Raw genomic sequence first — 140,808 nt, forward strand, 5'->3', positions numbered from 1 at the left:
TCTTCTTGTATTCTATGTGAGCATCTATAATATTGAAAATAGAAATAAAAGAATCCCCATTCATATTTAAAATAATTTATTTTAGAAGATTCTACCTTTAAAAAGTCCATTAAAGTTCAAAAAGAGAAAAAAGATGAAATGAATAGTATGTAAAGAAAAGAGAGTGAAAAAGACAAAAATATATGTATTAATTTAAATTTAAAGAGAAGAGGTAAGAGTAACAGGGCAACATCGAAAAAGAGAAAGTTTACTTTAATAAAATTGAAATCTCATAAATTAAAAACTCAATTGCTATTCGTAATACCATTTTTACTAATGCGACATTTTACATTTCTAAACTACCCTCCCTTATTATTTCCCCTCTCTCTTTCATCTCTCATCTCTCCTCTTTCCCCTTTCTCTTCCCCAACCTCACGTCCCAATTGCACCATTTTTTATTTTCTTTTTATTTATTTATTTTTTCCCAACCCCCACCCCCACATTTTAGCTTTCTTTTTATTTTATTTTATTTTTATTTTCCTTTTCATCTCTACCCACCCAACCCCCCACTCCACGTAAACTTTTATTTTTCTTTTCATTTCTTTTATTTTTTTTCACACTCTATTGTTTTTCATATTCTTCTTATATTTTAAAACAAAATAATTTCTTTAAATAATAAATTATAAAATGATTTTTTCACCAAAAGTGCGTTATATAAAATGATTTTATTATATTCAATATTTTAATGTGAAATTCATAACTCAATTTTTTAAAATAAGAATTATTATTAAAATTTTAAAATAAAAAATATTTAATTGAAATGGTTTAAAAAAAAATATTTTAAAATATATAATTCTTTATAAAAAAAAATGAAAGTTATAAATCTTATTTGAAAATTGTCATCAGATATTGAATTTCATTATTCATTGTATTTCGTGTGTGATTCATAGCCTTAATTAAGTAGAATTTAGGTTCGGTGTTGAAAAGAAGTTAGAGAAAGTTCTTTATTAAAAATGGTATATGTGGAAAAAAAAGTTTCCTTTAACACAACTTTCCATTTAAAATTCTTAAAAAGTTGTCTGCCAAATCCTTTAAAATTCTTTCCTTCTAAAAACCTCCACTATTCCAAATCCATTCTTCCCTTTTTCCATTTAATTCCCTTGATTCCAAATAAAGTAGAATAATAACAATCTTTCTAACAAGTTAATATCATATAAAAGCAAATAATAACAATCTTCCTAATAAAATTCTTTCCTTCTAAAAATCCCCGTTATTCCAAATCGATTCTTCCCTTTTCCCATTTAATTCCCTTGAAGCAAAGTTACGAACATTTGGAAATACATTACAAGAATTTTGTGGATTTCTTCAAGAATGATTATAGAAGCAAAAGTTTAGAAACATTAAAAGGGTAATTTTTAAAAATAAATTATAGAAAAATCCAATAAATAATTATTTTTTTCCTTTATTGAGGCATATTAAAAAAGTACAATATTCTAAAAATAGGTAATAGAAAAAATATTATAACAAAAAGGTTTATTTCTTTAGTTATATTAAAACAAAAAACAAAAAATAACAAGGTTAGTTCAAAGATTGAAAAAAAAAAATACATTAGAAATATTATCAATGTTTTAGTTTTATTTTCATACTCATCTTGGGGTTTATATAAAAATCATTAAATGAAAGTGGGTTCTAAAAGTCAAGAAAGGTTTATTCCCTTAAATGAAAGTATTTTTAAAATATAATTCTCAAATATAAAATTCAATTGCATAACAATCGTTATTACCTTCATAGATACTTCTACTAAACAAACAAGTAAACTGCTATCCTATTAAAACATATGTTTGAATTTTGTATAGGCATTTGATAAATATATATATATATATATATATATATATATATATATATATATTCACTTTGTGAATATAAGCTTCAATGTTATTTAAATTTTCTTTTTTTAAAAAATAAATTAAACCCTTATTAAGATATTGAAAACAATATTTTTATTTTTATTATTCATTAAATCTTATCGACACTCACTACTTATTAATACTCATATTTAAATAACTTTAAAAATTATTACCCTTTTTTTTATAATAAGTGTCTAGTAAGTTTACAAAATACAGGAGTTACTAATTTTTCTATTTTTCAAAACAAAAGATATATTTACCAATGGCATATTAAAATTGTATACCTCTTAACTAGTTTTGTAAGTGCACTATTTTTTAATTCCACTTTCAATATACTTCTCATCATATATTTTTATAGTTAGAATCATTTAACATTGACACATTCAACAAATCTTCATCCAAACAATGAATATGAAAAATTATAAATTGAATAAGTCTATATATCGCCTAAAATTGATGAAAACACAATAGAATGGTAATACTCTCCTCTTTCATGTTCATACAAACACAATTTAACATTTGGATTAAACTTTTTGAAATATAAGTTTTTATCATTAATTTGAATTGAAACACCTTATTGGAAAATTGGGAGTCCTATGAAGAATTTACAATACAGAAAATTATCGGTAATTATTAAGTAATTACATGGACTTAAATAAAAAAGAAAAAATTAGAGACATGAAATTGCTTTTAGAACTAATCCAATTGGTGGAAATTTGAGAAAGCCTCCCAATAGCCAAAGTAACAAACCCTAAACATAATAATTAATTCTTAGTACTAAGGGTATGAAGACTTAAACCTCATTCAATGCAAACCAAATCATATAGTGAGCTATACTTTTTGTGGAGAAGTTATTTTCTTGGACGCTATAATAAAAATATTTAGATGGATGACTTAGTACTTAAGAAAAATTTTGTTTGTAAATGTGAATTCATGTAATCCATATATCCTAATGTTTTTAATTTTTTAGTTTTATTTTCATATTTATCTTGGGGTTATGTAAAAAGCATTAACAATATTATTTCGGAATAACTATTAAAATGTTAATTATTTATTTGTTGGTATTATAATTTGGGATGGTGAGAATAGAGGAGCAAAGTACAAAGAGTCAGTGTAAGTAGGCCACGTGTAATATATCTTTTCTCTTCCAACTTAGGCCCCACCCAATAATGGGCTTGGGGCAAAGCACCAACTATTCAACTTGGATTGGACTAGGCTATCTAAGAATTTGACAATTTGTTGCTACTGCCTTAATCTTTGTTTGTGGATATTTAAGAATTTCATTTTTTTTCCTTTAAATACAAGAATTCACCAATTAAAACTATGAACATATTTATCTATAACGAGGAATTGGAAGAAAAGTGGGTTTAAAAGTCAAGAATTTAACAATATAAAAAAATTATCTTTATTTTTAATAAAAATATTTTTTAAATATAATTCTCAAGTATAAAATTCAATTGAATAACAATGATAATTATTACCTAATCTACTAAACAAACAATTTAAATGCTATCCTTTGAGAACACACATTTGAATTTTTTTTTATATGTATTTCGTAAAAAGTTTTTTCTTTTTTACTTTGTTAATATAAGTGCTAATATTATTATTATTTTTTTTAAAAGATCAAACCCTTATTAAGATATCAAAAACACTATTTTTATTTTTATTTTTCATTAAATCTTATTCACATTCACTATGTATTCATAGTAGCATTTTTTAAGTAGCTTTAAAAAATTATTACCTTTGTAAAGTAAGTTTCCATGAAGTCTGAGTTACTATTTTTTTTTTTCTATTTTTAAAAATAGAAGATGTATTTAAATGACACCCAATTCATTAAAATTATATGCCTGACAACTAGTTTTGTCAATGTGCTATTTTTAATTCCATTTTCAGTATACTTGTTATCATTTTTTTAATGGTTGAAATCATTTAACAATGAATACAAAGCTTCACCCAAACAACGAAAATGAAAAAATTAACACAAATTAACATTTGGATTGATTAAACTTTCTCAAATGTAAGTTTTTGTCATTAATTTGAATCAAGATGCTTGATCGAAAAATTGGGAGTCCTCATAAGAACTTACAATACATAAAATTATAGGTAATCATTGAGTAATTCTATGGACTTGAATGGAGAGAAATTTTATTCTAAAAAAAAAAGAGAAAAAAATAGAAAATTAAAGTCATGTGATTATTTTCAAAACTAATCCAATTGATGGAAATTTGAGAAAGCCTCCTAACAGCTAAAGTAACTAACCCTAAACATCATAATAAAGCACTAAGGGAATAAGGACTGAAACTTGCTTGATGCAAACTACTATCTTTGCATATCTAAGTCTTCGAATGGGCAATAATGCTTTTTGTGGAGAAAATTGGACTTTTGCCCCTTATGATACACAAGCCAAGACTAAGATTAATTGCTCTCTTTATTCCAAGTCTTTTGCATATCTAAGTCACACTAAGATTAATTGCTTTCTTTATCCCAAGTCTTTTGCATATCTAAGTCATCCAATGGGCCACACTTTCTATGGAGAAGACTAAACTTTTGCCCCTTGCGGTACGTAGGCCTCATCCAATGGGCCACACTTTTTATGGAGAATGCCAGACTTTTGTCCCTAGCAATATGAATGCCAACACCAATATTAATTGCTTTCTCTATTCCAAGTCTTCTGCATATCTAAGTCCATCCAATGGGCCATACTTTTTATAGATAAGACTAAACTTTTGCCCTTGTGATATGAAGACCAAGACTAATTGGTTTCTTCAATATTCCAAGTTATGTGCATACTTCTATGTAGGGTAATAACATAAGGAAGTTTCATATGGTTTTATAATGTGAGTCTAGATTTGTTATTCTGTTTTTTTTTCTTTACATGCATACACACACTTTTCCACTTAAATAACATAATTTTTATTTTTTCAAATAATCTTTGACAAAACTTTTATCATACCCCTTTTTAACTATTATACTATTTTCCCATATCTAAAATTTTCAAAGTACACATTTTGTTTTGCAATTATTTCTTAACTACGTACATTCCTTGGACACTACAAAAATGATTTTATTTGAAAATTAACCAATAAATATATTTAGATGGATGACTCAAAATTTAAGGAAAAAATTTGTTCATCAATACTATTTCATGTAGAATATATATGCATATGTATCAAAGAAAAATTTGTGGATATTTAAGAATTTCATTTTTTTTCTCTAAATACAAGAATTCACCTATTAAAACTATGAACATATTTATCTATAATGAGGAATTGGAAGAAAAGTGGGTTTAAAAGTCAAGAATTTAACAATATAAAAAAATTATGTTTATTTTTAATAAAAATATTTTAAAAATATAATTCTCAAGTATAAAATTCAATTGAATAACAATTATAATTATTACATAATCTACTAAACAAACAAGCTAAATTCTGTCCTTTGAGAACACACATTTGAATTTTTTTTATATGTATTTCGTAAAAAGTTTTTTTTTTTACTTTGTTAATATAAGTGCTAATATTATTTTTTTTTTAAAAATATAGATCAAACCCTTATTAAGATATCAAAAACAATATTTTTATTTTTATTTTTCATTAAATCTTATTGACATTCACTATGTATTCATAGTAGCATTTTTTAAGTAGCTTTTGAAAAATTATTACCTTTGTAAAGTAAGTTTCTATGAAGTCTGAGTTACTATTTTTTTTTCTATTTTTAAAAATAGAAGATGTATTTAAATGACACCCAATTCCTTAAAATTATATGCTTGACAACTAGTTTTGTTAATGTGTTATTTTTTAATTCCATTTTCAGTATAGTTGTTATCATTTTTTTAATGGTTGAAATCATTTTACAATGAATACAAAACTTCACCCAAACAACGAATATGAAAAAATTAACACAAATTAACATTTGGATTGATTAAACTTTCTCAAATGTAAGTTTTTGTCATTAATTTGAATCAAGATGCTTGATCGAAAATTGGGAGTCCTCATAAGAACTTACAATACATAAAATTAAAGGTATTCATTGAGTAATTCTATGGACTTGAATGGAGAGAAATTTTACTCTAAAAAAATAGAGAAAAAGAAGAAGAAAATTAAAGTCATGTGATTACTTTCAAAACTAATCCAATTGATGGAAATTTGAGAAAGCCTCCTAACAGCTAAAGTAACTAACCTTAAATATCATAATAAAGCACTAAGGGAATGAGGACTGAAACTTTGCTTAATGCAAACTACTATCTTTGCATATCTAATTCATCCAATGGGCAATAATACTTTTTGTGGAGAAAATTGGACTTTTGCCCCTTGTGATACACAAGCCAAGACTAAGATTAATTGTTGTCTTTATTCCAAGTCTTTTGCATATCTAAGTCATCCAATGGGCCACACTTTCTATGGAGAAGACTAAACTTTTGCCCCTTGCGGTATGTAGGCCTCATCCAATGGGCCACACTTTTTATGGAGAATGCCAGACTTTTATCCCTAGCAATATGAATGCTAAGACCAATATTAATTGCTTTCTCTATTCCAAGTCTTCTACATATCTAAGTCCATCCAATGGGTCATACTTTTTATAGATAAGACTAAAATTTTGCCCTTGTGATATGAAGACCAAGACTAATTGGTTTCTTCAATATTTCAAGTTATGTGCATACTTCTATGTAGGGTAATAAGATAAGGAAGTTTCATATGGTTTTATAATGTGAGTTTAGATTTGTTATTTTGTTTTTTTTTTCTTTACATGCATACACACACTTTTCCTCTTAAATAACATAATTTTTATTTTTTCAAATAATCTTTGAAAAAACTTTTATCATACCCCTTTTTAACTATTATACTATTTTCCCATATCTAAAATTTTCAAAGTACACATTTTGTTTTGCAATTATTTCTTAACTACGTACATTCCTTGGACACTACAAAAATGATTTTATTTGAAAATTAACCAATAAATATATTTAGATGGATGACTCAAAATTTAAGGAAAAAATTTGTTCATCAATACTATTTCATGTAGAATATATATGCATATGTATCAAAGAAAAACATGAAAAATTGAAAACTATACATGTATAAATATTAAGATAAGATTCATATATTGGTGCAAGTACAAAAGAAACAATATTTCAACAATAATGCTTTTTCCCTTTGAAACTTTACATGGCTTTACTTGGAAACAACATTTGGATACAAGTACCATATACAATTTTTTAAAAACCGTTCTTCAAAAAATAATTCTTAAATTAAGACCGTTTATGATTTTACGTGGAATTTGTGTTTTGAAAAAATGGGTTTAATATAATAAAAGTAAGCTTTTTAAAAAAAAAGAAAAAAAAGAAAAGACAAGTTAAGTATAAAAAGTAGGAATTACTCATATATTGAAGAGATAAATTTAATGTAAAAAATAAAAAAAGTAAAAAATATTGTATTCTTGTATTTATTTGTCAAACAACCATTTTTAACAATATTCTTTTAAAATAACATTTTTTAAGAAAAAATCCCATGTTTTTTTTTTTTTTTGCCTCCCAATTCAATTTAATAGACACCTTCGTCCTTTAAAAACTCAACTGCTTTATAGAGAAGACCAAGACTTCTAGCTCGTGATGTAGGGTTGTATTTCGTATTATTTCTCATTAAAAGATAAGACTAACCCTAGATGCTACTAACTATGAAAGTTTTACTTTAGCTTATGCAGGGACCTATTTTATGATTAAAGAAACTTTTACAAACAAATATTCCCTTCTTTTTTTAAAAAAAAAAAAAAGATTATATTTGGTTTCCATTCCATCTTTCACTTTAAGCTTAAAACAAAAAATTATCCTTAATGAACCTTCTGCTATACATCTATTCTTCATATTCTAATTGCTTTAGGCATGCTTAACTTTCTAATTTAGTGATTCACATAGTAGTTAGAAAGCCAAACTCTATCTTTAGGCTGATAAGTTGTAAAATCTAGTAGTCATAGTTTTCACTTAATTGTAGATAATTAAGAAGGATGCAAGGTTAACTAATAGTAAAAGATATAATTGAAAGTGACAAAACTAAATGGATATCATTTGAGAAATTATTGTGGCCAAAGTGGATAAGAAATATGATCTCCTTTTTCTACTTAGTTGCCCTCCCACTTTTTCCATGAAATCTTAGCTTGTGATTAAAAGTGGGCAAAATAGTTCGACTCTTGATCGGACAACCAACCCACGTTGTCATTTTAATGTGGAAGTGACTCTAAATTTTTCTTTGATTTGAAGTCAATGGTCCCACATTTGAATTGGAAACTTCGATGAAGTTTCTGATAATGAAAATTTAAACTTAAATTATAAGGGAACCTTTGGGTATAAATTCAAGTCATCTATTATTATATTTTTTCATCACACACCAGCCAATTTTTGTTATAGCTTTTGAAGATACGATGTATCGAATCCTTTGCTTCCTCTTCTTTCTCTCATATTCTCCAGTTATTTGTTTCTCTTTGTCTAATTCTACAAAGCTGTGTCCTCATCACCAGAATGTTGCCTTGCTTCGACTTAAGCAATTATTTTCCATAGATGTCTCCGCTTCTTCTTCGGATGATTGCAATTTAGCTTCTTTTGCCAAGACAGACACTTGGAAGGAAGGCACTAATTGTTGCTCATGGGATGGTGTCACATGCAATAGGGTTACAGGCCTTATAATCGGGCTCGACCTTAGTTGCAGTGGCCTCTATGGTACCATTGATTCCAACAGTAGCCTCTTCCTCTTGCCTCATCTACGAAGGCTCAACCTCGCTTTCAATGATTTCAATAAGTCATCTATTTCAGCTAAGTTTGGACAATTCCGGAGAATGACTCATCTCAACCTTTCTTTCTCTGGATTTTCAGGTGTAATTGCTCCAGAAATCTCCCACCTATCCAACTTGGTTTCACTTGATCTTTCCATCTATAGTGGATTAGGACTTGAAACAAGTAGCTTCATTGCACTTGCTCGAAACCTAACGAAGTTGCAGAAACTTCATCTACGAGGTATAAATGTCTCTTCCATTTTGCCTATCTCCCTACTGAATTTATCTTCTTTGAGATCTATGGATCTCTCTTCTTGTCAACTATATGGGAGATTCCCTGACGATGATCTTCAACTGCCCAACCTTAAGGTTCTCAAGTTAAAGGGTAACCATGATCTCAGTGGGAATTTCCCAAAGTTCAATGAGAGTAATTCCATGCTGTTGTTGGATCTTTCTTCTACAAATTTCAGTGGGGAGCTTCCTAGTTCAATAGGCATTCTAAAGTCTTTAGAAAGTTTGGATCTTTCTTCTACAAAATTCAGTGGGGAGCTTCCTAGTTCAATAGGTAGTCTAAAGTCTTTAGAAAGTTTGGATCTCTCGCACTGCAATTTCTCAGGTTCCATTCCCTCGGTTTTAGGGAACCTCACACAAATCACTCACTTGGACCTCTCAAGAAATCAATTTGATGGTGAAATTTCAAATGTTTTCAATAAGATTAGAAAGCTAATTGTATTAGATCTTTCCAGTAATAGTTTCAGAGGTCAGTTCATAGCATCACTTGACAATCTAACAGAACTTTCTTTCTTAGACCTTTCAAACAATAACCTAGAAGGTATCATTCCTTCTCATGTGAAGGAACTTTCAAGTCTATCGGACATCCATTTGTCCAATAACTTGTTGAATGGGACAATACCATCTTGGTTGTTTAGTCTACCATCATTGATAAGGTTAGATCTCAGTCATAACAAACTCAATGGTCATATTGATGAATTCCAATCCCCTTCATTGGAGTCCATTGATTTGAGTAGTAATGAGTTAGATGGGCCAGTTCCAAGTTCCATCTTTGAACTTGTAAATCTTACATATCTCCAACTTTCTTCAAATAACTTGGGTGGCATTGTGGAGACAGACATGTTCATGAATCTTGAAAATCTTGTCTATCTCGATCTTTCATATAACATTCTGACATTGAGCAACTACAGCCATTCCAACTGTGCGCTACCATTCTTGGAAACATTGTTGTTGTCTTCTTGCAACATAAGTGAATTCCCAAGATTTTTATGCAGTCAAGAGGTGTTGGAGTTTCTGGACCTTTCAAACAACAAGATTTATGGACAACTTCCGAAATGGGCATGGAATATGGGTACGGAGACACTGTCTTACTTCAATCTTTCTCAAAACTTGCTAACCAGGTTTGAGAGATTTCCATGGAAGAATATGCTATTTCTCGACCTTCATTCCAACTTGCTTCAAGGACCACTTCCATCATTGATTTGTGAAATGAGTTATATTAGTGTTCTGGATTTCTCTAATAACAACTTGAGTGGATTAATTCCACAATGTTTGGGAAACTTCAGTGAGTCTCTCTCTGTTTTGGATTTGCGAATGAATCAGCTTCATGGTAACATTCCTGAAACGTTTTCGAAGGGCAATTTTATCAGGAATCTTGGCTTCAATGGAAATCAATTGGAAGGGCCTCTACCACGATCTTTGATCAATTGTAGAAGGTTGCAAGTTTTAGACCTTGGAAATAATAGAATAAATGATACATTCCCTTATTGGTTGGAAACTCTTCCAGAGCTACAAGTTTTGATCTTGCGTTCTAATAGGTTCCATGGTCACATAAGCGGTTCAAATTTCCAATTTCCATTTCCCAAGTTACGAATAATGGATCTTTCACGCAATGATTTCTCTGGTAGTTTACCGGAAATGTATTTGAAGAATTTCAAGGCAATGATGAATGTCACTGAGGATAAAATGAAACTGAAATATATGGGGGAATACTATTATCGAGATTCGATAATGGGAACAATCAAAGGATTTGATTTTGAATTTGTAATTTTGTCTACCTTCACAACAATTGATTTGTCCAGCAATAGATTCCAAGGAGAGATTCTAGATTTCATTGGAAGTCTTAGTTCACTTCGAGAACTCAACTTGTCTCATAACAATCTTACAGGGCATATTCCATCATCATTGGGGAATCTAATGGTGCTTGAATCATTAGACCTCTCTTCAAACAAGCTTAGTGGGAGAATTCCAAGGGAGTTGACAAGTCTGACATTTCTTGAAGTCTTAAATCTTTCGAAAAATCATCTCACTGGAGTCATTCCTCGAGGCAACCAATTTGATACATTTGCAAATAATTCATATAGTGGGAATATAGGATTATGTGGACTTCCCTTGTCTAAGAAATGTGTAGTTGATGAAGCACCACAACCTCCCAAAGAAGAGGAGGTGGAATCCGATACTGGATTTGATTGGAAAGTCATATTGATGGGGTATGGTTGTGGACTAGTAGTTGGATTGTTTATGGGGTGCCTCGTCTTCTTAACAAGAAAACCTAAATGGTTTGTAACAATGATTGAAGGAGATAGACATAAGAAGGTTAGAAGGTCAACAAGGAGCACTCGCAGGCATGGAGCAAGAAGAAGTTAGGCCATTTCTATGATATCGTATTTTGTGGTGAATGATACTAATGAATGTTGCATTCTTATGTAAACAAATAACATGTATTGTGATTAATGAAGTAAGAGTCTTTGAAGTTGTAAAAATATTTGTTTTTATTTTTTCTTTCTTGAAATGGAATAATATGTAGTAACAATATTTTCAAATCATCACTACCATTTAACTTATTTATATATCATGATCGAAAGTATTTTTAAATGTTGGGTTATGTAATTAGTAAAGGTAGAACTCATAAGGTTTTGCAAAGAATTAGAAGCAATTGATTGCTTATCACTAAAAGACTAACGAATTTTTGTTAGGAACAAAGGGTGATTTTTTACAAGAATGATATTGAAAGGGTTGTAAATTAATGAAATCCAAATTCCAATTTTAGGTTACAAATGTTCACTAGACTCTCCTCCACATAATACATTTATCTTAACATGAAACATTTAACTGGTCTTTACTACGAGTCTTGCCTATGGAAGACTAATTAAGCATTCATAAAACATTAATTAATTCATGCTCAAATTGGATTATGTTATTATTTTAGAGGTTACTTGCTTATCACTTATCTCACGATTTAAATGCATTCAAAAGTTATTTTCTTTTACTTCAACTCAAACTCTTCCCTATCAAAATAATATGATCTTATATTAAAAATAATATTTTTATTATATATTTATAGTTATTTATTAGATAGAAAATTCCTTCTTTCAGAATTCCTGAATCTCTCTCTTATAGGCTAGGTGGAGTAATTTAAGAGCCCTTTTTTTCCTCTCTTTTTTTTTGTTGGGCTCCAGCCAGCCCATCAGACAATGAATTCAAGGATTGTTGGGCTCCTTTTGAGGGCCAAAGTTGGCTTTAATGCTTGGAAGAGGACTCAATCAGTTCCATGCCAATGAATTTATATCAAGCTCTTGACTTTTATCTCATACGTACACAAAGCTTCTGTCATTCAAACTTCTCTTTTTTATTTATTATTATTATTATTATTTTAATTTAAGTGTGTTTTAGCTTATTCATAGTCAAATAAAAGATTTTTATTTTAAAATAAAATAATGTGTCTTTCAATTTTTAAATTTTATCTTTTAAAAAATTGTTTATCATATCATCATCAACAAATGAGTGAGTGACAGGCGGACAGTTGAGGCCCAAAGGGGGTGCAGTGGGTTCTTTGGGCCCAGATTCTGGCACAAGAGAGCACATGCTAGCCCAATCATGATTTAGCTAAACCCATGAAAGAAGACTCTATCTTACCTTAAGTTTATTACTATCTACCCAATAACATGGTGTGCTGGATTTGGCATCTTGAGTTGGATTCTAAGCATTATTTTAAGGCTATGTTGCTCGAAAGTGTTAAACAAAGGAGAAAAATTTGCTAAAAAAATAAAAAAAAGTAATAATATACATATTAAGTTGTTTTATTGAAAAAATCAATATATGTATAATAAAATTTATGATAATCCATAATAATTTACAATATTTGAACTCATATTTAATATTTAGTTTATATATATTTATGATAATGCATATATAATAATCTTTTTTGAAATATAGATTCATTTATTGTTTGAAATATTATATGGATTGCTTTATAATAATTTTTTTTTTTTTTTTTGGGGGAATCATTCAATGAATTTTTCTACTTTGGGGCAACGTTACCACACTGGATAGGCAGCCTCATCTCACTTACAGAGCTTGGAGTTCATGAATGCCGTCAATTGAAATCACTACCAAAAGAGATGCGTTCCCTTAAAAACCTGCAGAAATTCTATATCTGGGATTGTCAACATCTAGAGAAAATATGCCGACAGAAAACAGGGGAAGACTGGCCCAGGATTGCTCATATCCCACATATTGATTTCTACACTGATCAGTGAATAACAAGGGAGGTCCGAAATCCCTAACCTTTCTTCTCATTTTTATTATTTTTTCGATCAAAATGCAAGGTTTTCTCATTCTCTCTTGGTAATTCTTTTATATTGGCACTTCATATGTTTGTTAAAATGCCCACATCAGTAAATCGATTTTTTTTTTCCAGACCACATATACAGTCGATGATGATGTACATGAAACTCATCATTTTACTTGGGGTTGAGGCGAGATTTGATATGATATCTCTCCCAGAGGAGCTGATTCAACATGTTTCCATGATCTAAAGTCTCAACATTAGACATCGCTCTGTTTTTGAAACATTACAACACTGGATAGGCAGCCTCCCCTCAGTTACAGAACTTGGAATTCATGGCTGCCAGAAGGTACGTTCCCTCGAAAACCTGTAGATGCTCAAAATCTACATTGAAGTTAATGAGGGCTGAGGTGCTGTGTCAGTTAATGTTTCTCTCCCCTTCATTGAAGTCTCTGTCTATTGGATGCTCAGGTGCTATGATGTCTCCCAGAGGAGCTGCCTCAGCATGTTTCCAGGATCCAAACTCTCAAAATTGAATTCTGCTCTGGTTTTGCAATATTACTGCCCTGGATAGGTCGCTTCACCTCACTTATGGACCTTCATATTTGTGACTGCGCTGAATTGGCATCACTTTCAGAAGAGATGCATTCCCTCAAAAACCTTCTGACACTAAAAAATCTTTCATTGTCGGCACCTGCTTGAAGATGCCAAAAAGAAACATTTCAGGTTCAAGAACACAGAGAGCCATACTTGATGGAGATTTCATCAATATAGAGAGGCATTTCAAGTCTGAAATCCACCCTTCTCATTTCTTATGGCTTCATTTTGATTTAATTTCCTAATTACATGAATTCTATATCTGTAATCCCAGTATGTATTAGCACATAAGTCAAAAGTGATTTTGATTTTTTTTATGTCCACACCTTATTCATTTGATGAAATGCTTAAACAAGTTTGAAATTTTTTCCCTTCAAATCAATTTCTAATGCACCATGAATTGGTAATTGAAGTTTGGAAAGATGTTGGGTTGATTTAATTATTATTTTGTTGCAGATTTCAACTTGCTTAAGACGCTTGTGATTATTTCTTCTTGGCTCAACTTGAAATCACTGCCTACGTTCTTCCATTTCCTACCTCAAAATCACCTACCAAAAGTTTTGGATTGGTTAAAAATTTTCTCATGGCCCATAAATTCGTATCTATCAGATGGCTGATATACAAAGGTCCTGCTTTCCTTAGAAATCAGGTCTACTCTCTGCCATATTTTTCAGGTAATCTGTTGCCTGCTTTTAATCTCTACATCATCTTTCGTTTTGATATCAATTTTTGTCAGGAGTGTCATACAAGTTGTAATTATATTTGTGAACTTTCATATGCACTATCATTTTTTATTGTTTTTTAATATATAACTCCAACCAAACATATCATAGACCAAAAACTTATTATGTCTGTCAAGTAGTTTGTTTTTTTCCCCCTTCATTTGGTGATGTTGTTTTGGGCCTAGATAATTTTTTAGATTAATTAATGCAAATGTAATGTTGTCTAATCAATACAAAAACTAATAGTTGTGAGGCTTGGATACGTGGCTTCCTTGATCAGTAACTGAATTGAGTGTTTCTGTAGGCTGGTGTCTCTATATTTGGAAATTCAGAGAGTTGCAAATTCCAAGGAATTGGAAGATTGAGTCGCTGTCTCTACCATTAGGGCTTCAATGAGTTACCATTCTGGAAATTATAAAAAAAAAACATCAGATTGCCTCATATCTTTGAATCGAAATCACTGCTAGAAGGATGTGCTTCCCAACACTCTCATGGGCTCTTTGACTTTGCCATCTACAATACATCAGAGGTTCATGATCCATCCTCTATTCCTGCTTTGGGGGGCTTCAATTTTTATATTATTTTTCCGTTAATACTCTAAAAATGTTATATTCTATTTTTAATTCTTTTTACCTGAGTCTTATGCATTAGCACACAAGAGAAAAGTCATATAACACTTTCATAATGCAATCATTTTCCATTGTTAGCCATATACTATTTTTCTTATATATAGCTAAGGCATCCAATAAATATGCCTACACTCACCAGAAAAATACCCATCTCGTCATCTCCAACTCTGCTCTTTTGAGTTGCTGCTCATGGCTCCAAAATGATGGGTGTTTTTCCATTTTGTTTTTGTCTTCAGTGAGCTTAGAAGACGAGATTTGAAGGACAGTGTTAGTGGGTTTTGGTGGGAATGTAGATTTGGTGGACCTAATGCTACTGCTGTCTGGTTTTAAGAAAAGAGGGTTGCGGTGACGAGAATGAGGTAATTTTGGGTCGTGAATGGAGAAAGAGACGAATTTGAGGTTGAGGGTTTGATGAAGGAAGCTACGTTGTGTGAGATTATGCTCTGATCCTTGTTTAGAATTTTGGGTCTATTAAATTCACGTATATTGTTTGCCATTCCAACCCTCTTATTGCTTTTGAAGACAATATTATTTTTGTAAAATCCTACCTTCAAAGATACCAATTCCTTGTATTTTTACTTTAATGGTTATAATCTGTATGTGATCTTCTTATTTTATATTTGTATTTTACATGTTCGGAAATTTTAGTTCAGGTGTTTAAGTGTTGCCAAGTCAAAGCAATGCCAGATAGTGATGTACTTGTGACACCTTACTTCTCTAAAGCTACTCGAAAGTGGGGATTGTTGCCTACCACATCTCATTTCTCTCAAGTCGTCGAAAATTCAGTGATGTGTCAATAGCCTAATGTCTTTGTCACAAGTGATTTAGGGATTCAGATTGTTTCTCTGAATTGACATAAATAATATGTTCTGGTTTGGTAACATTATCACACTCAATGGACAACCTCCATTTACTAACATCTTCAAGTTTTTTAGGGAAAAAAACTGTGGAAAACTGTGTTTTGGCTCGCCCATTTGGGCCTAATAGCTTTTTGGTAACCCAACTTTCCATAACCCAAAAAATGTCCACTGTTGCCCAAAAAAATATCCCTTTCATGCACTATCCACTGTTTTATAATTTCATTTCCAAAATTACCCCTCCAGCCTTCCATATCAGCAGCCATCTCCCTCTCCATGTCACGGGTTGTGCTTTTAAATAAACACAAAAATCTTAAACAAGTTAGCAAAACCCACGCAAGACCCGACTCTGAAATTTGGGGAAACCAGGTTAGGGCAAAAGGAGAGAAAGTCACAGAGAGTCCTTAGCTCCTTTCTCTTCTCTCTCTTTTCTCTCTGTTGTGTGAATTTTTCAGTGAAAAATCGAAAGCTTGTAAGCTGTAATCGAAAGTTAGGTTCAGTGCTTTTTTGGTACTTTGTCGGATGGCCCAAGCAGCCAGTAGCAGATACTCAAATTTTATGCTTGGGTTTTACTTGAATGCTCATACATTAGCTGTCATCTTCAAGGTCCATTTGGTTTTAATGCATCTGGATCACGCAGCTGAGCAGAGGAAAGAGGAAATGAATCTGTTACTGGTTTGATATTTTTGGGGCTTAGGTGCTTACGAGTTGTACGGTGTAAGCAAAATCCTCGTTAAAAGTCTAACTTAAGACAACTGGCTCTAAATAGCATATGGCCTGGCGTTGAAAGTGGCTGTAGCCTACAATCTCAAATCAAGGGGTGAGTCCCGTACCATTTAAAAGAATTGTGACCTTCAGTGTCAGAAATTTTCAGTTAAATACAAATGAATTGCATCTTCTTCACTGAATTTTCAGCCTCCGGTTTCATCTTTGCGAGGTGAGATTCACATTCATTTTCCATTGATCGAATTCCCCCTCCTCTGCCACAGCCTGGCTAGGGACTCGGTTAAGTTAAGATGCTAACACTGAATGAAAATTGATTCCAACAATTTTCATCAATCAATTCCTCAAGTACAAAAGCAGATGGTGTATGGTGGATTGCAGTAATAGATGAAGTTGGTTTAGTTTATCCCTCCTTTGATGGGCACAAGGATAAAACCATCTATTGCTGGGCAAGGTAGCTAGATGCAGCTTTCCCCAGAAGGCTCGAGGTAGCAGAATGTCCATTTTGGTCTCAAGTCGCTCAACATTGCTGAAGTTCCTTTGCAATCCTAATGGAGACTGCCATTGGGCAGTTTGTCTTAATTGCGTTGGAGGCAATGTGTGACCTGCTAACAGCATATCCCTCCTGCAACAACCAAATCCAACAGATGGACTGCATCAGTTTCTGTAAACCATTTGTTGGAGCTCCAGACCATAGCAAATATCTCCAACTTCAATTGGGAGTGATCAGCTTCTATAGAACAATAAAATGCCATACCATATTATAATTTCCCCTTATATTTTTCCCATTCTCCTAAGCTGGGGCTTGATGAGTTTTTAGACCAAAAGACTTGTGCAAGTAAACATCATCTGGATCAGGCAACAAAAAAAAAAATTACCTGACTCTGTTTCTTGGCTAATGACAATTGAAAAGCCTCTAAAAGAGAACACTAGGAGGATACCTTGTTCAGGGCGCTCATCATGGTCATGAGGGGAGGAGAGTTTATTTTTGCACGGCTTGCTACCTAGGAACATAAGAGGAAAATCAATAATGAAATTGCATTCAATTTCCAAGCCATGCAACAGAGCTTGAGAATTAATTCACAACCAAATCAAGAATCTAAAACACAAAATTATGTTATTTGCAAGTAAACCTCATCCAATTTGATGTATCCAAATGGTAATTTAGGGTCACTCTCATCGATCATTTGCTTCAGAAGTTTTCCCAGATGAGTTTCAGTGTCATTGCCAGTCCATCCCCATTGTTCAGCTAAATTTAGCATTTCTGTAAGGTAGGAAGCATTATGGCAGAGATTATCAAATACAGTGGTTTTGCTTTTAAGTTGCTTAGGTACTACCTTAATGACCTTTAGGTACTACCTTAGTGGCCTTCAGGTACTACCTTAAGGGACCCTAGGTACTACCTTAGCTAAACTTCAACCCAACCTCTCCCAAGCCTTTGTTCTTCATTTGTGACCCTTAGACCATGCCATTATATGCTTCTCTTGAGTCCTCAAGTGGTCCACCAATGGTTTTTTGCTACTGTTCCTTAGGTACTACCTTAGTGGCCTTAAGGTACTACCTTAATGGCCTTCAGGTACTACCTTAAGGGACCTTAGGTACTACCTTAGCTAAACTTCAACTCAACCTCTCCCAAGCCTTGGGTCTTCATTTGTGACCCTTAGACCATGCCATTATATGCTTCTCTTGAGTCCTCAAGTGGTCCACCAATGGTTTTTTGCTACTGTTGCTTAGGTACTACCTTAATGGCCTTTAGGTACTACCTTAGTGGCCTTCAGGTACTACCTTAAAGGACCCTAGGTACTACCCTAGCTAAACTTCAACTCAACCTCTTCCAAGCCTCGGGTCTTCATTTGTGACCCTTAGACCATGCCATTATATGCTTCTCTTGAGTCCTAGAGTGGTCCACCAATGGTTTTTTGCTACTGTTGCTTAGGTACTACCCTAATGGCCTTTAGGTACTACCTTAATGGCCTTCAGGTACTACCTTAAGGGACCTTAGGTACTACCTTAGCTAAACTTCAACTCAACATCTCCCAAGCCTCGGGTCTTCCTTTGTCACCCTTATACCATGCCATTATATGCTTCTCTTGAGTCCTTAAGTGGTCCACCAATGGTTTTTTGCTACTGTTCCCTAGGTACTACCTTAGTGGCTTTAAGGTACTACCTTAGTGGCCTTCAGGTACTACCTTAAGGGATCCTAGGTACTACCTTAGCTAAACTTCAACTCAACATCTCCCAAGCCTCGGGTCTTCCTTTGTCACCCTTAGACCATGCCATTATATGCTTCTCTTGAGTCCTCAAGTGGTCCACCAATGGTTTTTTGCTACTGTTGCTTAGGTACTACCTTAATGGCCTTTAGGTACTACCTTAGTGGCCTTCAGGTACTACCTTAAAGGACCCTAGGTACTACCCTAGCTAAACTTCAACTCAACCTCTTCCAAGCCTCGGGTCTTCATTTGTGACCCTTAGACCATGCCATTATATGCTTCTCTTGAGTCCTAGAGTGGTCCACCAATGGTTTTTTGCTACTGTTGCTTAGGTACTACCTTAATGGCCTTTAGGTACTACCTTAGTGGCCTTGAGGTACTACCTTAAGGGACCCTAGGTACTACCTTAGCTAAACTTCAACCCAACCTCTCCCAAGCCTCCGTTCTTCATTTGTGACCCTTAGACCATGCCATTATATGCTTCTCTTGAGTCCTCAAGTGGTCCACTAATGGTTTTTTGTTAATGTTCCTTAGGTACTACCTTAATGGCCTTAAGGTACTACCTTAGTAGCCTTCAGGTACTACCTTAAGGGACCCTAGGTACTACCTTAGCTAAACTTCAACTCAACATCTCCCAAGCCTCGGGTCTTCCTTTGTCACCCTTAGACCATGCCATTATATGCTTCTCTTGAGTCCTCAAGTGGTCCACCAATGGTTTTTTGCTACTATTCCTCAGGTAGTACCTTAGTGGCCTTAAGGTAGTACCTTAGTGGCCTTAAGGTAGTACCTTAGTGGCCTTAAGGTAGTACCTTAGTGGCCTTCAGGTACTACCTTAAGGGACCCTAGGTACTACCTTAGCAAACTTAAACTCAACATCTCCCAAGCCTCGGGTTTTCCTTTGTCACCCTTAAACCATGCCATTATATGCTTCTCTTGAGTCCTCAAGTGGTCCACCAATGGTTTTTTGCTACTGTTCCTTAGGTACTACCTTAATGGCCTTAAGGTACTACCTTAGTGGCTTTGAGGTACTACCTTAAGGGACCCTAGGTACTACCTTAAGGTAAATTTCAACTCAACCTCTCCCAAGCCTCGGGTCTTCCTTGGTCACCCTTAGACCATCCCATAATGTTGTTCTCTTCATTCCTCAAGTATTCCACCAATGGTTTCTTGGGACTGTAGCTTAGGTACTACCTTAAGGGCCCTTAGGTATTACCTTAGTGGCCTTGAGGTACTACCTTAAGGGACCCTAGGTACTACCTTAAGGTAAACATAAACTCAACCACTCCAAAGCCTCGAGTCTTCCTTGGTGACCCTTAGACCATCCAATTATGTGGTTCTCTTCATTCCTCAAGTGCTCCACCAATGGTTTCTTCGGACTGTAGCTTAGGTACTACCTTAAGGGCCCTTAGGTACTACCTTAGTGGCCTTGAGGTACTACCTTAAGGGACCCTAGGTACTACCTTAAGGTAAACATGAACTCAACCACTCCAAAGCCTTGGGTCTTCATTGGTGACCCTTAGACCATCCAATTATGTGGTTCTCTTCATTCCTCAAGTCGTCCACTTATGGTTTGTTGGGACTGTAGCTTAGGTACTACCTTAAGGGCCCTTAGGTACTACCTTAGTGGCCTTGAGGTACTACCTTAAGGGACCCTAGGTACTATCTTAAGGTAAATTTCAACTCAACCTCTCCCAAGCCTCGGGTCTTCCTTGGTCACCCTTAGACCATCCCATAATGTTGTTCTCTTCATTCCTCAAGTGCTCCACCAATGGTTTTTTGGGACTGTAGCTTAGGTACTACCTTAAGGGCCCTTAGGTACTACCTTAGTGGCCTTGAGGTACTACCTTAAGGGACCCTAGGTACTACCTTAAGGTAAACATAAACTCAACCACTCCAAAGCCTTGGGTCTTCATTGGTGACCCTTAGACCATCCAATTATGTGGTTCTCTTCATTCCTCAAGTCGTCCACCTATGGTTTCTTGGGACAGTAGCTTAGGTACTACCTTAAGGGCCCTTAGGTACTACCTTAGTGGCCTTGAGGTACTACCTTAAGGGACCCTAGGTACTACCTTAAGGTAAACTTGAACTCAACCTCTCCCAAGCATCAGGTCTTCCTTGGTGACCCTTAGACCATCCAATAATGTGGTTCTCTTCATTCCTCCATTAAAGATTAAACTTGTTATCTCTATGAATGAACTTAAACTTCATATGAGGGGGAACGGGTTTGAAGGTGTTGAGCTAAGAAACATCCATGATGCACTAATTTTCACTAATTATTTAATTTTCACAATTGTTAAACATGGTTTTAGGTCTCTATGAACACGTTGATTCATGGTGCTCAATTTCCTTGAAAGGAAAAAGAAAAAAATTCATGGTTCTGTTTGTCTAAGATTGCATCTAAGGATTTCATTTTTCTTGTGTGCTTTTCGGTAATTATTTTCTGTAGAAATTTGAAGATCTAGATATGTGTACTCTAGAAGAATTATAGGATTCGATTTGTCCTGATCATGATCATGTGCAAATTTTGGTTTACTGATTTTAGTTTTCTTTCAAAATTTTCTTGTTAGGAAATCTCAAATTTCTCTTTTTCATGTGCAAGTATTTCATAAGCATTGAGCAAAAGTCATCAGAAACCCAACTTGTGAATTGTGATGGCAGGTACACCCATACACTTATCGGAATGAGAACCAGTTCTTACACTTTAACTTCCATCAAGACCCATATGCAGAATATGATTATTGGATAAACAAGATAGGAGTTGATGGACTCTTCACATATTTCACTGGCAGCCTCCATGACTTTCAGGAATGGACCTCTCCTCTCTCTCAAGATGATGGTGATGATGATGGCAATGCTGCTAAATTGTTTCATAAGATTGCAACTTTAGTCTCTCCCTACAAGAAGGGATGATAGTGTAAAATGCAACTTCTCAAGACTGTAGCTTAGGGTAGAAATCTCTCCGATAAAATTATAGATTTCACACATCCTGCCTAGCTAGTTGTATGTTGGTCACTACCCAAGTACTCAAAACTATCCAATCTAATCAAATGCAGCTTGTTCTTTGAAACTAAGTTTCCGGTCTTCGTTAGAAGCTCAACTCATTTTCTAACATTGCTTTTTGCAATATAGATGGATTTGCCATGATCTATACTTGCTGAAGTGGTGTTTGTTTTTCGGTTGAGCTTTTTCCATTTACCTATAAAAACAAACACCACCTCATTTATTTGAAATCATAACTATATGTTGTAGCAAAAATACCAAGATATTGATAAGGAATGCATTTCTTTGTTTCCGTTAATTTTCCATTTCTTGGGAAATTATAACTCTATTTGGTAATTATTTTTAAAAAATAATTTTAAATTTTGGTTTTTTAACAATAATTTTTTAAAACTAATCACTAATGTTTTATAGAATTGTATACCTAATTTTAAATTTATTTTTAATCTTTTTTAATATGTTTTAAAAATAATTTTTATATCTAATATTTTATTTTTTTTATCATTCTACATGTTCATATAATTATTGTTTTAAACAACCATCAAAAAACAATTAAAAAATATTTTCTCAAAAACACTATGTTTTTTATTTTTAAGAATAAAAAACAAAAAGCAAATTTATGATTGTCAAATGTTTTTTTTTTTTTTTTTGTTCTAAAACATAAAAAATATTCTTAAAAGCATTTGCCAAACAAACCCTATATGACTTTTTCCACCTAAAACATGAAAGCAATGCCCACTTTCTACACTCTTCTCCACTTTTGGAAGTATTCTCCCATCTCAAATGAAGAAGAATTTCTTGACCAAGAACTGAACTCTACTTTTTATCACCACAACTGAGAAGCTGCCCTAAACCTTTTCTCAAACATCATAATTTTAATAAACTGCAGAACTACAAACCATTGTGGACTTAGCCATTAAACATGAAGAATTCAATCCCATATCAAATTGAAGCATTAAGGTGCAGGACTGCAAATAGGGGTAAATAACCGTTAGTGATTAACCAGATAGCCCAAAAGTCGATCACATGGAAACCCAACTCGTGAAACTGCTTTTTAAGTGATTTTTCTACAATGCAACAAAACGCCATGTATGTCTGCAAAACATATATTACAATAATGGTATGTGCATTCCAAGTTAGGATTAAGCTTCCTCTATATTCAATGGGATGTGTCTTAAGATATAGAGGGAACTGAAGGCATACTGACTAAATATCATTATCCAAAGAACAAAATAAACTAAGGAGCCTATTGTGAAGTCTTCATCTTTGATATCTCCTCCAACAGTAATCTGGATTCAGCTGCAAAATCAACTGGAACAACAGCCCTGGCTGTTATCCTCTGCCTTTTCTCGTTCATGTACTCATGTTGTGCAACACTAATCCGGAAAAGCTGAGGGACCCAAATAGCTTCCTTCAATTTCTGTTGGAATAGGTTCTCTTCTCCCTCCTGCAGAGAAGATTGGGTTTTTTAAACATCAGATTTTGAATGGCAGAAGTTCATCATTTAAAAAAAAAAAAAATACAACCCAACTAGGCTACCAAATAAGTAACCAACTACATATGAATTAATGCATCAATGAGCAACTCTTTCAAGTTAACTAAGATTTGGACAAACTCATAGATATTTCAATATTGTCAAGAGTTTACCTGTGATTTCAGCTTATCAAGCTCATCAGCAGAGCACCCAAATATTCTCTCTGCTTGGTCATTGAACAGAGAAAGCCAATAGAAGCCATTGAAGCTCCTTTACATTCAGAATCATACCTGTGAAGAAGAACATATGGTCAGAAACACTTACTACAAGAACTAACAAGGTAATAGGTCACTGGATGATTCCTTACCAGGATATCAACTTTTTTTATTCGCGTGTATCTGGATTTACCAGTACAATACTTTCACTCAATGTTGACAGTGATACAACTAAAACAAGATATGAAGAGAACATTACAAAGAGGACTTCTTATCATTCTCATGTTTTTTAGAATTGCCATAATAATACCAAAATTCAAGAAAACAAGGGGAATTACCTTGGAAGTCTCCAACTTTGAGAGATTTAATTGCAACAATTGGAAATTAATCAGCATTATCCAACAATTCCTGCCCTACATTAGTAGCATGATCATTCCACAAAGAGACCACAACAGAGAGAAAAGAGAGAGAAGAGAGAGAAGCTAAGGACCCTCCATTTGGCACAAAGTAAGAAAACCTTTTTTGCTGTTTGATGTGAAGCTCTATGCATTAAAAAAAGGAAAAACAAATTATAAACTTAATTTTAAAATATATCATAAAAAACAGCTCTCTAGGTGGCAGGAGAGGTGGGTTTTGGTTCAAATAGCTTATACTGCCTCTGGCATCTGTTCTTGAATTCTCCAACTTTGTCTCCCAAACATGTCCTAATTCCCAAGAGCTCATATTGCCACACCTACTCATTAGGGTTTGCATCAGTTTCCATTAACATTTAACTAAAAAGAGTTTAAAAATTCAATCAAGGTCAAACAAAATCAACCATCCCACAGAGCAGAAGTTACATAGATATTCGAGAAAATAAGTCATGTCACAAACTAAGCATCTAATCACACAGCAGAAGTTCAGAAGTTCAGCTTTCCTCAATCCAACCAGCTTTGAATACATGCTTATAGGCTTCTATAATCTGCTCCTTACCACCTTTAAACAAAACCCTTGAACGAATTAAACCAAAAAACCCAGAAAAAAAGAAAAAAAAAAAAAAAAAGAAGCACAGAAAATTAGGATTAAAATCAATCAATCCACACAAAGTGCTAAAAAAACATTAATAAACAAACACCCAACATAAAAACAACAAGCTTTTATTAAAAGAACACAAAAACAAATAAAATAAAAACATACCCACAACTTTATCTTACCTCAAGAACCAAATCCAAGAGCAAAAAAAGAGTTTAAAAATTCAATCAAGGTCAAACAAAATCAACCATCCCACAGAGCAGAAATTACATAGGTATTCGAGAAAATCAGTCATGTCACAAACTAAGCATCTAATCACAGAACAGAAGTTTAGAAATTCAGCTTTCCTCGGGTGCTAAATTGCAATTAAAAATAAAAACACTAATTAATTGTCAATCTCAAGAGAACCTAAATCCCAAAAATTAGGCCAGAAACCTAAATTACGTGCATTGAATAGTTCCAGATGCATGAAATCAATGAAAAAAATTACCAAACAAAAATAGTAATCAGGAAAGACCAAGTAAAGAATACACAAAAATGTACATATTTATCGTTCATTCGTGTGGTCGCCGGAAGAAAAAAAACGGGAATAAAGAACAAAGCTCGAGATTTACAGCTGCGCCTAAACATTTGCTCTCTTTCATTGCAAAGAAACCAACAACAATAGAAAAAAAAATAATCATATAAGTTTCGCCTCATATTTTCCTCATTTACCTCAGTTTTCTGAGCAACCAAACAAAAACTAAAAGATGGACTAGAAAGCGAATCTAACTTGAATAGTGTAAGAGAGCTCATAACAGAGTGGAAATCTCTAAATGAAGGCGAGAACCTGGAGATGAAATCGCTTTATCTGAAGAAATTTGCGGATCAGTAGTACGGCGACACGCGTGAATCGATTACAGCTTACAAGCTTTCAATTTTTCATTGAGAAATTCACACAACAGAGAGAGAAGAGAGAGAAGAGAGCGAAGCTAAGGACTCTCTGTGACTTTCTCTCCTTTTGCCCTAACCTGGGTTCCCCAAATTTCAGAGTCGAGTGTCGCGTGGGCTTTATCTGAAGAAATTTGCGGATCAGTAGTATGGAGACACGCGTGAATCGATTACAGCTTACAAGCTTTCGATTTTTCACTGAGAAATTCACCCAACAGAGAGAAAAGAGAGAGAAGAGAAAGAAGCTAAGGACTCTCTCTGACTTTCTCTCCTTTTGCCCTAACCTGGTTTCCCCAAATTTCACAGTCGGGTGTTGTGTGGGTTTTGCTAACTTGTTTAAGATTTTTGTGTTTATTTATTAAAAGCACAACCCGTGACATGGAGAGGGAGATGGCTGCTGACATGGATGTGGAGGGGTAATTTTGGAAATGAAATTATAAAACAGTACATAGTGCATGAAAAGGATAATTTTTTGGGCAACAGTAGACATATTTTGGGTTATGGAAAGTTGGGTTATGAAAAAGCTATTAGGCCCAAATGGGCGGGCCAAAACACAGTTTTCCCTATATTGTATCATAAGAAAAAGAAAGGAAAAAAAAAGAGTGGAGGGGGAGGGGGAGAGATGGGGGGCTATGTTGTAAACAACAGGGTAGCCTGTGTAAAGCCCCCAGTTTTTACTTAGAGACCTCATTACCCATTAGGAAAAGGGTCAGTGACCTATTATTAATAATGCAAAATTACCCAAAGATGGATATTTGAATTTTTTTTTTTTTTTTGGAGAATTTAAGAATTGTTGACACAATATAGTGAAACTGCATATACAAATATTGGGGTCATTAGTTCACATGACTTAAGCGATTAAGAACATTGAAGAGGAGACATGTTGCTTGATAAGCCCACCTGTCTACATCTTGAGCAGCCACAGTTTGTTGCTCATGAGACTTTTTGGAAGACACCTCCAGGGATAAGATTGAGTAATTTAAATTCCATTAACAGAGTTCCTCTCTTTCATTAGCCTTTAGGCCCTTAGGAATCAAGCTTAAACTCGAAAGATTCTAAAATCTTACTCCCTTCTAACCTCAGGAAAGTTTTGAGAGCTTAGGTATCCACAAATATCTTGGTACATTCTAACAAGTCCTATACCACTTTCCACCATTCAATTTATCCCAAAATAGCATAAATGTCAAGGGGATACAGGAGACCAGAACTAATAAAGGCAATGACATTAAACGGGAGAAAAAAATATCAAAGCATGATAGAAGAGTTAAATACTTAAACAAGTTAGTGTTGGTATTTTAATTATAGTATTCCATTAATACAGTACCAAAATACTGGATGCCATATACTTTTGTCTAACAATGGATGGAATAATAGATATACAAGCACAAGAAATATGTTTCACTAACATGAAAATGAAATTTATGAAAGGTGGCTAGATTCGAGAAATACAAACAGGATAGAACACCTATGAAGCATGAAATATTTTTGAACACAAACTTTAACAAATCCATAACATGAATAAATGTTTGGAACCACCACACTAGATCAGCAATCTGTAGCTTCTCAATATCATAACTGTTACAGCTATATTCGACTTCTAACCATATAAGCTAAGCCTATGTTTTGTTTCTAGAAAGTTTTAAGGAAAAAAAATAGAGCAGAGAAATATAAGAAAAAATTATAAAAGTTTTCTTTTATTTGATTGTCCATTGAAAAGTTGAAGGAAAGAAAATTAAATTGCTAAAGAATGTAATTTCCACTAACTTTCCTCATTTTTTGTTAAGGAAAATGGACACCACCACCACCCCAACCCTTTTCTTTCGTTTTTTTTTTCTTCATCTTTCGCATGGTACCCAAACATGAGAAAACCATTTTCACTAGCATTTTTTCCTTTCCTTTTCTTATTACTTTCCAAGAACCAAACATAAGGTAAGTTTATGACACCCTTTCTAACACAACCATTAATAGACGGCTCAAGGTACTTCTAACAGTGAAAGAAGAATTTCACAAATACTTATAGTAAATTACAGAATAAGCCAAAAGTGAAGATAACATCTATTAATACCTGCCTTCTTCATCTTCCAAATTCTGAAGATGTTGTTTTTCATCTTCACTTAAGTCCAATGCAACTTGGACGTAGGAAAAATTAGAACAAAAAAATAATCAAGCATTCTTTTCTCAGCATCATCATGCAAAATTTTCCACCATAGCATAAAAGGAAATCATGAAGAAAAATAAAAAATGAAAAAATAATACGCATGCTCTCTACAATAATAACAATAAAGGCAAACTACTCCAACAAATTATTAGAAAAAATTGGAAAAAATAAAATTCAGAGAATGGAAATCCATTTTCACCTCCATATAAAATACACCATGAAAAACATTGGAATCTAGTAAAGCTCTAGGTAAAAGAGGTATTTCAGGCCAATTTAAGAGCTCTATCAGAAATTCAAATGCCCATTCTGAAATAGAAAATTTAAAATCTAATTGAAACTTAACTTTGCAATCCGAGTACCATAAAAACATTGAAAAAGTCACACAAATACTCGCATAATCTTATCAATCGAAAGGTTATAATACAAGGTGCAAAACACCAGAATCAGAAATAAGTTTCACATTCTACAAAACTTACACTAAAAAGAGAAAGTTAAAAGGTCACAGACAGTCGAAAATAACCAGAAAATAAAGGAAAATAAAAGAAAAGGGACCTGTTTGGCGATAAGTTCTCTCTTAGAGTGGGATGGGAGTTGGGAGACACTCATCTAATATATAGGGAAAGTTGTGTTTTTTTTCCCTCCCTCTGTTTTCTGGATCTAGGGGTCTCTTTGCTTTTGTGCCATTTGAATTAAATTTCACAAACCCTAAACCCACGATTTTTTTAGCCAGGCTGAAAAATACCACCTTTGCCTGCAAATCGTGATCAGATTACCAAATAGCATCTTATTGTGCCATTGGAATTAAATTTCACAAACCCTAACCCACGATTTTTGAACCAGGCTCAAAAACACCACATTTGCCTGGAAATCGTGGTCAGATTACCAAATAGCATCTTATTGTGCCATTGGAATTAAATTTCAAAAACCCTAAACCCACAATTTTTGAGCCAGCCAGAAAAATACCACCTTTGCTTGCAAATCGTAATCAGATTACGAAATAGCATCTTATGTTTTAAATAAAAAAAAAAATCAAAAAGCTTGGACAGCTCGTGAACAATGCAAAACAACATTTAGCCCAAATTTTTTCTCAACAGCCAAACAAATTGTTAAATGGAAACTCACCTGCGATTACTCCAAAAGGAAGACGAAGCTCCACCGCCGATTCCAGAAACCACCCATGAAAATGCAGGCAAAAGGAGAGAATAGGGCAAAAAGCGAGGAAGTCAGCGTTTCCCCAAATTTTTGAGTCGGGTCGTGGGTTTTGCAAATCCTAACTCTAAAGCTTAATATTTTTGTGTTCAATTATTAAAAACACAACTTCCCGTGCTGACACGGATAAGGAGATGGCTGCTGACATGGTAGGCTGGAGGGGTAATTTTGGAAATGAAATTATAAACAGTGGATAGTGCATGAAAGGGATATTTTTTTGGGAGAATTGTGTTTTGGGCCCAGCTGGGCCCAAAAATTAACAAATGGTCCATCTAACTGACCTAATTAATGATAAGGATATCAAATGTTAACAGACGAAAATGCCCTTTACATTTCCAACTCAAATTGTTGTAAAATAATGGGTTTTACAGCTGGTAAACGTGAAATGCCATGTCACCAGAGTGAAAATTCTGAATCTTCCTAAAAACCACTCACATATACCCTCTCCTTCTACTCTCTTTCTCGCCGGAGTTTCAGTTTCTCCGTTCAACCCCAACTCTTCTCCGGCCAATTCTTACTCGTCCCACCATTCTTTCCTTCAATTCTCACCAGAGTTTGCCCCTTTTCCACCAAAGTTCACTCCTTTTTCACCAAAGCTCACAACTTTTTCCCACCCAAGAAACCATTTTCCGCTCAAACAAACAGGATTTTCTCCTTTTCTGGTTTATGGGATTTCGACATAGTTCCTAAAAAGAGACACTTGAGAGGGAACTAAGGTTTTCTCTGTATACACAAAAGGGTTTTTAGAGAGAGAAAACAGAGTGCAGTTTCACTGAGCCATTTTTGTTTGCTTTGAAGGAAATTTTTTATGTGTTTTGGTGAAGATTTTAGGGCCTAAAGCTTCAGATTATTTGTTTGGCAATGCAGAAAATATATTCTGGGTGAGTTTTTTCTCATCTTCATTTTTGAGAAATTTTTTTCTCGTATATGGCTTTGATTCTCAGAAATTTATTCTAAGGTTTGGATTATGTTGATGAGATTACCTTGAAGAACTATGCTTAATTACTGAATATTTTTATGAATTTAGGTTGTAAATATATAAATATATCAGTGATTGATTAATTAATTAATTAATTGATTGAATGAATGATTAATTGACTGATTGATTAGGGGCTAGTTGTTAGATTGTGTATTCAATGGGTGGATTCATGCATGATTTAAATTTATGAAAAATGGGCCCACCAAAGTCATTTCTTTAATTCTTAGTTTTCAATCACATTCACCATTGATTATGATCATTTTAAGATCATATATGCATGGCATACCCAAAATTTTCTATCCAATTCTACCCATTTACAATTATGTTTATGGAATCTAATGAAATTGATGTATTTGTTCATGAAAATGAGCTCATTTGGTCTGATTTGATTCCAGGTCATGGCATTGCAGTGAGTTTAGGTGTGTTATTGGTATGATTATGTTAATCAAAGATTCGAAATGGCCGATTTCTTCATGAAAATGAGCTCATTTGGTGTGATTTGATTTTGGGTCATGGCAGTGTAGTGAGTTTAGATGTAGTAAACAAACAATTTGTTTGTGAAAATGAACTCATTTTATTTGGTTTGATTCCGGGTCATGGCATTGCAATGAGTTTAGGTGTATTATTGATTATTTGAATGAGGGCGATTTGTTATGGGAAAATGAGCTCATTTGGTGTGATTATGTGAATCAAAAGGATCTGAAAATGCTCAGATTGTTCATGAAAATGAGCTCATTTGGTCCGATTTGATTCCGGGTCCTGGCAGTGCAGTGAGTTTTGGTGTATTAGCATGATTGTAATTTATATCAATTAAACTATTAGAAACACTAGATTTCTTCACGAAAATGAGCTCATTTTATGTGATTAGGTTTCGGGTCACTGCAATGCAGTGAGATTTGGTGTATTAGCATGCGATTGGAAAAATGATCTCATTTCATTTGATTGATCTCCGGCCATGATATCACAATGAGTCTAGGTCTACTACTGTGATTATATCAATCAAACGACTAAAAATGCTTGATTTATTCATGAAAATGAGCTCAATCCATGTGATTCCATTTTGGGTCATGACAATGCAGTCAGTTTAGGTGTACCGTTCATGCATTGTGTAATTAGTAGGTGATTGGGTTTTTGATTAATTAATCAAGCTTGTGTCATTCGTAAAACCTACTTACAATACATTGTGATATTGTTTTTTAATCACGCAACCATATTAACATTTTTTAAGCTCATTTTTTATTGTTTCATCCATTGTTGATGAGGGGTTAGGCTCTGACTACAAACGATGCATGTCTTTTTCGGGATTTATTATACGATAAGAATCATCAATGTGTATATATTTTGTGCATGTTGTCATCTAGGGTTTATCGTATTTGATTATTATAAGTCATACCGTGAATCCTTCTTGACCGACACATGTTTCTTAATTAAGAAACCGATCTCATTGTAGTATAAACATGGGAGAATTGTGTTTTGGGCCCAGCTGGGCCCAAAAATTAAGAAAGGGTCCATCTAACTGACCTAATTAATGATAAGGATATCAAATGTTAACAGACGAAAATCCATCTACCATGTTCATTCATCCTATTAGCTTCCCTAGTAATGATGAATATGAACCGAAATTTGGGTAACCTTTTGTGTCATTTTCCCTAGTCCATGGTAATGGAAACATTGGTTACCCACCCATATTCACTTGGAAATATGTACCTATTAGGGATTTGGTGACTGGACAAGGCATTTACACTAAGTGTACAAGGCCAATGTACTAAAAGTACAAGGGTGTACAAGGGTGTCTATCTTACTTTTTCTAAACGTGGGGAACAATCCTCACACATGTTGCTTGATAACACACGCATTGCATGCAATTTAATTGATGTCTACCATGTTCATTCATCCTATTAGCTTCCCTAATAATGATGAATATGAACCGAAATTTGGGTAACCTTTTGTGTCATTTTCCCTAGTCCATGGTAATGGAAACATTGGTTACCCACCCATATTCACTTGGAAATATGTACCTATTAGGGATTTGGTGACTGGACAAGGCATTTACACTAAGTGTACAAGGCCAATGTACTAAATGTACAAGGGTGTACATCTTACTTTTTCCAAACGTGGGGAACAATCCTCACACATGTTGCTTGATAACACACGCATTGCATGCAATTTAATTGATGTCTACCATGTTCATTCATCCTATTAGCTTCCCTAGTAATGATGAATATGAACCGAAATTAGGGTCACCTTTTGTGTCATTTTCCCTAGTCCATGGTAATGGAAACATTGGTTACCCACCCATATTCACTTGGAAATATGTACCTATTAGGGATTTGGTGACTGGACAAGGCATTTACACTAAGTGTACAAGGCCAATGTACTAAATGTACAAGGGTGTACAAGGGTGTGCATCTTACTTTTTCCAAACGTGGGGAACAATCCTCACACATGTTGCTTGATAACACACGCATTGCATGCAATTTAATTGATGTCTACCATGTTCATTCATCCTATTAGCTTCCCTAGTAATGATGAATATGAACCGAAATTAGGGTCACCTTTTGTGTCATTTTCCCTAGTCCATGGTAATGGAAACATTGGTTACCCACCCATATTCACTTGGAAATATGTACCTATTAGGGATTTGGTGACTGGACAAGGCATTTACACTAAGTGTACAAGGCCAATGTACTAAATGTACAAGGGTGTACAAGGGTGCCTATCTTGAAGGATTTCAAATGCAAATGGTGGTTGCTCATTGTGGCCGATGTGCTGAACGTGTTGTGTTTGGCGATGAGATAACTGATGGAGGAAGGGATGACCTAGAAAAGATCACGAAGGTAATTGTACTTAACATCAACTTGTTATAAGTTCAAACTGATCCTTCGAGGACATGCTCCATTGATTAAAAAAAATTATATTTAGCAGACACAATACTATTTGAGGCAGCACTTAAGGAGTTGCATGCTTTGGTGCATGATTATTTGCATTTATTATGTGTTTGCTTTAAAATGAACAAATGGGGAAAATAAGCTTCACTCAGGAAAGCAAAATTCATCAGGATAAAAATACAAAGTACAAATAAAAGGAGGAAATTTATAATAGAAGTGAAGACAGTTGCATTTTGAACTTGGCTGTCTGTCAGTAGACTTAAGGTTCCTAAACCTCGCCCTTGATATGAGCTGGAAGCAAGGCTTACGAAAATTCTTTGGGACATGGAATTCAAATCTAGTAATGCTCATTCCATGATACTTGTTTTACCTTTATGATTTGCACTTTATTTAGACACATTGTTATGATTTTCAACTAACCCATTACATGGTTTCATTACATGTCAATGTGGTTGATGATGGGAAACGGATTTCCACAATCCTCAAGGACCATGTGGGAAGGATTATGTTGGGTTTTTTTCTATTTATAAATCAAGTGTTTATATTCAAGAGAAAAGGCTTTCATACTTGGTATGTACCCATAAGCATCACTGAAAATTCAACTTCTCTTTCTATCTAGATTGATTACAGAAGCAGGCTACGTTTTTTTTCTAATAGGATCACAATGTAAATTAATCATGAATGCACTTTATAATTTGATGTGTTTAGATTTATGTACAAAACGGATTTTTATGCTGCTAGTAACTTCTGTTGGTGTTTAAAACAAACATGGAATTAACCATAATGTTCTCTGTGCTCTTTGCAAGATACTGGTATATTGAGTTGTGGATGATCTTATTTGGTTTATATGCCTTTCCAATCCCTCATGCTACTTGTTTTCTCACTTTGCATGGTGCTTGTTTCTGTTTCTGAAACCTTCTTCCATGGAGTTTGGCTCTATTGTTAGTAGTGATGGTAATAAACGTCTATTTCCTTGCAATTTCTTCAGGAGGGACCCTTGCCTCACAACGATCGGGTGAGATATCAGCCACTGGACCTATATCCTGCTCCACTCCACATATGTTAAAAGTGTTAACGGAACGACGCAGGGTTCTCCCTTCCTACCATGTTGTCTTTGATCCTAGTTTGGCTGCCATCTATCTGAGTCCAAGTTAGACATTGATTCGGGCTCCTGGGAGAAGAAAGAAACCCGGCTTTTGACACCAATGCTCTGGTTCTTAGATGCTGAAGCTATTGAATATTGTCAGCTGACTCTTGAGTAGAAGGGTGAAATGCCAATGGAATGTATCTTAAGATGAGGCTTAGGACTGTGGTTTACAACAGTTTTGTTGGCTTATTTATTACTGTTTTGATGTTTCTGTACAATGAAATTGAAGTTATAAGAAGGGTCGATCTGTCTTCGTGTACAGAGAAATCTGTAATGAAAATACTTTTTGCCCATTAATGTATTGAACATAGAAAAATTGTGAAATCTCGAGTTCTAGCGAACCCATCCCTGTTGAAGTGATCAATACAGAAGTCCAAAGAGGAAACACCAGGAGTTTCTGAAAATGTTTTTTAATGTTTTGTAAAACATTTTGTTTGATAACTTGAAATTTTTTTAACTTTTTTTTTTTAAAAATTTTAAATATATTTTTTTTAAAAAATTTATATGTAATGTTTTATTTTTAATATTTTTTATATTTATATAATAATATTTAAAAAACAAGTAAAAACAATTAAAATATATAATTTATAACTTTTCTATCTTTAAACATCTAAGAGTATAAAATTATTTATTGATTGTCAATTTTTTCCTAGAAAATAAAAAATTGGTTTTGAAAACAATTAACAAATAGGGTTTTAGAGTGAATTTGACAACTGTTTTGAAAAACAAAATTCTAAAAAATATAAAATAGTTTTTCAACTTCAAAAACAACTAATTAAAGAGTAATACATGTAACCGGTCGACCGGACAATGATAGGGGGTCGACCGGTTGTTGCAAAAACTCCTCATATAATGTAGACCGGTCGCTGGCAACCGGTCGACCGGATTACTTCAAAAATTTTATGCCATCTCACTATTACAAGAGACACAAAATATGCAAATATGTAAATTTTTTTCAAAGTTATTACTTCAAAAATTTTATCAGTTCTAAAACTATTTTGAGAACTAACATTTCATGAGAGAATGGAATATTTTTTCTTATATTGGATGTTCTAAGAAAATCAACTTGTTAAACAATGCAATGACATGACTAATATTGGTAATGTGGGATTAGTTCAAACTTATCTAATACATCATTACAATGTAGCCTTGAAAAACATGACATTATGAAACAGTATATTATTTCATTTATATTTATGCTTTTGGTAACCCTTTACTATTATATTTATGTGTCTTAATTATTTTGAACATTCAAGTCTACTTCACTTACATTACACATTTGGGTGCGTGATAAATTGCATAAAAGGTCTAACTCCTTCCAAGTTGATGAGTTGTTCATTGCTTACTCATGGACTTAGGTAATTTGCCGAATGTTAAAGTTCAGTACCTCCTAATATGGATGAGATGACTTGGCGATCTTGTAAATATTACTAAACAACATATAATAAAGTAAATAGCTGCTTATATATATATATATATATATTGAATCCAAATTAAAACGAAATCAAAAACATTTGCATGCTGACACAACTCTAAATATACGTATGCTAATACAAAATATATATGTCCCAGTTTTGCAAGCTAAACAAAATAACGACGTGGTCTCAATGCAATCAAGGTGCAGCGGGTGGCGGTGGGAACACGGCGCGGAGGTACGCCATTAACTCCTCATGCTGACGCTCTTGGCGATCAAGCCTCTGTAGGATATGCTCATGCGTAGCCTGCTGCTGATCCATGCGCTCCTCAATACGAGTCCCAAGTGAGGTAATCTGCGCAGACAACTCCATCCAAGGCGCATGCGCAGCGGCGTCAGGAGCCTGGCCAGGTGATGTATGGGTGTAATGAGGCTCAGTAAATGATGGCTGACCAGATGGTCCCGCTGTGTAACCCGTCTCAGTCATCACCGCATCTGAAATAGTCGGGTCAATGTGGCCACCCTTAGACTGGCGTGGAGGGATATCAAACTCAGCCTCTCTATGCTCAAAATCGGTCTGAGGGTGTACCCCACCCTCCATCTCCCTAATCTCCTCCTCTTCGTCTTCCTCTGCCTGTGGATGTGGTACTGGTCGGTCCGCCCTCCTAATCCATGACCCATCTGGGGCCTTCTCCAACTTCATCCGCGCCATCGACTGCTCATCATATGTGTCATAACTGCTGGGCGCCTCGACCTCCTGCTCCCTGCTCAAATCCACCCCCGCATCCTTGAACACTCGTGTCATGAAGCGGCCATATGGGAGAATGCGTTTGGGCCTCTCGCAGCATGCCATCATGTGCATCATCATGACATACCCGACGTCAATACGTCTCCCCGTCATAATCGAATCAATCAGAAATGCCTCCAGATAGGAAACCTCATCTCGATGACCGCCACGTGGTAGGAGGATGTACGCTATCATGTGGTGAAGGACTCGGCAGGTCACTGTCAGGCTATGGGCCGATGGTTTGCCCAACCCCGGGGCATCTGCAAGGCCGTAGATCCTCTGAATCGCCTCTCTCGGATCGAAACCCGGCACCGTCGGCCAGGTCTTGGCATCATATACTCGGAGTCCACCAGGAGGAATGTCCAAAATGCGGCAGATGCTCTCCGGGTCCAGATGGATCTGAACCCCTCTAACGGTCGAAGTGATCGGTCCTCCATGTCCAAATGTCACACGGGAATAGAATGCCCTGACTAATGTCGGAAAAATGGGCTCTGAAATAGTGACTAAGGGCAGCCACCCCATGCATGCAAAGAGGCTCTCAAACCCGAAATGTTGTAGATGGGCGAAATTTATATTTCTCCCTGCAACCACCTTCCTCTGGACGAAATGCTGCTTGTACCTCTGGTATTCGTCGACCGAAGTGAAAAGGCCGGTGTCGAACCTCGCCTTTCGGCGAGCCTCCGCCTGACCGTCCTGAGAAGCCTGAGCAGGGCGCTTGCCCAGTGCCTTCGACGCACCCCTATCTCTCCTAGGCGCCATGAAACACTACAAAGGGCTACCCCTATGTCAAAACAAGGCCAATGAAAGAGTCTGTGACGCGCGCGGGAAGAGAAGAGAACCCGCCTGTGACGCGCAATGAAGGAGGACCATTGCCAAACCTCACTCCCTAGGTCCGAAATGTGAAGCCGCACCCCTCAAAACTCACTCCGAAGGCTTGCAACAGCTGGAATCGCGTCCAAAGTGGGTGTGTGGCAGCTCAATCGGTGGATCCCTTCGACTGCCAGAGGATAACACTGAAGAAATTAAGCGCGGAATGGTTTTTTAAACGTCACCCCGGCCGACCGGATATGAACCGGTTGACTCAGTAACATGTTCCATGGTGTTTTGCACTTTTTAATAGGTATAATGCAAAACACTTGTGATATTCACTTTTTGTGGGGTTGCCTTAAATATTTTCTCCGTATATTTTAAATATTTTTATAAAATAGTTTTTATAAAAACAATATATGCATTTTCTATAAAATATTTTTATTCTTAAAGGTAAAAAATAAAAATATATATCCAAGTGCTACCTTAATAATTTATTTTCTGTCCTCAATTTTTCCACAAACAACCATATAAAATTTCTTTAACTTTTTCTCTTTCCTTATATTTTCTTTTTTAATTTTTTGGCTTCAAACTTTTTAGGAATCCAACATAATAAAAGATGGCGCTTTAAAGGTTTTTTTAAAGCAATCCTAAAAACTTCTTATTTTTTTAAGTGAGTTTTATTAGCTTGAATTTTAAAATTTTTAGAAATAATTTTTGAAAATATAAGGTTTTTAAGTTAATACCTTTTATAAAAAGTTTCTATTTTGTACATAAAAAAATTTTATTTTGAAAATTAGAAATCAGAAAATATAAGGTTTTTAAGTTAATACCTTTTATAAAAAGTTTCTATTTTTTACATAAAAAATTTTTATTTTTAAAAATAGAAATCAGAAAATATAAGGTTTTTAAGTTAATACCTTTTATAAAAAGTTTCTATTTTTTACATAATAAATTTTTATTTTTAAAAATAGAAATCAGAAAATATAAGGTTTTTAAGTTAATACCTTTTATAAAAAGTTCCTATTTTTTACATAAAAAAATTTTATTTTTAAATATAGAAATCAGAAAATATAAGGTTTTTAAGTTAATACCTTTTATAATTCCTTTGTCTATTTAGCCTATTTGATTATTAATATTTGTATATGAAGAATTTATTCGATTTATAAAAAATAAATATGAATATAATTAAAATGTAAATTCAAGAAAAAAAGATATTTAATTAAAAAATGAAAACAAATCACAACAAAACAATATCACACATCAAGAACATGTTACTTTGTCATAATATTTATTGTTTTTGTTTTAGTTTTCATAAATTGAATGGTTTTGGGTTTGGAAAAATATAAATTATGGTAATATAACTAAAAAGATAATTTTTATCAAAATAATTTTTAAGGCTTGAATGTTATATTAATTGAATTTAGGTGTTCTCCCACTGAGTAATTTATCCAATAAGCAACTTGGCTTGGGTTTTGCTTCTGGTTTTTTTCATTGACTTGAGGTTGACTTGAGGTACCATTGCAACCCCTTCCCTGTAGGTAGGAAGCGGTCGCAGTATAACACTAACACAAATGTCCATATCTCTATCCCAATCATTTACATCTTTCAGATCATATGAAAAATTGCGACTATATGAAAAAATCAACATTAAAGGAATGCGGGAGTTGGAAGAATTACAGGAATTGGGGGAGTACCCTTCCCTAGTTTTTTTAAAGATCAGTTACTGCCGCAATCTGATGAAGTTGCCATCCCACTTTCCTTATTTAGAAGATCTAAAGATCAAACATTGCGTCTCTCTCAACACCCTTGTTGTGACCCCACTTCTGAAAGTTCTCGTGCTAGTTGACAATATTTTTCTGGAAGATTTGAATGAAGTGAAGCAGTCATTCTCTAGTCTTTTGGTATTGAGATTAATTGTTGCCCAAAGCTGAAGGTATTACCTCAAATATGTACCCCAGATAAGATGGAGATTGGTGGGTCTAATTTACTGGAAGCTCTCTCAGCCCGAGATTACTCCCAACATCTTGAGCACTTGATCGTGGATGAATGCGAGGATGAAACACTGGTAGTGGGGGCAATACCAAGGAGGACTTCTCTAAACTCTTTGGTCATTTCAAACATCTCAAAGGCAACCTGTTTCCCCAAGTGGCCTCATCTTCCTGGTCTCAAGGCTTTGCACATCTGTCATTGGAAAGATCTGGTAACTTTATCCCAAGAAGCATCACCATTCCAAGATTTGACCTATCTCAAACTGTTGTCAGTTGTCAAGTATCTAATCTAAAATAGGTTCCAGCATCGGAAATTTGGCTGAAAATTGTCCCCTTAATTTATATATAACCATACTATCCCAATCATTTATATTTTTCGAAAGTTAAAAAATCCACTATATGAAAAATTAGCATTTAAGAAAAGAAATCATTTGTTTTCTAAAAAAATTAAGTACTAATAACTTGTATATTGTTTTATCATTTCTTAAAATTTTGTCCAAATTTAAAAATAACCTCTTACTTTAATTTGAGCCCCTTCTTAATTATATTACATTTTGATTTTTTAAATAAAACTAAGAATTATTTAAAAATTTTAAAATTTTGTCCAATTCTCCAGGAACCGGTCGACCGAAACTGATCGACCGGTCTATATCCGGACGAGGGTGCCAAAATGCACCCTCTCTCATCCAGTAGCTTGTCCAAACCTCCAAGAACCGGTCGACCGAAACTGATCGACCGGTCTATCTCCGGACGAGGGTGCCAAAATGCACTCTCTCTCATCCAGTAGGGTGTGCGCGACCGGCTGAAGAAAGGTTCGACCGGTTTACCAATGGCTGAAGGACAATATCGACCGGTCGAACACTTTATGCTTTCCGATCCACGGGTCCATCTAGACCGGTTCCTGGGTTGGCCATATATACACCTGCATTGTACTGTATAAATTGTAAACGATATGTACGAGATTGTTGATGAAAAGGTTTGTTATAGGTTGTAATGCCGGTGCCTTTTATTAGATGTTTTGAGATAGTGAGGGAAAATGCGACTTCATCACAACCTTCATTAAATATATAAGCCATAAAATTGGCAATACAATGTCAGGAGTTGGTTTTTCCTGTATAATGTACAATCATCTTTAATTCGCCCTATTTACTTACAATGCATTGACAAGCAACTTAAGTAAAAAAACAATCAAATTCTGACTAATCCCATAATCCCAGTGTTCATTTCCGCATATGTCCACCATAAATTACATACAAATGTGCTAATTTTATACAGTTTTATCACAAATTACAATCCCCTTTAATCTCTCCGGACACGGTCTCGGTGTGCATTTTGTGCTGAGAACAACATACTCCCCATGATCTTCAACCTGTAATGTTTCAATTTCCCCTGCGTTCATTCACGTTGATAGCAACAAATCAGCAAATTAATTAATTAGGTTTTTCTAACTATTTTAACATTAATGAGATAGTCATAGATAATTCCTCCTACGTACCACATCGATTGATTTGGAGAACCCCCCCATTGACCACAATTCCATGAATTTCATTACAAAAACTCCACAATCGTGCCTACGTCAATATAATTACCAAAACGTTAATAAGTGTGGAATTATAAATAAGAGATGAACTTCAAATAAATTGCAATCTTATACAATATCCCGGACTGCAAGGTCAACACTCACTCATTAGTTTGGAGGGGTACATCAGGTGTTATGAAATTGAATGTCCTCAAATCATAAGGTGATACCTCTTTTTTGTGGGCAGCCAACCACAGGACAACCTTGGCCTGAAACATTTAGTAACACAACAATTGAAATTTTAATGGGAAGACATACCTATCAAATTATTACTTGTTGCTTGTTACTTTACCAGATTTTGTTGGACTCCACTCAACATTGTCTTCTTTCTACCAGGACGAGAATCTAGCAGTTGGATTCTCCTGTTTTCTAGGTCATATACATACAATGTCCAATGGTTCTTTATGAGAACCGGTAAGAAGACCTGCACCAATAGACTGCCATTAAACATACATCTAAATATTGTACATTCATGCAATAAAAATACAAATCCAAGCATTAAACATATGAATCCACCTCGTTAACATTGACATATGGAATATCAATCTGATACAGATGTGGTTCAAAGCGTCTAATAACTGCCTCCCTAACTAAGTTTTTTGCCTGGGAGTGGATTACCATTTCCTGCATGTTAGATACGGGATAATATCAGGTTTCTCATTGTAGGTGATGCCTGGTTCAAGACAAAAAATAAAGATAAGCAAGGATTTAATGGAATAGTCATCATTATAGCTATGTAGGGGGATAGAAAAAGTTTCGACTTCGGTTCATGTTGATACTGCAACAATCTACAGTAGGAATCGACGACCTGATTTCGTATATCATAAAAGTGTAAGCAACAAATTAATTTAGAACCACACTTTCATTTTCAAACTTAAAATAATGCATAAAGAGGGATAAGAAATGATATGCACGTCGTTTCCTATCCACCCATTCCCTTGGAAGCAGCCCAAATTGGCTCTGGTTAGAATAGTGTCATGCATAGACACTAGTTCCTCACTGTTACAAAAAAATACAATTTAGTTTTTGTGTTTTAACTATCATACAATGAGAGGAGTGTCACTCAAGTATGTTACCTTGCATCCAAATCGTCTCCAAATACCAGTGCAGCTCCTTGTTTTAGGTCGATTTTGATGGCAGATTGTTTGGTTTGTGGTTGGGATATGTATGGGGACAACAGGTTTGGAGCCATGCGACGCACTCGACATCTCCGGACGTTTCTATTTGTGGGGACAACATTACCTTCTGGTTGTTCTTCAGCATCTGCAATACGAGATTTAGAACTAGTCAGCAAAGGTATACATTATGATTGGGTACATGGGTTGTTAACCATATGGGTGTTTGCATAAATTTGATCACTTACCGCTTACTACATTAATGGGTACACTGGGCTGCAACTCATACTCAGGGGCGACAACGCGATCTGGTGTGTCTAGCACATGGTATGCAGCATGCGAAGCCATGTACTCATCACCAGGAAATGCATGGTCATCGGCTGTGGGAGGGCTGGCTGGTGCATAGCTAGAGTGACCACCCGCATCTGAATTTACCCCACTATGTCTGCGAGTCCCTAACTTATGCATAAGGCCATGCATTATTCTCAGCTGCTGCTGAATGCCCCTTTGATATTGGTCGATTGCTCGTTCTGCATCATGATATTGATGCCATATTTCCTATGACATGATATTGTTGTCAATCTTTGAGAACAGAATGTGACAACAACATATTTCTTTGTAGTTAAGAAGTAAAAATAAATTACAATGACAATGAAATGAACATTTATTAAGTTTTTGAAAAATTCACAGCTTACATCACTATTTTCAGCATCAACATTTGTGTCATGGTCCACATTAGTCTCTGGCTCCATAGTTCTCTCTACGGTTGGAGATCTCTGGGACGCCTATAATTAGCACTGAAGATTAGTACTTAAATAATGAGTGTTATGCTAGTAATGACAATATATTTATGCATGCATAACTTACAAAATCACTCTCAGCATGTCCGAATGCTCCAAACTCCTTTATCTCAGCGACTAGTCGTCGCTTAATCAAATCATCAGTCCATGCCAATGCTGGGGGCACTGTAATGGGGACTTGGACTGAAGGAATTTGGAATTTAATGACATAATGCAGCTGCAAAATAAATAGAAACATCAATAAGCAAATGTGAATATGTTGTGCAATAAAATTAGATAAGAAAATGGAAGACAAAGACTGAATAAGTTCACTACCTGAAGAAATAAAACGCAGCCATGTACCCAAGAGGTCTTAGATTGTTGGAATCGCCTAATTCCCTCAACCAGTTGGTCAAGCACAAACTGGGCCCAATTAACATCATTTCGGAATCCATCCTCATGGATGGTATGCCACAAGTTACGGCAACCATTGAGCCTAGACGTGGGGGCCAACAATGTGGCACATGTGTAGTAAATGAATGCTCTACGGAACTCCTCGCCTACAGGTAAGTCTAGGAGTTTCTCCTCGCATGCCCGAATAGTCCCAAATGGATGATCTGATGATGTGGAGGTCACCTGCAAATTCCGTCCTTCTGTTGGGAGGCCTAAAATGAGGCCAACATCGGTGGCTGTAACAGGATAGTGTTTATGGGCTGAGAACTCTATCCGTCTAAATCCAACATTGAAATGTTGGATTAGAAAGATACAGAGGTTGTGGCGTACCTCTGTGCAGTTTAAGTTTAAGAGACCTCCAAATTGGAGGTCTCTTATGGCTTGAATTTTTGCCTCTGGTAATCGGTTGCACAGTTTCTTAAATCTTGCAGCTGAGCATCGTGTAAACATTGATGTGCCCTGCATGCAATGTTAGAAAACATGGACATGTTAGGAATAGCAACATTCTTGCAGTTGGTAATGCAATAAAATAAGTGAAAAAGTAAAGCTGTCATTTCTCAAAGTTACAAAGATTTGTCTGCTTGTATTTAGAAATAATATACAGCAGGGTAAGACATTAGATGGGGTTGGGTGCTACTAACAGTGAGATATCCTGTAAGAGGGAGGATTGAAAATTTATGAATAAGGCTATATAGAATAGGCAATAACAGTCAAAATGTACAGAATAGACTATAAAAGAAAAAAATAAATATGAGAATACTACATGATATATAAAAGAAAGAAATCAAATCAATTTATGTAAATAAATTGACTAATTATATTAGAGAAAGAAACCATCAACAAATCAATGAATAATCCTATTTAACCTGCTCCTTTTGATACTTCTGACATACACAAAATCTAGAGGAACTGCTAGAGCAAGCACTTTGCTACTGCCATTGAACATGGACAAGGTTTGGAATCCAAGTTTCTGTTGAGAGTATTCCCACATGGTACTAACTATCAGTGAAGAATTGTACACTATCATTTGATACCACGAATCATGTGTTTGACCAAAGTTCATGCATACCTAAGTTGTTAGCTGAGTGAGGATTCATGGGAAAATAAATGTAACATAGGACTATTAATCTAAACTTGTGAAAGTTTTGAGGCTTGAATCTGATTCAATGGCCATAATAATCTAAAATTTGCAGAAAAGAGGAAGTGGGCATTTAAAATAAGGTAATGATACACTATGAAATGCTACTACATACTTTTTTGTAGAATAGTAAACAAAGAGTATGTTTACGCTTGAAAACAAGAATAAATAAGATGAATCCATGAGTGTTGGAGAATTAAATGAATGAAGAGGAGTTTGGAAACCATACTTTATGTTGGAGAATAAAAGTTATGTGCTATGACTTTATGTTTTTTTTTTCTGTTAACTTATAGAAGTATTTTCATTGTTGTAAGGATTCTGCAAGAAGATATACATGAGCAATTTTAAATGTCTGTACTGCTCCTGGCAAAAGCCACATTGGGTACAAGTTTGCCACATCAGTTTGCTTGGTCAGTGCGTGAATCACCGTAAATGAATTTATGTAACTGGTTCAAAATACTGGTATATGAAGTGTGTAGAGAGCTATGCACCTTGCTTAAGTCAATTGTTTGAATCTTAGAGACAAAAAATAATACAGAATTTGCCACCCGAAAAAAATGTATGTCCAGAGTCCAAGGCACTGAGAAATTGGCAAGGCATGGCTCTCCACCTTCATATTTAAATCACTTAGAAAGTGAAGCAAAAAGAAGCCTAATGTCTCAATACCATTGAGGTCCCCATAAATAATTGTGATCATTTAACCCTGGGGACCTGGCTAAAGTGGCTACAGAGGTAAGGGTTACCTATAACTCAAGTGGCTAAAGAGTTAATCCCATCCCCATCACCATTCCTACCAGAACACCTCTCTTTATCCCTTCCTCTACCCTCCTCCCTCATCATAGAGGACATGGTTTTTGCCTATCCCCATAGCTGTATAGCGAAGACCATTAGATCCCTAAAGCATAATTGTATATGGTGTTAGTGAACCACATTTTCTATATTACCAAATTGAACACAAATATTACCCGACAACTTACAAAGCTGATATAATAGTATTTAATAAATAAACGTTGAATTGTTAAAACTTCAATATTAGAGAACTTTCCAACATAACTGATACATGGTAACTATAATAAGGGACATGAAGAAATCACTTAAATTTAATGCATAATATATATATATATACTAACTTAAAAGGTATCTGAAAATGAAAATTTCATAAAAGGATTTCAGATTATATATAAACAAGGGAGTAATTTGTTCACACCAATTCAAATATGTAAAATATCATAAAATGAAATTTCACCCATTTTGAGACCAACATGCATTCTGATTTATGTTCTGACAATACATTAAAATTGCATGACTATAGATTATAAGTTCTTGTGGCACTGTACTACAGAAGCGAAAACCTCTCAAATAGTATGTTGGCAACGGAAGAATGCAAAAAACAACAAAGATAAGCAAGTATGATGAACCATACCGAGAGTGGGAGTGAACTGGCAGCAGAACCATCTAAGCCATTACCAGCCATTGTTAATATTATAACTGCATCATTGGGCATAGAAAAGTAGAATGTAATGCACAGATAAACTGACCAACTGAATAACTAGACAGCAAGTATAGTACAATACTATGAAAGTTCAGCTAAGTGATAAGAAAAATGCACGCATCCAATGATGTGAGTAGGACATACTTAAAATAGGGAAGTGAAAGTATACATCAAGTTAAAGGATACCACATTGAAAGTGCAATTTCAAATTAAATCAGTAATGAAAGCAACTCCAAATCATGAAAATAAAAAAGTAGTCTTATAAAAAATAAAATCAAAAGCTAGTGCATCGTGTCTATAATAAGGACAATACATAACATCCAAAAGCGACAACCCTATGACCATAAAGCAAATAATGGAACAATGAGGGATCGTACACAAAATAAAAACCTTACAAGCAAAGAAATGAACATGTCACGGCAATGGATTATTACATTTAGACCGATTGTGACCTATGCCATTGCATCGAGAGCAATGAATAGCTCTCTTATGGCTAAATTGTGACTCAATACGCTTTTGTCGGGGTCTTCCTGGAGGACGTCTCACTTGCGGGGGTTGGAGACTAGGAAATACGTTGCCTTGCCCATCTTGCAAAGTCCCAGCCTCACAAACTTTAGGCATGTTGTGTGTTGGTAATGGTTGAACTGACCCGAGTAAATCAACTGTTGGGTGGAGACTTTAAAACATGGGTCGATATAGTCATACACATCGTGTCTCAATGTACGGATCACAGCACATACATGTGGACATGGCAACCCGGACATTTGCCATGTTAGACATGTACACTTATGTTGCTGCATATCCACAACCAAATAAACTTCTCCAGTAAAAACCTTGAACGTCCCACCCAAATAAGGCATCACAGTAATCGGAGCAGATCTCGTGATATTTGACATTAGGTTTTCCTCTGTTTTGGGTCCAACCACACTCTTCCACTTATCTGTACCACGCATATGGGTGTCCAGCATGGCTACAAGCTTATCCATGTGCATCATCAGCAACGTATAAATTGTTTGGTGGCGTTCCTCTCTTAACCACGCATTGAAGGACTCTGCAATATTAGTTGTCATTTTATCCCAACGTTTTTTAAGGAACTTTGACATCGCCCAATGCTCCGGACTATTCTCCGCAACCCACCTTGCTAGGTCGCCATTAAAACGCACAAGTTTTTCAAACGCCTCATTGTAGTCTATATCCAACCGAGCATATGCAATGTTGTCTAAAAGCAACAAAGCATCTTCTTTCCCTTTCTTTCCCCTAATGTTTTGCCTGTTGAAGAAGCTTGAAAAGTTCTCTTTCACATGTCGATAACAATAGGCGTGATTTTCTACCCCAAACAACTCCGAAACACTACGCAATATCCCTTAATGTCTATCTGATATAATAATTACTTCTTGACCATCTAGGATCCCCTTCAATTTCTCCAAGAACCAATACCAATCCTCATAATTTTCTGAACCAACCACACCCAAGGCTAGAGGGAACATTCCATCATCTGCATCATATGCAATGGCAGACAAAAGAGCTCCTTTGTATGGACCACTTAGGTGGCAAGAATCAATAGCCAATACCGGTCGACACCCCATGGTGAACCCTTGAATTGAAAATGCGTGGGCAATGAACAATTGCTTGAAGTGACCTTCATGAGAAGTGTACTCGGCAATAGTTCCAGGGTTAATTTCCCTTAGTCTATGGCATAACCAAGGCAAATACGCGTAGGACGCACGTGGAGATCCATATACACGCTCTTTTGCCTTCTCTTTAAGATGCCATGCTTGGTTATAAGTCAATTGAACTCCATGATCACTTTCAAAATCCTTGCAAATTTGTCGAGGAAGGTATTCTGGAGTTGTTCTAAACACGTCTTCAACAACAACAACACCTCTCTTGGAAGAAACCCGTACCTTAGATGAACACTCATCTTGAGCTATATGATTATGATTAACTTGGTAAGTATAAACTCGCAATATTTCATTTCCTTCAACAGCATGAGCTGTTATCTTCCAAGGACAATCCTCAACCGAACACTTTACTGACATATGAGTGGGTGAATTTTTCTTGTACTTGTATTGAAACCTTCCAGCTAATGACATTTGGTATATTGCATTCCGAAACTCATCTACATTCTTAAATGTATGTCCGGAACCTAATATTGCCTCACGAAACCGATTCGATTCCAAAGGGGTGTACTCACTATATGCACAACGCGATGCAAAACCTCTTGATAACATCATAGTATTAGGATTTGCATCGCATGATGCATTAGACGAAGGAAACGTAGGATGTGGACCTCTGCATTTACATTCATAACCAAAATTAGACTACATAATGCGTAAAATTGATATTCATAAAATTTTAAATAGACATCCAAGTGAAAACGCATTACCCAAGTGCCAACTGTGTATTCGGTATATTTGCCTCTATGGCTTCCACACCGGGTGACTCGACTATGTACACATTTGCAAAGTCATCATTGTGGGAAACCACGTTATCCAAGTCATCCTCATCTTCTAAATCTTGGATGACTCTAGGGTTAAACTTGAGGGTGTAGTGCATCCTCCTCACATGAAGGGAAATGTCGAATTTTTCTAAGACCTTCTGAGTGAATTCTTCAAATGTCATTCCTTTATAAATGTGAATACCTTTGCTTCTTCCACCAACATATTCCCAAACGCCATCATTTTTTTGGACAAGTTTCCCTCCCACGAAAATATAACAGTATATTCTATTTGTGGCATCCATCAACCTATTGAAATAAAGCACAAATTTATATTGTTGAACAAACAATAATGCATATTCAATGTGATCTTAAAAGTTTTTTCATTTCACAATATACTATGTTCCCATACGAAAAAGTTATATTTTAAAAAATGTATATACAAAAAAATGTAACTTTAAAGTCTTAAAAAAGAATTTTTGTTGCTCTTTTTGATTATTCTAACCATTGTCAACGGTAAGATTATTTTAAGATAGGCACTAATAAACAAACGCTGAGTTGAACTAAGATATGAAGACCGAGCTTCTCTCTTCTCTTGGACTAATAAATACTACCTAACCTAAACAAAACTAAAAATAATAATAAAAATAAAAAACAAAAATGAGAAATGTAAAACTGAAATGGAAATTAAAAGATTGAAATTAATAGATTAAAAAAAATCATTAAATTAAAAACTAAGAAAGGCTATAAAAGGAAAAAAAACAAATCTCTAACTTATTTTCCCTATCATTCCCCTTTACTTATATATTCATAGTTCACATTTTTATAAGCAAAAACCTCTCTCTCCAACTACTTTAGTGCTACCCAATTTGACACTACTACTTACCTATGCTAATAATCTAATCGTGTCAATACTTGGAACTTTAAGACAGAACATCACAACAATATCTACTAAAGTAGGAGGATTTTGTGTCTGATTCGACTTAATACTCCAGAACATATATATATATATATACACCAAAAACATTGGAATTATGGAAGTATAAGACATTCAATAGGAAATAATCCCCCACGTTTTATTAAGCTCTGGCCTATACTTACACTAGGTAGAAAACAAATTCTCATTCTCACTCAAACCCTTAGACAATTTCTGTTGGTACTACTATATTAGACATGCCTACAAACTTATTCAAAGAGAATGGAGATATTTAAATATTAATTATAAAGCGTTGCTTTTCAAAATAATATGAAGAGATAATAGCCTAAAAAATGTAACAAATACAGAATTCTCTTCTAAACTATCATGTCCTACTTTAGATGATTCATACAAAACCATAAGCAATAGTTTAACACATTTAAGGTTTAAGGGTCAAAAAAACTAATAGATAAAACGAGATAAATCTGTTACTTGTGCCTACATCTCAAGCCAATGCACCATAAGAAAACTTTAGGGTTTTTAGGTTTTCCATTTCCCCTTTCCATTTTTCCTCTCCTGCTTTTCTAGCAACCAATTAAACAATTATAAATTATTTTCAAGTATATATGACAAATTTTCACAAATATTTTTTTGAATTTAAAATATACAAATAGCATGAAAAAAAAAATCTAAAAAAAATTACAAAAATATAATCAGATCGATTAAGCCATGAATTATGAGTTGCAGGTAAAGTGCATTTTCTGTATTCTCAAGGCTTAAAGAAAAAATTATGGTTCAAAATTTTTCCTTTCTTTTTCTCATTATTTTCTCAGCATCCAAATAATAGTAGCAAACCAAGAAGTCAATTATTGAATGGAAACAGTAACTTGAACTCCGGAGATCAAGTTGAACACAGTTTAGAGATTTGGACTAAGAAAATTTAGGTCGAGATTTAGGCAATCTACTAACCTCAAATATGCAACAACAGAGACCCAACTGAAATCCATACCTTATTCAATTTTTCGAGAGAGACGAATGCGAGAAAAAATGAAAGAGCCGCAGAGATTGAGATGCAAGAAAGCGATGGAAGTGCTCGGGAGGAAGAGAAGAAAACGGTTTCTAGCCTTGAAATGCTGAAGAGAGAACAAAATTAGGGCAAAATTCCAAAAAGCCACAGAGATTGAGATACAAGCGATGGAGAAACTCGGGAGGAACAGAAAAAACGGCTTCTAAGCAGAGAAGAAAATGACTTCTAGGCAGAGAAGAAAACGGCTTCTAGGCAAAGAAGAAAACGGCTTCTAGACAGAGAAGAAAACGACTTCTAGGCAGAGAAGAAAATGGCTTATAGGCTTGAAATGCTGAAGAGATCAAAATTAGGGCAAAATTCCCAAGAGCCGCAGAGATTGAGATGCAAACGGCTTGTAGGCTTGAAATCTGATGGAGGAACTCGGGACGAAGAGAAGAGACACCGACGCAAAGATTGAGATGCAAACGGCTTGTAGGCTTTAAATCTGATGGAGGAACTCGGGAGGAAGAGAAGAGACACCAAATTTAGGGCAAAATTCCAACCTGGATTTTTTTGTTTATTATTATTTTTTTTTCATAATCAGCAAAGGTTATTTTTGGAATTAATAAAAGTGCATATCCTTCTTTTTAATTTTGACACTTCCTATGGGTTTTCAACTTAAATGGGTCGGTTAGATGGACCATTTGTTAATTTTTGGGCCCAGCTGGGCCCAAAACACAATTCTCCCTATTTTTTTGGGCAACAGTGGACAATTTTTTGGGTTATGGAAAGTTGGGTTACCAAAAAGCTATTAGGCCCAAATGGGCGAGCCAAAACACAGTTTTCCCAGTTTATAATTGTCCTGAACTGACATGGCTGTCGGAAAACATGCATGTCCTCAACACCCTCTGGACACTCGTAATTGAGTACTTTTTGGTTTGGCAACATTAATAGACTCAATAGGCTTCCTTGCGTCACTTCAGAACTTCAAATTCATGAGTGCCTTTAATTGACATAACTTCTAGAGGAGATGGCTCACTCAATTCTCTACAAACACTTACAACATTAACGGACTTTATAGGCAGTCTTACCTCACTTGCATGCCTTGAAATTGATAGCTACCCTGAATTGACATCATCTCCTAAAGAGATTAGTTTCTTCAGATCCATATTGCCACAATCTCTTATTGTCCATGACTATTGGACAGATATGAGAGTGAAACAAGTGAAGATTGGTCAAAGATTGTTCACATTACAGAAAGTTATTCAGGTTTCAAATCCCTGTCTTTCTTCTCATTTGCTATGGTTTCATTTTATCAATAAGCTTTGTTTACCTTCTTTTTTGACAATTCTAGTATGCATTAACATATAAAGCAAAAAAAAAAAAAAAAAAAGGCTGAGATAATATTAAACATAGTTGTTATTTGGTTATTAAAGACCAAACTATTCATGTTACTTTAAGTTTTGCACACTAAGAGTTTGGGAATAAGCTAGTGTTATGAAAAACGAGAATAGGCAACAAAAAATAAATAAGAACACACACAGATTTACGTGGAAAACCGTAGGCAGGAAAAACCACGAACAAAGGAGAAGAATAATCCACTATGTCAAAAATTGGTACAAAAGGGGAGAACATTAAGCGGCTACAATATAAATCCCTTAGAACCTATACACCATCCCCATATATATATGGGAGAGAAAAAAAAAAAATAAAGCTGAAGAAATCTATAATTTTTTCTTCACCATATATATTGCATCGTGAAGATTTCGGGTTGGACCAATAAAGGAAATTAGGTCACCAAGCTCTAACTATCTCCACCTTGACATGAATTCCAATGTAAGGAATAGGAAAAACAAACTCCAATCTTCAACAAAAAAAAACTCTTCACCTCTTCCACAAACCCCAAAGGGTAATTCAACAACGAATACTAACCAAGTCCAAACAATGCTCAAACTTGGAAAGAGGGAGTATCTTCATCATCATATCAGTAGGATTATCATGGGTGCTAATTTTGGCCACAACAATATCACCATGAGCAATGATATCACACACAAAATGATACCACACATCAATGTGCTTTGTCTTCTCATAAAACATCTGATCTTTTGTGAGGAAAATAGCACTCTCTGACAATCACAAAAAACTATGGTAATTTTCAAGTTGTCACTAAGTTCACTAAATAGTCCTTTTAACCAAATAGCTTCCTTACAAGCCTCTATAATAGCCATGTACTCAGCCTCGATAGTAGACAAAGCAACTATAGTCTACAAAGTAGCTTTCCAACTGATAGCACAACCACCAATAGTAAAAACATACCCTACAAGAGATCTTCTTTTATCAAGATCACCAGCAAAATCATAATCAACATACCCAACAACTCCATCTCTAGTTCACCCAAAATGCAAAGAAACATCAGTAGAACCACACAAGTATCTAAAAATCCACTAAACCGCTTTCCAATGTTCTTTACCAGGATTTGTCATGTATCTATCGACTGAACTGACTGCATATGATAAATCTAGACGTGAACAAACTATAGTATACATGAGAGACCCCACTACACTAGAATATGGAACTCGTGACTTATAATCAATGTTATCATCTGATTATGGAGCTAAAACAGATGCAAGTTTGAAATGAGTCGCTAATGGAGTACTAATAGGTTTAGCATTCTACATATTGAACCTGTGAAGAACTTTCTCAATGTACCCTTTTTGACTTAGGTATAATTTACTTGTCTTTCTGTCTCTTAGAATCTCCATTCCAAGTATCTTCTTTGTTGCTCCTAAGTTTTTCATCTCAAACTCCTTATTGAGTTGGACTTTTACCTTTCTTATATTTTCCTTATCCTGGGCTACTATTAACATATCATCAACATATAAGAGGTTTGACTCATTCATGACCACTCATGATATTAATTATTGTTTATACCTATTCCCTGATGAAGTACAAAATTTTGATATTATGAAGTGATGGAAATCTCATGAATCCACTTTTTCTAAACTATCTAAAATGGAATGTGATTTACTAACCCCACCGGTGTCTACTGTAACTTTGGAATATTCTTTTTTTATAGTAGCAAATGTAATAGGAGACAGGAGGACAACTCTTACAACAAAGATGCTAGAAGTTTTGACATGTTTGAAGGATTAGGAAGATGGAAGCATGAGACTTCAAACTTTAGAGGATGAAATTAAAGAAGCCTTCGAGAAATTGCATCTCAATGCAGACAATGATGTTTAAGAGATTGATGATGATTGAAGATGTAAAAAAAGGAATGAAGATTGAATAAGAAGACAAAAGTGAATATGATAATAGAAGAATTATATGTTGTTCGTTTCTTTTAAATCTATTAAATGTAACTAATTTTTAAAGGTTGAGTAATACATATGATTGATAGTTGGGTGGGTGCCAACCTAGTTGGGACGTGGTCAAACTATAGTGATGCAATTCTCGCCTTTTTATTTCTTCTTATTTTTTAATGTAATTTGTTGAAATATTGAATAAAAGAATTATTTTTTATATTTCATTTCCTTTTATATTCCATTATTTTAAATTTATTGTTATTTTGATAAAAAAAAATTCAAATATAACTTTTTTACTATTTTTAAAAACAAAAAACTAACATTTCTATAAATTTTACAATTACAATTAAAGAGTTTGAACTATTATACTGTGGATATGAACAAATTAGCTGATTTAAATTTTTATTAATATGAGCTTGCCCATTTGGTTTTCTTCCCAAGTTTTATCTGCACCCTTGTGCTTTATGTGAAGAACTAATTAATTGATTACATCAATATGTTGTTTCTTCTCATGCATTAATTTTCTCTAAAATATTGAGTGGTTCTAAATTTCATATGATAAGAAAAAAGAGATCGACTTATGCATTAATTTTTTCTTATCATATGAAATTTAGAACCACTCAATATTTTAGAGAAAATTAATGCATGAGAAGAAACAACATATTGATGTAATCAATTAATTAGTTCTTCACATAAAGCACAAGGGTGCAAATAAAACTATTGAGTGGTTCTAAATTTCCTTACAAACTAATATTTTAAATTATGAAAACTTTGAAATATTAATATTTCTTTTTACTCAACCCTTAATAAATAAAAAGAATTTGGCCAATTTAATTTTTGTAATATATTATGTTATGTTTGATTTCAGAAAAAATACTAAAGAAACAATATATATATATATATATATATATATTTTGAGGAAAATAATTTTCTCATGTTTTTTTTTTGTTTTTTTATGGAAAATACAAAACAAAATAAAGTATTATTCAAATTAATTAATAATTTTATATTTTAATTTTTAAAATTTTTGTATGAAATGAGAAAAATAAATTTAATAAATTTGAAGAAGTATAAAAAAATTATTTAAATCTTTATTTTATTTTCTTTCAAATGTTTTCTTCATGTAAAAATTAAATATAATTAAAATTAGTTCAAAATTTATGTATTTTCAAAATTAGTTTATTATTATTGAAAACAAAAAAAGAAGTAAAATGAGTTTAAAATGGTATGTAAAAATAATTTATTAATTGTAATTTTTTTTTTTATTTGTCACTTTTTTAAACGCATGCAATAACTGGTTAGAGTCTCCTCACTTAAGGTCCCTGAATAATTTATTATTTGTCACTTTTTAAAAATTTATTTTTCTATTTTTTCTATGGCATTTCTCTTAAATCTTCCAACAACAAAACCTAACTTGGGGGTTTCAATTTTTGCATCATAGCATGTGTTTGAATCGACCAAACATCCATCACAAAATACTGAATGTAAAGAAAAATAAATGAAAGAAGGACAAAAGTTATATTACAACTTGCATGGCTTGTTGACTTGTCCGCCTATTAATCCATAATAATAATAATTCACATTTTATATTAGTACCATGTGATTTCCCCAATGCTCACAAGCCCTATATATCACTACTTTGCCCAGTATTCTCCCCTCACAATTCTCTTTTGAGTTCTCCTTTTCTTACTATATTTCCTTGCTCTTCTGCACTTCGAATTCTTCTAACATATGGCTGACCAAATTCCATTCGGTGTTGTGGATCACATTTTGATCAAGTCAGGGTCCCTGGCTGTTCAAGAAATTCGATCCATGTATGGTGTTCCAAAGGAGTTAACCAAGCTCTGTGGGAAACTTGGCACCATCAAGGCTGTGCTTTTGGATGCTGAGGAGAAGCAGCAGCAGAACAATCATGCAGTCAAAGATTGGGTCTGGAGGCTTAAAGGCGTTGTGTATGACGCAGATGACTTGCTGGATGACTATGCAACCCATTATCTTCAGCGAGGAGGATTGGCAAGGCAGGTCAGTGACTTCTTCTCATCTGAAAATCAAGTTGCTTTTCGTTTATACATGAGTCACAGACTCAAGGATATCAAAGAAAGGATAGATGATATTGCAAAAGACATCCCCATGTTAAATCTTATTCCACGGGACATAGTACTACACACACGGGCAGAGAATAGTTGGAGAGACACCCATTCATTCGTGTTAACATCTGAAATTGTAGGAAGAGAAGAAAACAAAGAGGAGATAATAGGGAAGTTGTTGTCGTCCGACGGTGAAGAAAATCTTTCGGTTGTTGCCATTGTAGGTATTGGGGGGTTGGGTAAGACCACCCTTGCTCAATTGGTATACAATGATGGAAGAGTGAAAGAACATTTTGAGCCTAAGATATGGGCTTGCATTTCTGATGATTCTGGTGATGGTTTTGATGTTAATACGTGGATCAAAAAAGTTTTAAAATCTGTGAATGTTCGGTTTGAGGAAAGTCTGGAGGATATGAAAAATAAGCTTCATGAAAAAATAAGTCAAAAGAGGTACTTGCTAGTCCTCGATGATGTTTGGAATCAAAATCCTCAAAAATGGGATGACGTGAGAACTTTATTAATGGTTGGGGCTATTGGTAGTAAAATTGTAGTGACCACCCGAAAACCAAGAGTTGCATCAATCATGGGAGATAATTCTCCCATTAGTTTGGAAGGTCTGGAACAAAATCAGTCCTGGGATTTATTTTCAAAAATTGCATTTAGAGAAGGCCAGGAGAATTTGCATCCAGAAATTCTAGAAATTGGAGAAGAAATTGCAAAAATGTGCAAGGGAGTTCCTCTCATCATTAAGACTTTAGCAATGATATTGCAGTCTAAAAGAGAACAGGGCGAATGGTTGTCTATTAGAAACAATAAAAATTTGTTGTCACTTGGCGAGGAAAATGAGAATGTTTTATCTGTGCTAAAACTAAGTTATGATAATTTGCCTACTCATTTGAGACAATGCTTTACATATTGTGTTGTATTTCCAAAAGACTATGAGATTGAGAAAAAGTCGTTGGTACAACTATGGATAGCACAAGGTTATATTCAATCTTCAAATGATAATAATGAGCAACTAGAAGATATAGGGGATCGATATTTTCAGGAATTATTGTCAAGGTCATTGTTGGAGAAGGCGGGAAACAATCCTTTTACTGCTACATTAAGGTATAAAATGCATGACCTTATACATGATCTTGCACAATCAATTATAGGATCTGAGGTCCTCATTTTAAGAAATGACATAACAAACATTTCAAAAGAAATTCGTCATGTATCATTGTTTAAAGAAACGAATGTTAAGATAAAAGATATAAAGGGAAAACCCATAAGGACCTTTATAGACTGTTGTGGACATTGGAGAAAGGATTCATCAGCTATAAGTGAAGTTCTTCCAAGCTTTAAGTCCCTACGTGTGTTGAGTGTGGATAATTTGGCTATAGAGAAGGTGTCAATGTGGGTAGACAAATTGAGCCACTTAAGGTATCTTGATCTTTCTCTTCGTGATTTTGAGGCACCTCCAAATGCTATTACAAGGTTAAAGAATTTACAAACACTAAAACTCAATGAGTGTTGGAGTTTGAAGAGATTTCCAAAAGATACAAGAAAATTGATCAATCTTAGACACTTGGAGAATGGTGGGTGTGCTAATTTGACTCATATGCCACATGGAATAGGAGAATTGACATTACTTCAAAGTTTACCATTGTTTGTTGTTGGGGAAGAGAAAGAGTTGTCCAGGGTTCATACAATTGGCAGCTTAATTGAATTGAAGAGGCTAAACCAACTAAGAGGAGGACTACTCATAAAAAATCTTCAAAATGCACGGGTATCAGAAGGAGAAATTTTGAAAGAAAAGGAATGCCTTGAGTCTTTGAGATTAGAATGGGCCCAAGAAGGTAACTGTGATGTGGATGATGAGTTGGTGATGAAAGGCCTCCAACCACACCGAAACCTAAAAGAGCTCTATATAGGTGGCTACCGAGGTGAAAGATTTCCAAGTTGGATGATGAATAGCCTGCTTCCTAACCTAATTAAAATTAAAATTGCGGGATGTTCAAGGTGTCAAATTCTACCACCCTTTTCTCAACTCCCTTCTCTCCAGTCTTTGGATCTTTGGAATATGGAAGAGGTGGAGGGCATGAAAGAGGGTTCATCAGCAACAAATGCCGAATTCTTCCCAGCTCTTCAATTCCTCAAACTCAACAGGATGCCGAAGTTGAAGGGATTGTGGAGGATGGAGTCAGGAGCAGAGCAAGGTCCCTCATTTCCTCATCTTTTCAAATTAGAAATTGAAGGATGCCATAACTTGACATCCTTTGAATTGCATTCATCTCCTTCTCTTTCTACTTCAAAGATCAAAAAATGCCCTCACTTGACATCCTTTAAATTGCAGTCCTCTCCTCGTCTTTCTACTTTAAAGATTGAAGAGTGCCTTCTCTTGTCATCCTTTGAATTGCATTCATCTCCTTGTCTCTCTGAATTTGAGATCAGTGATTGCCCAAACTTGACATCCTTGGGACTGCAGTCATCTCCTTCTCTTTCTAAATTAGAGATCCATAGTTGCCCAAATTTGACATCCTTGGAAATGCCTTCATCTCTTGGTCTTTCTCAATTACAGATCAGAGATCGCCGAAACTTTAAATCCTTGGAACTGCAGTCATGTTCTTCTCTTGCTATATCAACCATACAGTCTTACGATAAGCTGAAATCCTTGGAAATGCCTTCATCTCTTGGTCTTTCTCGATTAGAGATCAGTGATCGCCGAAACTTGAAATCCTTGGAACTGCAGTCATTTTCTTCTCTCTCTATATTAACCATACTGTCTTGCGATGAGCTGACATCCTTGGAACTGCCTTCATCTCCTCATCTTTCTAGATTACAAATCAGTTTTTGTTGTAACTTGAAATCCTTAGAACTGCCTTCATCTCCTGGTCTTTCTCAATTAGAGATCGAATATTGTGATAACTTCACATCCTTGGAACTGCAGTCAGCTCCTCGTCTTTGTCAAGTACAGATCAGACATTGCCAAAACTTGACATTCTTAAAAGAGGTTTCATTACCTAGTCTTGAGAAACTATTCCTATCTACAGTCAGAAGGGTGGTGCTCATAATGTTTGTCTCTGCTTCTTCTTCACTGGAGTCTCTGTTTATTAACAACATAGATGATATGGTATCTCCCCCAGAGGAGCTGCTTCAACATCTTTCCACTCTCCACAATTTGAAGTGCTCTGGTTTGGCAACATCACCACACTGGATAGGCAGCCTCACCTCACTTTCTGAATCAGAGATCAGTGATAGCCCAGACTTGACATGCTTAGAACTGCCGTCATCTCTGTGTCTTTCTAGTTTAAAGGTCAATGATTGCCCAAACTTGACATGCTTAAAACTGCAGCCATATCCTTGTCTTTCTAGTTTAAAGATTGGAAAATGCCCGAAGTTTGCATCCTTTGAAGTGGCTTCATTACCTTGTCTTGAGGAACTAAGCCTGGGTGGAGTTGGAGCAAAGTTACTGTCAAAGTTAGTGTCCATCTTTGCTTCTTCTTCATTGAAGTCTCTGTATATATGGGAGATACATGATATGAGATCTCTCCCAAAGGATCTGCTTCAACATCTTTCCACTCTCCAAACTCTCCACATTTTGAAATGCTCTCGTTTGGAAACATTATCACACTGGATAGGCAGCCTCATCTCACTTAGAGAGCTTGGAGTTCATGAATGCTGTCAATTGACATCACTGCCAGAAGAGATGCGTTCACTCAGAAACCTGCAGGAGTTATATCTCTGTGATAGTCTAATTCTACGGATAAGATGCAGTGTGACAACAGGTGGAAACTGGTCCAGGATTGCTCATATCCCACATATTCATTTCTTCGATGATAAGGGAATAAAGTTTAAGGTCCGAAATTCCTAACCTTTATCCTCATTTTTATTATTTTACGATCAAAATGCAATGTTTTCCCATTTGGTTTTGGTAATTCTTTTATATTGACACTTCACATGTTTGTTAAAATGCTCACATCAATAAATTTGATTTCTTTTTGCAGACTATATGATAGATGATGTGCACTAAACTGATCATTTTACTAGGTTCTACATTCTAAGGGTTTGAGGAAATACTGAGATCTGATATGATATATCTCCCAGAGGAGCTGCTTCAACATGTTTCCATGATCTAAACTCTCACCATTAGACATTGCTGTTTTTGCAACATTACAACACTGGATAGGCAGCCTCCCCTCAGTTATAGAACTTGGAACTCATGGCTGCCAGAAGGTATGTTCCCTCAAAAACTTGCAGATGCTCAAAATCTGCATTGAAGTCTTAATGAGGGCTGAGGTGCTGTGTCAGTCAATGTTTCTCTCCACTTCTTCATTGAAATCTCTATCTGTTGGATCCTCAGATGCTATGATGTCTCCCAGGGGAGGTACCTCAACATGTTTCCAGGATCCAAACTCTCAAATTGAATTATGCTCTGGTTTTGCAATATTGCAGCCCTGGATAGGCAGCTTCACCTCACTTATGGACCTTCATATTTGTGACTGCGCTGAATTGACATCACGGTCGGAAGAGATGCATTCCCTCAAAAGCCTGCCAACACTCAAAACCTTTCATTGTTGGAACCTACTTGAAGATGCCAAAAGGAAACATTTCAAGTTCAAGAATAGAGAGAGCCATGCTTGGTGCAGATTCCATCAATATAGAGAGACATTTCAGGTCTGAAATCCACCCTTCAAGTTGTATTAGCATATATATCATGAGTGATTTTGTTATTTATGTCCACACCTTATTCATTTGATGAAATGCTTAAACAAGCAAGTTTTAAAAAAAAAATTCTTCAAATCACTTATCAAAGAAAAAAAAAAAAAAGTTTCTCTTCAAATCAATTCTAATGCGCCATGAATTGGTAAATGAAGTTTGGGAAGATGCTGGTTTGATTTAATTATCATTTGGTTGCAGATTTCATCTTGCATTAGACGCGTGTGAATATTTCTTCTTGGCTCAACTTGAAATCACTGCCTACATTCTTCCATTTCCCAGCTCAAAATCACGTGGCAGAAGTTTTAAACTGCCAAAAAATTTGTGATGGCCCATAAATTCTTATCTACCAGATGACTAATGGAGGAAGGTCCTGCTTTCTTTAGAATTCAGGTCTACTCTTTGCCATAGATTACAGGTAATCTGCTGCCTGCTATTAATTTGTACATCGTCTTTCATTTTGCCATCCATTTCTGTCAAGAGTGTCATTCAAGTTGTGACTATATTTGTTGACTTTCACATGCACAAAACTAGTAAACAGATTGAACAAGTAAGCAATATGTGTCACTGTGAGTTTCGTTGTTATTTAAAATCACTCCAACTAAACATGACATAGACCAAAAACTCATTATCTCAGTCAAGTAGTTTATTTTTTGTCCTTCATTTGGTGATGTTGTCTGGGTTTTTTATTTTCTCTCTCTTCATTGATAGGCTTGTCCTCTCTGCAATATTAATCACTGCAGATGTAATGTTGTCTAATCAATACAAAAAGCGATAGTTGTGGGGCTTCCTTGATCAGCAACTGCATCGAGTGTTTCTAGACACTAATGTCTCTATATTTTTGAAAATTCAGAGAGTTGCAAATTTCAAGGACTTAAAAGCTCGAGTAACTGTCTCTACCATTAGGGCTTCAACATGTTACCATTCTGGAAATTCTAAAATACGTCAGAATGCCCCACATCCCTTAATCGAAACCACTGCCAACACACTCATGGGCTCTTTGACTTTGCCATCTACAATATATCAGAGGTTCATGATCCATCCTCTATTTCTGCTTTGGGTGGCTTCAATTTTTTATCTTACTTTTGTGTCAATATTCTAAAAATGTTATATTCAATTTACAATTTTTTTTTATCTGATTCTCATGCATTCGCACATGCTAAGAGACAAGTAATATAACACTTTCATAATGCAGGCCTTTTCCATTGTTACTTCATGTTTTTCACTTTACGAATTTGAGAAAATTTTGGGGTTGATTTAATTACTATTTTCTCACAGATTTCACCTTGCTTAGAAAGCCTATGACTATTCATATCTACTAGATGGCTAAGGCATCCAATAAATATGCTTCACTCACCAGAAAAATACCCATCTCCTCAGCTCCAAACCCCTCTTTCTTCTCCTTCTCTTTTACTGTTTGCCATTATACCCTCTTACTGCTTTTGAAGACTGTATTACTTTTGTAAAATCCTTAGATTAGTAAAATTTGAAATTGTATTTTTAGTTTAATGATTATAATCTATATGTGATCTTGTTATTTCATATTTGTAGTTACATGTTTCGAAATTTTATTAGGTTAACTACTTTGTTACAGATGCAAGTGCTGCTGGGTCAAAGCAAAATACCAGATGGTAATGTAGTTGTGACACCTTATTTCTCTAAAGCAACTCAAAAGTGGGAATTGTCATAGATTAATATTCTCTCAGTGGCGGCCACACCTCATTTCTCTCAAGTATTGAAAATTCAGTGATGTGCTAGTAGCTTAATTAATGTCTCTGTCACAAGTGATTCAACATCTCATCCCACTTGAAGCCTTGGAAGCTATCTCTATATTCAGGGACTCAGATTGCCGCCCTAAATTTGGTAACTTTATCACACTCAATGGACAACTTCCCTTTACTAACGTCTTCAAATTTATTGTTGTCCTGAATTGAAATCATTGTTGGAAGAAGTGCATGTCCTCAGCATCTTTTGGACACTCATAATTGGGTACTTTCTTGTTTGGCAACATTAACAGATTCATTAGGAATCCTTACATCACTTCAGACCTTCGAATTTATGAATGCCTTGAATTGACATCACTTCTAGAAGAGATGGTCCACTCAGGTCTCTGCAGACACAATTCAGGACTTTTCTTTTTTGGCAACAACAAGAGACTTTATAGGCAGTCTCACCTCACTTGCATACCTTGAAATCAATAGTTGTCCTGAACTAACATCATCTCCAGAAGAGATTGGTTCCTTCAGATCCATGCAGCCACCCATAATCTCTTATTGTCCATTGCAATTGGAAAGATGTCTAAGGGAAACAATTGAAGATTGGTCAAAGATTGCTCATGTTATAGAAAGTTGTTTCAGGTTTGAAATCCCTGCCTTTGTTCTCATTTGCTATGGTTTCATGTTTATCAATAAGCTCTGTTTACCTTTTGTTTCGACAATTCTGGTATGCTTTAGCATATAAAGAAAAAAAGAAAAAAAAGAAAAACTGAGATAATCTTTTAAAATTTTTTTCATCTTCAAATCAAAATTGTTAATTCCATGTATTATTAAATATAGTTGTTATTTGGTTATTAAAGACCAAACCGATCATGTTACTTTATGTTTTGAACACTAAGAGTTTGGGAATAAACTAGGCTTTATTTAATTTCTGTTTTTAGCATATTTCACCTTGCTTAAGAAGCTTGTGATTATTCCTTGGACCAAAGATTTCTTATGAGTCAGAATTTTTGCTCTCTTTCAAATTCAGCTGCTTTGTTTGTAATTCCAATCCTTTTCCTGCCTTTGAACACTAGCACCATTTTTAGTTATTTATCAATGTGTTAGGAGCATTATCCTCTAGTTTTTATAATTTGTTGCCAATTATCATATATAACAACACATTAACCAAGTAGTGCAAATGAACATCTATAAAGAGTCCAATTATGTTAATTAGCAACTATTAGATAAAGTAGTTATAGTATTATTTTTTTTGTTTGCTTCACATGCTCTATAAAATCCATAGATTAGTAATGTTTGAATTTGGTATCTTCAAAGATATCAATTGCTACTTTGATGGTTATAATCAATGATTTAACTGTCTGCCAAAGTGATTATATTGTTAATAACTTCGTGTTTCCATTTTACATGTTTGAAAATTTATGAAGTTAACTATTTTATTGCAAATGTAATAGTTGCTAAGTTAAAGCAAAAGTGGTAGTGATGTGGTTGTGACACCATACTCATATGAAGTAATTGGAAAGTGAAGATTGTCATAGACTAATGTCTATTTTGGTGGCTACCACACCCTCGCTTCTCCTAAGTTATTGAAAATTCATAAATGTGGTAGCCAAATGTCTCTCCCTCGTGTGATTTAGCACATTGCCCTCGAAAATTTGGAAGTATGTAAATTCACTTTAGTGCCCTTGAAGATTTAAAAGTTCTCCATATAGGTAGGGTTAACTGTTTTGGTTTTGCAACTTTGTCAAATTAGATGAGTTAACTTCAGATCGATAACTACCTTGTGTTGAAATTAATGCTAGATGGGATGCACCCATGAGCACTCTATAGAAAGTCAATAACTTTCACTCCCAAATCTTATTAGAGAAATGCCAAAAAGGAAAAGGTGAAGATTAGCCAAAGATGATTTTATGGTTGATTCATGCACTACTATTGCAATCCTTAATTCAAGCATGCAATCTACAATATGTTTTAGGCTTGAAATCCAACCTTTCTCTCATTTTTTTTATGGCTTTGGTTTATTTTTATACATTGTTTATGATTCTATTTTCTTGATTCTCATGTGCATTAAGATATATAAAGAAAAAAAATTTCATTGTTTGCTTTCTATCTACTATGTGTCGATACATATATGTTTTAAAAACCAATTTCTAATAGCGGTGCAACTTAGGCGAGTTGGCCCAACCTAGCTAGACCTTTGAGTGAGTTTGGACGATCATTTTTAATGTTCGGATTGAGTTTATCTTAAGTGTTTTTTCAACATAAATTCAATTTGGTTGGGCTTAAGCCAAGGTTTAGACAACTTAAGCCTAACCTAAACCTAATTTAATCCTTTTATAATACTTATAATTTATATTATCCTATATAATAATATTTATAATTTTTATTTATTTATTGTTATAATTAAAAAAAATCAAAATATAATTGTATCATATACTTTTTTGTTTCTCCAAAATGATATATTGATTGACTTATTATTATTATTATTATTATTATTATTATTATTATTATTACTATTATTGTAATCTTGAAAATTTGTCATATTTACTACTTAAATTTGTGTGTGTGTGTGTATGTGTATGTGTATATATTAAAAAATATTGTGAATGCATTTTGAATCTGTTAGCCCAAAGGTTCTCCTAATCGGGTTTTGATGATAACAAACTATGGTTAAGTGACTAATTGTTTTAAATGATAAAGAATCTCAGGTATAAATTCGGAAATTCATTAAAGGACCAAATAGATACAAGATCAAGACTTTGGGAAGACTTTTGATCATAGAAAACGAATGTAAGATGAATGCATGGGTGCACTTGGGATTTTCATACCATTTCATGCATCTTAGAAAACTCGGTTTATCCTTTAAAACTTCGATTTCATTAAAACTCGAGTTTGATCAAATGTACCTTAGGCAAAACGTTTTAAAATTGACATATTATTTCACCTAAAGACCTTGCTTAAGTGTTAGAAAAGAAAGGAATTGAAAAAAATAAGTTTTCGGGGCCAAAAGACCGAACCGATCGAGGCTCTGGCCAACCGGCTCAACCGGTTGGGGAACGGTCGAGGAGTGCCAAAAACACTCTCTCTCATCCAGTAGTTTCCTCTTCCCAGTTGAGGTTCACCCATTCCCGGTTGAGGTCCAGTTGAGGCAATGGTAACCTGCCAAGCATTAAATGCTCCAACAGCTAGCGAACCGGTCGACCCCTAGCTCGATCGATCGAGACTCCCTTTTGCCTTTTTTGACTTCCGAGCTTAGAAGCCTATAAATTGAGAGCTGCACTTCATTTATGAACAAGAGAACACTTGCAATCAATTGTCTACCTACCTATTCTTGACCAAAAAACTCTCATTTCTTTCTTAGTGCATTAAATCATCACTTGCATATCCTTTAGTGCACCCTTGTGTGTTATCCTAGTTTTGTCTTGTATTTGAGCTATCCTTAAGCTAGGCTGAGGGATTCATTCTTGTAAAAACTGAGTGTTAAAGCCTTTAAGAGGTTTGAATCTTGAAGAGATTGTGTAAGAGCCCATTGGAGCCAGAATCCAAGTGTAAGAAGATTGGAAGCTTGGTTGAAGCTTCAAGTTAGTGGAACCCTCACTTAGTTAGGAGATTGAGAAGAGTGGACGTAGACAAGGAAGTTTCGAACCACTATAAAACCTGAGTTTGAATTCTCTAACTCTATCTCTTTATTTTTGTTTATATTGTGCTTGAACTTATTGTGTTTGAAAAGATTTTTAAAAACCCAATTCACCCTCCTCCCCCCATTTTTGGGTGTTTTTCTTAATTAAGTATAGTCTTTATTTTCTTAATTGGTATCAGAGGTAGACCTCTTGTTTAAGACCTAATAGTCTAAGAGGAAATGGCTATTCTATCAAGCTCATCTCACACTAAAATTTTTGCAAAACATAGAGCTCCATTTTTTATGGGAACCGACTATCCCTATTGGAAAACTAAAATGACTTGGTTTTTACAATCAACCGATTTAGACGTATGGGATGTTATTGAAGATGGCCCAACTTTTCCTACTAAACTAGTTGATGGAGTTTTGGTTCCAAAACCCAAGCAAGAATGGAATGAGCTTGATAGAAGAAATTTTCAATTAAATGCTAAAGCTGTTTTTACTTTGCAATGTGCTACAGATAGAAATGAATATAATAGAATATGTCAAATCAGCTAAAGAAATTTGGAGATTACTTGAGCTAACTCTTGAAGGAACAAATCAAGTGAAAGAGTCAAAAATTAATTTACTTGTTCATAACTATGAATTGTTTTCAATGAAAGAAAATGAGACTATTGTTGAGATAATTACTAGGTTCACCGACATTGTTGTGTTTGAAAAGATTTTAAAAAACCCAATTCACCCCCTCCCCCCATTTTGGGTGTTTTTCTTAATTAAGCATAGTCTTTATTTTCTTAGAATCATATAATGAACCAACCCGAACCCAACAAAATGAGATTATGTTGGGCTTAGGTTAAGTAAATTGGATTAGAGGTTGGGTTGGGTTGGGTTGGTTTGGCTTAGGGTTAAGTGTTTCTTAGGTTTGGCTCGGATCAAGTTGACCATCATCCAAACTCAACTCACCCAACTTGCAACCCAAATTTCTAAGAATATGATATATATTCCATTTACAAATCTTTTTTTTTTGGTTCATATGGCTACTAGAACATCATGTTAAGTGCCTGAGAAACATTTCCTAGTTGATATTTAGTTGTAGGTTAATCTTCAAGTACCCTAGAGCTAAAACATTTTATATTGTTAGGGTTTGATGATTCTTGTACTAGTGGTTGGGTCTCATGTTGGATTTCAGTTCAAGCGACTAAATAATCTTTTTCAAATTATTTGATTGTAATTATGATTACATTTATAATTATTATTATTTTTTATTTTTATATCTTGGTAATTGATTTCAATACCTTTTTAATTATTTTATGAAATGTCTAGCCTGCATTTAGAGTCAAGGATGTGTTTGTTTTGCATGTTGGATTGGATTTAACTTTTCACTACTAGTATTCTTTTAATAGAGCTTCAATGCTAAAAGCCTAAAACTAAATCATTTTGGTTGTTGATATAAGTTTACAAGAAGTACAATACCTTTTGCAAGTGACACTGCCTTCAAGCCCTTTGAAAATTTTGTGTAGTTACTAATTAACTCTTTGTTGCTAAAATATAATATGTGAAGTTATCTTATAGTCATATAGCTAATAAAATTTTAATGTTATATTACTTGATTTAGTATTTAAAATATTTAAGGTTTTGTGAATTAAAGACCACCATGTTATCCATAACAAAAGTTTTCTATGGTTAGATTGTAATTGTTTTCTTGGTTAATTTGACAATTTAATTGTGGAGTTCAATTGAATATTCCTCGAGTTTCATGCCTTATGTATCTGATTTGTTTGTCAAGCTTCAATGATATTCACTACACTTGCGAGTTGTGTTTGTTTATAGTCTTCTACTCTAGAAAACTGATATTAGGGCCTAAGTTTATATTAGATAAGGAAATCAACCTTTTATCATTAAGTTTAGTGATTAAATGTATTTCTTTTTACTCCACCCATAAAGTTTCTAAGTGTTGCCTTGGACTTCCTAACTCCATTACTGTTTGTAAAGAAAATGGTTAATTTTTTCATTTTATGTAGAAGTTAACAAAAGTGGTCATTTTGACATGATTTGACATTGTTATTATTATCTTTTTAAATTAGATATAATAATTTTCCAAAGTCAATATTTTGTTTGCATGATGCTCTTTTTATATTGATATGTAATGGATGGCTAAAGTGGAGAAAACTTACTTTATTTAAGTCAAATGTGTCTTCCACCAAATATTTAAGGTTTGTGTGGCAACCTCTCTTTCTATTTGTTGCTTCATCTTTACTGTTTTGAAGTCAAAGAAAGAAAATGCTATCTTTAATACTCTTCATGCAAATAGGCTAGACATGCATGCTTGAATACAATATTTTCTCTATTGTTTGTTTATTTTCTTGTCTTTATTCTATTCCACTTGTTAATGTTATTTAAAATGACTATCGTGATGATTAATTGCATATTGTGAAAGTACTTGGCTTAACCAATTATTAAATTGGAATTAAGTTAATATCATGACAAATACCAAAAGAATAATTTTTAGTCTTACTTGAACATTATTCACTATTCCAAAGTTAAGTAATGTTGTCAAACAAGTTATGGATGGTTGATGGATATGCATCACCAATATTTGTTTATATTGAAGGGATGGTGGAGGAGAGATGTTGCAACTGCAAAGTCCTTGTCTTTCTCAATTAGATATTAGTTATTGTCATATGTTAACACATTTTGCACTGCATTACTTAACATCCTTTTCCATTAATTACATCTCATTTTTCTAAAATAGAGATCAAATACTAAGGTAATTAGACATACTTATTTATGCCTTCATTTCCTTGCCTTTCTCACTTACTTATCAATGGATTCCCTAACTTCAAATCCTTCCCACTGCTTGTAGCTCATTGTCTTGTTCGCATAGATATTAGTAAGTGCCCTAACTTGATAACCTTCAAAGTGCATTTATTAATATAAGTTGTTGGCTTTTTTGTTCTTCATTGAAGTCTCTATTTGGGACATTCATGATTTGATATCTCTTCTAAAAGAAGGCTTGGCTTCAACATTTTTCCAATCTCCAAACTCTCACAATTAAGAACTATCATGGTTTGGTAACATTATTGTGTTGGATCTACAACCTTCAATTACTTACCAAGCTTCAAGTTGATCACTATCTAGAATCGATATCATTGATAGAAATGATACATTCTCTCAAAAACCTTTAAAGACGCAAAATCTATTGTTGTCCACACCTATTAGAAAGATATCAAAAGGAAACAATTGAAGATTAACCCAAGATTGGTTGTCTCACAAAATGATATTTAGTTGAGATTAGATTGATAAAGAATGTCATTTTAGGCATGAAATTCCAATCTTTCCTTTCATTTTTTTATGGATTTATTTATTTTAAAATTATATATAATCCTTTGTTTTCATTTTGCTTTGGTCAAATGCTTAGATCATTAAGTTTTTAAAGTTTTGTATCTTTAAATTACTAACCGCTAATGATGTGTAGCAACTTGATTATGTCTGTTACTTTCAATTTTGCATTCTAAGGGTTTGAGACATGCCAAGGTTTGATTTAATAATTATTTTTTCATGGTTTTTAACTTGAAATCATTGTCTATTCAGGTTCATTGCCCAGACTTAAAGTAACTGTCATAAGAAACAAACTTCTAATAGGCCTAATGATTTCTCATGGCTAATTCACATCCATTAGATGCTTGATAATGAAAACACTTTTGCTCTCTTCTAATTTCAGGTTTCTCTGCCTTATATTTTATGTTCCAACTTTACACATTTATTAAAATTATTAGACTAGTTGAAATTTATAATATATTTGTAATAATTCTAAGAGTTTGGGACATGCCAAGGTTTGATTTAATAATTATTTTTTTCATGGTTTTCAACTTGAAATCATTGTCTGTTTAGGTTCATTGCCCAAACTTAAAGTCATTGCCATGAGGAAACAAACTTTTGATAGGCCTAATGATTTCTCATGGCTAATTCATATCCACTAGATGCTTGATAATGAAAACACTTCTGCTCTCTTCTAAATTCAGGTTTCTTTGCCATATATTTTATGTTCCAACTTTACACATTTGTTAAAAATTTATAACATGCTTGTAATAATTCATTGTTGACTATTTGCACTCATTATGTTACTTGATATTTTGTTCTCATACCAAGCTTATACTAAAACGATAATGTTGAGAATTGACTAAATACGATTCAATATTCCCACTATAAATGTTCACAAGTTATGGAAAGTTGATGCATATGGAAAGAGTAATATCAATTTCCTGTTGTCTATAATATGATTACTTCATCTCTTTCTTCGTTTAGTGTCATGCTCAATAACTTATAACTTTCCATTCAATTTGTTAAGAAATATTGTACTCTATTTGGAGTTATGATCTTATGATTCCATAATATAGAAAACCTTGAACATAAAGTAATGGGTTAAGTTCGTATAAGTTATAGTGCACCTTATCAAAGGGAAATTCAAAGTCTTTAGTTGATAAAAAGAAATGGAGTTTGTAGCTCTTCCTTATTTGACAAATACTACATATTGATTTACCTTTTGTCTTAGATGATACCATTAATAATTGTTCTATCTCTTCTAGAAATTTTAAATATTTTACTTACATCATTTATCATGTTCATCATGACACCTAAATTAGCATAAAAGGCGGGGTCAATTTTATCTTCACTTATTGTAGCCAATGCTTAAGGAATTTCTTTTGTGTGATGTAAATAGTCAAACATGTTTTAACTATCTTTTGGAAATGATTAGTCTTGTTAAAAATTTGACAAACGATAATACCTCCAACTTTTGAGAGTTGTCACTTCTATCATTCTAGTTGATTTGTTTTTCCATTGATTGTTGTCACACCATTTGTTTTTGTTATTCTAGTTTCCTCAATCATTGCCTCAAGATCTTCTTGCAGGAGTGAAAACTCTTCCTCTCTAATTAAAATTATTATCATGATTTCTTCTACCATGTTTGCTTAGAAAAACTTGCTCATGAATAATTTGATTTTTCCTATCTTCATCTTCATTGATTAGATTTCCTAATGTGATCATTAGAATGAATTAATTGAAAGATAGAGAAGGTGGTTTTGCAAGCATGAAAACCCGAAAAAAGTAGTATTTTGGTCGAAGTCCTCGAGGGAGTCGAAGCACCTTCTCAACATTTTGCATTAGATTCTAAATAAGTACTAAGTTATCACTTATGCCTTTAAATTTTCAAAGATTTTCATCTATAGATAGAACCTCATGAGGAATCTATTATTTAAAAGGATTTCCTTTTCATAGGTAGCAATCATTTTGAGTCTAACAAGCCTCTCTAAGACTTCCTCTTTCATATTCCAAGAAGCTAGGGGTAAGAAGTCAATTTGATTGAGATATTGTATATCTTATTGACAACCTTTTTTTTTTATTCTTTTGAATCTTAAGTTTCTTTTGGTCATTTTCTACATTCAGGGAGATGATGGAATATGTCAAGATTCTAAAATGAAGGAAGAACTTTCAAGCACCCAAACATAAACTTTCAAGATTTGTTCATTAATCAAAAGATGAAATGCTAGCAGTATACCAAAAAGAGGTTATTGGATTTCTATATTATTTCATTATTTTTATATAGACACTTTTCACTCAATTCCTAGTCCTTGCATTTTTCATGTTTAGAAATTTTCTTAGGTTAGGCTATTTTGCTATAGATATGATTGTTGCTAAGTTTATGCAAAAAAGCATGCAATAATTTCTTCCATAGTGATCTTGTTGCCTTCTTGAATAAGTGGATGTTTGATTTATGTGGAACTGTTGAACTCTTTAATTCAAGCATGGTATCAACAATATATTTCAGGTTTTACATCTAACTGTTATCTCTTTTTTATGACTTGGTTTTTTATTTTCTTATATGGATATTGTAAGAGGTTATGCTCCTTTTTAATTCTATTTTCATGATTCTCATATGAATTAACACAAATGAAGGAAAGGTTTTTTTAATTAAGTTAATTTATTGATGTTGGAAAAATTAATTGTTAGTTATATTCTAACTTTACATGCTTGTTAAAATGATTAGACTAGTTAATTTAAAAATATATATCATTCTTGTAATAATTCACTATTAATTGTGTGGCTAAGTGATCATGTTCTTTCATGTTTTCTTTTCATATCAGGTTGATACTAAAGGGGTATTATTGAGAATGAGTTGAGCATTGTTCAATTTCTCAAGATAAATGTTCATAAGGTATGGATGTCTGATGCATATAGAAAGAGTTAGTTCACTTGCTTAGTATCTATAATATGTACTCATTCTTGATGTTTGTGATTACTTAATTTCTATCTTTCATCTTTTGGTGTCTTGCTTGTTAATTTATACCTTTACATTCAATTTGTTAAGAACTATTATACTCTATTTGAAGTTTGATTTTATGATTCTCATACACAAAAGAATACCAACAATTTGGGCAAGGACATGATACTAAATCATTTATCAATTTGGTTATCTATCTTTTCTCTAATTTCTTAAGCTTGGGAATCAAAATGCTTTGGAATACCAAGAAACAATGGGGATGAGTCTTTTCTTCATCATCTTGAGTTTTATTGATAGTCAACTTGTAGTATCATCCTTCATATTCCCTAAAGTACTCAAACTTGATAGTTTGAAATACTTAACTTGTTTACAAAAATATTCTTACTTCATGTTTAGGTTTTGTATATTTGAAAATTTAGTTATGTTAATTATTTTATTATAGTCATGACCATTTTCATGTCAATGCAAAAGAGATAGTGGTGAAGACTAGCAAAATGTTACTCATACCTTGAACATAACTATAAGTTATTAACGGCTGGTGCACTGGAAATGTCTCTCCCTCCTCTACTGTCTTTAGTTAGAATAAAGGGTTCATATTATGTTTTCATTATTTAGTTTTGTAATTTCTACTTATCATCCCACTTTTTGTCTCTTAATGATTTATCACTTAACAATCAAATTTTAAAAACATGTTCTTATAGGTGATAGTGCAATAACATGTTAAATTCATGAAAATTTTTCCAAATTGATATTCAAGGTTTAGTTTATCTTCAAGTGCCTTCTAGATGTGGCTTTTGTGTTTTATAAACCAAAACATTGATCTATGTTCTTTGTGGCTAAGGCTTGGTGTATTTTCAAGTACCTTGTGGTAGAAGCTTAGGCTTTCCTTCTCTTTCTTTTTGAGAAAATATATTGATGATTGCTAGAGGATTAGGTTGTCAAAATTCAATATTGTAGAAAATGTTTGGCGTTTTAAAATTATTTAATGAATTTGGTTGAGAAGTTACTTAATATAGAAAAACATATTTATTTGAGAAACAGGGAAATAAAAATATTTTTTGCACTACTTGCCTTATGTTTGCATGATGTGTGCACACAAACAAATCATAGAATTAAGAATACAAATTGTTTGCTCTCATTTTTATAAATTAATAAAACTATAACCAAAATGCAATGTAGCCAAGTCACATTTATTGTATTAGTCCTAAAATAATGTTTGAACTATGTTAACTAGTAAGTATTGGAAAAAGGAATTATGCCATCTTTATTTTCTATTTACCTGGTTTATAAAATCCTTAGATCAATAAAGTTTGAAATTTGTATGCAGTTAATTGCTAGAATTATAAATTTTTGTAATTATAATTATTTTTATGATTTTATTTTATTTTATTTATGTTTACATTTTTGTTTGAAAGTTTCTCATATATGTTAGTCTTTCTATCATTAATATAATAATTATCAAGATTATTCAAAAAGGATAGAGGACTAGTGGTATATTGTTCACATTTTATAAATATATGTTGACAATGTGGTCTTTAGGTTTACATTTTAAACTTTTTTCCTCACTATTTATCTTTTTATCATTTATTACATGGCAGTCAATTTCTAATACACAATGAGTCTTCTCTTCCCTTTTTCAAGACCATTCTTCTCATTTTCAAAGGTACTTACATTTAAAAAACTTAAGATAATGTTGAAGGGAGTTTCATTATGAGGACATATTACAACAACACTTGTTAATAATATTGTTTTATGAGTTGACATCCATGTCTATGCATTTACACTTAACAGGATTCATTATACAAGAGTATCTTATACATTGAACTCAATGCAAGTTTAGAAAAATGATATTAGGTTGGGTTTAGGTTGAGAATTAGGTTGGGTTTGGCTATGGTTAAGTGTTTCTTAGGTTTGGTTTGGATCAGATTGAGCATCAACCAAACTCAACTCACCCAAGTTGCAACCTTAATTTCCAAGAAATTGATATATATTCCATTTACAAATATTATTTTTTTTGGTTCGTATAGGCACGAGAACATCATGCTAAGTGCATAAGAAACATTTCCAAGTTGATATTTTGTTGTAGGTTAATCTTCAAGTGCCTTAGAGCTAAAACATTTTATATTATTAGGGTTTGATGATTCTTGCACTAGTGCTTGGGTCTCATGTTGGATTTCAAATCAAGTGACTAATTAATCTTTTGAAAATATTTGATTGATATTATAACTAAATTGATAATATTTTTTTATATATATTGGTAATTGATTTTAATGTCTTTTTAATTGTTCTATGAAATGTCTAACCTATTCTTGTTAGGGTCAAGGATGTGTTTGTTGCACATGTTGGATCATATTTAACTTTTCACTATTAGTATTCCTTTAATAGAACTTCAATGCTAAAACTAAATCATTTGGGTTGTTGGTATAAGTTTACAATGAGTACAATACCTCTTGCAACTGAGATTGCCTTCAAGCCCATTGAAATTTTTGTGTTGTTACTAATTGATTCTTTGTTGCTGAAATATAATATGTGAAGTTATCTTATAATCATATAACTAATAAAATTTGAATGTTATATGACATGTTTTATTATTTTAAAAAATTTAATGTTTTGTGAATTAAAGACCACCATGTTATCCATAACAAAAGTTTTCTATGGTTAAACTGTAATTGTTTTCTTGGTTAATGTGACAGTTTAACTGTGGAGTTCGGTTGAATATTCTTGAGTTTCATGCCTTGTGTATCTGATTTGTTTGCCAAGCTTCAATGATATTCACTACACTTGTGAGCTGTGTTTGTTTATAGTCTTCAACTCTAGAAAACTGATATTGGGGCCTAAGTTCATCGTAGGTAAGGAAATCAACCTTTATCATTAAGTTTAGTGAGTAAATGTATTCCTTCTTACCCCATAAAATAAAGTTTCTAAACCTTGCCTTAGACATCATAACTCCATTACTATTTGTAAAGAAAATGATTAAGTTTTTCATTTTATGTAGAAGTAAAAAAAAAAAAAAAAAAAGTGGTCATTTGGACACGATTTGACATTGTTATTATTTTCTTTATAAATTAGATATCAATAATTTTTCAAAGTCCATATTTTATTTCCAGGATGTTCTTTTTATATGGATAGGTAATAGATGGCTAAAGTGGAGAAAACTTACTTTTTTTTTAATTCAAGTACCTTCCACCAAATATTTAAGGTTTGTGTGTCAACCTCTCTTCCTATTTGTTGCTTCATCTTTACTATTTTGAAGTCAAACAAAGAAAATGCTATCTTTAATACTCCTCATGCAAATAGGCTAGACATGCATGCTTGAATGCAATATTTTCTCTATTGTTTGTTTACTTTCTTGTCTTTATTCTATCCCACTTGTTAATGTTATTTAAAATCATTTTTGTGATGATTAATTATCGATTGTAAAAATACTTGGCTTAGCCAATTATTGAATTGAAATTAATTTAATATCATGAAAAATACCAAAAGAATAATGTTTAGTCTTACTTAAGGATTATTTACTATTTCAGAGTTAATTAATGTTGTCAAACTTGACAAGTTATGAATGGTTAACGGATACACATCACCAATATTTGTTTAAATTGAAGGGATTGTGGATGAGAGAGGTTGCAACAACAAAGTCCTTGTCTTTCTCAATTAAATATCAGTTATTGTATATGTTGACATAATTTGCACTGCATTACTCAACATTTTTTCCATTACTTCCATTTCCTCAATTTTCCTAAACTAGAAATCAAATACTAAGGTAATTAGACATACTTATTTATGCCTTCATTTCCTTGTCTTTCTCACTTACTTATCAATGGATTCCCTAACATCAAATCCTTCCCACTGCCTTTAGCTCCTTGTCTTGCTCACATAGACATCAATAAGTGCCCTAACTTGACATCTTTCACAATGCATTCATAATAGAAGTTGTTCTATTTTTGTTTTTCATTAATGCCTCTATCTATTTAGGATATACATGATTTGATATCTTTTCTAAAAGGAGGCTTAGCTTCAATATTTTACCACTCTCCAAACTCTCACAATTAGGAACTATCATGGTTTGGTAACATTACTATATTGGATCTAAAACCTTCAATCACTTACCGAGCTTCAAACTTATCACTATCTAGAATTGATTTCACTAACAAAAGTGATACATTCTCTCAAAAATCTTATAAGACTCAAAATGTATCATTTTCCACATCTATTAGAAAGATACCAAAAGAAAACAATTGAAGATTGGTCCAAGATTTCTTATGTCCCACAAAATGATATTTAGCTAAGATTAGATTGATAAAGAATGTCATTTCAGGTATGAAATTCCAATCTTTCTTTTCATTTTTTATGGATTTATTTATTTTAAAACCATATATATGTTGAAAGTAAGAACTATAAAGCTATGAACTCATACAAATCTAGAATAACATTCCCAGTTTTATTGAACACTTATTGGTGGCTTATATAGCCTTACAAGACAAGGAATTAGAAAAACATTGCAGCCCACATCTTATACCTAAAGACATGGTATTAGTTACTAAAAGAATCAAAACCTATCTACTGGTTCCTAACTAATAGGAACTTATCAACAGAACTTTCACAAAGCCAAACTTAATAGAAACAAATAAATCCCAACAATAATTCCTCCCATAAACTAAAACAATATGCATTCAGTTTAAGTTTGGTACCTCACATACCCCAAGCTTCTCACGCAACTTCAAGAACACTTCAAGCTTCAGTGGCTTTGTCAGGATATCAACCACTTGATCATTGGTGCCACAATGAACCAACTTCACTACTTCCTCCTTAGTGAGGTCCCTCAAGAAATGGAACCTCACATCTATATGCTTGCTCCTACCATGCATAACCGGATTCTTGGATAACTTGATCATTGAACTGTTGTCACACATAATAGTAGTACACTTACTCTGTGAGTGCCCAATCTTTTCTAACACTCTCCTCATCCATATACATTGACAAGCACAGAAAGCTGTTACCACAAATTTTGCTTCAGTGGTACACAAAGTCACCACTGGTTGCTTCTTTGAGGCCCAAGAAACTGCTATGCCACTCAATAAAAACACATAACCAGATGTGCTCTTCTTATCATCAGTGTCTCCAGCATAATCGCTGTCAGTGTAAGCCAATAGTTCTTCAACATCTTCTCATCTCTTATAAAACACACCCAACTCCACAATTCCTTTTAAATAACGAAGAACTCTCTTTGTTGCTTGCATATGTAGGTCAGTAGGATTGGCTATATACCTGCTCAAGAGACATACTACGTACGTTAAATTAGGTCTTGTTGTAGTAATGTACATGAGACTCCCAATTAATTGCTTATAAACTGTAGCATCAATCCTAGCACCTTCTCCTTCCTCTGATAGCTTGAAACCGGGCACAATAGGATTCTCCACTGAATTGGCATTTTGTAAACCAAACTTCTCAAGTAATTCACAAGCATACTTCTTCTGACTTAAGAAGATACCCTCTGAAGTTTGCAAAACTTCAACACCAAGGAAGTACTTCATCTTCCCTAAATCTATCATATCAAACTCATCCTTCATGGAACTCTTGAAGCTTTCAAACATGCATGCATCATTCCCAATAAAGATTAAGTCATCCACATACAAACTCACAATTAAGAACCTCTTACCTCCTTCTTCTATTTTGACAAAGAGAGTGTGCTCGTAATCACATCGTTCAAATCCCTCATTAACAAAATAAGCTTCAATTCTGCTATACCAAGCACGTGGTGCTTGCTTCAACCCATATAATGCCTTCTTAAGCTTGTAGACCTTTTTTTCTTCACCCTTTCGAATATAACCTAGTGGTTGCTCCACATACACATCTTCTTTCAACTCACCATGAAGAAACACACTTTTGACGTCTAATTGATACACACTCCATCCCTTTTGTGCTGCTAGGGCTAGAACCATCTGAATTGTGTCCCACCTTGCTACTGGAGCAAAGACTTCATTATAATCAATTCCTTGTCGCTGAGCATAACTTTTAGCTACCAACTGGGCTTTGCACTTATCAACCTCACCCTTTTCATTCAATTTGGTCTTAAAAACCCACTTCACACCAATCTTCTTAGCACCTTTAGGCAAAGTAGTAAGCTGCTAGGTTTTATTCTTCTCAATTGCTTCAATTTCCAAGTCCATGGTCCTTCTCCATTTCACATCCCTCTTAGCTTCTTCAAAAGATCCCGGATCTTCATGAGAGATAAACATTGCAAGATTATTCACATCTGCATCTTCTGACAGTTCTTCACCTGTTACATAGTCCTGCAAGTAAGGAGGTGCTCTTCGAATCCTTGTTTCATCTTGAACTGGTGCAACTTCATTGGATGATTCAATCGATGTTGGAGTTGTTGCTTCTGCTTCTTGATTTGTAACCACTACTTCAATACATTCCACAACTTATTCTTCACTCTCAGAGAAAGCATCTTCACCTTCAACACTATCTTCCCAGACCAGTATATCACGCTTCACTTCTTTAGTTGTCCTCCCCCAATTCCAACCTTTATCCTCTTCGAAACTCACATTTCTGCTCACTATAATTCTTCTAGTAGCTGGATCAAACAACCGATAAGCTTTAGATTCATGACTTACTCCAAGTAAGACACACTAAAGACTTTTATCATCCAATTTTGTTCTCTTCTGATCTGGCACATGTACATGAGCTAGGCACCCAAAAACCCTTAAGTAGTCCACTTTGGGTTTAACTCCACTCCACATCTCTTCTGGGGTCTTGTCTTTCACTACCAATGTTGGACTCCTGTTGAGAACATGCACTATCCATCTTGCAGCTTCTAGCCAGAATGCTTTTGGCACTTGTTTGTCACAAAGCATGCACTGAACCATATTCATGATAGTTTGATTTTTGCGTTCAGCTACCCCATTTTTTTGTGGGGTATAAGATGTTGTCAGCTGCCTGCTTATACCATTGATTCTACAAAACTCATTAAACTCATTGGAGGTGAATTCTCCTCCTCTATCAGTGCTTAAACAATAGATAAGTTCACTCGACTCCTTCTCAACCAAGCTCTTACAGTTTTTGAAAGTTGTAAATGTTTCAGACTTTGCAACCAAAAAATATATCCATACCTTTTTACTAAAATCATCGATGAAGGTTATAATATACCTTTTGCTACTGTTGGATTCAGGAGTAATAGGGCCACATATATCAGCATGAACGAGCTGCAATTTTCGGGAAGCTCTCCACTGACTCTTCTTTGGAATAGCATTTCCGTGTTGCTTTCCCACAAAGCATTCATTGCAAGCTATAGTTGACGCTCTGAGAAGTGGAAGACCCTTCACCATCTCTTTGTATTGCAAAGTCCTCAACCCTTTGTAACTCAAATGCCCAAACCTACGGTGCCACAACTTTGAATTATCTTCTGTGACTGTTTACAGGCATGTCGAGGTCTCAAGCACCACATTAGCCAATAACACAAACATCCGATTTGTTGTCATTTTTGTCTGCATAATCAATCCTCTTCTAGGGTGGTATAACTTACATTCCCCATTTTGTATAATTATAGCTAAACCCCTTTCTTGAAGTTGCCTTATACTCAGCAAATTATTCTTCAAAGCAAGAACATAGTAAACATCAGTGACTACCTAAGTTGAGCCATTAATCTCAAGTCGGATGTTGCCTTTGCCCATCACTCCCATCCTTGTATTATTGCCGAGCTTCACAGAGTGTTTGAAAGCCTCATCAATGTTAGAGAACCACTGCTTGTTCCCGCACATGTGATTGTTGCAACCTGAGTCGAGGAACCACACATCTTCTCGTTTCGAGTTGTTGACTTCAACATAAGACATGAGGAACATCTCTTCTTCTTCATCTAACTCAGTATAGTTTGCACTCTTCTCCCAACTAGGACATTCGTATTGGAAGTGCCCTAGTTTGTGGCATTTAAAACACTCCAGTGTGGCCTTGTTTGCAAAGTAACTTCCTCTGCCTCTCCCGCGGCCTCGAACATAACTTTGACCTCTGCCTCTTCCTTCATACCTTTCTCCATACAAAACCTTTAAAGCTTGTTCATCCCTTGCATTTCCATTATGACAATTCATTCTCTGTTCATGAACCAAAAGGCTGCTTTGAAGCTCGTCAATGGTCATCGTGTCCACATTATTGGACTCTTCTATTGAGCATACCTCATAGTCGAACCTGGGAGTCATCGATCTCAAGATTTTCCCCACAATCACGTTTTGCCCCATTCTTTCTTCATGTACTTTCATCTTGTTTGCAATAGTCAAAGCTCTGGCAAAGTACTCATCAACCTTCTCACCCTCTTTCATCTATAGGATCTCAAACTCTTTTCTAAGGGCTTGTAGTTGAGCTCGTTTAACTCTGGTGGAGCCCTGATACTTCTGCCTCATTGAATCCCATGTACTCTTTGTTGTGTTCTTATCAAGAATTGTCTCCATAATGGTCCTATCAATCGATTGAAACATGTAGTTCTTGATCTTCATATCATTTAGCCTCACCTCTTCAACTTCTTTTCTTTATGCTTGAGTAGGCGTTGATCCTTCGACTATTGAAGGAATTCCATTTTCTACTATGCTCCAGTACTTCTTTGAATGGAGAAAATTCTCCATTAACATGGCCCAATGGTCATAATAATCATCAAATCTTGGAATTGCCGGATGAGCAAAGTTTTCTGTCGCCATGTTCACTCACTCCACCTTCCTTTCTTCTCTATTCTCTCTTCTCACACTCTGTAAGAAATCTGTAGTTTCTTACTTTCTTCAATCAGGCCTCTTAGCGGAGCTCTGATACCAGATTGTTGAAAGCAAGAACTATAAAGCTATGAACTCATACAAATCTGGAATAACATCCCCTGTTTTATTGAACACTTACTGGTGGCTTATATAGCTTTACAAGATAAGGAATTAGAAAAATATTGTATCCCACGTCTTATACCTAAAGACATGGTATTAGTTACTAAAAGAGTCAAAACCTATCTACTGGTTCCTAACTAATAGGAACTTATTAACAGAACTTTGACAAAGCCAAACCTTAACAGAAACAAATAAATCCCAACAGTATAATCCTTTGTTTTCATTTTGCCTTGGTAAAATGCTTAGATCAATAAGTTTTGAAAGTTTTGCATCTTCAAATTACTAACTGCTAATGATATGTAGCAACCTAATCATGTATGTTACTTTCAATATTGCATTCTAAGAGTTTGGGACATGCCAAGGTTTGATTTAATAATTATTTCTTTCACGTTTTTAAATTGGAAATCATTGTTTGTTCAGGTTCATTGCCCAAGCTTAAAGTCTTTGCCATAAGGAAACAAACTTTTGATAGGCCTAATGATTTCTCATGGCTAATTCATATCTACTAGATGTTTGATACCGAAAGAACTTTTGCTCTATTATAAATTTAGGTTTGTTTGCCATATATTTTATGTTCAAATTTGTTAAAATGATTAAACTAGTTAATTTTGAAATTTATAACATGTTTATAATAATTCATTATTGATTGTTTGCACTCATTATGTTACTTGATGTTTTCTTCTTATACCAGACTTATACTAAAAGGATAATGTTGAGAATTGGCATAATACAATTCAATATTCCCACTATAAATGTTCACAAGTTATGGATAGCTAATGCATAAGGATAAAGTTATTTCATTTGCATGTTGTATGGAAGGTTGATGCATATGGAAAGAGTAAGATCAATTTGTTGTTGTCTATAATATATATGATTACTTCGTCTCTTTCTTTGTTCAGTGTCATGCTCAATAACTTATAATTTTTCATTTAATTTGTTAAGAAATACTATACTCTATTTGAAGTTATGATCTTATGATTCTCATAATATAGAAAACCTTGAACATAATGTAATGGGTCAGGTTCCCATAAGTCATAATGCACCTTATCAAGGGGAAATTTGAAGTTTTTAGTTGATAAAGAAAAACAAAATTTGTAACTCTTCCTAATTTGACAACTACTACATATTGATTTATCTTTTGTCTTTACTAATATCATCGATAAATGTTCTATTTCTTGTAAAAAATTTAAATATTTTACCGATATCATTTATCATGTTCACCTTGGCATAGGCAAGGTCATTTCGTCTTCATAGACTTATTGTAGTCAATGCTTGGGGAATTTCTTTTAAGCTATATGAATAGTCAAACATGTTTTAACAATCTTTTGGAAGTGATTAGTTTTATTAAAAATTTGACAAACAATAATACCTCCAGCTTTTGAGAGTTGTCAATTCTATCATTCTAGTTGAGTTGTTTTTCCATTGATTGTTGTCATGTCATTTGTTTTTGTTATTCTACTTGCCTCAACCATTACCTTGAAATCTTTCGCATGAGTGAAAACTCTTCCTCTCTAATTAAAATGATTGCCATTATTTTTTCTACTGTGTTTGCTTAGAAAGACTTGCTCATGAATAATTTAATTTTTCCTATCTCTAGCTTCATTGATTAGCATTTCTTAATGTGATCATTAGGATGAATTAATTGGAAGATAGATAAGGTGGTTTTGCAAGCATGAAAACCTGAAAAAACTTGTATTTCGGTCCAAGTCTTGAAGGGAGTTGAAGCACCTTATCAAAATCTTGCATTTGTTTCTAAATAGGTACTACATTATGACATGTGCCTTTAAATTTTGAAAGATTTTCTTTTAAAGATAGAACCTTATGAGGAATTTATCATTTGAAAGGATTTCCTTTTCTTTCTTTTTTATATAGGTAGCAATCATTTCGAGTCCAACAAGCCTCTCTAATTCTCACTCTTTCATATTCCAAGAAACCAGGGGTAAGAAGTCGATCTAATCAAGATATTCTACATCTTATTAACAACTTTTTTGCCTTTTGTATTTTAACTTTCTTTTGGTCATTTTGTGTATTTAGGGAGATGATGGAATATTTGAAGACTCTAAAATGAAAGAAGAACTCTTAAGTACCCTAACAAAAACTTCCAAGATTTGTTCATTGGTTCAAAGATTAAATGTTGATAGTTGGTTCTTTGTTAAACATGATTGGTTGTTGATATCAAAAAGAGGTTATTGGATTTTTTATATTATTTCATTATATTTATATAGACACACCTCACTCAATTCTTGGTGCCTGAATTTTTCATGTTTGGAAATTTTCTTAGGTTAGGCTATTTTGTTACAGATATGATTGTTGCCAAGTCAATGCAAAATACATGCAATAACTTCTGTTACAATAATTTTGTTACTTTCTCGGGTAAATGGATGGCGGATTCATGTGGAGTTGTTGCACTCTTTAATTCAAGCATGATATCTACAATATGTATTTTAGGTTTGTCATCTAACTTTTATCCTTTTTTTTATGACTTAGTTTTTTATTTTCTTATAGGGATATTGTAAGAGGTTATGCTCCTTTTTAATTCTATTTTCATGATTCTCATATATAGTAGCACAAATAAAGGAAAGGTTTTTTTTTAATTAAATTAATTCATCAATGTTGGAAAAATTAATTGTTAGTTATGTTTTGACTTTACATGCTTGTTAAAATGATTAGATTAGTTAATTTTAAAACATATATCATTCTTGTAATAATTCACTATTAATTGTGTGGCTAAGTGATCATGTTCCGTCATGTTTTCTTTTCATATCAAGTTGATACTAAAGGGGTAATATTGAGAATGAGTTGAGCATCGTTCAATTTCACAAGATAAATGTTCATGAGGTATGGATGGTTGATGCATATAGAAAGAGTTAGTTCACTTACTTAATATCTTTGATATGTACTCATTCTTGATGTTTGTGATTGCTTCCTATCTTTGTTAATTTGGTGTCTTGCTTGTTAATTTATACTTTTACATTCAATTTGTTAAGAACTATTATATTATGTTTGAACTCATTCTTGATGTTTGTGATTACTTCCTATCTTTGTTCTTTTGGTGTCTTGCTTATTAATTTATAACTTTACATTCAATTCATTAAGAACTATTATATTTTGTTTGAAGTTTTGATTTTATGATTCTCATACACAAAAGAATGCCAACAATTTGAGCAAGGAGGACATGATACTAAAGCATTTATCAATTTGGTTATTTTTCTTCTCTCTAATTTCTTAAGCTTGGGAATCAAAATGCTTTGGAATACACAAGAAACAATGGGGATGACTCTTTTCTTCGTTATCTTTAGTTTTATTGATAGTCAACTTGTATTATCACCCTTCCTATTCCCTAAAGTACTCAAACTTGATAGTTTAAAATGTTTAATGTTTACAAAAATATTCTTACTTCATGTTTAGGTTCTATATATTTGGAAAATTTATTATGTTAATTCTTTTATTCTATTCATGATCATTTTCATGTCAATTCAAACAAAAAAAAAGATAGTGGTAAAGATTAGCAAAATGTTGCCCATACCTTGAACATAGGTACAAGCTATTAATGGTTGGTGGACGGAAAAAGTCTCTCCCCACTCTTCTACTATCCTTAGTTAGCATAAAGGGTTCATATTATGTTTTTATTATTTAGCTTTTAAATTTCTACTTCTTATCCTACTTTTTGTCTCTTTATGGTTTATCACTTGACAATCAATTTTTAAAAACATGTTCTTAGCATCCATATATATAACCTTCGTTGTTCAAGTTTATAATTGTTCAAGTTTATAATCCCTATCTCATTTTTTTTTTCTTTTCATTTCTTTATTGTTTATAATTTTTGAATTGATTTGTTAAAAATTTTTAAACTTTATTTGCAATACTGATTTTTTTATTCTCATGTGCAATAGAATAATAAGTTGAATAAGAAGCATATACTACTTAATTGGTATAACCGTTTAGTCAATTCTCTTGTCAAATCTTTTTTGTTTTCATCATTTTTCTTCAAGGTAATCAAAGTATAATTCTTTCTATTTCTAAAGGTCTTGAACCCATCTTTGAAAACTTAAAGACAAGTTAAAGTACTGGAAAACCATTCCCAAAGCAAGTAATAACTATAGTTGGGTTCTAATATCATATCCTCGATTGACATCTATGTCATTGCATTTGCATCTAAACGATTTATGATGAAAAAAAAACTATCTTCTTCATTTCCATTTTCCTCCCTTCTTTTGACCATAATTTATGTGCATATTGAAAGCATTCATAGCCCAATATATTTGCTAGCATATATATGCATGTCATAATCTATTAATTTTTTTGGCATAAGATCTTAGAGTATTCACATATATCTAGGTTCTATATATTTATAATTTTTCCAACATCAAATGAAGTATATGAACCTTATCCTAAAGGTGAAGTCTCTTTAAAAGGAGCTTCAACATGTTAGTGGTTACCAAACTTTATAATCTAATAACTTGACACTATATATCACTCTGCAACTCTTTCATAAAGTAATTGTACTACCTCTATTTACATTTTCTATCTTTATTTATATATAAAATAAAATAAAAAATTGATTTGGTAAGTGTGTGTTAAATCATGCTTACAATCATTAATTAATAGGTACTTATATGCTAAATTGATAAAGTTATTTTACAATTGTTTCAACATGTTCGAAAAAAAAAAAGATTATTAAGTATATTTTTCTAGATGTAATCACTACCAAGCCAATGTGAAAAGCTATAGCAATGAAGATATAAGCTTCAGTTATGTTTTGGAGATTCATATTGAAAGTTGTAGATTGTGGATGTATAGTATAGGAGTTAGCTTGAGTTTATCATTCTATCTTTGATATCTTAGTTATCATCTATTCTTTACAACCAATTTTTTAAGGACTTCTATGATTTGTTTATAATTTATATATTTGTTATTTGTACTAGAACATCCTGAAGCTACTAAAGCACCATTACAGTGTACCCACCACAAGTCTAATGGAGCATGCTTCTCAACCTTCACAATTACTTGTAAGTTGCTGATAAGATAATTTTCTCTATAATTAGGAAATCTTTGTTGCACTTAAATCTTTTTACTGAGTCAAGCATTAAAAGGTTGTGTTTGGTTAAAAAAGAAAAAGAAAAACTGAATAAAGGATTTAGAGTAATAAGAGTTTGCCACATAAAGTTTATGAAGGTGAAGGCTAATAATAGGAGGGAAGTTAAAACTTCACAACCTATTTGAAATTATAAAACATGATTAGCTAACAATTCGTTAAAGGTTGTATTCATCTTGAGCTTCTCCAATTACACTATAAAATGGCTCGAGAAGAATGAGGTTTCTCCATTGTTAATTGCTTACGAGTTTTACCAAACAAAGCAGAAGAGAGGGACAAGGCAAAGATGGGCCTAAAAATGAATATCACAGCAACCTCTCTTCTGCTATTGCTAGCATCTTCTACAGAAGTGTTCGGTGATACCATTTTTTACGTTACCAAATATGAGGCCAAGGCTGATGGAAACACTGATATTACCCAGGTGAGGGCAATGCAATTATAATATTTGTAAGATGTTAAAATTGAATTTTTGCTTAATGGGTTCTCTGTGGAATGTTTTCTTAGGCCTTACTTAATGCTTGGCGAGATGCTTGTGCGTCGCCTGTGGTGAGTACAGTTATGATTCCAGATGGGACATATGCCCTAGGGCAAATAACCATTGGAGGCCCTTACAAGGCTCCTATCAATTTCAATGTCCAAGGCACTGTGAAGTCCTCGATGGATACCAGCAGGTTCAAGGCTGAAGCTGGTTGGATTGCTTTCCAACAAATCGACCAGTTCATATTGTCTTATGGTGGAGTTTTTTATGGCCAAGCAAAACCTGTATAGGGTAGAAAATGCCCCATTTCTGCATATTGCAACCAACTTCCCATCGTAAGTTCATGTGTATATATATATATATATATATATATATATATATATATATATATGCTTACGTAATTCTTTCATTTTGTGTTCGTAATGAGGACACTAGCTAACAGTATAAGCTTTGGTGTCTTTTTTTTTTTTTTTTTGTTAATTCAAATATCTATAACAGAATCTGAGATTCAACTTCATCACCAATAGCATGGTCAAGGACATAACTTCAAGAGATAGCAAACAGTTTCAAATGAATCTTTTGGGGTGCAAGAATTTGACTTTCTACAACGTTGGAATTAGTGCACCAGAAGTGAGCATTAATACAGATGGAATTCACATTGGACGGTCCTCAGGGTTCAATATAACCAATTCAACTGTAGAGACCGGAGATGATTGTGTCTCAATTGGTGATGGCAGTGAGCAAATTAATATCCAAAGCGTAACCTGCGGACCCGGCTATGGCATCAGTGTGGGAAGTCTAGGAAAGTGCCCCAATGAAGAACCTGTGGTTGGCATTAGTGTCAAGAACTGTACCTTCACCCCCAGAATGGCATGAGAGTGAAGACATGGCCTACGTCCCATCAAGGCACTGCTTCTAAAATGCATTTTGAAGATATTGTCTGAATGATGTTGCCAATCCCAAAATCAAAGATCAAGAGTACTGCCCCCATAACCAATGCAACTTGAAGGTACATTTAAAGGAAACGAAAAATTCCATTTTTATTGTTTACTTTCCCTCTTTTTCCCTTCATTTTCATTGGTCTGGAACTTAACTTTCCGTTGTTTTCAGAGTCCATCACGCATTAAGCTCAGTAAGCTTCAGAAACATCCGGGGCACTACCTCAACTCAGGTTGTTGTCAAGCTTGTTTGTGATCAGGGAGTCCCATGCCAAGACGTGGAGCTTGGTGACATCAACTTGAAATACAACGAAAATGAAGGCCCAGCCATGTCATAATGCAAGAACATTAAACCAAATCTACTGGGCAAGCAACTGCCAAGGACTTGTGCCTAAGATGCTTAATCTTCTTTCGAAGTCTGAAAAATTGTACTGCTTCTATTATATAGCTACCTCTTCATGCTTACGCGTCTGCTAGTTTATTGGTGAATAAACTACAATGAACACACAAAAATACAACACTCGTCTATTTTGGAAGGTATGTGCAGTTTGATCCCATGAGAAAAAACAAATGTCTATTCAGTCGTTTTTTACATAAGCATCCAAGTTTAGATGAGGATTGAGCTGCCGTAGTACAAATTGTAGCTCCAAAGAATAATCTTAATGTTAATGCAGTTTGGATTACCAAATGTAGTCAAGTGAATTAAAATTCCTTTAGGGTGTATTATTTGAAATTTAATCTTTGGATTACTAGAACCAAGAAAAAACTATAGATTGGTATTTGGTGTGTTGGAAATGCTTGATGGTCAGTGATCGAACTAATGACTTCGAGAAAAGCTAAGAATGATAAACACAATAGTAATAAATGGCAAGAACCGACAAAAATATTGAAGTTGTAATTCTCTCAAGGTGTGTAGTTTGGGATTTGAATTATATGTAAAGAAGAAATGCTCTTGGAAACTGCAGCACGATGAATCTTGAATGGTTTTCCATCATATGGCTTTGTTGTTTGGAGATGACTAAGTAATATTAGTTTTACCAATCCTCCGGCCTTAAGCTAGCATGTGAAAGTTGTAGCATTAGCGGAGAGTTGATAACAGTTTCTCGGTAGTTGGAAGCTTGAACCCTGACATATTAGTGCAAGGACATGAAGATATTAAATCATTCATACAATTTATTGTCTGAGAGGATAGAAAAAATATATAAAACCACTTAAGATCTTAAAAACATCCTATATTTCTCCATTTTTTGTATTTACACTCTGATCCATGGACTTTCACCCCACAAAATGTCTCACATTCTTTTTCAAATTTCTACCTACATTTAAACTTCTCATGTCTATTTTCATCTCATAACTTTTTTCTCCTCATGACCTAATTAAAATATATATAGAGATAATCCTACCAACTTTTATTTTATACGCAAACCTATTTATATAAGGAATTAATTGTAAAATATCCTATATAAGCTACCTTAGCATAGTTGAATTAGGTTATAAATTTTATTTTGATACAATAAATAACAAAAATCCATTTATAAAAATATATAAAAATCCAATAATTGTATAGGAGAAACCACACTTATTTTAAATAAATAATAAAGTACATGCTCCAAGTATTAAAAGGTTATCTTTGGTGTGTATGATTTGGAGAGTCCCAGATAATGTGCAAGTAGATGAGACCTTGAGTGAGATGTTTTCTCTTTCAAATCAATTTCAAAGTTGCGAAATCCAAAATTTCAAGCTCTTTTTAGAAGTGTTTTAGAAAATAGTTCAAAAAAAACACTTCTTGAAAATAGCTTTTGAAAATTATTCTCTAATATTTTATACCACATATGTTTGTTTGAGAACCTACAATATTCTTAACTTATTTTGTATATTTTTAAATACATTTTAAAAATAATTTTCATATGCATTGCTTTATTTTTAGTCGTTCTCCATATTTGTATAATTATTTTTAAAACAACCCTAGAAAAAAGTAAAATGAAATGAAAATAACTAAAAGATGTTCTTTTGAAACATTGTATTTTCTATTTAAAATCTTTTTTTTTCTAGTTGTTAAACATACTTTCTTGTTTTTTTTTTTTTTATATATTCTAGATAATTAAAAACTATTTTCAAAGCAAGACCTGAATTTTTACTATGAAAAATCGAAACGGTGCTCAAACTTAGACTTCAAATTGATTTTAACCAAAATATGTTTTTTCTCTTTTTTTTCCTATCAAATCAAAACTCCAATTTCTATCGTTGGACTAAGAACTTTAAATCATTTTCTATTGGCAATAGAGTCTTTGATTTAAGGACACAAAATACACATGAAAAATCTCATAGCTATGTCTGTGCGTGTACATAACTCTGTGTGTGTGTGTGATATATATAAAAAATGATGGATGAGGAAATTGTGGATATGGCCAAATCTGAATCACTTGTATTTAACAATAGCATGTGATTTACATGGAAACCTGTTGGTGGAAAGAGCCTATAAATAAAGGCCTTCTCTCCTCATTCTATTTATCCTAGAATTGAAAGAAAAAGAGTGGTCTAACTTTGAGTGAAAAAGTGAGGTTCTCTTGAGAATTAAAGAATTATTATTCTCTCGGGTGTAATAGGGATTTGGATTGTGAGAAGTGAGTGCTTATAAACACTTGTAGGGAGAAAAATAACTACGTAAATTTCGTGTTTTGTTTTGTCTACTCTATTTTATTATCATTTCCATGTTTTTTTTTTATTAACGACATGTCCTATGGTGTTCTAGGAGCTTAGTGGTACTATAAGGAGGTTTTGTCTAAGGAGGTTGGAATTTAAGAGGAACAATTGTGACCCCTCCAATTTTTCTTAGGAACTTTTATTTATGTCTAAGGAGACTAGGTCTTAAATGGGATCATTGTGATCCTTCCAATCTTTCTTGGGAACTTTCTTACTAGTTTAAAGCTCTAGGTAGAAGTTTTTCTATAATTTTTAATAGGTATAAAGGTACTGTAAAAAGTACACTTTTTGTTGAATTCCTAAGGAACCAGATTTGAGTGGGAGTGATGGCAACAGATGAAGAAAGAACATCATAATTGAGAAGTTCGATGGTGAACATTTTACCTTCTGGAAAATGCAAATTAAAGATTATCTATATATGAAAGACATGCATTTCCCTTTTTTTTTTTTTATGAGAAAAGCCAACCGATATGAAAGATAAAGAGTGGGCTTTACTCGACAAACAGGCACTTGGAGTTATCCAATTAACGTTATCTTGGAATGTCGCTTTCAACATAATGAAGAAGAAGACCATGACGGGTCTTATGGCAGTTCTCTCTGACACGTATAAGAAGTCATATACTTCAAATAAAGTGCACTTTATGAGGTTGTTATTCAATTTGTGAATGACATAAGGTGCATCTGTAGTAGCTCATATCAATGAATTTAGTACAATCACAACACAACTAAGTTTAGTGGAAATCAAGTTCAATGATGAAGTTTGAGCTTTGATCCTCCTATCCTCTATCTAAAAGTTGAATCGCAATGGTAACAATAGTGATCAATTCTTTTGCGAGGAAGAAGATGGTATTTAAGGATGTTCAAGGTCTAATTCTAAGCGAAAAAAATACACCAAAGAGAACTAGGGGAAACATTAAGTTCCACCTTAAACATCAAATCTAGAGGTAGACACAATGATAGAAACTTAAATCGGAGCAAATTAAATTCAAGATGAAGCAAGTATAGATCTAAGAAGAAAGAGAATAGCTGCTAGAACTGTGGTAAAATGGTCACTTGAAGAGAGATTGCAGAGCACCAAAAAAGAACAATGGCAGTGCAAAGGAATCCGTGAACGTGGCCGAAGATACTGGCGATGCTCTAATCCTAAGTGTCAATAGTCTAGTTGAATCTTGGATTTTGGATTATAGGGCATCATATCACTACACCTCACATTACGAAATCATGGAGAACTACATCAATGGTGATTTTGGGAAGGTTTATCTGGTTGATGATGGGACCATGAAGATTATGAGGAAAGACGATATTCAAGTGAAGCGACCAAATGGGACTGTCTGGAAGTTGAAAGACATGAGATTAATTCCTAGTCTAAAAAGAAATTTAATCTCAGTGGATCGACCTGATCAAGAAGGTCATCATACAACCTTCTTAGGGAGTGAATGGAAGATCACCAAGGAAACTATAGTCATAACTTATGAAAAGAAGAATGGTACTCTCTATGTTACTTCTAGCATGGAGAATATTGTTGCAATTGTAGAATCATATGAGAAATAGAAAATCTAGCAGTAGAGACTCAATCATATGAGCGAGACAAGGATGAAGGTTCTTGTTTCAAAGAGGAAGCTGCCAAATCTAAAATCAGTAGACATCGGTCTATGCAAGGATTGTATTTTCGGCAAACAGAAAATGGTCAATTTCTCAAAGATAGGCAAGCCACCCAAAGTAGAGAAGTTAGACCTAGTTCACACAGATGTGTGGGGGTCATCACCAATTTCATCTATTGGAGGCTCATATTACTACGTCACCTTCATTGATGACTTTACTTGGAAAGTATGGGTTTATTTTCTGAAAAAGAAATCAAAAGTTTGTGATGTTTTCAAGAAATGGAAAGCCATGGTAAGAGCAAGACGGGCTTGAAAGTGAAGCATTTGAAGTTCAACAATGGAGGAAGGTACGAAGACGAGAATCTTAATGAGTTTTGTGTAGCCAATGGAATTAAATTGGAAAAAACTATTCCAAAGACACCTTAGCATAATGGTATAGTACAACGCATGAACAAAACTCTCAATGAACATGTTAAAAGCATGAGAATACATGCAGGCTTACCTAAGATGTTTTGGGCTAAAGTTGTTAGCATAGCGACCTACCTTATCAACCATGAGCCTTTAGTGCCTTTTGGAGAAAAGTTACCTAAGGAAGTATAGAGCGATAAAGAGGTGAAATTTTCACTTTAGAGATTATTTGGTTGTATTTCTTTTGTGCATATTGACTTATCTAAAAGGAGCAAGCTCGACACAAAGTCTAAGAAATGTGCTTTTATTCGATATGGCATTAATGAATTTGGCTACTGATTTTGGGATTTTGAAAATAAAAAAATCATCAGAAGCAGGGATATCATCTTCAATGAGAAAGCAATGTACAAGGACAAGTCATTTGTAGAATCTATCAACACAAAAGTCAAAACTGAAAAAAAAAAAAAGAGTACATTAAGTTTGAGGAAAAATCTAAGAAGGAAATACAATCAGGGGATCAAAAGAATCCTATAAATGAAGTATCTCAAGAAAAACCACACACTCCTGTAGCAGAAGTGAGACACTTCTTGAGAACTCCTAAATTGATATAATGTTATTCACCTTCTTTGCATTATTTATTGTTGACTAACAATATAGAACTAGAGTGTTATGATGAAGTAATTTAGGTTAAGGATTCGGTCAAGTGGGATTATGCCATAAAATATGAGATGGACTCCCTGATGTCAAATAAGACATAGGATTTGATTGAACTACCAAAAGGAAAGAAAGCTTTACGTAACAAATGAGTTTTCAAGATCAAAGAAGAGCATGATGGAAGCAAGCGTTACAAAACTAGGATGGTAGTTAAAGGATTTCAATAGAAAGCAAGAATCGATTATGCTGAGATTTTCTCTCCAATAATGAAGTTGATGACAATCAGATTGGTGCTAAAGATGGTAGCTGTAGAAAATTTGCATATTGAGCAGTTAGATGTGAAGACAATGTTCCTTCATGGTGATTTAGAGGAAGAGATTTATATAATGCAACCAAAAGGCTTCATGATCGTAAGCAAAAAAAGCTTTAAGTGCAAGCTGAAGAAGATTCTATACGGTCTGAAACAGGCTCCAAGATAGTGGTACAAAAAGTTCAATAGCTTCATGAGTAGCAACGGTTTTACAAGATGTCAAGTAGATCATTGTTGTCATATAAAAAAGTTTGACGACAACTTTATTATTTTACTTTTGTATGTAGATGATATGCTCATTGCAGGTTCTGATATGCAAGAGATAAATAACTTAAAAAGAAAATTATTGAGGCGGTTTGCAATGAAAGATGTAGGTGCTACAAACTAGATTCTTGGAATTAATGAGGATTAGCAGGGACAAAGTAGCAAAGACTTTGATGTTGTAACAAGTAGAGTACATCAACAAAGTACTCTCTAGGTTCAACATGTAGAATGCTAAATCAGTGAGCCTGTCTTTAGGTGCCTATTTCAAAATTTCCAAAGAGCAATCACCAAAAATAGAGGAAGAACGTGATCACATCAAAAAAGTTCCTTATGCTTCAACCATTGGAAGTTTGATATATGTTATGGTTTGTATGAGACTAGATATTGTGCAAGTAGTAGGAGTGGTGAGCAGGTACATGAACAATTATGGTAAGATGCACTAGGAAGCGGTTAAATGGATCCTTAGATATTTTCAAAATACCTAAAAAATGTCACTCTATTTAAGAAGTGGGGATATGAAATTGGAAGGCTTTGTTGATAGTGACCTAGGTGCCGGAGATGTCGAAAACAGAAAGAGCACTAAAAGATATGTGTATACTCTTAAATGAACTATAATGAGTTGGGTTTCTCAAGAAAGTTGCAACTCTCTCCACTACCGAAGCAGAATATATTGTTACTACGAAAGCCAATAAGGAGATGATTTTCTCTTCAAGGTTTCTTGGAAGAGCTAGGAGAAAAATAGGAGAACAATGTCTTTTATTCAAATAATCAGAGTGTGTTTCACTTGTGAAGAACCATCCTTCCATGCCAGAATGAAGCATATTCAAACAAAGTATCATTTCATTTGATCTCTTTTGGAGGAAAAAGTTCTTAGACTTGAGAAGATTGATGGAAATGAAATCCCAGATATATGCTAACAAAGACGGTGACAATTCACAAACTAAAGTTATGTTCGATTTCAATTGGCCTACAAACATAGAAGAAGAAAGATGAGTTGTTGCATTGATCTTGTGTGAAGACATAAAGTAAGTACTCTTCAAGTGAGAGAACCACGTAAAGTTTGAGTGAACCATGTAAATTTTCATATGTTATTTTTTCTACTCTATTTTGTTATTATTTCCACATTTTTTTATTCGCTTCATTAATTTGGTCTTTTGGAAGGTTTATTTCCTAACATTTTTCAACTCAATTTCTTATCTAAAATTGAAATGGGAATTGGTTTCATCCTCAATTCAAATAGATTTTTGGAACACTTCACCATTCCCCTTCCACACTTTCCACCATCCAAACAATAAATATAATTACTTAACTCAATTACATATTTTTGCTTATTTTCATTTACATTCAAAACTTGTTAGAAAGGAACCTTGAGTTTAGGAAGTTCCCAATTATTAGGATTTGATTTTGTTTTATAAAAGTAAATTAGAATATTTACAAATTTGAGTGGTTGATTTAATTATATGTTTATACATAAGTCCTGCAAGTTATTTTTTATACTTTTTGTTATTAAGAGTCTATTTGTTAGATAAAGGTGTCCATAAAAAAAAAAAAAAAAAAAAAAGGAGTTAGTATGATAGTTGAACAAGAATGGTGGAAAGTAATGTCATTTTCTTGATTTTTCTCCATTACTTATTTCTCTCTATGGATTTGTTTATGTGTTCTCAACTTTATTCCTTGAACAAATTAGGTCGTGAGAAAAAAATGACAAGTAGGATATATTTGTTATAAGTCTTTTAGCTCAATAAAAATAATTACAATAATTGGAGTATGAAGATAAAGACTTTACTTGATTCACAAGATGTATGAAAGGTTGTAGATGAAGGCTATAAACAAAGAGCCTTGACATAAAACCACTATTCTAAAATCAAAGTAATTTTTTGAAAGGTATATGGAAAACAAAAAAAAAAAAAAATGCCAAAAGGGAGGGAAGAAGAAAGCTCTTACCCTTATCTATCAAGCAATAGATAAAGGCATGTTTGGAAATTTTCCAAATGCAACCATGCACTACCAAGAAAGCATGGACGATATTAGAAAATGCACATAAAGAAATTGATTAATTAAGAAAAGTATGTCTTTGTACCCTTAGAGGAGAATTTAAAAGTTTGACCATAAAAGAAGTAGAATCAATCTCCCATTAATTTTTCAAGAGTTATAGTGATCAGCCATGAATCAACTAAAATGAAACAATTAAAATTTTAAATCATACTTGTGTGACTGAACAAATAATTCAGTCTATTAGATTCAAAGTTTGGTTGTTGTGCTCATTAGATAGTAAAATGATTTTCATTGTAGCATGAAGACAGATTAAAAAAGAACCAAGAAAAAGTTCTTCAAACAAAACTTAAATGACAAGAAACTGAAGAAAATCTTAATAATAAAAGAAGTCAAAACGATCGTGGAGTGGTTATGACCAAGTAAACATAGAAAGATGTGGTTTTATTTCATCAAATAATCAAGAACACTAATGTCAAAACCCATATTTTTTAAGAAGATGTGAAAGAGAGCACAACTAAAGACAAAATGAAAGGAGAAGTTATGAGAAATCTCAAGTTCAACCTTATAACTATAAAAAATTTGGTCATTATGTGTATGAAATAAAAAGTACTACTAGCAATATGGAAAGAAAAGCCAATCATGTTAAAACAAATAGGTAAAGAAAAACCTAGCCACTTTATTTTTGGCATATAAAACACAAAGTAATAAGGAGAAAAATACATGGTATTCACTCGATGGTGAAAACAGCCATATATGTAGCTTCAAAAGTATTTTCTTTGAAATTGATCAATATTCAAACACTAATAATGTTACTTTTGAATCTATTCAAAATTCTCAAAAAAGGCAAAGGTAAAATCTTAATTTGTTCAAAAAATGGAAGATATTAATTTATTTCAAATATCTATTATGTGCAGATTATGAAAAACAATTAATTAAGTTTGGATTAACTTTTAAAAAAGATATAATATTCATAAGAAAAATCAAGTTCTCTCAATAAGATATCAATATGTTGACTTCCTTGCAAATGTAGTCATGACAAGAAATATAATGTTTCTGTAATTAAAATTGCTAAAATTTTGTGTCAATGTTCCCATCTAGATTTTCCACTTAAGATATCAACATCTTAATTTAGGAGGATTGAAATTGTTGATCAAGAAAAAAATGGTATAAGGATTGCCCTCTACAAATCATTTGGATCAATTATATATGTGAAGGATGCTTACTTGGAAAATATTCCTATGAAAGTTTTCCAAAAGTTGGAATTCAAGGTTTGGTAACTCCTTGAGGTTGTAATGATTTGCAGATCCAGAGTTATAGAAGAAATTAAGAAAATTTGGGAGAAAAATGCAAAATGTATGAAGAATAAATTATATCTTCTCTCTCTCTAATACAATTGGAACTTATCACATTATATGGTACAATGCAGGTTTTAAATGGCATGTATGCCTAGACATTGTTTTTACTTGGAACCATTAAAATATAGTATTACTAATAGCATTGTAATAAAATGGCAGAAGATAGATATCAATACAAGTCTAATTAAGAAAGTTTCTCAAAGGCCACCTTCACAATTACTTGTAAGCAGCTAATAAGATTTCCTCTATAATTAGGAAAAATCTTCATATCAACTATTCTTTGCACTTTAATCTTTTTACTTAGTCATTGAGAGGTTGTGATCAGCCTTAAAAAAACTCGTCAAAAAAGGATTTAGAGCATAAAATTTGAGACAGTTAAGGCCACTAATAAGAGGGAAGTTGACCCAAACATCACAACCTATTTGAAACTATAAAACTTAATTAGATAGTAATTGTTTAAATGTTTTATTGGTGTTGAGATTCTCCAATTACACTATAAAATGGTTTGAGAAGAATGAGGTTTCACTATTGTTAATTGCTTACAAGTTTTACCAAACAAAGGAGAAGAGAGAGACAAGGAAAAGATGGACCTAAAATTGAATATCACAGCAACCTCTCTTCTGCTATTGCTAGCATCTGCTGCAAAAGTGTCTGGTGATATCATTTTTGATGTTACCTGTTGGAAATCAAGCCAGCATCCTCTGTTTACTTCCCTAATTAGTGTAATGTACAACCTTTATTATAATTGATTTAGGAGTAATTCTAGCAAGGTAGTTTATTCACTTTCCATGTAAGAGTAGTTTATTCACTTCCCATGTAAGAGTAGTTTATTCACTTCCCATGTAAGAGTTTATTCACTTTCCATGTAAGGGAAATTCCATTCCGGAATTGTCTCATATCCGTAGGCTATTTATTTATGCTTTCATTCATTGTAAAGTGAGGTATCACAGAATGAATTGAGGTGTTCCTCCATATTTTGTCTTCAAATTCTTCATATTTTTCTTCAAATTCTTCATGGTATCAGAGCAGGTTTAATCCTGTCTCATCGTCTTCATCTTTAATGGAGATGCTTCAGAAACTACTGTCTCCTCTTTTGTCAGTACAGTCACAAACTGGCTCATCTTCCAACCAGGTCATTGGTTCCGGAACCTTGGCTCACAAAGGTAATTTTTTGAGTGCCTTCACTGCTGGTAAGAAACGTAAAAAACCTTGGATAGTGGACTCAGGAGCATCTGATCATATGACGGGAGATGCGACAATTTTTGATACATATAGCTCATGTCCAAATAATTTAACAGTCCGAATAGCAGATGGTTCACTATCAAAGGTTGTCGGAACAGGTTCAGTTGTGCTATCAAGGGATCTTACTCTCAACTCTGTTCTCCTTGTTCCTAACTTGGACTGTAATCTATTGTCAATTAGTAAACTCACTAAGGAAAAGAGGTGTATTACTAATTTTTCCTCCACTCACTGTGAATTTCAGGATTTGGATTCAGGGAAGACGATTGGCAATGCTGAGGAATGCTCTGGACTCTACATCCTTAAGGAGCGCCACGATCCACAAGAACAACCTCAAATGACAGTTGGTAGTAATTCTTTTTCGGTTTCATGTCAAAATAACGATAGTGCAATTAGGTTGTGGCACTATCGCTTAGGTCATCCAAATGTTATGTATCTCAAGCATTTATTTCCTTCATTATTTAATAAAAATCCAAAATCCTTTGAGTGTGAAATCTGTCAATTATCAAAGCAAGTCCGGTCTCATTTTCCCATTCAACCCTATAAAGAGTCTAGTCCATTCTCAATGATTCATAGCGATATCTAGGGTCCGTCAAGAATAAAAAATGTAACTGGTACTAGGTGGTTTGTCTCATTCATAGATGATCACACTAGATTAACTTGGGTATTCCTCATGAAAGAAAAATCTGAAACGAGTCAAATTTTCAAAAATTTTAAAAATATGATTCAGACCCAATTCCAGTCAAAAATACAAATTCTAAAGTCTGATAATGCTAGGGATTATTTCAACTCCATTCTAGGAGAATTTCTAGCACAAGAAGGGATAGTTCACTTAAGTTCATGTGTTGATACCCACAACAAAACGGAATCGCTGAAAGGAAAAATAGGCATTTGTTAGAGGTGGCTAGATCACTAATGTTCTCCATGAATGTTCCAAAATTATTCTGGGGGCAAGCTGTCCTTACGGCAGCCTACCTCATCAATAGGATGCCGTCTAGGGTACTAAAATTCCAAACACCTTGTCAAACACTCCTAAAATCCTTTCCGACTACTCGTCTCATCTCCACCGTCCCACCCAAAATTTTCGGGTGCTCTGTCTTTGTTCATATCAATCAACAACATAGAAGTAAACTTGATCCTAGGTCACTCAAGTGCATCTTTCTTGGATATTCTTCAAATCAAAAAGGGTATAAGTGTTACTCTCCGGTCACAAGAAAATTCTACAATTCAATGGATGTCACCTTTTTTGAAACCCAGCCTTACTATCCCAAAAACGATATTCAGGGGGAGAATTCAACCCAGGAATATCAATTTTGGGATCTTGAGTCATTCAGTGAGTCACCCATCACCACTGAAAATCACATTCCTCCAGAGTCATTTAATCAACCCGAGTCCATTGTTGACTTGTGGGATAAGGAGCACATCCAAGAGGAAACGGAGGAAAGAGCACTTTCTCAACAAACCCATGAGGCAGAACCGGGTCCTAATCCAAGCAAACTTCCAGGTAACAACGCTCCTGATGGTACTGTTGATTCCGAGTTAGAAAATGATATTCTTAATATGCCCATAGCTTGGAGGAAAGGAGTTAGATCATGCACTCAGCATCCCATTGGAAATTTTATTTCTTATGATAAGTTATCACCTACGTTTCGTGCATTCACTTCTAGCATCACAGAGATACAAGTTCCTCAGAATATTCAGGAAGCTTTCAAGTATCCTAAGTGGAAGGCGGCAGTCGATGAGGAAGTTTGGGCGCTAGAAAAGAATGGTACGTGGGAAATTACTGACCTCCCAAGAGGTAAGAAACCAGTTGGGTGTAAGTGGATTTTCACAGTAAAGTACAAGGCAGATGGTAATGTGGACAGGTATAAGGCTCGGTTGGTTGCCAAAGGATTCACCCAATCTTATGGCATTGACTATCAAGAAACTTTTGCTCCAGTTGCCAAGCTCAATACTGTTCGTGTACTTTTATCCTTGGCAGCTAATCTCGATTGGTCTCTTCACCAACTTGATGTGAAGAATGCCTTCCTCAATGGTGACTTAGAGGAAGAAGTTTACATGGACATTCCTGCTGGACTTGAGACGACATCAAATTTCAACAAGGTTTGCAGACTCCGAAAATCCTTGTATGGTCTCAAACAATCTCCCAGGGCCTGGTTTGAACGGTTCACTAAGGTAGTGAAAGGGTACGGATTCGTTCAATGTCAATCCGATCACACATTATTTGTGAAACACTTCCCAAAAGGGAAACTGGCAATTATCATTGTATATGTGGACGACATAATTTTGACAGGTGATCATGAAGAGAAAATTGACTTACTTAAAAAATTACTGACAAAGGAATTTGAGATCAAGGATCTTGGAAACCTCAAGTACTTTCTCGGAATGGAGATTGCTAGGTCAAAGAAAGGTATAGCAGTCTCACAACGCAAATACGTTCTGGACTTATTGAATGAAACAGGAATGCTAGGATGCAAGCCGGCAGAAACACCTATGGATACAACTGTCAAACTGGAAGAAAGTGATGGAAGTGCGCCAGTTGATAAAGGAAGATATCAACGTCTTGTGGGGAAACTCATCTATCTTTCTCATACAAGGCCAGACATCGGCTTCTCCGTTAGTGTGGTAAGTCAATTCATGAATAATCCAACCGAAAAACACATGACTGCTGTGATCAGAATATTGAGATACCTCAAGATGACACCGGGAAAGGGTCTCTTCTTTCAAAGAACAACAAATAAAGAGATTGAGATTTTTTCAGATGCAGATTGGGCAGGTTCAGTGACTGATCGGAGATCAACTTCAGGCTATTGTTCATTTGTCTGGGGGAACTTGGTTACATGGCGAAGCAAGAAACAGTCAGTGGTAGCCCGTAGCAGTGCTGAGGCAGAATTTCGTGCTATGGCACAAGGTATCTGCGAAGGAATCTGGTTGAACAGGCTGTTAGAAGAATTACGGGTTCCATTGAAGCATCCCGTGGTGTTATACTGCGACAATCAAGTTGCCATCAGTATCGCTAAGAATCCGGTTCATCATGATCGAACTAAGCACGTGGAGATAGATCGACACTTTATCAAGGAAAAGATTGAAGAAGGAGTTTTCAAAGTCAGCTACACTCCGACAAACTGTCAAACGGCTGACATTCTCACAAAAGCTCTTGCTCGAGTTAACTTCGAAGATCTGACAGAAAAACTTGGAATGATCAACATCTACAACGCGGCTTGAGGGGGAGTGTTGGAAATCAAGCCAGCATCCTCTGTTTACTTCCCTAATTAGTGTAATGTACAGCCTTTATTATAATTGATTTAGGAGTAATTCTAGCAAGGTAGTTTATTCACTTTCCATGTAAGAGTAGTTTATTCACTTCCCATGTAAGAGTAGTTTATTCACTTCCCATGTAAGAGTTTATTCACTTTCCATGTAAGGGAAATTCCATTCCGGAATTGTCTCATATCCGTAGGCTATTTATTTATGCTTTCATTCATTGTAAAGTGAGGTATCACAGAATGAATTGAGGTGTTCCTCCATATTTTGTCTTCAAATTCTTCATATTTTTCTTCAAATTCTTCATTACCAAATATGGTGCCCGGGCTGACGGAAACTCCGATATCAGCCAGGCGAGGACAATTCAATTATAATATTGTAAGATATATCTTAAACTTAAATTTCTGCTAAATGGGTCCTCTATTGAATGTTTCTTAGGCCTTACTTAAAGCTTGCGGAAATGCTTGTGCATCGCCTATGGCAAGTACAGTTATGATTCCAGAAGGGACATATGCACTAGGCCAAATAACCATTGGAGGCCCTTGCAAGGCTCCTATCAATTTCATTGTCCAAGGCACTATGAAGGCCCCGGTGGATACCAGCAGGTTCAAGGCTGAAGCTGGTTGGATTGCTTTCCAACAAATCGACCAATTCACGTTGTTTGGTGGTGGAGTTTTTTATGGCCAAGGAAAAACTGTATGGGGCAGAAAAAGCCCCCGTTCTGCATATTGCAACCAACTTCCCATTGTAAGTTCATGTATATATATTCTTGTGTAATTCTTTCATTTTGTGTGCATAATGAGGACATGACAGTATAAGCTTTGGTGTCTCTTTTTTTGACTTGAAATATCTATAACAGAATCTGAGGTTCAACTTCATCACCAATAGCATGGTCAACGACATAACTTCAAGAGACAGCAAACAGTTTCATATTAATCTTTTAGGGTGCAAGAATTTGACTTTCTACAACATTGCAATTAGTGCACCAGAAGAGAGCCTTAACACAGATCGATGGAAATCACATTGGACGTTCCTCAGGGATCAATATCACCGATTCAACCATAGAAACCGGAGATGATTGTGTCTCAATTGGTAATGGCAGTGAGCAAATTAATATCCAAAGTATAACCTGTGGGCCTGAACATGGCATCAGCATGGGAAGTCTTGGAAAGTACTCCAATGAAGAACCTGTGGTTGGCATTAGTGTCAAGAACTGTACCTTCACCAACACCCAGAATGGCGTGAGAGTGAAGACATGGCCTGCTTCCCATCAAGGCACTGCCTTTGAAATGCATTTTGAAGATATTGCTATGAATAATGTTGGCAATCCCATAATCATAGATCAAGAGTACTGCCCCCATAACCAATGCAACTTGAAGGTACTTTTAAAGGAAATGAAAAGTGTCATTTTTATTGCTTATTTTTCCCATTTTTCCCATTTTTCCCTTCATTTTCATCGGTCTAGAAATTAAGGGTTCATTTGGTCATGTTTTCTAAAACTTATTTTTAAAAACTGTTTTTAAGTTAAAGAACAAAAAATAGTTTTTCAAACTAATGAAAACGATTTCTACTTGTTCTCTAAAAATTGTTCTCTATCTCATTTTAAAAAAAAAAAATTATTTCTAGAAAACAATAGCTAAACAATATTAGGAATTTTTCAAAACATTTTTCTATTTTTAAAAACAAAAAACTGTTTTTAAATCACATAGTCAAACAGGCTGTAACTTTCCATTGTTTCTAGATTCCATCACGCATTAAGCTCAACAATGTTAGCTTCAGAAACATCTGAGGCACTACCTCAACTTAGGTTGCTGTCAAGCTTGTTTGCAGCCAGGAAGTACCATGCCAAGACGTCGAGCTTGGTGACATCAACTTGAAATACAATGGAAGCGAAGGCCCTACCATGTCACAATGTAAAAACATTAAGCCAAATCTACTCGGCACGCAACTGCCAAGGACTTGTGCCTAATTAAGCTACTTAAATCTTCTTTCAAAGTCTGAACAAATTGTACTGCTTCTACGATTTTTATATAGCTACCTCATGTGTTTTCTAGTTGATTGCTGAAAAACCACCTCCACATAGTAAAAGTAAAACACAATAAATAGGGATTTATAAATTATTAAAGATTATTTTTCTCCAAAAGAGGTTACATTTTATGTTTTTAAAAAAGGTTAGTCATTCTTCCGAATTTGGTTTTCTATAGGAATATTTAATTAAAAGGGGTAAGTAAAATAACCCATAATTTGTAAAAGTAGCCTTCATTATCTCTCAAATCAAATAGAAAAAATATATATATAATAAAGAACCTTCTAAATTCAAATCCCTTTCTTCTTCTCTCTCTTCACCACCTTTGAAATCTCTTTCTTTCTTTCTCTTCATTGCCTTTTTTTATTTCTGTGTGGTAGCCACATCCTGCCACATCCAATTCACCTTCCATTGATGCAATGACTCCTTTGATTCGTCACAATTAGTCAAAGCGCTTGGCTAATGTACTCCACTTGGAGGCTATTTAACCACATCCTTCATACCATGGCATCATACTATTTAACCACTTCATCTTTGCCACATTTCAAAATCACTATATATGAGAAATAACACTTATTTTGAATAATAATGGACATACTCCATATATCAAATTATCACAAACAAACAATTGACCTCATATTTCTAGACCCCTAATTTTGTTCTCTAGTATTACAATACATACATACTCCACATTTATCCCCATGTATTTGAGTTGATGAGGAATATTGATCATATATTTCAAGTGTTTTGAAGTTTTAAAAGGTTCTAGATAATTTGGAAAATAAAAATGAACTCGAGTTTCAAATTTGAGAAAATAAAGGCTAATATTAAAAGAGAAAAACACCCAAGAGAGGGGTGAATTGGGTTTTTCAAAATCTTTTTCAACACAACAAATTCAAGCACAATAGAAGAAAATATAAAGAGATAAAGTTAGAGATATCAAAGTAAGATTTTATAGTGGTTCGGCACTTCCTTGCCTACGTCCACTCTCCTCAAGCTCCTAACTGAGTGGGGGTTCCACTAACTTGAAGCTTCAACCAAGCTTCTAATCTCTTTTACACTTGAATTCCGAATCCAATGGGCTCTTACACAATCTCTTCAAGATTCAACTCACTTGAAGGCTTTAACACTCAATTTTACAAGAATGAATCCCTCAACCTAGCTCAATGATAGCTAAAATACAAATCAAAGCTAGGATGAATCACAAAGGTGCACTAAAGGATATGCAAGTGAAGATTTAATGCACTAAGAAAGAAATGAGAGTTTTTAAGGCAAGAACAAGTGAGTAGACAAATAAATGCAAGTGTTTTCTATGTCATAAATAAAGTGGAGCTCTCAATTTATAGGTTTCTAACCTTGGGAGCCAAGAAAAACAAAAAGCAGCCTCAACCAGTCAAGTTGAGGATCGATCGATTCACTAACAGTTGGAACATTTAATGTTTTGGCAGGTTACCGTTGCTTCAACCGGACCTCAACCGGAGGTCGACCAGGAAGGGAAGGCTACTGGAAGAGAGAGAGTGTTTTTGCACTCCTCGACCGGGCAAAGGGAACTAGTCGACCGGTACCTTGGCCGATTGAGCCGATTGGCTCAGTGCCTTGATCGGTTCAACATTTTGGCCTCAAAAACCTATTTTTTTCTATTCTTTTCTCTTCTAACACTTAGGCAAGGTCTTTAGGTTAATTAATATGCCAATTTTGAAACGTTTTACCTAAGGTACATTTGATAAAACTTGGGTTTTAATGAAACTGTAACTTTAAAGAACAAACCGAGTTTTCCAAATATGCATGAAATGATATGTAAACCCTAAGTGCACCCATGCATTCATCTTACATTTGTTTCCTATGAATAAAGGTCTTCCAAACGTCTTGATTTTGTATCCATTAGGTCATTTGATGAATTTCCAAATTAATACTTGAGATTATTTACAAATCAAACCAATTAGTAACTTAACCATAGTTTGTTATCATCAAAACCTAATTAGGAAAACACTTGGGCTAACAAAATTGATTATCAAGTAGATTCTCGATTAGAAATCAAAATCCAAATATGTTTTTCTCTTTTACCCTGACAAATCAAAATTCCAATTTATCTCTTGTACAAATATGAAATTTATGCTATTCGAATCAAAACTCCAAATCATTTTCTAAGTCAGATTCTCTTCTAAAATTAAAATGGAAATCTATTTCATCTTTGTGGTTCAAATTGATCTTTGGAATACTTGCACATTCGAAAGGAAAATAGTGTCACGAGTTTTGCAGTTGGAGTTCATGGATCAGGCATTTTAGGAGTTCTTGTACCTAATGAGAACGTTTACCTTGATTAATTTAACACTTATATTGCAAAGATCTACATAGGAGTTCTATAGATTTATTTAAACATTTATGGGCATATTTATCCTATTTGTAGCATATTCTAATGATATTTTTAAACATTAATATAAATTGTTTGCTTGAAGGTTTCAACTATTGAAAATTATTGTTCAAGCCTAATGTTAATCTTTTTCTATGGTGGATTTCAAATAATTAATAAATTCTTATTTGATTATTTGTAGGGAAAATAAATACCTTCTATGTTTGATAGGAAAGAAGATAGAGTAGATCACTTTCACAATACATGGATGCTACTCTTTCTATACTTTTAAAGATGGTTACAATTGGCTTTATGAGGGATAATGATTTTCTAGTTCTTTTAATACTTACTAGTAAAGGCTCACATGCCATGCACATACATTGAGTATAATTTCTCAATAGATGTAGGGAACCTTGCAATCATGCTTAAAATATAAAATTAACCAGTATATTAAATGAAATTTTTGTTTAGGAAATATGATTACACAAGAAAAGGAAATAAGATTGTTAAAGTGTTGGAAACCTCTCTGGTTCAAAGCCCTAAGCATCAAATGGATGATAATAACAATTATCATAGGAAAAATAGGAAAGGAAAAGAATATATAAATATTTTTTTTTCCTAAACAAGGGATTTCCCATTTTATAAGAATGACCAATATATATATATAAAAGAATTGTTTAAATTACTATAAAAAATTTATGTACTTTACAATAATTATGTAATCTATAACTATGCGTTAAAATATAAAATTAATATACTTATAATGTAAAATTAATGTCCTTATATAAAACATATCACTCAAACTAGATTAAAAAAAATTCAAAACATAGACAAACCATTTAAAGAAAATACAACATTAACAAACTAAAATAATGTTCTATGGAATAATATTGAAAAAGCAACATCCCTGATAAAATAGGTTATCTCTAAACATGAAGATTATCATATTTCTCAAATTTGAAGATGGTCAAGAAAAATTTTCTGTAGACCCCTTTTGCAGACGACCTGGGAATTGAAAATTTTTCATTTTTTGAAGTGGGGGGACCTCTTTCTGGAGGGGGCGAGCCGCATGGGACATGTGGCAAAGATGGCATGGTGGTAGCAGGGAGCAGGTGAAGACTCGTGGGAGAAGAAAAACAGAGGGGAGTGTCTTCATGTTTTTAGGGGGGTGAGCTAGTTTTCGTGGGGGAGGGGGTCCGGAAACAGAGAGAAGAAAGAAGAAAGGATAGGAGGTTTTTCTGGCGTTTAAGAGGATTCCGAAAATTTTTCGGGGCTTGGTTGGAGAAGCAATCTTGCCTGGAGGAAAATTTGAGGAGCTTGAGAAGAAACTAGTGAGGGTGGATAGCTTGGGGATAGAGGATTTCCTGGAGGGAGCAGAAAACAGAGCTCAGAGTCAGGCGAGCTTTCCTTTGAAAAGCTGCCCTTCAGGTGAGATTAGTTTTTGTTGAATTTGATAACTTTTCCAGCGCAATACATCCCGATATTTTATTTCGATTCGCTGCATCGATTGCCTTGCCGGTGAATTTTACATTCGTAGCCCCTTTTGTGCACTCAATTTCCTATATTTTTATTCCCTCTGATGCTTTCTTTATATGTTTCTTCAACTGTATGTGTTTTTGCCTGAAGATTTGATTGTGCCAGTGAAATTTGTGGCTCATCTGTGTCTCTAAAGTGTCGGGTACCTTAAGTGTCTTTCTTACTTCGACCTGTGAAAATATATACTCTGGAGTTTACACATCTTGTATGCATATACTATTATAGTATCATAAAATGAAAAATTATGTATATCCAATTTTAATTGATCTCAATTGATTCTTCGTTACTGCTCAGAGGAGAAGTAATAGGTAGGGATGACAGGATTTGAACCCGTGACATTTTGTACCCAAAACAAACGCGCTACCAAGCTGCGCTACATCCCTTTCAATTGGTCTACAGTGTCATTGTAGAGAATACCTGTCTTGTTTTCCACATCCTAGCATTGAATAGACTGGGTATTCACCTTATCAATATCTCAAAATGATGGGTTCTATTTGGCGCTTAAATTAAATGGGCACCCAAATCGGACCGAATCAGTTCCGATACGTAGACCAAATGATACAATGCAAGCAAAAGTTCCTAGATTCATGGAGATATAGAACAGCATATAAGTTATCATGCTTGCATATCCACCATTTAAGTCTCCAACAATTATTCCAAATTGAGGCTTTTTTACAGTGAAAACCTCAAAAGGGGGATTTTGGGGAATAAGTGTTTGTGTATTTTTTTTTTTCTTCCTATGGAGAAGGAAGAGTGAAGAATTTGTGAAATGGCAAACCGTTATTGGTCTGTTTCTATTGAGCGGCGTTTCAGCTATGTGGTTCTCATCCCATTTATGCAGCATTGAGTTTGAATGCCGAGAAATATCTCTTTGATCGGTGTGGGGAAAATAGGAAAGGGGTTAGATGGCCCCTAATTGGTCATTGCTCCTCTTTCTACTCTCTCAAACTGGGCAAATGAAATAGCAAGGTTTGTGCCTTCAATAATTGCAATCATCTACCATGGCAATAGGAAAGAAAGAGATCAAATACGAATGAAGTATATGCCAGGAAAAATTAGCCCCAAATTTCCTATAATTCCGACTTCTTATGAGGTTGCATTAAATGATGCTAGAAAATATCTAAGGCATTACAATTGGAAATATCTTGTAGTTGATGGTGGGGCCACGGATGTAAATTCATGATGTGCACCTTGCAACACTCTGTTTTATTTTTCTTTGGGCTGCCAGGATGTTCAAACATCATTTGAAAACCTTTTTTTTTTCACTTTGGCCACCTCTAAGTGTGGTCACTTTGGCACATGGCCCTAGTAAGTTTTTGACTTTTTATTTATTTTCTTATGATTTTAACAGTTTTCCTTACTCCAATTTTCCAAAATTCATTTCATGATTCCACTTTTCAAATAATTTTTAAAGCTTTCATTTTAGATTAGTCTTCCGGAATTCCCATTTCCATATTTATTTATTTAATCATTATTCTTTTTTTATTATTATTATTTTATTTATTCACTTTTAAAATTCTATCTTTAAGTAATTCTTAAAATTCCGATTTCCGAATTTAATTTCCAATCATTAAAATTCAATTCTTCAAAAGTCTGACTTCCAAATTTAATTTTCAATCTAAAAAATTTCACTATTCACGTTCATTCGTTTAAATATTATTTTTGTTATTATTATTATTATTCCATATTTATTTATTTATTTTTTACAAAAGTTCCAATCATTAAAGTTCAATTCTTCAAAAATTTGACTTCCAAATTTAACTTTCAATCTCAAAAATTCCACCATTCACGTTCATTCGTTTAAATATTATTTTTTTTATTATTATTATTATTCCATATTTATTCATTTATTTATTTTAAAAATTCCAATCATTAAAGTTCAATTCTTCAAAAATCTGACTTCCAAATTTAATTTTCAATCTAAAAAATTCCACTATTCACGTTCATTTGTTTAAATATTATTTTCGTTATTATTATTATTCCATGTTTATTCATTTATTTCTTTTAAAAATTCCAATCTTTAAAATTCAATTCTTCAAAAATCCGACTTCCAAATTTAACTTTCAATCTCAAAAATTTCACTATTCACGTTCATTCGTTTAAATATTATATTCGTTATTATTATTATTATTCCATATTTATTTATTTATTTATTTATTTATTTATTTTAAAAATTCCAATCATTAAAGTTCAATTCTTCAAAAATCCGACTTCCAAATTCAATTTTCAATCTCAAAAATTCCACTATTCACGTTCATTCATTTAAATATTATTTTTGTTATTATTATCATTATTTAATTTATTTATTTGTTTATTTCCTTTAAAAATTCTAATCATTAAAGTTCAATTTTTCAAAATTCCGTTTTCCAAATTTCATTTTCAATCTTAAAAATTTTACTATTCATGTTCATTCGTTTAAGTATTATTTTTTATATTATTCTTATTATTCCGTTCACTTACTTATTTATTTCTTTTTAAAAAAAAAAATATCCGTCTTTAAACAATTCTTAAAAAATCTGACTTCCAAATCTAATTTCCAATCTCAAAAATTCAACTATTCACATTCATTTGTTTAATGATTATTTTCGTTATTATTATTATTTCATTCATTTACTTATTCACTTATTCACTTATTCATATATTTAAAATCGCATCTCTAAATAATCCTTCGAATTTCCAATCTCTAAATTCAATTTCCAATTTCTAAAATTCTAACTTTCGCAATTATTTATCCAATCATTATTATTTTCGTTATTCTATTCATTTATTTATTCATTTGTTCGTTTATTTAAAATTTCATCTCTAAATAATTCTTTAAATTTCCAATCCCTAAGTTCAATTTCCAATTTCCAAAATTCTAACTTTCACAATTATTTATCCAATCATTATTATTTCGTCATTATTATTATTTCATTCATTGATTTATTCACTTATTCATTTATTTAAAATTCCGTCTTTAAATAATTCTTCAAAATTCCAATTTCCAAATTTAGTTCTCTGAAATTCCAATTTTCTTATCACCGAACTTAATTTTCAGTTTCCAATATTTCAATTCTCGCATTTATTCGGTTACTCATTTATTATTATCATTATCATTTTATTCATTCATTTCTAAAAATTCCATCTTCGAATGATTTCCAAGATTTCCAATTTTTATAATTCAATCTTCATAGTTTCTACTTCTCAAATAATTTTCAATTCTAATTTCTTTCAAAATTTAATTTCCAAAGTCCCAATTTTTGTAATTTAATTTTTTTAAAATCCCAAACTCTCAAATAATTTTCAAAATTCCAATTTCTTTCAAATTTAATTTCTAAATTTCTCATTCTTACATTTAATTTCTAAAAATCCTATTTTCAAATAAATTTCAAAAATCTAGTTTTCCCTCGAATAGTTTTAATTTCTATTTGGTGATGCATGTGATATTTTTTGTGCTCTTTATTGTACATTGACCCCATTTTTATGATAGCGCATTGCTTGTTCGTGGCCCAGGTACGCATCCATTCCCATTCTAGTCATTCTCTATGCATGTTTTGATTCCCATATGTGCATGATCGATTTGAGTATCCATTGATTTTCCTATTGATTGTTACGTCAGCTTCATTTTATTAGTAGAGACCCGACTTTAAAGACTTAGAGGGGTGCTACGGTCTTTACCGTACCTTCTTGATAAGTAACCTAACCCTTGAGCCCAATCCGGTTTTTCACAGACCATATTTTCCAAAATAAGGAGTCACACTTAGAGTTTTCTTTTTTATTTTGTTTATACCCTTTTAAAAATAAAACAAAAATAAGTGGCGGCTCCAAGTCATTTTTTTTAATAAATAAAATCATTTTCAAATAAAAATCGAGTTCGTCATCGAGTGAAAAATGCATGAGCCGAAATGCGGGGTCCACAAAATGGCGACTCCACTGGGGAACGTTTAGAGGGTCAAGCTTGAACTTAAGATGAAGTAAATGTGGCATTTGATGAGTCGATTAGTGGGCACCTATCTCTTGATTACATATTGAGAGTTCCCGATACCATTGGATGCATGCTTGGTTGTTTGTTTTCATTTGGGACATTGACATGTTGATTGTGTTGGTTGATTATCTTGGTTGGGGACTTTAATATAGTGATTTTCTCTATGCTTCATTGGTATATTTGTTTGATATATTTGACATGCTGATTGTGATGATTGATTTGTCTTGATTGAGGATTCCGAGATAGCTATTTCTTCAGTACTTCATTGTTATATTTGCTTGAGATATTGACATTCTAATTACATTGATTGCTTATCTTATTTTGCTTGGCATAGTAACTCTGATTTTGACATGTTTATTCTCATCTCTTCCCATATATAGACTCACCATTGCATATCGCTTGACTTGCCATATTGTTTCTTTGTATTGTATATTCTCTTGATTGTCTTCGAGCATGATATCTGCATCATTTCTCATCTAATTTTCATAGTTTGTATGTGGATATGAGCTATATATTCTGTACTCTACTTGACTGTATGTCACATGACTGCCCTTCTTATGCGTGATTGTATGTCGTTTGTCCGTGTGGGCCGCACATCTATCCCCTTACCTCCAACTCTCTTGGTTTTGGTCATTCCCTTCATTCTAGTTTTCACTTTTGCAAGTGTGAGGTCTTTTGTGTGTTTGTTTCTTTAACCGAGATAGCGATTAGGAGTAGGGTCTAGTGACGGGCTATACCGATGTTTGGGAGCATCCTGTAATTGATCGACACTTTGATGTCAATTAGAGTTCGATTGTTGAAAACTTGTATAGCCCAGAGCTAGGTTTCATGGATATTTGTACAGCTAGTATGTTTCATATTCTGTATTAGCTTCATAGGGTTATCGGATGCACCCACACCGTTTATTGTGCACTCTAATTGACCACTGAGCGTTGAGAGTTCGAGAGGTTTCACCATAGGAAACCCCCATGGGATGCCGAGATAGTGTATGTGTGGAGATGATGACCACCTTGCATGGAAGCGCCCCGTTTCTTCAGAGGCGTGCAAAGGGTTGCATACCACGGGAGGGTATGATCACTTCTGCTAGGGATCCTTTAAAGTCCACAAAATTTCTTTTTAGAGTCACCTTGACATTGTAGGTTAAGCCTTAGATCCTTCGATCAAGACTTTCTTCCCTACACATGGGTGCATCTGAGGGCCTTTAGAGTCTCTTTAGTTACAGTTTGGATCCCAAACTCCATCTTTTGGTCTCCAGTTGAGAGTGCTTAGATATTAGTGCGAGTTTGAGTATTAATTGGACCACCTCTTGTTGTATGATTTTGGTTTCTTCCTGTCACTCATCGAGTTTGCCACACTTTCTTCTTAGGGGTTTTAGATAGATTTCCTTTCTTGAGTTAGCATTATTTCCATTTGTTGTCACTTTCTACTTGACGTTTTGGGATATGCTCATTGATTATGCTCACTTTTTCACATTCTCCACATGTCATGCGCTCAATACTTCATTCTTTGGTTGATTTGCCTATTTCAATTTTCAACCCAATATTTTCATTACAGAGAGGTGAAAGGCATGTTTTCACATTCACACCAGTTTTGAGAGGTTCGCCTTTGTCACCTTATCATTTTTCTTTATGGAGCTCGGGTTGAAAGTGAATCAAGGATATTTTGTTATAGATGGAATATCGATCTAATGACAGTGTTGTTTTTTCACGCCTCATTCATTTTCTGGATTACTGATAAAGATTATTTACTCACATTTGTAGCCATCTCACAATGGACACCTCTATGACTTTAGAGTTTTTGTCATTTATCCAGTTTTAGATTGCTACCACAGGACCATATATCATATGATGTGTTGTACTTTTGATTTGAGACATCTCTTCACTTGCACCTTGAGGTCTTAAGGTTTGACCTATCATGGAGGACATTGAGCCTATTAACCTAGGATCGGAGATTTGACTTAGGAAGTTTCAGACTATGACCCATCTTCTTATGATCAGAGCAGTGTCTTACCCACTCTCACACCTTGACTTTGTTTTGACCTACATCCATCCATTGTGAGCGTTACACAGCGTCACCCTTGAGACCATTACATGACCTTTCCATCCCTAATTGTTCTAGCTTTGTATATTATTTCTTTGATCCAACCAGGTAGAGTGTGAGGAGTTTGAGCCTAGGGTTGATCTCGCGTGGCGAGGGATGGCTTACGATTTTTGGGTGGCTTACGACATGAGGATTGGTCGATTACTTGATGGACTGTCACTTATTCTGCCATGAGTATAGAGATTGATATTGTATGATGAGAGTTAGCTTGTGATGAGCAGTTGTGCTTGATGAGATCGTCATTTACTTTGCTTTGAGAGGATTACCTTTGAGATTATTATGGAGCATTTGCAGTATGGTTTGGCACATGATTCTAGAGGGTTGATGTGGTTATGTCAGATGGATATTGATCTTTAGTATAGATCATTTAAGGGTTTGAGAGCACAATGTTTGAGACTATGGTTGCAAGATGTGTGGCCTGTATTTCGGTTAGCCATGTACCCTTTCACCCTTTTGATATATATAGTCTGTTGCTAGCCCATTGAGCCTCGCACGTGCATTATAACCTTTCTTTCTTATCGCCTTGCTCACATTTTTCACACCGGGATAGGGGCCTTTTAGTATATGCATTCATTGTTTGGGAGTTCCATGAGCCTTAGACCTAAGGGTGCATTCTTCTCATTATCTCTTCTCATCATTGCATCACTGCATTCCATTGTATCTCATTGTTTGTGTTCTTCGTCTCTTCTTCTTTATTTTATCTACTACTTGTTTTGCTTCATATTCTTTTCACCCTGAGATGGTGTCTATCCATTATCGACATCATCCTTGGGGTTCATTTGTTCATGTTCAGGGTATGTACATCTGTATGTTAAAAAAATGAAGTGAAAAAAAAAATGAAATGAAAAAAAAAACGCATGTGTGTATTATTTTTTATCATTGAGTGTGTATATCAATATTCTAGGGTCACTTGATTGAGTATGTTTGTTGATGGGAGTTCGTATGTAAGCTTTCCGAGACCCTTCATGCTTTGTATTCATCTTATTGTATATTTTGAGAGCGAGATGAGTGACCTTCTCTTAAGAGTTCTAGGTCATTGTCCCTTCCATCATTACGTTCATTGTTGATGTGACTTCACTCCATGTCTGATTTGAGTTGATCACTACTCCTCTTTATGTTATTTGTTTCATCATTATCCTCGTTTTCGCTTCTGATTCATCATTTTCACTTCACGTCTTATTCTTTTCTTACAGCAACCCATCTAGGGTTTGATACTCTCTTCGCGTCATCATTACACATATCACTATCAATTCATTTTGCTTCATTGGTCTCCTCATCGACATCTTATTCACGTTAGGCATCCTCATGTCCATGGCTCACGGGATTTACTATACATGGTGCATTTCATATATGAGGGCATGGGTTTCTGATCATTGGGTATTTGAGCCCTGTTTCCTTTCATTTCTTTCACCTTATTACCTTAGCCTACATTACGTCCTAGGTCTTAAGAGCACCCTGAGGCCATGATATCATGCATCGTGTTTTGATAGCTCTCATGTGGGCGATACTTGGAATTGGTTGGAGAGCATTTTGATTATGATAGGCCATGAGTTGTGGTATGACCCTATACTGGGGCATAGCCACCTCAGAGAGTTTTTTTTTTATCGGGTATGCAACCATTCTGTTTGATACATCGCATTGGGGCACACCTTTCTTGGTTGAGGTTTGATTTTTTAGATGGCCATTATGCCAGGGCATACTTCTCTCAGTCGATGATGGATTTTTGAGTCATGGCCACCCTTCAGAGGAGATCAAACATCATTTTTCACATTGGAGCATGAGGCATGATTGGTATATTTCATCTGGTGTACTTTGCATAGGGGCATATTTCTTAGTCGATGATGGTTTTTGAGGCATAGCTGTTCCTTGGGGGTGATTAGATTCCTTTCACATTGGGGTATGAGATATGATTGGGTGCTTTGAATAGATGTGTTTATAGGAGCGTAACCTTCTCATCGTTGTTGACAAATGTTTGAGATGATTGGATCAAGATACTGACACTTATGAGAGCATGCAGCGGAGTTTAGTCATTTTAGAGATTGCATTATACTGGGGCATAATCCTTTCATTGGTGATTGATCTTAGAGATATCAACTTACATTTGGGCATGATCATGTCAGAGCGCATTTTGTTGAGGCATGTCACTTTGATTGATCTTTTTCATATTGGGACATGCTCTTTCTTTAGATGAGGTCGGATACTCTCTTTATACCACCACGATGACTTTGAGGAGTGGAGATTCATTTTGATTAGATGATGTATGATTGGTTGTACTCCTCTCATCGATGTTTTATTACATTGGGGCATTGCCCACCCATCGACGATGGATTTTGTGAGATGACGGTTTATGCCAAACACATGTTATTCGGATATTATCTTGCATTGAGGGCTTACCCATTTTGAGAGAATGCATTCATACTGGGGCATAGCCACCTTGCTGATTTTGACATTGAGACTCCACCTCCTATTTATGATAGCTAGTTTTGATGGATCGTAGAGTTGTTGACACTTTGGGTTCAGACTTCTTAACATACTTGGTTCGACTTGGATACCCACTTTCCTTTGTTACACACTCATACATCTTACATCCAGCACCATTATACCTGCATCCATCTTGTCAGAGTCTCACATCTTTTGAGTTTCATCTAGGGCATACCCCATTTCCAGAGATAGTTGTGTCCTCATTTTTTAGTGAGTTGATCATCCTGATTTTAGTCACCCTTCAGTGGTTTGACTTAGAGTCATAGACTACAATCTCCCATTTTGGGCGTACAATGCCCCTCTTCATGGAGTCACATGACTCTCATCACTCACGAGATCATGTCGAGTTGATAGCCAATTGTTATCTTATCATGATCCCCTAGTGGAGTCTTTCTTAGGCCATTTAGTCAGACTCACACTTTTTAGCATTTAGATATCATCATGCTTTTTCTTCTGGGAGACGTTTATTTGATCTACAAATTCGATTAAGTTGTGGACGTGGGTGGTTAGGATTACACACTTGGTGATGGATGATTTGATGACATCTAGTTTTCTGATCTACCATGCATTTGATGCCATACTGGGGCACATTCTGTTTCGGATGAGATTTATGGATTTTCATGGAAGTTGCATGCTTATCTCCACTTTTGAGTTATGGACGTGGATGACCGGGATTGCATAGTTGATGATTTGGTGTCACCTGACTTTTGGATCTACCACACATTTGATGCCATACTGGGGCATATTCCATTACAGTTGAGATTCGTAGATTTTCATGGAGTTGCGCGATCATCATCACTTACTGGTCGCACACTGAGATGCTGACATGTTCGTTACCTTATCATGATACCTCGGTGGACCCTCTTTGGATCCATTTAGTCGGACCCTCATTTTTTGACATTTGGTTTCCGGCATGATACTTATTCCGAGAGACATTCCCTAGATATATGGATTTGATTTATATCACAGAGATCACATGTTCGATGATAGATAGTCTCATGTCATCTGATTTCCGATTCGTCATACATCTGATGCCATACTAGGGCATATTTCCATTTTGGGTGAGGTTTACAGATCTTCATGGGGTTGTATGATCACCCCCACTTACGGGATGCGCACCGAGGCGATGACGTGCTCATTATTTTTACGAGGATTTCTCGGTGGAGCCTCTCGGGAGTCATCCAGTTAAGCCCGCACTTCTTGGCACTTAGATTTCATCATGCTTCTCCATCCGAGAAATACCTCTTGGATTTGTGGGTTTGATTCTGTTATGGACATGGATGACTAGGACCGTGCATTTGATGACAGATGATTTGATGTCATCTGATTTTTCGACCCGTCACACATTTGATGCCATACTGGGGCATATTTCCCTTTCGATTGAGATTTGTACATCCCCACCGATTCGCATGATCATCCCTAGTTATGAGATACGCGCTAGGTTGATGATTCGATTTCATTTTGTCATGACACTCTGGGGAGCCTTTCTTGAGTCATTCAGTCAGGCTCATACTTTTTGATATTGTTGTGATTCTTAGACAGAGTTATCTCAGACGCATGGATTCCCACATCACCATTTCAGTGGAGTACATGTTAGATCTCTTGCGCATCCCCATTGAGTTATTTGCGAGTCATCAGGGCAGACCTGGTACATCTGATGCCATACTAGGGCATATTTCCCTCATTCAGCTGTAGAGATGATGGTTTTCTCATAGATCTGATGCAGCCGCCTTCATCGCTCCACCGAGAAATATTTTATTTGCTTTATTGGCCACTATTCCCGTGATTTTCGTCGAGATAAGCCTTCAGTAGAGCACAACATTCAGGTTTTGACTGTCTCGCTATCCATGATTCTTTAGTAGATTGTTGTGATGAGATCATGGTGGTTACCCCAACAAACTATTCTCTTGAGACTCCCTAGTGGATCATTCGTTTCAGATGACGATGGACTCCTACAGTAGAGTATTTCGAGTTAGAGTCATCTAACTCGTCAAGCATCGCGGTCCAATCAGATGGGTTGTGAGACTATGTTCACAGTCGATTTAATCATTCTAACTCGCTAGTAGAGCATATTTCGAGACTCATGGAGTCTTTTTCAGACCTTTCTAGTGGATTGAGAGTTATGACGACATGCTACACTGGGGCATATTCCCCCTTCATCATTTCCTTGCAATTCTGGCGTTCAGAGCCACCATACATGCTCGGTTACGACATTCAGAGTCGCCCTTTTTTAGCTTGGCATTCAAAGCCACCATGTCTTCTCGTTTATGACCTTCAGAGTCGTATCTCTCGGCTTGACTTTCATAGCTACTGTTTCAGTTTGGTGCTTAGAGCCACCATGTCCTCTCAACCATGACGTTCAGAGCCTTTCTCAGATTGGCATTCCTAGTTATCAGTTTAGTTTGGTGTTCAGAGCCGTTGTTTCTGCTTGGGATTCATAACTATTATCTTCGGTTTGGTGTTCAGAGCCACTTTCACATTTCGACGTTCATAGCTGTTGTTTTAGTTTGGCATTCAGAGCCATGGTTTAGGTTGACATTTAGAGTTGTCATCGTCTTTCCATTCGGTGTTCTGAGCCACATTTTTTGTTTCGGCGTTCAGAGTCATTCTTCATTTTCATTTTGGCGTTCAGAGCCATTGTTCATTTTTCTTTTGCCATTCAAAGCCACATTTTCGTTTCGGTGTTCAGAGCGATCGTTCATCTTCCGTTTGGCATTCAGAGTCATTGTTCGTTTTCCGTTTGGCGTTCAAAGCCGTAGTTCATCCTCAGTTTGGTGTTTAGAGTCGTTGATCATTTTTGTTAGGCGTTCAGATTCATGTCGTCATCTTGGTGTTCAGAGCCGCATTGTCATCTTGGCATTTAGAGTCGTATCTTCAGTTTGGCATTTAGAGTCGTATCTTCAGTTTGGCATTCAGAGTTGTTGTTTATCTTTAGTTCGATATCTAGAGCCATTTTCAGATTGGTGTTCAGAGTCGTTATTCCCTTTAGTTCGATATTCAGAGCTACACCTTCAATTCAATGTCTAGAGTCACATTTTTTTCGTTTGGTGTTAAGAGTTGTTGTTCACTTCATTTTGGCATTCAGAGCCACATCTTCATTTTGGTGTTCAGAGTCGCATTTTTAGTTTGGTGTTCAGAGTCGTTGTTCATCTTCATTTTGGCGTTTAGAGCCGCATTCTCATCTTGGGATTCAGACCCACATCTTCTTTCGGTTTGGCGTTCAGAGCCGCATTTCCATTTCGATGTTTAGAGCTACCATCATTCTCAGTTTCGGCATTCAGAGCCACTGTCTCTTCTCAATTCGCCGTTCAGAGCCAGATCTCCAGTTTCAGCGTTTAGAGCCACTATCCCTTCTTATTTTGGCATTCAGAGCCACCATTTCTGCCCAATTTCAGCGTTTAGAGCCACCATCCCTTCTTATTTTGGCGTTCAAAGCCACCATTTCTACCCAGTTTGGCGTTCAGAGTCACCATCCCTTCTCAGTTTGGCTTTCAGAGCCACCGTCTCTTTTCAATTTGGCGTTCAGAGTCACATCTTCATTTGGCACTCAGAGCCATTACTTGTCTTCTAGTTTGGTGCTCAGAGCCACATCATTCATTTCAGCATTCAGAGTCACATCTTTAGTTTGATGTACAAAGTCGATGTCTTCTAGTTTGGCGTTCGGAGCCACATTCTCAGTTTGACACTCTAAGTCCTCATGTCTATCTTTCATTCAATCCATCACCACTTCCCTCTATTCTGGCATTCAAAGCCATTAGGCACACTCTTTCGGGCCTTTTTGAGTCATTTCTTTTTTTTAATTTTGGTGTGCAGAGCCGTTTTTTATACCCATTCATGCATCTTGAGTAATTTCTTTTCTTAGTTTTGGCATTTAGAGCCATTGTTTTGTTTAGCATTCGACGCCACCATCTTTCTTCAGTTTGGTGTTCAGAGCCATTGTACATATCCGTTCAGGCACCTTGAGTCACCATCTTTCTGTGTTTTTGATGTTTAGATTTCCCCTCAACTGTCCATGGCATTCATATTCACTGGCATTACACATCTTGCCTTCATAGGTTTGCATTTATCCTTATTTTTCTCACCTTGTTACCCTGTGCTTATCGTTCATTCGTCATTGCTTTTCTAGATTTCCCTTTTCACTGCCCATGACAAAGTCCTTTGAGTTCACGACACATACTTCAGTCATGTTGTTGGGCACCCTGCACTTAGCATTCTCATGTGGTTCACATATGATAGTCTCATTTAGGCACATTCGTTCTTACACTCCAAAGTGGTTCGACCATTACTCATCTGTGATATGGTTTTCCAAGTCACTTTTGGAGACGTCTTAGAGGGAGTCTAGATCCTTAGTGTGGCTTCAGAGGCACTTTGAGATATCATTTTCTTTTAGGATTAGAGCATTTGTGTTCATTCCTTGGTTTGGGCGAGTTCGTGTTCTACTTGTGCACCTTTAGGGGTCTTTCTTTTTCTTTGGTAGAGTTTACTCCATTCCACTCACTATTCACACTTTCTTTTCACTCTAGTGTTCATATTTCTTACGCTCGTGAACTCTACCGAAGAGGGGCATATTTGTAGAACCCTTTTGCGGACGACCCGGGAATTGAAATATTTTCATTTTTGGAAGTGAGGGGACCTCTTTCTAGAGGGGGCGAGCCACATGGGACATGTGGCAAAGACGACATGGTGGTAGCAGGGAGCAGGTGAAGACTTGTGGGAAAAGAAAAACAGAGGGAAGTGTCTTCATGTTTTTAGGGGGGTGAGCTAGCGGTTGTGGAGGTGGGGGTGTCTGGAAACAGAGAGAAGAAAGAAGAAAGGATATGAGGTTTTTCTGGCATTTAAGAGGATTCCGAAAATTTTTTGGGGCTTGGCTGGAGGAGTAATCTTGCCTGGAGGAAAATTTGAGGAGCTTGAGAAGAAACTAGTGAGGGTGGATAGCTTAGGGATAGAGGATTTCCTGGATGGAACATAAAATAAAGCTCAGAGTCAGGCGAGCTTTCCTTTGAAAAGTGGCCCTTGAGGTGAGATCAGTTTTTACTGAATTTGACGACTTTTACAGTGTAATTCATCCCGATATTTTATTTCGATTCTCTGCATCGATTGCCTTGCCGTGGAATTTTACATTCGTAGCCCCTTTTGTGCACTCAATTTCCTATATTTTATTCCCTCTGATGCTTTCTTTATATGTTTCTTCAACTGTATGCGTTTTTGCCTGAAGATTTGATTGTGCTAGTGAAATTTGTTGCTCATCTGTGTCTCTAAAGTGTTGGGTACCTTAATTGAGGCATTTTTACAGTGAAAACCTCAAAAGGGAGATTTTGGGGAATAAGCGTTTGTGTATTTTTTTTTTTTTTCTTCCTATGGAGAAGAAAGAGTGAAGAATTTGTGAAATGGCAAACCGTTATTGGTCTGTTTCTATTGAGCGGCATTTCGGCTATGTGGTTCTCATCCCATTTATGCAGCATTGAGTTTGAATGCCCAGAAAGATCTCTTTGATCAGTGTGGGGAAAATAGGAAAAGGGTTAGATGGCCCTTAATTGGTCATTACTCCTCTTTCTACTCTCTCAAACTGGGCAAATGAAATAGCAAGGTTTGTGCCCTCAATAATTGCAATCATCTAAGATGGCAATAGGAAAGAAAGAGATCAAATACGAATGACGTATATGCCAGGAAAAATCAGCCCCAAATTTCCTATAATTCTGACTTCTTATGAGGTTGCATTAAATGATGCTAGAAAGTATCTAAGGAAATATCTTGTAGTTGATGGTGGGGCCACAGATGTAAATTCATGATGTGCACCTTGCAACACTTTGTTTTATTTTTCTTTGGGCTACCAGGATGTTCAAACATCATTTGAAAACCTTAAGTGTGGTCACTTTGGCACATGGCCCCGGTAAGTTTTTGACTTTTTATTTATTTTCTTATGATTTTAACAGTTTTCCTTACTCCAATTTTCCAAAATTCCTTTCATGATTCCACTTCTCAAATAATTTTTAAAGCTTTCATTTTAGAATAGTCTTCTAGAATTCCCATTTTCATATTTATTTATTTAATCATTATTCTTTTTTTATTATTATTATTTTATTTATTCACTTTTAAAATTCTATCTTTAAGTAATTCTTAAAATTCTGATTTCCGAATTTAATTTCCAATCATTAAAGTTCAATTCTTCAAAAGTCTAACTTCCAAATTTAATTTTCAATCTCAAAAATTCCACTATTCATGTTCATTCGTTTAAATATTATTTTCGTTATTATTATTATTATTATTCCATATTTATTTATTTAGTTATTTAAAAAAAATTCAATCATTAAAATTCAATTCTTCAAAAATCTGATTTCCAAATTTAACTTTCAATCTCAAAAATTCCACTATTCACGTTTATTTGTTTAAATATTATTTTTGTTATTATTATTATTATTATTCCATATTTATTTTAAAAATTCCAACCATTAAAGTTCAATTCTTTAAAAATCTAACTTCCAAATTTAATTTTTAATCTAAAAAATTCCACTATTCACGTTCATTCGTTTAAATATTATTTTTGTTATTATTATCATTATTTCATTTATTTATTTGTTTATTTCCTTTAAAAATTCTAATCATTAAAGTTCAATTTTTCAAAATTCCGTTTTCCAAATTTCATTTTCAATCTTAAAAATTTTACTATTCATGTTCATTCGTTTAAGTATTATTTTCGATATTATTATTATTATTCTATTAATTTACTTATTTATTTCTTTTTTAAAAAAAATATCCGTCTTTAAACAATTCTTCAAAAATCTTACTTACAAATCTAATTTCCAATCTCAAAAATTCCACTATTCACATTCATTTGTTTAATGATTATTTTCGTTATTATTATTATTCCATTCATTTACTTATTCACTTATTCATATATTTAAAATCTCATCTCTAAATAATCATTCGAATTTCCAATCTCTAAATTCAATTTTCAGTTTCTAAAATTCTAACTTTCGCAATTATTTATCCAATCGTTATTATTTTCGTTATTCTATTCATTTATTTATTCATTTGTTCGTTTATTTAAAATTTCATCTCTAAATAATTCTTTAAATTTCCAATCCCTAAGTTCAATTTCCAAATTTCAAAATTCTAACTTTCACAATTATTTATCCAATCATTATTATTTCGTCATTATTATTATTCCATTCATTGATTTATTCACTTATTCATCTATTTAAAATTTCGTCTTTAAATAAGTTTTCAAAATTCTGATTTCCAAATTTAGTACTCTAAAATTCCAATGTTCCCATCACTGAACTTAATTTTCAATTTCCAATATTTCAATTCTTGCATTTATTCAGCTACTCATTTATTATTATCATTATCATTTTATTCATTCATTTCTAAAAATTCCGCCTTCGAATGATTTCCAAGATTTCCAATTTTTATAATTCAATTTTTGTAGTTTCTACTTCTCAAATAATTTTCAATTCTGATTTCTTTTAAAATTTAATTTTTTTAAAATCCCAAACTCTCAAATAATTTTCAAAATTCCAATTTCTTTCAAATTTAATTTCTAAAATTCTCATTCTTACATTTAATTTCTAAAAATCCAATTTTCAAATAATCTCTAAAACTTCAATTTTCAAATAATCTCTAAGACTCCAATTTTCAAATAAATTTCAAAAATCCAATTTTCCCTCGAACAGTTTTAATTTCTGTTTAGTGATGCATCTGATATGTTTTGTGCTCTTTATCGTACACTGACCCCATTTTTATGATAGTGCATTGCTCGTTCGTAGCCCAGGTACGCATCCATTCCCATTCTGGTCATTCTCTATGCATGTTTTGATTTCCATATGTGCATGATCGATTTGAGTATTCATTGATTTTCCTATTGATTGTCATGTTAGCTTCATTTTAGTAGTAGAGGCCCGACTTTAGGAACTTAAAGGGGTGCTACAGTCTTTACCGTACCTTCTCGATAAGTAACCTGACCCTCGAGTCCAATCCGGTTTTTCACAGATCACCTTTTCCAAAATAAGGAGTCATACTTAGGGTTTTCTTTCTTATTTTGTTTACCCTTTTAAAAATAAAACAAAAATAAGTGGCGACTCCAAGTCATTTTTTTTAATAAATAAAATCATTTTCAAATAAAAATCGAACTCGTCATCAAGTGGAAAACACATTAGCCGAAATGCGAGGTCCATAGTTTCCCATCATGTTTCTATTTTGTTGGAATTTGAATAAGTACATAATAATTTTGTTTTATTTTATGGATGATAACTTCATTTAACATGTTAGTATTCATCATCTTTCATTTTGCCATCCATTTTTAGAGACTTTAAATGCTTTCTTTAGATACCCATTTTTCAATTTCAGTGAATAAATTGGGTATAAGAGATTTGCTAACTTCACTCAACAACTTCTATTTAAGATTTAGAAACTTGTGAACCTCATGTTTTCCCCTTTGAAAACATTGAAATTTTGATATGGAAAGTTAAAATATCACATAAACAATCAATTTTAATTATTTAAATTCACTTCTCAAAATTAAAATTAAAAATCCCTCTTGTATGATCTAAATTATCTTAGATTTCAACTTTTTAATTCACTTAAAGTATTGAATAAGTTAAAAAAAATAAAATATTATTAATTATGATTATATATATATATATATATATATATATATTTGTTTTTGTTTAACTATTAATAATTATAAAAATAGAGAGATAACTAAAATGACATGACATAAGTGATATAAAAATAGATAACAACTACAATGATACAAGTGAGATTAAAATTGGGAATTCACTCAAGTTGGAGAATTATTTATTCTAATAAAAATACTAAGAAAATACGTTAATTATTGTAGCAAATTCTTTTTTTCTTCCACTCTATTTGGGCATCTATTATATTGAAAAAAGAAATAAAAGAAACCTCATACATATTTAAAATAATTTATTTGAGAAGATTCTATCATTAAAAATTCCACAAAAGTTCCAAAAAAAAAAAAAAGATGCCAGAAATAGTATGTATAGAGAAAAGAGTACAAAAGACAAATATATATATATATATATATATATATATATATATATATATTAATTTAAATTTAAAGAGAAAAGGTAAGAGTAATAAGTCAGCATTGAAAAAAAGAAAGTTTACTTTAATAAAATTATAATCTCATAAATTAAAAACTTCAAAAGTATCCAATCAAATCCTTTAAAATTCTTTCCTTCTAAAAATTCCCTCTATTCCAAATCCATTATTTCCTTTTTCATTTAAATCCCTTCATTCCAGAGTGTAAAAAGAAATAATAACAATCTTCCTAATAAGTTATTAATATATAAAATAAAAAATAAAAAATAACACTTTTTTAATAATTTAGGATATATTAATTTTTTTTCTTCAAGAAAGATGTAATTTTTTCTTTTATCTAAATATATTACATTTAGAAATAATTGCTCTTCTAATATCGAAAATTAAGAAATATTAGAAGATCGAGTAATTTTTTAATAAATTATAAAAAGATCCAATAAAAAAAAAAATTATTCCTTTATTCAGGCATATTAAAAAAAGACAATATTCTAAAAATAGGTAATAGAAAAAATATCACAATTAAAAGGTTTATTTCTTTTAGTTATATTAAAAAAAGAAACAAGGTTATTTCAAAGATAGAAAAAAAAAAATACATTAGAAATATTATCAGTTTTTTAGTTTTATTTTCATATTCATCTTGGGGTTTTGTGAATAATTATTAAACTGTTAATTATTTATTTGGTGGTATTATAATCTGAGATGGTGAGATTAGGGGAGTAAAGCACAGGTCACTTCTGATGAAATATATCTTTTCTCTTCCAACTAAGGCCCAAATAAATAATGGGCTTGGGGCAAAGCCCTAATACTCAACTGAATGGACTGGGCTTGGTTATCTAAGAATTTGTTGCTAGTGCCATCATCTTTATTTGTGGGTATCTAAGAATTTCATTTAACCATGAAGATATTTCTTTACAACAAGGGATTGGAAGAGTTTTTTAAAAGCAAGCCTCTGGTAGTTTTTTCTAAAATTATATACCTTCCAACTAGTTTTGTATTGTGCTATTTTTAATTCCACTTTCAATATAATGCTTCTTATCAATTTTTTTTTTCAAAAAAAAAAAAAAAATTATGGTAGGAATCGTTTAACATTGAATACATATTCAACAAAACTTCAATTAGGTGAATATGAAAAATTATAAATTGAATGGGGCCTAGATATTGTCGAACCCTTGTGAAAATACAATAGGAAGGTAATACTATTGTAATCCTCTCCTTTTTTATAGGTCGGATCATACTCATACAAACATAAATTAAAATTTGGATTGGACTTTCCAAAATATAATTTTTCATCATTAATTTGAATCAAGATGCCTAATTGAAAAATTGGAAGTCCTCTAAAGAAGTTACAAATAAAATTATTATAAGTAATCATTAATTAAGTGGAAAGAAATTTTATTTTTTTAAAATATCAAGATGAGAAAGAGAAAATTAAAGTCATGGAATTACTTTTAGAGCTAATCCAATTGATGGAAATTTGAGAAAACCTCCTAACAGGCAAAGTAATCAACCCTAAACATAAAAATAAAGCATTAAGGGCATGAGGACTTAAACTTCACTCAGGCTACTATCTAGATTTTTGTCCCTTGTGATGTGATCACCAAGACAAATTGCTTCCAAGTCTTCTACTCTAAGTCATCCACTGGCCCACATCTTTTATGGATAAGGCTAGACTTTTACACTTACAAGTCATGTGCATACACTTCTATATATATATATATATATATATTTCACTTTTCCTTCAAATAATCTTTAACAAAACTTTTATCATATTTATTTTTTCAAGTATTCTATCATGCCCATTTATAGTATACAGTTGAGACAATGATTGAATCACTATTTTTAATTATTTCCTACGAAATGTTACCTGAAACCCATCTAAAGTATTGAAATTTGTTGGGTGTGGATCAATAGTGGGTTGACATGTGTTTGATTTTTTAAATTTTGTATTTATTTTTACTATCTTTATTGGATTAGATAGCTCTTAAGGATTTTGAAACATAAGATGTTGATTGAATGATAAGAAAGTAATTTTTTTCTTCCACGACTCTGTATCCCATATTTAATAAATATTTGTGTGGTCTAGATCTAACAAAATAATTGAAGTTCCGTGTTATAAAAGGAATAAATAAATAAAAAGACAAGGACTTGTTGATATTCTCGAGGTCTTGATGTTTGATTGATGCAGACTGGAAAGAGAGAAATAGAAGAACCTTCAAGATTGTCGATAAATTAAAGCTCTTGGTGAAAAATATAATTCTTTACTCGTTGCCACCATCAAATATGCTTATGATGTGATTGGTTTTTATTTTGTAAAAAATTACGATACATGGCATTGAATAATACTATGCACAAAATATTTTTCTAGCACAAATACGTATTTTTGTATGCATAAGATACTATTTAAGTATAATATAATTATTATTATTATTTAAATAATTTGCCTAAATATAATATATCATTTGTAGATAAAGAATTGAAATATCAAGAAAAAGTGATCCTAATTTAGGGTTATATAAATTACTCTTTCATTAAATGTCTTGATAAAGATTGAATATTGTTAGGATTAGGACACCCAACAAATATTGGTTCATACAAGCCCCAAATCAATGCCATTAGTTGGCCTTTGAAAGATCCAAACAACACTTATAATTTTTTAATTATATTTTTATTTATCTATAGGTCAAATACTTGCTACACAAGTGATTTCAAATATAATATTAGTATGGAATGGTTTATATTAGAAAGTTTACAATAAATTTATTTAAGAAAATATATCTAAAGAAAAATTATAAATATACATGATAAATGTTAAGATTCCTACATCGATACAAGTACAAAACAAACAATTCAACAACAAAACTTTCTCCCTTTGAAAGTGAAGATTATTTTTACTTGGAAACAACATTTATATACAATGAAGTTTTTCAACCTTAAGTTTTTGTCTCTCAATCTAATCCACTAGACACGTTTGTGCTTTAAAAGTTAGAACTACTTTATAGGGAAGACCAAGACTTCTAGCTATTGATATAGAGTTTTCTTTAAAAGATAATACTAAGACTACATAATTCTTACTTGTAGATTTGTACACAAATCAATCACATGAAAAGGTAGAATCCACATTGTTAACCAAACTTTCATAAACTTTATATGAAAATAATTATTTTGAAAATAATTTTGGATACATAAAACAAAATAATTTATAAGTGCTAAAATAATAATTATATTCTTGCATTAATCCATGAAGTGAGATTGAGTCACCTTGTAAATTGTATTGTAAAGGTCTTCAACTCACTACTGTCATATAGTGGATGGGTCATTTGTGTGGTGTATGTTGTTAAAAATAAACAATAAGAAAAAAAAAGATATAAGAATGAGAGTGTGGCTTGAGACCTCAATTTATAATAAGTTGTACATCTCTTAGTCTTCCCATTAAAGACTATGTGGGAGTTATACTCATTATTTACACTTATTATGTATAAATTAATGGGTAATGGTGGGTTATGAACTTGAATACATCTATATAATTGCATAGGTTATACATTTTCATTTTCCTCCATTACTCATAAACATAATGTACAAATAAATTTCATAATGATGGGGTTACAAAAGTTGTAACACCACATTCATATGAGTTAAATTTTATAACTTTCCATTTGTAATTTGAGTCTTCCATACATAAGACTTTTGGATGCCCAATCAATTGATTCACCTACCTATCAATTGATACCCTTAAATAATATTCATATAAATATAATTATATATGACCACACATTATAGGAAAAAAGCTAACACACACAACTTTGTGGATGGAAATCAAGATTTTCGGCTCCTTTCTTTTTCTTTCTTTTTAGTGTCTAAGGTTTAAGTTTGTGTTTTAGATACATAACTTAAAACACAAAATAAATGACCAACCAAACTATGATTATCTAGATAGTATTTTAAAAAATATATAAATTTATAATTTAATCAATTTGATCTCAATTATGTATAGGCACTTTGAATCACATTCATCTTTGTCATCCAGATAAAAAAAAAAAAAAAATTCAAATCCATAATTATGCATCCTAATCTCTTTTTAAACATGAGGGATTTATAACCCCCACTACTTGATGGACCCTTTCCTAAAGGTGATTCAATGCCACTTTGTTTGATCTTCACAATCTTTATCACATTCTTTGATCTTTTGCATTCTTTGAATAATTCAATATTATTGAGGGGTCATTCTCATTAAATGAGAATATTGAAAAATCTAACCCTTTTGGAAGGGTATGAAGAAGGTTTCATATCAGGGGACCCATGTCTTACTTTTCCACCCAAAGCATCGTAATGCATTCTAACTTTTTTTTGGCAGGAAAAGTATTTGTAATGTCAATCTCTAACCGTGGCCATAAAAGGGTGAGATTTAGAGCCACACAAGTCATATCATATTCTGCAGATTGTAGCCTCACAAGTCAAGTCCACAGGATATATATCATCTATATATTCTGCAGATTCTGTCATATTTTTTTCTTTCGTGGACAGCCCAGTCACCAATGAGTATCACACTTTCATATCATATTTCTTTTTAAGAATCCAAACATTTTAAAACGGGTTATGGGTGATCCAGCAAAAATTTACTATGGTGGCATTTTTTTTTTTTTTTTTTAATTTGAAGTTTGAAATCTAAATAGAAAATGATGGAAAACTGTTATTTAGACTTGAAATTTCATTAAAAAAAATTATTTGAACAAAATATCTAAAAAAAAATTAACTTAAAAAGGAAATGGTTTTGTCATTAACTTTAATAATATTTAATTTTATATAACTAATGGTAATTGGATCATGGATCCCACCAATCAAATAATTTTTTGGATTCATTCATTGTGCTATTTGATTATAAAAATCAAATATTTAATTTTTTTTATATATATACTTTTTATTGTAATTTTGTATTACTTTTACAAGGTTGAGTTTTTTTTTTTAGAAACTTTTCAAAAAATACAAGAGAAAAAAATAAAAAGAAAAATAAAATATAAAAAAAGTATATAAAAGTAAAAAAAAAAAAGATTTAAAACTAATAAATTATTTTTAATTGATTTCTCAAACTCATTTTATGTATTTTCTTTATTTATATAAAATTAAATAATTTAAAAATATACAATTATTTTAATTATTTTGATTTGATTTTTCTATTATAAATCAAATACATAAAATAATTTTTCTTAGTTTCTATATATCTTCCATGTGTTTGTTCTTTTTTAGAAATATCCCATAAAATATGGACCTTTTCTAATCAACCAAACACCCAGGAGGAACAAAAAGGAAAAGAATGAGAGAGAGAGAACTTAGAGAAAAATAAAATGAAAAAACCGCTAAAGATAGTATACATTTTATATAAAGTTGGAATATAAATCAATGGAGCCACACCCCTTCAACAACCCTAATCATGTTGTATCCATAATAATAATTCACATTTTTTTATTTTTTTTTCATATCAGTACACATTTGACCTGATCATGAGCAATAATAAATGTCCACATTTTAATAGATTTGAAATCTTCACCCATTAATTTAAGTTCTTCATCTAATGAATAATAAATGTCCATATTTTTCTACGAGGCCACATAGGACTTTGAATAGTTTAAAGTGAACATGTTACCTCATTAATTTGGAGACTTTACATACTCTATAATACTATAAAATGTTGGATAGATCACTAACCTCATTTAAATAATAAAATCTTCTAATTCTTTTTTTTTTTTTTGTTCTGATTTTTACATGATTGTGCTTTATTTTATAAATTAATTAATAATTATATTTATTTATCTTGGCTTCCCGTACATATTTTACGAAAATATTATCCATGTATGTAATACACAAGATGAATGCACCCTTACAACTAAATTCATCTTTTAAATTTGAAAAAAAAAAAACTAAAAATTAATATTTTTTTAATTAACATTTAAGTAATAAAAATAACATAACCAATTTAATTTTTGGTTTTTCATTTTTAAAATATTACTCTTATATTTCATAACTTTTCATCCTTAATGTGCTACAAATCTTTTTACCACTATAAGGGTTATGACATGAAAATTATGTGTATGGAATAAATAAGAAAAAGAAAATTAAATTGTCTTATTATTTTGCAATGTAGTTTCGATTCCCAAACTTTCCTCAAATCTCTTTGGTTATATTTGATTATTGGAAAATGACAATAAAAAATATAAAAAAAAATATTATTCTCTAATGTTTGGTTTTCATATTGAAGATATCGGATATAATTAAAATTAGTTAAAATTTTTGGTATTTTTAAATTATTTATTTTTTATGTTGAAAAGTTAAAATAAATAAAATGAGTTTAAAGAACCTACAAAATAATTTATTAAATTAAAAACTATCTTTAATTTTTATTCATTTTTTTCTTCACATTTTCTATTAAACTTACGGAGAACCAAACACATCCTTAGTATTTTCCTTCTTTTTTTGTTAATGTTGTTTTCCCTTGTCTTTTTCCATAGTATTTAAAAATAATAAATTTGTTCCCCTTTCTTTTACATGTAAAAATATTTACATAATCACATAGATTAATCATACATGATTAAAGGATACTAACAATAGGAAATCACTATAAAGAACATACCTGTTTGAGCCATGATAAAAAAAACGTGATTGATTGTTGTAACCAAGTCTTCCTCTCTATGATCTTGATAATAGCTATGGTGGCTCTATGGGAAAACAAATAAACCCTTTTTATCTAGATTAGAGAGGGGACTTAGCATAACTCAAATTGGATTCTCATTGGGCCCTCCCATAATGGGCTTCAATGAGACCCATAGCCTACACTTGCCACTCAACTGAGCTTCTACTCAAAAGATGCAAAACCCAATCCAAAATGTGATCACTAGTTAATTGGGCACATTATAGAATATACTATCCATTAACCCGTTTTTGCAAATACAAATTATTCAATTAATGTTAGCCCATATAAAAAATTTCCAACATTCTCCCACTTGGGCTACATTAATTGTTTTTGAGGATTCATTAAATTCATTTTGAAAATAAGACTCTCGGGTTAAGTACAAAAAAGTTTATTTTGTGTGGCCACACCTTTTTTTTTTTTGAAAGAAATGATAGTCTATAAGTAGCATCTTGTTAAACTTTTCTGGTCCAACATAGTCTTAATATTAGACTATAATGGTCTATATGTTAATCTCAACAAACATAATGCCCCTTATAGTCACGAATATTTATAACCATATCGACATGGATCGTAAACTCAGTAGTGTAGTAAGAAATCAATGCCAACATGTGATCATCATCTATATGCATTGTTTCTTATCAGTCCTCATTACAATTTACCAACAAAATGAAATTGTAATTACAATTTCTCAACAAAATGAAATTGTTGCAATTTCTAAACAATATGAAATTGCTTGACTTTAACAAGTCATATGTCACCAACAATGCACCACAAAATCTCAAAATAGTGGTATTTGTGACATCCAATAGTATACAACTGTAATTCTTAAGGTTCAATATCTCAAGATACCATGTTGTACGTAATTCAATTACGACATGCTATAATATAATACTTAATTATGATGATCATAATAAAAAGATTTTAATTTTGCAAGTTGCAGAACAATAATGATCAATGTTTGCATAAAACAATAATTGAAATAAGGGAAATCACAAAAGCTCCCACTAAACCAAAGAATCAAAAGACTTAATGACACCCATATTCACAACATGTTCCTTGAACGTTATGGGCTTTAAACCTTTGATTAGAGGATCAGCTAGCATGGACTCAGTTCTTATGTGCTCAATCACAATATCTCCTTTCTTCACTAAGTCCTTGACTGTAAGGTACTTGATTTCCATATGCTTAGAACCCGTACTAATCTTATTGTTCTTAGAGTAGAACACAACTGCATTATTGTCACAATAAATCACAATATCCATCATTCCTAAAACAAACTCTATGTCTAATCTCCATCTCTTATAGTTCGACCCACTTAGAATTTCAATTGTAGCATTATTGTTGTTCACAGCAAAGGAAACTGATTGACAAAATTTTGCAACTAGATCAATTATGGGCAATAGGTAAAAAAAACTTAAATAATCATAAGCAATACAATACAAGAATCAATTGTACTATCATAAACTCCCCTTTGGGCAGAGTCCACAATAAACAACTATTCTCTAAGCATGAAGATCAACAAATAATTCATTAAAATTTATTTCCTTTGGGCAAATAAATTTATCAAATTATTTATCTCATTAAATATCCTCATGTTGTTAAATTAATTTGCACAATAACCCCCTTTGGGCAGGCGATTGTACAAATTAATCTAAAATTTTCCCCATCAACAAAATAGGAACTCATAAACTTGCAAATTTTGATGGTTAAATCACTTTGGTAAAATAACCTCAACAATTCACAGGCAACGTTCCAAAATTGGGTAAATTAAAAAAAATTGCCCAACAACAATAGTGCATATTTGCGATATATATGCATATGATCAATTATAGTTGCAAGAATTTGAACAACAATTTTTATTTATTTATTACACTTTAAATTAATTATTAACTAGTTTATGTGATTTAGAACAAGTAGGAGAGTATGCATGAAAAAGTTTCAATCTAGAGAGAGTGAGTACTACACTCCTATTCCATATATATTAGCATAATTTCTGGTAAATTCTCAACAGAAAATTATACCAAAAAATAATTTTAAGCTAATTAAATCACATAAATAAGTAATAATTATTTAATAAATATTTTTGACCCCCCAAAAATAAAATAATATATCTAGAAAAATATATTACAAAAAAACGAGCGCACAGGAAAAAACGGAGCTCAAAATGGACACTGGATGAGGTTATACGCACCTCACACACTTGACCTGCGAGTGGGGAACGTGTGGCACATGTGGCATGTGTGGCATGTGCTGGAGGTCATCTTCAACCTCCAGCATTGGGTCCAAAATTCTGCAATACGGGTCAAATGAGCCGGTTGCAACCTGGATTGCAAACAATTGAAAAAAATGTTTCTTTTGATCGGGATCTTGAGGGCTTTTAAACTTTAGGTTGTTTCTAACAATTTTAGGACATTTAATCATAAAAAAAAAACAACTTAAAGATCTCCATAATTGATTAACAAAATTCGGTTTTTCTTACCTCCATAGCTAAGATTCAAAAACTCTATTTTAACACCTATTTCGGTCTCATTTTACATGTATTTTTACATTAACAATATAAGAAGTCTCTTTACAACAATTAATTAAACAAAAAAAAAAAAAATTCTCAATCTTGCTCAATTTTTTTTTTTTTTTTAAAAAAAACGAATTTTCTAGGGTTCATACCCATATTTTCAAATTTTCAATTTTCACCAAATTGAGCCAAAAAACCGAAATTAATGCTACATATCAACTATAATATATGTAAACAACAAAATCTAAGAGTTTAATTTGAGTATAACACAATAATTTGATCAAATAAAATTTTTCTTGAATCTTTAAACAAGAAAATTCCGAAAATTTAAAAATTTAGTTACTCCCAATTTAAACAACGAAATTGCACATATGATATATCAATTTGAAGTTTGTGACAAGAGGAACAAAAACCCTAAAGTTTCACAATCAAAAGAAACTAAAAAAAAAACATGCACATTCATGGATCACATATTTGGCTTCGAAAAGAAAATAAAATAAGAAACTAAAAATTTTATTTTCGATTTCCAAATGTAGATCCTAAATCATGTAAATCAGACTCTGATACCACATGTAAAATATTTACATAATCACATAGATTAATCATACATGATTAAAGGATACTAACAATAGGAAATCACTATAAAGAACATACCTGTTTGAGCAATGATAAAAAAATGTGATTGATTGTTGTAGCCAAGTCTTCCTCTCTATGATCTTGATAACAGCTATGGTGGCTCTATGGAAAAACAGATAAACCCTTTTATCTAGATTAGAGAGGGGACTTAGCATAACTCAAATTGGATTCTCATTGGGTCCTCCCATAATGGGCTTCAATGAGACCCATAGCCTACACTTGCCACTCAACTGAGCTTCTACTCAAAAGATGCAAAACCCAATCCAAAATGTGATCACTAGTTAATTGGGCTCATTATAGAATAGACTATCCATTAACCCGTTTTTGCAAATACAAATTATTCAATTAATGTTAGCCCATATAAAAATTTTCCAACATTACCATGTAAAATATTTACATAATCACATAGATTAATCATACATGATTAAAGGATACTAACAATAGGAAATCACTATAAAGAAAATACCTATTTGAGTCATGATAAAAAAAACGTGATTGATTGTTGTAGCCAAGTCTTCCTCTCTATGATCTTGATAATAGCTATGGTGGCTCAATGGGAAAACAGATAAACCCTTTTTATCTAGATTAGAGAGGGGACTTAGCATAACTCAAATTGGATTCTCATTGGGCCCTCCCATAATGGGCTTCAATGAGACCCATAGCCTACACTTGCCATTCAACTGAGCTTCTACTCAAAAGATGCAAAACCCAATCTAAAATGTGATCACTAATTAATTGGGCTCATTATAGAATAGACTATCCATTAACCCGTTTTTGCAAATACAAATTATTCAATTAATGTTAGCCCATATAAAAATTTTCCAACATTCTCCCACTTGGGCTACATTAATTGTTTTTGAGGATTCATTAAATTCATTTTGAAAATAAGACTCTCGGGTTAAATATAGAAAAGTTTATTTTGTGTGGCCACACCTTTTTGTTTTTTTTGAAAGAAATGATAGTCTATAAATAGCATCTTGTTAAACTTATCCGGTCCAACATGTTCTTAATATTGGACTATAATGGTCTATATGTTAATCTCAACAAACATAATGCCCCTTATAGTCACGAATATTTATAACCATATCGACATGGATCGCAAACCCAGTAGTGTAGTAAGAAATCAATGCCAACATGTGATCATCATCTATATGCATTGTTTCTTATCAGTCCTCATTACAATTTACCAGCAAAATGAAATTGTAATTGCAATTTCTCAACAAAATGAAATTGCTGCAATTTCTAAACAATATGAAATTGCTTGACTTTAACAAGTCATATGTCACCAACAATGCACCACAAAATCTCAAAATAGTGGTATTTGTGACATCCAATAGTATACAACTGTAATTCTTAAGGTTCAATATCTCAAGATACCATATTGTATGTAATTCAATTACGACATACTATAATATAATACATAATTATGATGATCATAATAAAAAGATTTTAATTTTGCAAGTTGCAGAACAATAATGATCAATGTTTGCATAAAACAATAATTGAAATAAGGGAAATCACAAAAGCTCCCACTAAACCAAAGAATCAAAAGACTTAATGACACCCATATTCACAACATGTTCCTTGAACGTTATGGGCTTTAAACCTTTGGTTAGAGGATCAGCTAGCATGGACTCAGTTCTTATGTGCTCAATCACAATATCTCCTTTCTTCACTAAGTCCTTGACTGTAAGGTACTTGATTTCCATATGCTTAGAACCCGTACTAATCTTATTGTTCTTAGAGTAGAACACAACTGCATTATTGTCACAATAAATCACAATATCCATCATTCCTAAAACAAACTCTATGTCTGATCTCCATCTCTTATAGTTCGACCCACTTAGAATTTCAATTGTAGCATTATTGTTCACAACAAAGGAAACTGATTGACAAAATTTTTCAACTAGATCAATTATGGGCAATAGGTAAAAAAAACTTAAATAAGCATAAGCAATACAATACAAGAATCAATTGTACTATCATAAACTCCCCTTTGGGCAAAGTCCACAATAAACAACTATTCTTTAAGCATGAAGATCAACAAATAATTCATTAAAATTTATTTCCTTTGGGCAAATAAATTTATCAAATTATTTATCTCATTCAATATCCTCATGTTGTTAAATTAATTTGCACAATAACCCCCTTTGGGCAGGCGATTGTACAAATTAATCTAAAATTTTCCCCATCAACAAAATAGAAACTCATAAACTTGCAAATTTTGATGGTTAAATCACTTTGGTAAAATAACCTCAACAATTCACATGCAACGTTCCAAAATTGGGTAAATTAAAAAAAAAAATTGCCCAACAACAATAGTGCATATTAGCGATATATATGCATATGATCAATTATAGTTGCAAGAATTTGAACAACAATTATTTATTTATTTATTACACTTTAAATTAATTATTTAACTAGTTTATGTGATTTAGACCAAGTAGGAGAGTATGCATGAAAAAGTTTCAATCTAGAGAGAGTGAGTACTACACTCCTATTCCATATATATTAACATAATTTCTGGTAAATTCTCAATAGAAAATTATACCAAAAAAATAATTTTAAGCTAATCAAATGACATAAATAAGTAATAATTATTTAATAAATATTTTAGACCCCCCAAAAATAAAATAATATATCTAGAAAAATAGATTACAAAAAAACGAGCGCACAAGAAAAAACGGAGCTCAAAACGAACACCAGATGAGGTTATACGCACCTTACACACTTGACTCGCGAGTGGGGAACGTGTGACACATGTGGCACGTGTGGCATGTGTTGGAGGTCATCTTCAACCTCCAGCATTGGGTCCAAAATTCTGAAATACGGGTCAAATGACCCGGTTGCAACTCGGATTACAAACAATTGAAAAAAATGTTTTTTTTTTATCGGGATCTTGAGGGCTTTTAAACTTTAGGTTGTTTCTAACAATTCTAGGACATTTAATCATAAAAAAAAACAACTTAAAGATCTCCATAATTGATTAACAAAATTTGGTTTTTCATATCTCCATAGCCAAGATTGAAAAACTCTATTTTAACACCTATTTCAGCCTCATTTTACATGTATTTTTACATTAACAATATAAGAAGTCTCTTTACAACAATTAATTAAAAAAAAAAAAAATTCTCAATCTTGCTCAATTTTTTTTTTTAAAAAATAAAATAAAATGAATTTTCTAGGGTTCATACCCATATTTTCAAATTTTCAATTTTCACCAAATTGAGTCAAAAAACCGAAATTGATGCTACATATCAACTATAATATATGTAAACAACAAAATCTAAGAGTTTAATTTGAGTAAAACACAATAATTTGATCAAATAAAATTTTTCTTGAATCTTTAAACAAGAAAATTCCGAAAATTTAAAAATTTAATTACTCCCAATTTAAACAACGAAATTGCACATATGATATATCAATCTGAAGCTTGTGACAAGAGGAACAAAAACCCTAAAGTTTCACAATCAAAAGAAACTAAAAAAAATAGGCACATTCATGGATCACAGATTTGGCTTTGAAAAGAAAATAAAACGAGAAACTAAAAATTTTATTTTTGATTTCCAAATGTAGATCCTAAATCATGTAAATCAGACTTTGATACCACATGTAAAAATATTTACATAATCACATAGATTACTCATACATGATTAAAGAATACTAACAATAGGAAATCACTATAAAGAACATACCTGTTTGAGCAATGATAAAAAAACGTGATTGATTGTTGTAGCCAAGTCTTCCTCTCTATGATCTTGATAATAGCTATGGTGGCTCAATGGGAAAACAGATAAACCCTTTTTATCTAGATTAGAGAGGGGACTTAGCATAACTCAAATTGGATTCTCATTGGGCCCTCCCATAATGGGCTTCAATGAGACTCATAGCCTACACTGGCCACTCAACTGAGCTTCTACTCAAAAGATGCAAAACCCAATCTAAAATGTGATCACTAATTAATTGGGCTCATTATAGAATAGACTATCCATTAACCCGTTTTTGCAAATACAAATTATTCAATTAATGTTAGCCCATATAAAAATTTATGTTTGGTTTTTGGAAAATTTGAGGGAAAAAAAATAAAGAGAAAAAATAAAATAAAAGAAAAAATAAATAAAAATAAATAAATTTAAAATTAATAAATTATTTTTATATGTTTCTTCAAATTTATTTCACTTAATTTCTTTCAAAATAATTTTAAAATGCATAAGTTTTTAATTATATATATATATATTTTTTAAATTTATAGTGAAACCAAAGAGAAAACCTTTATTTATTTATTTTCCCTAAGAACCAAACCTAACCTTTGCATTTTTCCAAATTTCGGATCCAAAAGTAACTGAATGTTACGAAAAAAAAAAAGGAGAATTGTGTTTTGGGCCCAGATGGGCCCAAAAATTAATATTTGGTCCATATAACTTCCATAATTGATGGAAATGATATAAAATGTTAAAAGACCAATATATTTTTCAAATTTCTATATATTATCTTTTAAGGATATAAAATAGTGATGGACTAAAATACCCAATGACTTTTCACATAAGCTTTTTTTGTCTTTATTGTGTCACTATTCATGCAACCATAATAATTCTATTTTAACAATTTGGATTTTTCATTGTTTTTAATTTTTTTTATAAATAATTGAAAATCAGCATTATTTTCTATTTTAAATTATAAATAAAGAAAAATTATGTTTAAAAACTATTTTAAAAAATACTTTCTAAAAAAATGGTAATACGATTTATATTTTTTATATTTTCTTTTTGAAAAAACATTTAATTAAAAAATGAAAACTATTTTTAAAAATAAAAATTGAAAACCTTGTTTAACACTATTTTTTATATGAAAATAATAAAAAGAATTAAATTTCATTAATTGATTATCCAATTTTTTTTCCATTAGTTATTTTAATAATAATAAAAAATATAGTATGTTTACAATTAAACAAAGAAATTGATCAATTATGGGTTTTTTGTGGAACTATCTTTTACATGAAAAATAATTAAATAATTAAATTATATATATTTATTACTCTTTTTAACTTTATTTTCTTTATTTATTTTTTGTCTAATAGAAAATTTTAATATATCCATAATTAACAAAGTAATAAATCAATTTTGCACATTTTAATCTATTAAAATAAATTACTTTCTAATTTAAATAAATAAAATGAAATAAGTAAATAAATTTGAGGTTATTTCTATTTTTTAACATATCTTATATCAATATTTTTTATGGTTAAATAAATTTTTTATTTTTTATTTCTTTAATTCCAAAAATAAAATGAAATAAATAAATAAATTTGGTATTTTCCAACTGATCTTATATTCATATTTCTTATGGTTAAATAAAATTTTTTATTCTTTTTTCTTTATTTCCAAAAATAAAAGGAAATAAATAAATAAACTTGGCTTAAATAATAGTTTTTAAGTAATTTCTTTGTCTTATTTTTAATTACATTTTGCATTGAAAGTAAAATAAAATAACGTTTTATTTGAGTCACTGTACAAGATATTTATATTAAGTGTACATGACAAATATACTAACTGTACAAGGATGTACAAGACTATTATTTGTGAAGGATTTTAAGTGATACTGAAAAAGTTGTTTGTTTATTTCCCCTAACCGAGGATAAATGACATTCTTTACACACATTGGTTAAGCATACATTCATCTCATGCACTTTATCTAACTTGTATATAGTCATTTGAATAGGTACCTCACTTATGATGATTGTAAAATAAAATTATACAACAATTTTTCTTCTTTTTTAAAATCAAACCAATGCAACACATGATTAACCGAGCTATTATTAGATATTCATGAGATGATGTATGAAATTTGAGTTATTGTATAAGGGTATTACACTAACTGTACAAGAGAAATTTACTAATTGTATAAGGGTGTACAAGACTACTTTTTGTTAAGGATTTCAAGTGATTTTGAAAAACTTTCCCATTTTTTTCCACTCAAAGATTTTTTCCCCACTCAAATTCTCTCACTCAAGAATTGTTTCGAATTTTATTTTTAAATTTCATCATCAAATTTTTGTAATTGCATATTTTGTTTTTGTAGTTTTAGCAATGTTTTTTCTTTCCACTATTTTTTTAAAAAATTTTTATCCAAATGAATCTATATTTAAAATTATAATCATATTTATCAATTTTTTTTTACTAAGATTATCTTTAATTCTTCTAATATATTTATACTCATTTATTTAAAAAATGAAAAACCAATTTTTTTTTGTAAACATATTCTATTACGGAAGTAAAAAATTAGATAAGTTTGAAAGTCAATAAAAAAAAAATTAAATACCACTTTTAATAATTTTTAGATAAAATTTTATATAATATATTTTATTTGAAATTTAATTTCTAAAGTTTTACTAAAAAATTGTATTGACAATTTTCTTGTTGTGAATTAAAATACTTTGCATTAGTCTATCTAAATAAGAAAAATTATTAATATAATATTAGAACTTCATATCTTAATTATTTTTTTTCAATAAATTTATCTTTTTAAAAATTTTAAAATAAAAATATTAAAAATTAAAAAGGTAAAAGGATATATCTATATATATATAATAAATTGAAGTAATAGTCAAGTTTAAAATTTTTTAAAATATGGTTAATGTAGAAAATATAAAAAATAATTAAAAATAAGAGAAAAATATAAATGAAAAGGTAATATAAATTTAAAATAAAA

At 33.2% G+C, this 140,808-nt stretch overlaps 5 protein-coding genes, 4 long non-coding RNA genes, 2 other non-coding genes and 1 pseudogene across 14 annotated transcripts; 7 read left to right on the forward strand and 5 right to left on the reverse strand.

Annotated features, from left to right (window-relative positions):
• The first annotated feature begins 8,297 nt into the window (after positions 1-8,297).
• Positions 8,298-11,303, forward strand: LOC100261089 (receptor-like protein 6). The gene has a single exon (XM_002263197.4). It carries the CDS (start codon positions 8,298-8,300, stop codon positions 11,301-11,303), a length of 3,006 nt encoding a protein of 1,001 aa, XP_002263233.1.
• A 1,378-nt stretch (positions 11,304-12,681) lies between these two features.
• LOC104877754 (uncharacterized) lies at positions 12,682-15,791 on the forward strand. Of its 2 annotated transcripts, XR_784725.3 has the most exons (6): positions 12,690-13,207; positions 13,357-13,573; positions 13,696-14,011; positions 14,278-14,495; positions 14,848-15,072; positions 15,409-15,791. It is a non-coding gene; the product is annotated as an uncharacterized LOC104877754 (long non-coding RNA). The 2 variants fall into 2 exon arrangements; XR_784724.3 differs by having other exon boundaries at positions 12,682-13,207; positions 13,696-14,495.
• Positions 15,792-22,986: 7,195 nt separating this feature from the next.
• On the reverse strand, positions 22,987-27,839 carry LOC104877753 (uncharacterized). Of its 2 annotated transcripts, XR_784722.3 has the most exons (4): positions 23,987-27,839; positions 23,801-23,879; positions 23,607-23,723; positions 22,987-23,406 (listed from the first exon to the last, which is right to left on the reverse strand). It is a non-coding gene; the product is annotated as an uncharacterized LOC104877753 (long non-coding RNA). The 2 variants fall into 2 exon arrangements; XR_784723.3 differs by lacking the exon at positions 23,801-23,879 and having other exon boundaries at positions 23,987-27,835.
• A 12,810-nt stretch (positions 27,840-40,649) lies between these two features.
• On the reverse strand, positions 40,650-42,429 carry LOC132253375 (uncharacterized). Its single transcript, XM_059735145.1, has 6 exons — positions 42,359-42,429; positions 41,912-42,221; positions 41,651-41,811; positions 41,065-41,172; positions 40,841-40,972; positions 40,650-40,757 (listed from the first exon to the last, which is right to left on the reverse strand). Exons 1-6 carry the CDS (start codon positions 42,413-42,415, stop codon positions 40,650-40,652), a joined length of 876 nt encoding a protein of 291 aa, XP_059591128.1. The 5' UTR covers positions 42,416-42,429.
• A 3,638-nt stretch (positions 42,430-46,067) lies between these two features.
• Positions 46,068-48,147, reverse strand: LOC109121789 (uncharacterized). The gene is made up of 3 exons (XM_059735146.1): positions 47,912-48,147; positions 46,963-47,817; positions 46,068-46,875 (listed from the first exon to the last, which is right to left on the reverse strand). Exons 1-3 carry the CDS (start codon positions 48,145-48,147, stop codon positions 46,068-46,070), a joined length of 1,899 nt encoding a protein of 632 aa, XP_059591129.1.
• A 6,697-nt stretch (positions 48,148-54,844) lies between these two features.
• LOC132252545 (putative disease resistance protein RGA4) lies at positions 54,845-60,266 on the forward strand. Of its 2 annotated transcripts, none has more exons than XM_059735448.1 (4): positions 54,845-59,117; positions 59,266-59,494; positions 59,622-59,935; positions 60,179-60,266. In XM_059735448.1, exons 1-2 carry the CDS (start codon positions 54,921-54,923, stop codon positions 59,272-59,274), a joined length of 4,206 nt encoding a protein of 1,401 aa, XP_059591431.1. In that variant the 5' UTR covers positions 54,845-54,920; the 3' UTR covers positions 59,275-59,494; positions 59,622-59,935; positions 60,179-60,266. The 2 variants fall into 2 exon arrangements, with proteins under 2 accessions (XP_059591431.1, XP_059591430.1); XM_059735447.1 differs by having other exon boundaries at positions 59,714-59,935.
• A 2,867-nt stretch (positions 60,267-63,133) lies between these two features.
• Positions 63,134-64,639, forward strand: LOC132253465 (uncharacterized). The gene is made up of 3 exons (XR_009465319.1): positions 63,134-63,404; positions 63,495-63,577; positions 64,401-64,639. It is a non-coding gene; the product is annotated as an uncharacterized LOC132253465 (long non-coding RNA).
• Positions 64,640-67,340: 2,701 nt separating this feature from the next.
• Positions 67,341-86,353, forward strand: LOC100241033 (uncharacterized). The gene is made up of 8 exons (XR_009465291.1): positions 67,341-70,488; positions 70,589-70,655; positions 70,757-70,877; positions 71,455-71,525; positions 82,079-82,206; positions 82,319-82,385; positions 85,372-85,455; positions 86,046-86,353. It is a non-coding gene; the product is annotated as an uncharacterized LOC100241033 (transcript).
• Positions 86,354-86,441: 88 nt separating this feature from the next.
• LOC100251285 (exopolygalacturonase) lies at positions 86,442-87,554 on the forward strand. Its single transcript, XM_059735147.1, is given in 6 exon segments — positions 86,442-86,453; positions 86,518-86,878; positions 86,881-86,955; positions 86,958-87,028; positions 87,130-87,155; positions 87,157-87,554. Coding segments are annotated over 6 exon segments (741 nt in total). The 3' UTR covers positions 87,353-87,554.
• Positions 87,555-90,881: 3,327 nt separating this feature from the next.
• Positions 90,882-102,719, forward strand: LOC100261524 (exopolygalacturonase-like; annotated as a pseudogene).
• Positions 102,720-106,971: 4,252 nt separating this feature from the next.
• On the reverse strand, positions 106,972-107,045 carry TRNAP-UGG (transfer RNA proline (anticodon UGG)). Its single transcript has one exon. It is a non-coding gene; the product is annotated as a tRNA-Pro (tRNA).
• A 24,804-nt stretch (positions 107,046-131,849) lies between these two features.
• On the reverse strand, positions 131,850-137,973 carry LOC132253481 (uncharacterized). The gene is made up of 3 exons (XR_009465333.1): positions 137,796-137,973; positions 134,119-136,921; positions 131,850-132,180 (listed from the first exon to the last, which is right to left on the reverse strand). It is a non-coding gene; the product is annotated as an uncharacterized LOC132253481 (long non-coding RNA).
• Between the last annotated feature and the right edge of the window lie 2,835 nt (positions 137,974-140,808).

Source organism: Vitis vinifera, chromosome 19 (genome assembly GCF_030704535.1).
Source record: "Vitis vinifera cultivar Pinot Noir 40024 chromosome 19, ASM3070453v1".
NCBI classification, from domain to species: domain Eukaryota; kingdom Viridiplantae; phylum Streptophyta; class Magnoliopsida; order Vitales; family Vitaceae; genus Vitis; species Vitis vinifera.

Excerpts from the sequence above, each read along its gene's own strand:
- LOC100261089 (XM_002263197.4), top strand. The coding sequence starts at position 8,298 with ATGTATCGAATCCTTTGCTTCCTCTTCTTTCTCTCATATTCTCCAGTT.
- LOC132253375 (XM_059735145.1), bottom strand. The coding sequence starts at position 42,415 with ATGGAGCCAGAGACTAATGTGGACCATGACACAAATGTTGATGCTGAA. Across the intron at positions 40,973-41,064 it reads CATATGTCAATGTTAACGAG|GTCTTCTTACCGGTTCTCAT; the intron begins GTGGATTCATAT and ends CTATTGGTGCAG. Across the intron at positions 40,758-40,840 it reads GTGGAGTCCAACAAAATCTG|GCCAAGGTTGTCCTGTGGTT; the intron begins GTAAAGTAACAA and ends TAAATGTTTCAG.
- LOC109121789 (XM_059735146.1), bottom strand. The coding sequence starts at position 48,147 with ATGACATTTGAAGAATTCACTCAGAAGGTCTTAGAAAAATTCGACATT. Across the intron at positions 47,818-47,911 it reads AATACACAGTTGGCACTTGG|AGGTCCACATCCTACGTTTC; the intron begins GTAATGCGTTTT and ends ATGTAAATGCAG. Across the intron at positions 46,876-46,962 it reads TCAGAAAATTATGAGGATTG|TGTTTCGGAGTTGTTTGGGG; the intron begins GTATTGGTTCTT and ends GATATTGCGTAG.
- LOC132252545 (XM_059735448.1), top strand. The coding sequence starts at position 54,921 with ATGGCTGACCAAATTCCATTCGGTGTTGTGGATCACATTTTGATCAAG.